This window comes from Tamandua tetradactyla, chromosome 8 (assembly GCF_023851605.1).
Source record: "Tamandua tetradactyla isolate mTamTet1 chromosome 8, mTamTet1.pri, whole genome shotgun sequence".
Lineage (NCBI taxonomy): Eukaryota > Metazoa > Chordata > Mammalia > Pilosa > Myrmecophagidae > Tamandua > Tamandua tetradactyla.
The window spans coordinates 37,002,752-37,146,930 of NC_135334.1; the positions used below are offsets into that span (position 1 = coordinate 37,002,752).

Genomic DNA, 144,179 nt, shown 5'->3' on the forward strand with positions numbered 1-144,179 from the left:
TTGTAAAATCCAGAGGTCCTTAGGCACTTGTGTAATTGTCTGATGTGAAAACCTAAGGTCTTTCTTTCCACCATCCAGTTGTAATAAAATAATTTTTTGCAACTTGTCTTCAAGAATCGACTTCCAGGAGACATATGGTGTAGGACTCAGGTAATAAGTTCAACCTTAATGGAAAAATAAGAGTTTAAGTAGGCTCCTTTTTTCCAGTTGTCCTGTTGCTTTGCTTTTTCTTTTGGGTGAAATTGTTCATTTACATGGTATCAGGCTGTGGAACATTCTGTGAAACCTATCTCCTCTACCTTCATTCCTTCTAAGGACCCAGTGCAGAGCTTGGGCAACTGAGTTGCAATTCTTATAACCCTTTACTTCCTCCATAGAGTGAAGATGGAAGCTCTGGTGGAATTCAAGCTCTGGTTTCTGTTGCACTTCCTAAAGCCACTTCTGAGGGAGAAGATATTCCTTGAAAGCTGTTCTCTAGAGGGTGGGGAAAGCCTATGCCTGTCATATAACAAATATGTTCTGTGTCCATCTACTCGTATTGAATTTCATTTTCTTCCAATTGATCTTTGTTATTTTAGAGTCTCCTGCACTGCTCTGAAATTAAAGATAAATATCAATAGCAGTAAAAGTCAAAAGTACTTGCTTATGCCACATTCCTTTTAACCTACAGTCCTTGAATTCTAGAGGCATTTGCACAACCCACTTCTAACACGGGGGCCCTACCTCTGTATATATCAAATGATATTCCCTCAGGCAGAGTTGGCATAGCTTTGCCCCCTTCATCCATTTGCCAGTTTTGCCAGAGTCATAGTCTATGATAATTTGATGTAGTGATTCTATGTACACTGAAGGAAGAGATCTTTGTAGGAAAAATTCTTGGCATGTGCACTACTGCCATAATGTCTGTTTCAGAAAATTACTGATTAATTAATAATTATGAATTATTGATGGTAATTTAGCACAAAAGTCTAGATGGGAAGGATGGAATAAACTTCCTTGGGTTCAAAGTTTTATGAGACATCCTGTGGCTGTCCCTGAATCACAGGAGGGAAATGGACCATATTTTGTGTTTGACCTTCTTGTTTTCAATGGGTAGTTTGTAAAGAAGACTTGATTGTTTCCTACTTGTTAGCTCATGCCAATTCTTATGCTTCTGGAGTAAGTTTCTTAAGTGGGTGTTGTTATACTGAGATCCTCATAAAACCTTAAATAAAATCGAATTCAATTCTTGCCATTTTTGAAGTTGACCATCACAATGAGTAGTGACCCTGGAGGCTAAATCAAAAATAGATTGGAATGATGTTTACAACCAAGTAGTAGGACTGATGATATCCAGTGTTTTCCTCCTCAGAGTAGGACAAATTCCTCTGGCAAGCAGGTTGCAGTTGCATGGGAGATTCCAAAACTGCTGGATTCCAAAATTGCTGTCAGGGCTCCTGTTAGAAGCATTACTATGGAGTACCCTTTGTGGGCCAGTGGCAAAGTAGCTTACTGATTATAGGAGACCAGCATTGATAGTGCAGACACATCCTGGTCTCACCACTTTCCTGCTCTATGCTGCTTGGAAATTTACTTGATCCGTCTGGGCTAATGCAGTAAAAGAACCAATGCCTGCAATGGGCCCAGTTCAATGCTTACCACAAAGCGACCAAACGACAAATGGTAGCTATTATTATTATTAATCATTTGATTCCTATTACTGTTAACAGTGATGTAGCATAGAGAATAAAGAAAATGGGAACAAAACTCATAAAGACTACAAAATATTTCCCTGTAACTCTCATATATAGCATAACACTAAACTTTTCGAATGATATCTCCCATATGTCTCTCTGGACCATAGAGAAGTCAGTATTTCATGAACCTGGGAAGGAGGAAATGGGTGGTTATTAACATCAATAAGGAACAAACTTGGACTATTTTTCAGAAATTTATGGGGGAATTTTATTGACTTTGCACAACTGTTTGTGATTCTGGGATAAAGGAGGCATTCCCATCAACCTTCTTTTTGCAGAAGGAAAGTAAAAGACCTTGCATTACTCTGACTCTCCTCCTTCACAGATTCTAAATGGATTTCTCTGAGAACTCCACCAATTCTTCTCAGGCTTGGGGCTGTAGTTTGTTCCCCTATGATTGGGGGTAGGCTAGAGGGTCACTTCACTGTTTGCTCCTGTGATCAATTTTGCACAGCATAGATAACTTCTACTCATAGTTATCTCCAAAGCCCAAGTCAGCTCTGATAGACAACTTCACTTTGCACATACCAGCCATGCAGTAGTGATGACCTCAGTAACTACCATGAAACACAATATCCAGAGAATTATTAATTCTTTAGCTTAATGTGTCTCAATCCATGTTAATGATAGAAAACAGAGATCAAGGAAGTCACTCCCAGACACTCTTGTTTAGCCTCAAGTGTTAAGTAACAGCCAAGTCATTCACTGTTTAGAGGCTTTTGTTTCCCAGTGATGAGGATGTTGCTCCAGGTAAATCACATCTTGAACCAAGATAAATTATCTGTCAGAACTGCAAAAGAAGTTTTCAGTTCAGTATGTCCAACACATTATGCAAGTTTCTTCAGAGGTGATACGTGACTATTTTAATGTATTTCATCTTTCCTCAGGTCCCCAATCTGGAAATGGCCCAAGTACACAAGACAACTCAACCTTGGCTCCTTTCATCCCAGGTAATGGTGTTTCCAAAATAAGAGCATTATTTGAACTCCATATTCCTTGACATTATCTACTGATCCATGAGTGAACCCAGACTGAGCGGGCTATGGGTGATCCTCAGGAATCACCAACCTGTTCTTTCACTAATCTATTCTGTTTTAGGAGCTTCATCCATTCTCACAGTTTCAAGTACCTGTTGAGCATATTAACTCACATCTGCAGATATCTTTATCTAAACATGCCCAGACCTGAATTCACCATCTTCCCTCACATACCAAAGCACTTCTTTTCCAGTGTCCCTTGTCTTGTTTCCATTACTGCTCAGTTGTTCAAACCAGAAACCTGAAATGATCTCCCTCTTTTTCTTCTTCCTCACCTCCAACATTTAAACAATGGCTAAGCTTTATTGAATCTTCCCTCAAATCCAGATATTCCTTTCCATTTCTACTTCTACCACAACTTTTTTTTTTTTTTTTTTGGCATGGGCAAGCTCCAGGAATCGAACCTAGGTCTCTGGCATGGCAGGCGAGAATTTTGCCACTAAGCCACCTTTGCACTGTCCTTCTACCACAACATTTTCAAGCCCCTTTTCCTACAGTGTCCTGTAATTCTCTGGTCATTATTTTCATTACATTTTCTTGTTTTATGTTTTTTTTTTTCCCTAAATCCATCCTTTCTCCCCATTGGACTTCAAGCTTTATGAGGAAATTGAACATGTCTGATATATTCATAGATATGTTTCCTCCTAATGGTGTATTTGGCTCATAGTGTGTATGCAATAAATAGTTGCTAAAAGACTGTTTCACCTAATTATTTCATCAGGATTACAAATATTTAGTAGGCCATTAGAAAAAGTATTTACTATACACACTGTGTCCCAAGCCTTGTTCTGTGGACTTGTTAGAGAAGTGAGTTTCCTGCTTTTATTTGACTTACATGAAACATAAAACATGAATGAACAGAGATTTAAGAATCTCTACCATCAAATCAGTACTATACAAAAATGCAATGACAGAAGTAACACTAAACAATTCCATATCAATTAAGGTAATACTAGATCCTCTGACAAACTTAAGCATTTATAATTGTTTAGGTATGATAAAAATGTATTTCTCATTCATGACAAGTCTAAAATGGGCATTCTTGATCAGCAGGAAGCTCTCCTCTAACTGGTAATTCAGACACCTATAAACCTTCCATCCTGTGGCTTTGATATCTGAAACATGTAATATCAACATAACCGGAATCATCACCATCCAGTTAGTGTTACTGGAAAGAGTATGGAAAGTCATTTGTAGGAGATTTTTATAGGCTAAACTTAGATGAGTCATATTTTATTGCTGCCACATTCCATTAACTAGAACTCAGTCACATTGCTGTTCCTAACTGTAAAAGTGGGTGGAAATAGAGGAAACAACTGTGCATCCAGGAAGAAGAGAAAACAATCATGTTGAAAAGCTAGCCAATCTCCACCACAACAAAATTTAAGCAAAAAGTTTTCATTCTATGTAATACTGGAGGTGAGACAGAAAATTCCTAGGTGCTGGATGACAAGGATGCTCTTGACATTTTTCCATGCTCTACCCTAAAGATGGTGGTCTCAGCACTGTTCTATCCTGAGGAGGTCCTCAAGCACTGTATTCCTTACTAGTAAAGCTTATTTTAATATCAATCCAGCCTTTTGCTTGTGAAATAATCAGTGTTTTATTTGTCCTAGAACAGTTTTTTACCCACAATTCTGGAATAACTTCGTTTAGAAATTCCCCTTTTCTCTTTGAAAAAAAAAGTCCTTATATTTGGAATAAATTTAGATAGAAGGAATTAAAATTTTTCACCAAGTTTAGAAATTGCTTTGCTGAATCTATTGAGAGTGATTATCCATGCATTTTTGCTTGTGTATTTTATGGGATGCCATTTCCTTACTAAGGTATATTAATTATAATTGATGGCCAAATTCTTCTATTTAATTTTTCCCATTGTTCTCCAGACTTTCCTGCGAAGAGGCAGAAAATATCTTCCATCTAATGAAAGTTTCTACAGTTTCCTTTAATATATACATACTAATGATTTCTTACCTTCTGCATAGTCAACATACTTCATGTTGCTTTGATTTATCTAGACTGAATATACTCCTGTTTCTTCAAGTTCCTCTTCAAACTGGAGTTCAAAATTGCATATAAGCCTCTAGTTTTAGTAGTTTAGTTTTTAAAAGCCTCTCCAAGTATCTAGAAAACACATTTCTGTTTTGAAACAGACAAAAAATTGCATTAACTTCTTTAGCAAGTACATCAGATTGTCAATTAGTGTTGAAATTCTGATCAAATAGTAAGTCTGGGCTTTTCTCACAAACCACTGTGAAAACTCCTACTCATAATATTATTTGTGCAATATTTAGTGCTATGAATCCATTAGTGTGTACTCTGATTGCAATATTTTTTACTCTATTTCATATATTTAATATTCTTCTTATTCATCCTTATATATACACATAGTAAATAGTCATCCTGAAGGACAGGACAAGGGCTCATTTTAAAAAATATTTCTAATGCCTAATATCATGCCTGTTATGCCTGTTAAGTAAGTAAATAAACAAAAGAGAAATATGTATCTTTAAAAAATATTTAAATATAATCAAGATCTACTCCCATTAACCTTTATCCCAGGCTCTTGATCTGGTGAATTCAATTTGTGTCTTATAAACATACTGATTATTTTTCTGAGAATTTTGCCATGCATAGTCTTTGAATAGATCTCTCTTATGTTTTTATCCAAAATATTTGTAAACTGATGATCCTAAAGGATGAAAGTACATCCCTATGTCTTTCTGTCTTAGAATGTGTTCAAATCGTGGTGCACTCACTCAACAGCGTTAATGACTAACCCTGGATTCTCCTCCTCAGAATAAATTTCCTCCTTCCTGGCTTACACCTGAATGATGCTGTTAGGAACCCCAAGTGGGATCGTCAGGGACGGCGTTATTCATAATGTTTCTTGTCTCTTGCAGCTTTTCAGGCGGTGCAGATCACGCGCGCTGAGTGCACATCCTTTGAACTTGGAGGGAGGCTCAAGCTTTGCCCACAAGACACAGCCCAAAGGATATGGAAAGAAAAGTCTGCAGAGGTGCTATGTCTAGAACACAAGGAACGAGGGTCAAAGATTCACTTTGAGGCCATTCTGAAGTACCGTGGCTCGCTCTTAGAGCCAATTCCATTGAGAGAATGTGGAGAATCATTATACTGCTCATGTTACATAAAGATAGCTATCTCTAGGAATCCCAGGGTTATAGTGTAGAATTCCAAATTTGGTCCAATTCCCTGAGTAAATAAATAAATAATAATAATAATAACTGATACATTCTCACTATGTGTCAGATATTGTTTGATGCATTAAGTTCTCGAATGTTATCTGGGTATTTGCAAATTCCATCTCTACTCCTAAAATAGGACTCACTCCTCTTCACCATTTTTTTCTATGGTTCATGCGTTTTGGTTTCTAGATGGAATTAAGGGAGTAAAAGCTACCTTAGATCTCTGAAATATATACTTAATATAGGGTTCACCATTAAAGAGAGCAAGATTGTATATATAATCTACATTTCCCACAGATTTACCCAGTAATGGAAAGGTCAACCCGCACCCGTCTTGCCCTCATTATCTGCAACACAGAGTTTGACTGTCTTCCCAGGAGGGCCGGGTCTGATGCTGATATCAGAGAGATGAAGATACTGCTAGAAGGTCTGGGGTACAGTGTGGAAGTGAAGGAGAATCTCACTGCTTCGGTAAGATCTATCACACTGTAGTAAAACCTTTCATCTCTCCCTGTTCTTTAACAAGGAGTAATATGCCCTTTACATTCCCTAACAGTTATAGGAACCTTAGTTATGGTACCAGGAAACTTAATCTCAGGATAGCCTAAAATCTGCATTCATCCATGGATGTTGCCTGATGCTACATATCCCTTTCTAACACATTCTGGTAGCAAGAACCTGGGGGAACCTTTAACTAAAAAGTGTTCTATTAATTCAATAACCCCCCCACTTTGTACTAGAAATCCCTGATGGTTTCCCATATCCTTTCTCTTCAATTTTCTCCAAATTGAGAGAATTTGGAGAATTTCTTTTCCATAAGTGTCCCCTTATTGAACTCCCAAGGCACCACAATATGGAATCATATAGTCTAAAAACCAGTGGTATGTTCTCTTCCAGGACATGACTACCGAGCTGAAGGCATTTGCTGCCCGCCCAGAGCACCGGACCTCTGATAGTACTTTCCTGGTGTTCATGTCCCATGGTATTCGGGATGGCATTTGTGGGAAGACGTATTCTGAGAAAGTCCCTGATGTATTAGATGTCAACATCATCTTTCAAATGCTCAACAACAGGAACTGTCCAAGTCTGAAGGACAAACCCAAGGTGATCATCATCCAGGCCTGCCGTGGTGGTAAGTGCTGAGGTGTGCTAGAACACGAGATGTTCAAGGACAGACTGAGTCACGTGTAGGCATCCAGTAATTGTCAGTTGCCTAGTGCCTACACCTCAATGTCAAAGGACACCTACTGTTACCAAACAGAATTGTAGTTTCTGTGACTTGTGTGCGTGGCTAGTAGGTATTAGTTCCATTTTTAACTGAGTCCTGAGACTTACTTCAACATTTGTCTGTTCTTAGAATTCCCATAAAGCTAAGGAAAGAATAAAACAATACTTGATAAAAAGCAAGTCCCTGAGGTGTGAGAAGCCATTTTAATCTTTTAAAAAAGATGTATTTTGTTTGCAGGTTTGTGAAGTTCTTGCAAACTGATATTACAAGAGCGTTTTAGGTAAATTTCTCAAGCATGTTTGCAGATATGGCACATGTGCAAATATTTGGGAATTTTACTTTTTGTAATCTTATCTTTTTAAAGTATGCCTAATGAAAGACATTCCACTAAAATACCTAGTGCTGAGCTTTTTTTTTATTATTATTAATTAACGGAAAAAAAGAAAAAAAAATTAACCCAACATTTAGAAATCATACCATTCTACATATGCAATCAGTAATTCTTAACATCATCACATAGATCATAGATGCATGATCATCATTTCTTAGTACATTTGCATCGCTTTAGAAGAACTAGCAACATAACAGAAAAAGATATAGAATGTTAATATATAGAAAAAAATAATAAAAGTAATAACAATAGTAAAAAAAAAAAGACAAACAACCAGACAAAAAAACAAGCAAAAAACAAAAACAAAACAAACAAAAACAAACAAACAAAAACAAAACAAAACAAAAAAACCTATAGCTCAGATGCAGCTTCATTCAGTGTTTTAACATGATTACTTTACAATTAGGTATTATTGTGCTGTCCATTTTTGACTTTTTGTATCTAGTCCTGTTAGTGCTGAGCTTTTTAATGAAGAAATATTTAATTGTATTTTGTTTATACAGGTATTTCACATAGTACTTTGTTCTGCATAATGTAGCCACTATAACTTGACAAGTAATTGCACTATTTCTAAAATTTTAATAATATCATGAATTTAATTTGCTTAATATTTAGTACATTTCAGAACTCTTGACAAATTGCATTGGGGAAAGAAGCCTTTGTTAATAATTGCTTAGTTTCCCTAACCCACCCCCAGCAAAGCAGTATCGTTTTTGTTTGGAATGGTATTGTTTCATGATGTGTTTTCAAATAGAGTTCAGAATCTGCAACTCAATACAACACAAATTAAAGTTATAAATTAGGTGTTTTAAATTTATTCATAGTAATTTTTCACTGTAAAATAATTCCCTTTTCCCATTACCTGTCTGCCTTTCTGAATATGCTTATTAAAATATTTTTTAAACATTAAAAAAAATCCACATATGTATATGTGAATGAAAGATGGAAACAAATAAATCACTAGATATGGTTGAACAGAGGTTTAAGGGGAGAAAATCTGCTTCTTGGCAGTTGGTAGTAACAAGAAACCAAATGATGTCTTTCCAGAAAACCAAGGAGTGGTGTGGCTAAAAGATTCAGTAAAAGACTCTGTAAATCGCCCCTCAATGGATCCTGAAGATTTTGAGGGTGATGCCATTAAGAAAGCCCATGTGGAGAAAGATTTCATTGCTTTCTGCTCTTCTACACCAGGTAATGGTTTCTGTGGAGGCTCTTCTGTGGGTCATCAATGCAGAAACTCACACCCACCCATCAGCATGTGGATCCCTGCATGAAACTTTTAATGGGACTTTTCAAGATCAAGTCAAACATTCCTCCCAGTTACGCCTTCACTTCCCTTTATCCACAGAGACAAACAGACCTATATTCCTACTGAACTGGTAATTAATCAACTCCTCTAAGGAACAAAAACATTTCTTGGAACCACAAGGGGCAAAAGAGAATTAAATTGAAGAGTACCTATACTGAATAAATTAGAATCTAACTTTGCAGAGAAAAGATCCACAATGAAGAGATTACTCAGCAGTTCAATTTGCCTAGATATCATGTATTTATAGAAAAATAGCCAAAGGAAAAGGACAGAAAGACAGACAAGGCATATTGGGGTCCTAAGGTGAAGAGGGTTTAACCAGAAGTATGAAGTGTATAAAAAGGAACAAATCTCACTTATTATATATTCTAAATCTAGCTTTTGGAAGAAGAGTTCTGGGGTCATATCCCTACCCTGCCATTTAGTACTTTGTAAACTAGTTCCAGTTATGTAGCTTCTCTGGACTTTTTTTGGATTCCTCACTAATATAAATGATTAAAAAGAGCTAGTGTCCCAAGGATTAAATTGAACAATGCATGTAAAATATTGTGCATGATGCAGAGTAAAGTACACATTAAATGATTTATTAAAGATGCTAACTATTTTGAAATCAAGGTTTTACCTTGAACCACTTGCCTTATCAAGGTGTAAGTGAAAGTCCTTTTAATCTATCCATCCAACACGTTTAGCAATTTTCTGGGGATTCACATTCTTTTGGTGACCTCTGGTCCTTAGCCCTGGTCTTTTCTTAAAGAATTTTGTTTATGGATTATTTTCTGTAATCAGTCTGCGATTCCTCAAGAGATATCCTGTTCTGCATAGTGTTAACCTATGTTCTGATATTTTATTTTTGTTAATGATCAAAACAAAATACTTTGGGTTTTTGTTTTTCAGTGGTCAAAACCACAATGACAACAATGGTTAAAGATAACATGCTTTTATAGTTTGAGTCTATGCAGTGGATTCTACTGAATGCTTGAGGCATAAAAGGATTCACACAGCAGCAATGGAAAAAATGAGCTCAATCTTAATTTTAGACATAACTTTTCTTTAAAATCCTTTGACTACAGCTGTATCAGTCAAGAGTCTCCAGAGCATATATACAGATGTTTAGTAAAAGGAATTGGCTCATGTAATGGTGGGGGCAAGTGTGCATTCTGTAGGGCAGGCAAGAAGCTGGAAATTCCAGTAAGAGTGATGTTGAAGCCTTGAGTTCACATTCCTTAGGTTGGACGCAGGGAGGAGTGGAGGGAGTGGTGTTGAGGCAGAATTCCTTCTTATACCTGGAATTCTCAATCTTCCAGTTTAAGACTTTCAACTGATTAGATGAGGCCCACCCACATTATTAAGGGTAATCTCTACTTAAAGTCAATTGATTGTAAATGCTAATCCCATCTGTGAAAAACCTCCACAACAGCAACTAGGTCAGTGTTTGATCAAAAACTGGGCACCATAACCTAGCCAAACTGACACACAAAGTGAACTGTTGTGAGAAACTTTCATGTATTGACCCCTGGCTTCTCAACATCCATCTTCTGTCTCCTTTCCCTCACTTTTCTCATCTCTCCTTTGTAGATGGATCCTAGAAACTCCAATTCAGTTATCTTCAATTCCCACTACTAAACCTAGCTCCATTTTCCCCTTTCTGAATCCCAAACACATCTTAATACCCCCCCTAACCAAAGTGACCATTTACTCCCCTGATTTCATAAAGCACTTGCAGATAGATCTGTTTTCACCCTTCCTCCCACCCATTTCGTTTAACTGAAACCACCCTTACAAGACAACTGTGGTTTTATTACCACTATTATTGGCTAAAAGTTTGGTGAAAGAACTGGTCTATGACTATATACACAACTATAACTATACTTTTCTCTTACAAATTTCTCTGTATCTTTTAAAATGTGTTCATGTCTTCTATGCTTCTACTATTTTATACACTCACTATCTTCTTTAATATTTCCCTTCTCTATAAAACCTTGCGATTCTTCAGTAGGGTATAAACTTAATCTGTCCTAAGTTTGTAGATTTTTTCTTATTAAACATAAGAATTAAACATAATTAAACATAAACCATTTTTATGTTTAATTAGTATTTTATTTGTGTAAAGACCTTATGATTGAATAGCATTTGACTTAAATTATTTATAAGGTATGTCATTTAAAAGTTATTAATGACTACCTTGTACAGACTGAGTACATGTCCTGTACTACATCTAGTCCTCAAATGTCTCTTTATGACAGAAATGATTGCCCTCCCCTTTAGATGTGAGGACCTGTATTTCACAGTACATAGTTAACTTCAGTCAGTGTCAGCAGCAGTGTTGGGGTTCACACTGAGGTGTTTCTTTCCCAAGGCCCCATCTCTCCCCTCTACCCCCTTCTGCCTTTCTCTCCCTCCCTACTAGGCTTGGTGTACCTTGAACTCAGAAAATTTGCCACCCTAATATCGGTATAATATACAGAGCCCTTCATCTGACCTAAATTGTTGTTATGTTGGTAAAAATATATTCACTGAACTTCAAATATAGTCATTGAAAAATGGCATGTGGTTTGTATAAAACTGAGTGAACTCAAGAGTCTTCCTAGCTGGAGTGGAAATCCTAGGGCTTGCTCTCTGTGGCCAGGCAATGGCCTCTCATGAAATATTGAATGTGCTTTATTCACAGATAATGTTTCTTGGCGACATCCGATACAAGGATCTCTTTTTATTATTGAACTTGTCAAAATTTTTCAAGAACATGCCTGGTCTTGTGACCTAGAGGAAATTTTCAGAAAGGTAAGATTTTTCCATGTTTCATCCAGTCTACTTTCCTGGATGTTTGTCTGTTCCGATTGGAAACCTAAGAAGCTCTCTGGAGATGTTTATTTTCCAAATATGCTCTTCTTTCCAGATGAGGTTTAAGGTTCTTTGCTGAAGCAGCAAACCTGGAAGCAATATGGTCTTATGGTCCACGACCCCTACAAAACAATCATTTGCTTTAACTCTTCTCCTGCTCAGAATGGACAAACTGATGGACTCTAATCTGCCTGTGGACATCATAGCTATCAGATCCTTAACCCGATTTAAAAAGTCTGGGAATCACTCCATACTTAGAAGTGCATGCTGCCATGATTCTCAGTGATGCACGCACTTTTTCTGTTTTCAGTTATTTTTGCAATACTCATTGCAACTTTTCCAGCTTACAAGAAGATTTTCTACTCAGAAGAAGATTGTCTACAGACTTTCATTTCTTTTTTTAGGTCCGATTTTCATTTGAGACTCCAGATAGTAGGGTGCAGATGCCTACAGCTGAAAGGGTGACTTTGACAAGACGTTTCTATCTCTTCCCAGGATATTAAAATAAGTAAGTTGCATCAATGTCTGTGAGCCTGGGTGTGTGTGTGAGGGTTGTGGGTGGGGGTTGTGCTGAAACTCTATCTTGGTCTAGGTCTAGAATAATAAACAGGGTATGCTGAAGGAAGCCTTCCTGCTTTCTGCTGTTCAGTGCAGACCACCTGGCTCTTTTCTCATGGTTCTGCGGGGTTGGATGGTACCTTCTCAGTGTCAGATGATGTGGATTGATGGATGGCCATAAGATTATGAAAGTTCAATCTTAGATTTCACTTCTCTTCTCCACAACAGAGCAATATTTAGATACGGCATGGGCTATTCCTTTTAATTAGATACGACATGGGCTACATATGTCTTCATGGGTGGAGTGACCTTATAACTTGCAATTCTTTTAGTAGTATAATTTTTCCTCTTGTCTGACTTACTACCTTTTCTTGTAGGAAGCCAGGAATTCCGTTATTCTGTGCTCACTTTGGGAATCATGTCTGCAGGACATAGATGCTTCCTTAACCATTCTAATAAATGTGAAATAAAAATGAAAAGTTGTTTGCTTATTTATTTATTTATTTATTTATTGAGGGATAAGTAATAGAGTTGAGGTCTTTAGGCTTGATTCCTACAGCCAAACTAGCTGATAGCACCATTCTTTACTCCAAGAAACCATGTGCTAAGGCATTCTGCTTTAGAAATTCAGATGCAAGTCACAGAAGGTACCTGACTTCAGAGAACTTGGAACTCAGCAAGAGAGATGCACAAGAAACAGCCAGTCATGTCACAGTTCAATAAGTGACTTATTCAAAAATCCCAGTTTACTACTGACACAGCCGTGTCAAGAACCTACATATTTCTAGCCTTCCTTAAGGCATCTGAGGAACACAAAATAATTCTAGTTTGACCCCAGGCCCCTGGTAATTTACATTCTCATTGAGAAGACAAGACAGTCAACAAGCACAAAACAATCATGATGTCCTATGATTGAACTCTGGGGTGGGCTGAATGCAAAATAATGTCCTGCTAGCTGTAGTGATAATGAGCTTGGGGCGAAATCCATCCCTCAGCAAGTGTTACGCTAAGGAAGAACTGGAAGAATTATCCTTTCACTTGCAAGTGCAAGCCCCTTTCTAGTTCTAACTCATCAAAAATGAAGATGCATTTCTGATTTTTTTAAAACCTTCAAAATCAAACAAACATGTTACAAGCTGGATTTTGCTTTTTCCTTTTATTAGCTTTTCCTCTGGACACATGTTCTTTGTACTATTAGGCATCTATTAGACAGCTAAAGAAAAGCATGGAGTCAGGGCATGTGGGAAGGAGGGGTCCTTCAGAACTTATTCCCAGTAAAAGATTAAGACAACAGAGGGAAGGGAAGGGAAGAAGACACCATTTCCAACGGCCACAGTTAAATAGGAAACAGAAAGTCCATATAAGGATCTGGGTGATCCTTATATGGAAATGAAAAGAATACTTATTAAGTTTGTTTATTCATTTATTTGATTTTTGTGTTTTTAGTGAGCAGAAATTGAAATGCTGAAAGATCAGAAGAAAATAAAGTGAGAAAGAAGGAGCTGTGTGGGTAACCGAAAGAGAAAAGTAAAAAGAGGAAAAAACTGAGTGCCAACATATACGACAATGCATTTTTGTTTCTTTTCCCGCCCCTCCCCTTCCCCCTCATCCGCCTATCCGCCCATCCTTGAAGTCAGGACTGGGAGTCAGGACTGGGAAGCCAATTAGTTGAGAACAAGGGTGTTTCCCAACAGTGAGCCTAGAAGTTCTGAGCAGCAGTTTCACAATCTATGTTTAGTTTCCTCTACCTCCTCCAATGAGGAAATGCTTGGTTACTTTCATTTTCGAGCCTGGCCGAGGGCACTAGGAGGCTGTTATCCATGGCTGGTGAGTAGGGGTCCTTTTCTCAACTAGGGGCCAGGTGCCTGGGTCTTAGAGAATATCTTATTAATTTCCCTGTAACACAGAAATAATAAAAGGGAAGCGAGCTAACAATTTGAAGCTGGATTTTTTCCTTATCTGCTCTGTGTAACTTAAATGGGGTGGGGGCGGGTCACTGCTTTAGAGACTGAAGTAGAATATGCTCTCCAAATGTTTCAGAGCCAGGAAGAACATTTTCCTTTCTTTTAGTTTCTGGTTAGCAAAGAGAGAAAAGAGTAAGGACAAATAGAATAAATAATTTTGCTGTGAGACATCTCTGGAAATTTCTAAATGGATTCTAAAATCTTCTCTTCTCCCTCTTGAATCCAAATTAATCATTAATGTCATAAATTTTGGTCACAGAATCAGATCTGAGAGCCTCTGAATCCCCCCTCCCTTTGCCTTTCCTATATTGACTTATACTCTAGGTCTTTTTAAAACAATTCATTTCTTCCCCCTTTCACTTTAGTCCTGAAGCTAACTAGTCTAGTTCCATATTTGTTGGATTGCTATCACAGGTTTTTAACTGGTATTGCTGTCTCCAGGATTTAATCCTCCCAATCAGGTTAAGTTTTCTTACACACACAAACTGAAAAAGCACATGTTTGCTAACGCTGGTAGAATGCAATATACCAGAAATGGATTGACTTTTACAAAGGGATTTAGTATGTTACAAATTTACAGTTCTAAGTCCATGAAAATGTCCAAATTAAGGAATCCAGAAAAAGATACCTTGACTCTGAAGAAGGGCTGCTGGCATCTGGGACTCCTCTGTCATGCGGAAAGGCATCTGGCCAGCATTTGGTGGTCCTTTGCTCTTGATCCCATTGCCTTCCACCTCTGATTCCAGTGGCTTTCTCTCTCTAAGTATCTATTGGATCTTTTCTTAGTTTCTCTGGGACAAACGCTGGATTTCATCTCTTACCTTAGCATCCTCTGGGGCATTTTTCTGTCCACGTCTCCAAGCTTTTGTGCCTTCTCCAAAATGCTTCACATCTCTATAGAAAGAACCTAATTAGAAGGTTCCACACAAAAATGAATAGGTTATAACTCCATGGAAACAACTTAATCAAAAGGTCCTACCCAAATAAGCCTGCACCCACAAGATTGGATTAAAAGAGCATGGCTTCCCTAGGGTACCTAACAGTTTCAAACTAGCACAGCATAAGAAGCAAAGTTATTAGCTATTTATGCAGCTAGTATTTAAGCATGTCATGGCTTCTTTGGCTTCAGTCTCCTCACTGAAAAGAGGTTTAACTAGATCAGTGATTCCTAAACTTTGTAACATATCTGAATAATCTGTAGTACTTTTGTCATGAGACAAATCAGAATTTAATTTGCAGATTATGGCATTTTATTTGGGACACTAAAAGTTTTGCTGTAGCATGGAAGCCTCACCATGTATAAACATGAAAATAGCTTCGATCTTCTAGGGAGTCTAGGTAAATGACTTTTATAGCCATAAGAGGAACTTAGCTGGACTCCTATTGACTGAGTAGGGGTATGTCCATCTTCTACGAGTGGGTTTTGAAATTTGGGAATTTCAAATTTCAAAAGATAGTAAAAGCAAACTTAAGAGGGATCTCAAAGAAAAAGTAGGATTTTACAGACTCTTTGGTTCTTAGGGGTCACAGGGCTTTCTCTACATAATTTTATCACTATAAAAATATTTAGATTTCTGCACCCTTCTCTGATACAGAATTACACAATCGTAAGTGGACTGTAGGTACACATTCATTTCTTTTTTTTGCATGGCAGGCACCAGGAAACAAAGCTGGGTTTCCGGCATGGCAGGCGAGAACTCTGCCACTGAGCCACTGTGGCCCGCCCAATATGCATTCATTTTTAAAGTTCTAGAGATGATTCTTATGCAGCTGGCCTGATATAAATCTGTCTGTAGATTAGCATTATTGGGAAAGAGGATCAGTTAGGAATGTTAAGATTCTTACATTCTAGGTGTCTGTTAATGCAGTTTTCTCAGGATCATGCAACAGCTTCCTATAGCCTTATTTATTTATTCATTTATTTTATACATAGAAGTTGTATGTTTATATAGAAAGATAAGGCTGAGTTCCCATATACCCACACTCCCCCATTCCTAGTTTTCCCTATAATTAGTATTTTTGCGTTAGTGTGGTTAACTTTGGTATTGTCAGTAATAAGGAGAGACACCTAAAGAGATGTCACCCCCTCCAATATAGGTGTTAGGGTCATCAGCAAAAGCTGACAGGCTCTGAGGAAAGGTGTTTCACTCACATACAGACAAGGCAGAGCAAGTTCAGTTTCACTAGTGGGCGACAGTTTCTCCTAGCCAGGGGGTGTCAATCCGCGCTTGGCGGGAAGGTGCTCTGTGCAGCGCCCCTCTCTTGTGTTTGTGTGCTGCTGAACCCTGCTCCTTCAAGGCCAGGCACCGGCCAGGGATAGACATACCACCCATGTGTGAGCTGGGCAGAGTCAGACTGTCTCCAGTGAATATTTACGGGGCAGTAAGGTAAGGGAGGTAGTACCCTTTTCTGCTAGGAGACTGTGTTTTATCCCGCCCACCTGACACATCTGTCTTGCACTCAGGATGTATTTGTGAGTTCCAGGAAAAGGCGGCAAGTCTTGCTAGGACTGCCCACAATTACAGTTATAACTGATGAACCACTGTTATTAAATTATTAATTATAGTCCATAGTTTACTTTAGGATCCACTCTTTGTGTTCTATGCTTCTGTATTGCTGCTTGTTTGTGTTTTTTTTTGTTGGTGGTGTCTGGAAACATATATGCAACCTAAAAAATTCCCATTTTAGCTACTTTTAAACATGCAATTCGGTGCTATCACCAAATATCACAATATTGTGCTACCACCCTTTTAAAAACTTGTCTGAACTTTTGAGAGAGATTTTCTTACACTTCAAAATACATAGATTCATTTATCTATTAATCCTTATAAAGCATAATTTTGACTTCATATACCAATTTTTATTCATGCTATTTATCCATTCATTCTTCCTTGCTACTGTGTTGTTTCTATATTCCTTTGATTGTCCCTGTGGTATAATTATTTTCATCTTCTGACATTTAATTTAAGCTCCAACAAAACAGGAATTGATTCTTTTCTTGTCATCTTCATAATACTAAAATAACATTTGACTGGGGAGCAGTAGGTCAAATTTATACCAATGCCTTCCTCTTTGGCCAAGCCAGCCAACCTCACTGGGTTATTGGATTAGAATCAGAGGCTCATCCAATAACAGATGTCAGAAATTAAAGGCAGGACAAAGACAACATATCTCAATGAGTATAACCAACTGAGTTTAGTTGGCAATTATTAACTAATGCTCCTCGGAAATAGTATTTTAGAATGTGTTAAGGCATTACATCAATTTGGCTAGGACCAAAAAAGTGATTATGATGAATTCTGTCTTCTAAATTATTCTCTCCAATTCCGTTATTACTGCAACCTCAATTCCTTAAGTATTACAATAACAAAAGCAAATGAAACATCAGCAACTACCACCTTGAATGCCTACCAAATGACAGCTTCTTTATAATTTGCCAACTGATTAATATTTTAAAATATTTGGGGCTTATTCCAAAATCAATGAGAAGTTCTAGATGAGATTAAGCTGATCAAATCTGTCAATGGAAATATTCACTCTACTACATTATAAAAGATGGATTAGAAGGGTAAAAGAGTAGATTTAAAAGGTTCTTGGAATAATTAAGAAAGAAAGGAGGTTGGTCTGAACTAAATAAGCAGTTAGAATTGAACATTTAGCAGATCAAATAAATATAATTTGGGAGGCAGGCCATGGTGGTTCAGTGGCAGAGTTCTCAGCTACCATGCCGGAAACCTGGGTTTGGTTCCCAGTGCCTGTCTGCCCATGGGAAAAAAAAAAAAAAAGATATATATATATATATATAATATATAATTTGGGGAGAATGGAAAATAAGATATCAAGAAAGTAAAACAAGTTCAATGCCACCCATTTTTTGCTGCTTTGGTGTACTTGGGGAACTTAGCCATTATCATTTCCTAGTATAGGAAATGAAGGAGGTGAATGAAAATTGAAAAATTCAGCTTAAAATAAATGGGGTTCATTGGATATTAAGAAGAAATGTCTCATAGTCAAATGGATATATGGGTCTCAATTTTGAGATCCACATCTTGGCTGAATATATGAATCTGGGAGGCATTTGGATAAGCTAATAATTGAAGCCATGGTAACATGTTGATGTGAGAACCTATGTCAGAAACTCTTTGATTTTATTGTTTACCACAAGGAAAATAATAATAACCTCATTGGATTGTTGTGAGAGCCACGTACTTTTGTAAAGTCTTGTGGATATTATTAATAATGATAATAGTGGTGATGTACTTTTTTTATATATATTTCATTTTTGATCAAGATGAGTGTATAGGAGATATTAACTATTATTATGTTAATTGATATTAAGTAACTCTTTTGTTCAGATTTTTAATTTCCATATATCTTTCTTTTTTTTTTTTTTTTTTAAAGACAGAGAAGGAAGGAAGGAAGGATAGAAGGAAGGAAAGGAGGAAGAAAGGGAAACATCTTTAAACATTTTCTTATTTTATTATATTTTGTTTGTTTGTTTGTTTTTTACATGGGCTGGGGCCGGGAATCGAACCGGGGTCCTCCGGCATGGCAGGCAAGCACTCTTGCCCGCTGAGCCACCGCGGCCCGCCCCATATATCTTTCTCATACTAATTGTACAATAAATATTTATTGAAATAACAATTGAGAGCATGACAATGAGGCTGGTGCTTCTTTTTCAATGTACTGGCACATTTTCTTTAGAAAATGTCAGTTTGGATCAAAGTTATCCTTACATCTAGATGGACAAATACAACTGCTTTTATAGAGTTAATTAAAAATTGATGAGATGCCCTCTCTTCCCATATACCTCCTGCCCAAATCATATCTGTAGTCTTAAAATGAAAGAATTAATATTTTGGCTGATATATTTCCCTATAAAACTTCACATTATCTTTGGAAGTAATACATTAACTTGGTATCAAATTAATCTGTCATATTGAAAGATTACTCAGTTTATTTTCAACTCTGAATGTTGGCTGAGAACAAAATCTTCACGAATTAGGACTCCAGGTGCGTTCATTCATTCATCATGGCTTAACTCAAGTATTCCACAAAAATATTAAGTACAGCAACCATTTTAAGCACAAAGGTATAAGTATAGTGTGTGGATACAACAATACAGATTCAAATACATAGTGCTTTTACCAAGAAAACTAAATACAAATGAGAGGAAAGATCTTTCAGTCTAGTAGGAAGAGGAATATACATTCTAAGTAAGGAGGTGAACTTGCCTCAGAGCATACATTCCCAGTGGTTCATCACCTCCATGGGCTGCTGGCAGAAGAAAAACAAATAAGAGAATACTGGATGGCTGGGGAGATGAGAAGCTACTAAAGAAAGTCTTAACTGGTGATAAATCATTAAACACGGCCTCAAATCAATTTCATGGGGCAAGACGACGCTACAGGTACAATGAAAGAGGTATATGATTTACTGGGGAGATAGTGAAATAGTCAGAAGGTATTTTTTCAAAAGTATTTTACATTATAGGGGGCTGTCTTTAAAGTACGGGCAAAACTCTTTAAGCTGTGGCCACAATTGAAGGAACCTTTGCATTTCTGACAGAAAACAAGCAGGATGAAGATCCACGTAAGGCTTTGGAACATGCGGGAAAACAACTCCTTTCTGGCCTTTTTGATAATTTGGTGAAAAAAAAGTATCTGAAATTGGAGAAAGCAGAAGAAGAAGTATTTTTTGATGCCACACCTCAAGTCAAGGCTCGGGTCCTGGTGGATTCTGTCCGAAAAAAAGGCCGCGAGACAGGACAAATCCTTGTCCAAAGCATCCTTAACAACGAAAAGGAATCTGCAGGTACAGAAGGTAAGACTAGATTCATTTGCATGAGTTGCCTATTCTCCATCAACTCCAGGGTCCCTTCAGTGTCCTCTATTGTCCTATCCTTCCATCACTAAAGCATCCTTTTCATTATATCTAACAGGCCTTTTTAGAGGCCATCCTGCTTTTTGTGGGAGAGGGTCATATTTCAAATTAACAAAAAAGTCAAGTCCTTGCATCGAGGCTGTTCATAGTAATAAATAATTGTAGACGGTTTGTAGTGAGGGATGCTTCAACCTGCTCTAAGTTCTGCCATCTTGGAAATGATGTGACTTTGTGCATGTTTCTTAACCTCCCTAGGCATCAGTTTCAGCATCTGTGACATGGGTTCAATGCCAGTACCTTCCTCACAAGCCTTTTGAAGACTTGGGACATAGTAATGTCATGCACATACTGACAGCTCCTCCAAGATTAGGCTTTCATCTAGAATTTTTCTCTGAGTTCCAAACTCACTTAGTTCTAGCTGCATATTCAACATTTCCACTTGAAATGTCTACGGCACCAAAAAATGAACATATCTAAAATTAAACACTTGATTTCCCACATCAAATCTGTTCCACTTCTATCCCCTTTCTGTTTTAGTAAACAGGTCTATCACCTAACACATTTCTCAAACCAAGAGCACAACTGTTTTATTCTTCAATGAATTATAGCTTTTAGCAGCCTGTCAGGCATATAGCAGTATAATAAGTATAGGATGAACAGACGAATGAAGAACATGCTTGCAATAAATATTAGGTGCCATAATTGCTGTGTGGATACTAAGATTTCCAGTGTTTATACATTTCTGTAAGCTACAAAAATATGATAAGGAAAACTTCTGTAGTATAAAAATGTTTATAACCTTTCAAAACTTTTTGTCCAGATTGAATTATGAATATTACTAGAGCCTAAATGTGTTAAGGCCTAAGTTCACCAGTGACAGACTCTATTTGCTACAAAGTTTAATCTGAAATCCTTACCCTGTAATAATAAGTCTATCAATAATAATGACAACTAGCACAAGGCAACATAAATTGTAGACAGGTCACTAAGCTGAATAAACTGTTTCAATAGTATCCCTCTGTGAAGAGGGGACTTACCACTTTCTAGTCTGATAGACATCCAAGATTGTGAACAAGGCTGCATTTTCTTTGAGAGTGGTTCTTTTGCAGGTTTATTGCTGCATACAAACACTGGGATGGGTTAGCAACAATCTGGATTAAAAAAAAAAGTCAGTGAAAATGTTGGAAATACGAATGAAAATTGAAGTAATGAAGGCTTCAGAATGATTTTAGCAACCTCAGGAATAAGAATCAGCACCAAATTCTAAACCGAAATAACCTATCCAGTTGAGTCTGCGGCAGGCAGGAGGCAGGTGTGTCCTACTCTGGAAAGGCCCAGTGGCCCCCTGGTCTCTATCTGCACTGGGGGCCTCCCAACCCCAGGAGTCCACTGGCATCCATTACAAAGGGAGAGGAAGGCCAGGAAGGGGGGTGGGCTGGGGCTTAGAACATGTAAAGACCCTGGTCAGGCCTTTGGGCATGGATGCATTTCTGAGGTATCCTAGCACAGCACTGAGGGAACAGATTAAAAGATTTCTTCCAAGTTATTTCTTTGTTTGTTTTGTTTCACACACTTGTATATACACATACTAGACGCCTGATACCTTGTCATTTAGAGAGATAACCATCCAATTCCTACCTGCTAAGGAAGATGGCTCAGCCAATCTTGTGCCAGCTCCTTCCTGATTTTATCAGTTTAAATAGTTTCTTGAGCATTTCATGAGATACCAGGTGAGACTCAGAAATTATTATTTTTTTTATCTGAACTTCCTAATTTCCTCATTCCTTTCTGCCACACTGCCAGGGTAATAGGAATTCCCATTAGGTAGTAATCTGTACTTTAGTATTTACTATGCTATAATGAAAGGGTCATGTTTCATGTTAATTTTTCTATTAGATGTAAGATAAAAACCCTTGATGTCTTAATGCCCATTATGTGCACAGGTATAGACAGAGTGTTTGTAGGGTTAATGTGGAGAGGTCTACAAACCTATAAATAAACCAGAAACAGAGGGGGGAAACTTTAATGAGGGAACATACTCTCTGACCAGGGGACATTTCAGGATCCTGGAAGACTTCATACTGGCAGAATCTTCTAGATTGGGAAGGAGACAGGTGTAACAGTTTAATCTTTACAAAGCTAGAAATGTTCAGAAATTTTGTGGCCTTGAAGACTCTTACAATTTGCTATCTCTCCAGAACTTGGACCCAAACTTTTTAAAAAAGATATTTATCTAAAAACATTCTTAAAAACCTAATGGCAAAAAGCAAATGAGTGGAATAGTTATAATGAGAAAAAATGATAAGATCAAACCAGAGAAATTCCTGGTTGAGTCATGTAACTGAAGATAATAAACGTGTATTCTTTTCTTGAATAGTGACCAATGTGGTAAGCGTGTCTTCTAACTCCTGATTATGAGTTCCTCTTCCTCCCTTCTCTGGGGGCAGGATCTGGACTTTCCCAATTTCTTGCACAATCTCAGTCAAATGGGGCCAAGCTGTGTTTCTTGAAGGGATAGGTCAGGATGACTCAGAATCAAATTTGTCCCGCTCGGATGTCCCTTTGACCCTGAGTGTGGTACCACAGCTACTAGAGAGCAACTATCCTTTAAAAAGCTGACATACAATTTGGCGGGAATAATCAAAGCCATTTTCTTCTGGAAAGGTTATGGATTCAGGCTGAGATTTTTGAAAAGAATAATACACATTAGTATAAGATTCAGGATTCTAGGATGTATTCTTGTGTCTCTGTGTGTTGTCTGGTTGCGAGGGTTCTCAAATCATCCAAGTGCTTTTGCCAGAATTATCAAAACCTATTACTGCATTTGGGGATAGATCATCTTTCTCTACCAAGGATTTTTGTTTTCTTCCCTAGTCATAATATATCTCTTTGGACTAGAGGATATATACAACCATAACCTCTATGTGTTAGAAGTCTTCTTCCCTGGGTTTCCTTTCCCTGTTAATCATGTTAGTTGATAATTGGGTCACAGAAACAGATGTCACAATTTATATTATGTGATGTATCCTGCAGTTCTTGCAGAAATCAAAGCTGGACCAGATGAATTGGAAGAATTCACAGATACCCTCAAGCTTTGTCCTCATGAAGAATTCCTGAGAGTCTGTGAAGAAAAGGCTGGAGATGTACTGAGTTCTATGCATGAAATAAAGAGACAGATAACTGTTTTATCTAAGCACAAATTTCCTTAAGCATTGGTTGGAGGTGGGGGTGGAGGGATAGCAATAATCTTCAGAGCTACTTTAGCAATGAAGGAGGCGATCACATGACCTCACCCAGATTCCAATACTCTTTCAACCCCATGAGAAAATTCAGATACCCTGCTCTGTTCATTTGTTTGTTCTCATATCAGTTTGGGATTTATGACGATTTTAGCTGTAGTCATGGAATCAAAATATTCATTAGATACCATGGCAGACTAGCAATTTTTTGCATTGTAGTTAAAAATAAGCTTAGACATGGAATATGTTTTAAGCATAATTTAATCCAGCAAAGCTTTAGAAGTTGACATGTTAAAAGTAGTGCCAAAATGATAATAATAATGCATTCATTTTCAATTGGGATAACTGGGGAATATCTCTAGCTAGTTTTTTTTTTTTTTCTTTGTATGCTGTGCGGCAGGGGTCACATTTCATTCTTTTTCCATGTGAGTATCCCCTTATTGCAGCACCATTTGTTGACTTTTTGCTTTTGTTTGGTTTTTCATTTGTTTGCTTGTTTGTTTGTTTTTGGGAAGTGTATGAGCCGGGTCTAGTCAGTTTTCGTGAAATTTACTCTGAGCCGTTGAATTCCTTGACTAGAAATATTTGACTCGGTGGAGAAGAGGAGAGAAGGGGATAAAAGGAAATAGTCTAGTTGCCTAAGATCCCCGAGAAACCACCCCATAAATTTTCCGTTCCTTCCTCAGGGATCTTGAAAAATATTTCCCTTCCCGTTCATAGTTCTTTCTATTGTCAACTCATCCATTACAAAGAGAGAGGAAGGCAGTGTCTTCTGGTAGAGGTTTGGGGAGTGGAGAGCAATATTAGTTGGTGGATGTTTAAAAGAGAGTCAGGAAAGTCCAATCACTGCATATCCATCTCTTGCAGATCTATCCAATAAAGGAGAGGAAGGAGCGCACGCGCCTGGCTCTCATCATATGCAATATAGAGTTTGACCACCTCTCCCTGAGGAGTGGAGCCAGCCATGACATCACCGGGATGGAGGAGCTACTTCAGGGCCTGGGCTACAGGGTGGATGTGCAAAGAAACCTCACCGCCCAGGTAAAGGCCCTCCCGCACTCCTAGCACACGCACATTCAATACTCGTACTCTGAAAAACAAGTCAGGTGTGTGTGTGTGTTTAATGAAGGTGTTCAAAAGTTGAAATCCAGAGTCTCTTTTGAAGTCCAATCTTTGAGTTCATGAAACTGTGCAGAAAGTGATTGCTGTATGTGCTCACACAATTTGCAGGTGGTTCCAGAGTGGAATGACTAAGACTGAGCCCCAAGCAGGAGATTCTAGAGAAGTAAAGGTTTAGTAGGAGTGCACCCATCAAATATTGAATCCCGACTGCACAAGAGCTATTTCTGGCTCTGGGGTAGGTTCCTAAATGAGACAGGAAGTTTCCAGCTCCTGGAAACTGAGGTTCCAGTGGGGGGAGAAAATCAAACAAAATATAAATCAAGCAGGTGATTTCAGAGGCGGATAAGTGAAAGGAGACCTGACAGAAAAGAAAGGGAAAAAAAATGAAAGGTAACAAGAAAACACAAGAGAGAATTGGTGGGTAGAGGGTAATATTTGATAGGTGATCAAGAAAGGCTTCTTTGAGGAGAGAGCATATTAGCTGAGACTTGACTTCTATGGAAAGCTATGAGTGAAGTATGTTCCAAGCTGGAGAACTGCACGCGAAAGGGCTGAACTCACTATAAATCTTAAATACTGAGAGGCACCTGGAGAGGCCCAGGAACCAACAGGAGGAGGGAGCGTTGTAAAGTTAGGGAAGACAGGAAGGTTGGAAGTTTGGATTTTATTCTAGCACAGGAAAAATGGTTTCGGAAGGAAAGTGGTTTGGTGCATTTATGATGCCATGCTTTAGTGAGGTAATGAGAGAAAGGGCAGAGGTGGAAAAGAATTAGTAATGCAAGTGACAATAAGTCAATATAAAATGTGTCACGAGGACAGCAGGGGCAGGAAGTTGGAACCCACTGCCCCATTATAAAAATAGAAATATAACAACTATCACCATAAGGCACAATGTGAGGCCACTGGTCTAGGAACTGTGCATATATTTCTTGTAATGTTCATAGCACATCCAGGAGGTCAGGTGACTTACTGCTCAGGCTATTAAGGTAAGCCTTCTGGTCTTTTCAGGACATGGAGTCAGTGCTGAGGCAATTTGCAGCCCGCCCAGAACACAGCACCTCGGACAGCATGTTCTTGGTGCTCATGTCTCATGGCATCCTGGAAGGTATTTGTGGGACTATGCACAGCGACAAAAAACGAGATGTGCTTGCTTATGACACCATCTTCCGGATATTCAATAACCGCAACTGCCTTCCTCTAAAGGACAAACCCAAGGTCATCATCGTCCAAGCCTGCAGAGGTGGTGAGTTTTGAGGTGAAAAATCCAAGGTTATGAAGATATTTGCAGATTATAAAATGTGTTTTATGTCTAGGGGAAAAATGATCAGTGCTAATTAACTAAATTGCATTATTAGGCATCTCCACCCAGAGGGCTGGCATCATGTATCTGGCCAGTAGAAAAATTTCTATGCAACTTAATAGATGGTAAGGGGTGAAAGAAAACACCTGGATCCCTAAACCAGAATTAATCAAAAACAGTCAAACATCGGAGAGGAATTATTTTAACAACACCTTTAACTATAAATATTTTATAGACCTTTTGACATTCTCTGGCTAGAAAAGATTTTCATTTGAAAGGGGGCCATTATGTAATAGCAGAACTCTTTTTTTTCTCATATATTATTGAAAGGGAACTAAGCATGGTGATGAAGAGGTTGAAGGAATTAGAATTACAGTCAGAATATTCTGCTTTTCGTTTGTTTTTGTCTTCCAAGTGTCTCCTGGCTGTTAGGAGTGTTTTTTGCAAAACAAAGCGAAACAAAAAATGGAAGAAATAATCTGGCTAGAAACTGTTAACTATGTGGTAAGAACGCTATGAGATTATGCAGATAAGTTTTAAAACCTCTGCATTTTCTTGGCAAGTGGGTTGTTCCTATTTTACAATATCGTCACTATTTATGGGCACACTGCTCAATGACACTTGAAGAGAAGGCATGGTGGTGTTTATACGAAGTACGTGTGTGGTCTGTGTGAAACCAGTTGGAATAAAAGTTAAGAAAGAGTGAGGCGGACAGTTGTGAAAGTGATACTCCGAGGAACACAGCAATGCATAGAGAGTTGATGTCTCCGCAGCAAACCGTGGGGAATTATGGGTCGAAGACTCTCCAGCAGCCTCTGCAGATAGCTCTTCACAGTCGTCTGAGAACCTGGAGGAAGACGCGGTTTACAAGACTCATGTGGAGAAGGATTTCATTGCTTTCTGCTCCTCCACCCCACGTAGGTGTCTTTCAGTGACAGGTTTGTGAGCCCGAGGCCACTTTAGAATGATTTTAGAAAATCAAGATACTTCCCATGCAGGGATGATCTGACAGGAATTTTGACTGCTGTCAGTATATTTTGCGTTTCCTTATCTGTGCTGTGAGGACAGAGCTTCTTAAATGGATCTTTTTGTCTATTTAGGTCTTTATATGGTGAAAGACAGCATTGTCTAGTTTGTAAACAACCTTGGAGGCGGGAGCCATTTTCTGTGTGTGTGGCTTACTCGTTGCGGGAAAATGGAGAAGTTATTGAACCCTTCTGAGTTTCTGCTCTGTCCTCTGTAATAGGGGATAATTCCTGCTTCCTCTCAGGCCTCTTTTGGAAGGCGAGCATATGAATGTAAGGCATAGAAAAGAAAGTCAGCTCCGAGAATCACAGTGCAAGCCCCTGCAATTGACAAGCTCTTCCTGTAGTTCAACCTCTGTCAGCTATTTCTTTTTCCTGTCGGTCTGTGAGAAAGTGCGTTAATGTTGGGTTATAAATATTTCCCCTAAACCTGTCAAAGGAATTCCTAAGCTATTCTGAGAGATTAAAAAAGAAAAAAAGAAAAAGTCCACAACCCAAAGCTTATCAGTTTATCACTCTCTATCTTCATAGATAACATGTCTTGGAGAGACAAAACAAAGGGTTCTCTCTTCATCACACAGCTCATCACATACCTCCAAAAATATTCTTGTTGTTGTCACCTGGAGGACGTATTTCGGAAGGTAAGCTTTCTCTTTACTTTTCTACTCGTTCATTTATTCACTCAGGAATAAGGTATTATGTTTTTACCTTTCAAGTGGCAATGCCAGTCTTTGTCAGGCGAGTGAAAGTTGGGTGGTATACCTGTTTTGTGTCATCTGGGTGTTTAAAATCTGGGTTAGAAAAAGAAGATATCAACATAGTGCAGCTGAAGCTAGAAACAGAAAAAATATGCATATATATGAAATATGTTTGTATGTTATGGGCAGGGAGTTCTTAAAATTCAGGGAAGGAAAAGAGTATTTTGGAGTAATTCTTATGCTTAATGTATGAAATAAATATGTGTTGAGTGGTGTCCCAGGTAGCAGTCTCTCCACTGGTGACGCAGGTATAAACAAGGCAGACATGAGGTTTGCTACCTGGAGCTTACACTCTTGTAAGAGAAAGCCACACTAGAGAAGCAGGTCATAGCAAAAACAAAAATATGATTATACATTGTGCTAGGATCCTTGAAGAAAAAGACCCAGGGTGTGTGAGATACCAAAAAGGAGGAGACATTCTTTGAAAGGAGTAGTCCAAAAGGGAAGACTTGATACTTCAACCTTTATTTCTCTTCCTCCTTGATTTGTTTTCCTCCATGGCTTTTTTTAACACCACCTACTCGGTATATGAGTTATTTCTTTGTTATTGTTTTTTTAGCTTATATTTGTTCATTAAAATGCAAACTTCTTGAAGGCAAAGACTCCTTCAATACCTCCAAATGCCTGGCACATAGGTGACATTCAGTTATTATTCATTGAATATACAAATGCAAGAATGAATGAGTAGATATTCTTCTCCCCTCCTGCCCTTTTAAGGAAGAATGCAATTGATATTAAGAACACAGGAAAGTGTGCTTCATTTTAAGCTCAAATCTGTAGAGAACAGTATTACTTCTGTGAGGAAGAGGGATATTAACTTTATTGGGGTTAGTGAAGATTTCATCATAATGGTCAGGGTTTCTGCGGATAGGAAGCTAAGAAGTCAAGTCCTGCTGCCTGAATAGGAATTAAACATTTTACTTTCAAGAGAATTCCTGACTAAAGACTAGAAGCAGTGGGTTTGAGATAGGTTAAGATCTCATTGTTCAGCCTAGTGGCAGAGGACTTCAGAATTCTGCTTGGTGGCCTGAGGATGAGGGAGGATGTGAAAGCTGCTTAGTGCTCAGGCCTGAAAAGATGAAATACTGGGATTTGAATCTCAGAGAATTGAGATGTCAATCTTGGTGGGGGTTGAAGACAGGAGGTGTTCAAGATTCCTTTCTCATGAATAGACTCCAAAGAATAACTGGTCTTCAGAATCTACAGATCAAAAACCAGAAAACAAGAAGTGGGTCAGGATGGTGGTGTAAGGAGGTGTGGACTTTAGTTCAGCCTCTAGAGCAGCTAGTAAATAGCCAGGAATTGTCTGGAACAATGTTTGGGGGACTTCCATGACTGAGCACACATTATACACCAGTCTGGAATGGGTGGAAGTGCCGCAATTGCATCACAGAACTGTGAGTAAAGCCCCCAAAAGCCAGAGGCTGGCACCCCTCCCACACTGACACGACAGGCTTAGTTGGAAACATTTCCCCATAGGAAAAAGAAGAGCTCTCTGCTGGTAGCAAGGGAAGGCAGCACAACCAAACTCCAGTTGCAGTTTTAATTGACAGATTTAGTCTGTCAAACTCCAAGCAGGGAAGGAATCATGACTTTGCTCCCTGCAGACAGGAAGTGGGGCTGAGGGGAAAAGAAAAACAAAAACTAAAACTAACAAAACCAAGACTTTAGAGTTGACCCAGCTCAGAATACTTGAAAAGGGCTATATCCCAAGGCACAAAGAGCCAGGTACTCACTTTGGCTCTTGACAAGTGAACCTTGGGGGCTGGGGACAAGCTCTGAAAAGGGTCTTAAAATAAAAACACTCTTCTAAGTAGATCATTAGAGAAAGTTTCAGGCATTTTTAATTGCCAGCCTTGATCTAGGCCCAGATGAAGTTAAGATAGGTCTGAGAGTCAGTTACAAGTCAAGTAAAGGAACTAATTCCCTAAAGGACTAATCTTCTGCAGGAAAGGGGGGTGGGATGGGGCCTTCAGAGAATACAAACCCCAGGGGCTAAGCCCTAAACCTTCCTTCTACATCAACCTCTCTCTCAACCATGCCTCTGGCAGCTGCAGGATCAGGTTAGCATTAAAGGTATTGCATACTTTACACCAGTGAAGACTTACAGGCTGACAAATACCACCTCCTGTGAAGGATAGTAAAAGTACAGTGTCTAGAGGCTCCATAGGAACCTCTAACAACCTACTGGGTAACATCCCCAGGGAAACTTAATACTGATTAAACCCTCCTCCCGACACATGGGCCTATCTTGTATGGGAAAATCTGACTGGGGTTGTTGATATCTGAGAGACCATCCTAAAAAGAAAAAAAATTATTAGGCAGGGCAGGAACCAGAAAAACAAGAACTAAAAAATTCTGAGCATAGCATAAATGCAAACTATGCTAGAGGTCTAGAATAAGTTGAACTGAACACCCAAAAACAGAACAAATGTGACCAACAAGAAAACCCTATGTAAAAAAGTGAAAAACAACCTCCAGAATAAATGAATCCAGTTATTAGATGCCAAAACACCAACAAAAAAGTTGTGAGTGGCACTAGGAAAAACAAAGATATGGCCCAGTCAAAGGAACAAACTAACACTTCAAATGAGATACAGGAGTTGAAACAACTAATTAATGTTCAATTAAACATGCAAAATCAAACAAAAAAATTCAAATCACCGAGTGGAGGGAAGATATAGCAAAAGAGATGAAGGATATAAAGAAGTCATTGGGCAATGATAATGAAGAACTTGAAAGCTTGAAAAAAATGGCAAAATTATGATAATGAAAGTCACAATAGAAGAGAAGAAAACGCATTGGAGACTTACAATAGCAGATTTGAAGAGGCAGAAGAAAGGATTAGTGAACTAAAGAATATGATGTCTGAAATCTATGCAAAATAACAGCAGGGTCCTGGTCTCTAGAACCACCAAACTTCCTTCCAGAGTAGTTGCACCATTCTACATTCCCACCAACAGTGAATGAGTATGTCTCTTTCTGTATGTCCTTTCTGGCACTTGTAGTTTTCTATTTTTTTGATAATGGCCATTCTAGTGAGTGTGAGATGATAATTCATTGTGGTTTGGATTTGCATTTCCCTAATAGCTAGTGAAGTTGAGCATTTTCTTTCATGTTTTTGAGCCATTTGTATGTCTTTTCTGAAAATGTCTGTCCATGACTTTTGTCCATTTTTTAATTGGGTTGCTTGTCTTTTTTGTTGAGATGTAGAATCTCTTTATATATTCTGGGTATTAAACCCTTATCTGATATGTGGTTTCTAAATATTGTCTCCCATTGCTTAGGCTGTATTTTACTTTTCTGACAAAGACCTTTGATGTATGAAGGGATTAAATCTTGAGGAGATCTCATTTGTGTGTTTCTTTTTTTCATTGCTTGTGCTTTGTGTGTAAGGTCTAGGAAACAACCTCTTATCACAAGATCTATAAGATGTTTCCCTACATTTTCTTCTAAAGGTTTTATGGTCTTAGCTCTCATGTGTAGGTGTTTGATCCATTTTGCGTTAATTTTTGTAACTCAAAATTCTACAAGAAAAGAAAATTACAGGCCAATGTCTTTAATGAATATAGATACAAAAAATCCTCAGAAAAATACTATAAATCAAATCCAGCAGCACATTAAAAGAACTATACATCATGATCAAGTGGAATTTATTCCAAGTATGCAAGGCTGGTTCAACAAAAGAATTCCTTTGTCAGGAAAGTAAAATTGCCAAGAGATGGAAATAGCCCAAATGTCCGTCAATTGAAGAATGGCTAAACAAACTGGTATATACATACATGCAATGGAACATCATGCATCTGTTAGACAGAATAAAGTCATGAAGCATGCAACAACCTGGATGAAACTTAAGGATGTTATGTTGAGTGTAATTAGCCAGAAACAAAAGGGCAAATACAGTATGGTCTCACCAATATGAACTAGCATTAATGAGTAAACTTTGAGATTTAAAGTTAATAACACAGGTTACCAGGAGATAGAAAGAGGGTAAAGATTGTGCATTTAATGCTGAAAGAATAAGGAATGACCATCAGGACTGATTGTAAAGATCCAGAAATGGATAGCACAATACTACCTAATGATATCACAATATTGTAAGTTTACTGAATAAAGCTAAGTGTGTGTATGGTTAAGGAAGGAGGGCTAGGGCATATATGATAGCAGAAGGAAAGATAGAGGAAAACGACTGGGGTGATATAATTTAGGAATTTGTAGAGTAGACAATGATGTAGATTACATGTACAAATATAGAAATGTTTTTGCATGAGTGAGAATAAATGAATGTCAGTGTTGCAAGGTGTTTTGTCATTATTTTCGTTTTTATTTGTACAAATATTTTATATTTTTATTGATTGTTTTTTATTTATTTTATATATTACTCTTTATTATTCTATTTTATTTCATTATGTTTTTTCTTAAAGTTTCTCTCCCTTTGTGAACACCAGTCTGAGTTCAATCCCAATATATCTTGGGGTGACTCCTTTTGACTCTGGGGCCTACTGCTGTTGAGGTGTGTTTTGTTGCTGGTTTTGGCTTTTTTTTTTTTTTTTTTGGTGCTTAGTCTGGGAGTCATGTCGGGTCTCCTGTGCGGTGGGAGGCCTTCTGCCTCTGAAGTACCTGTGTATCCCAGCTTAGCTTCGAATAGACCCTCGAGTTGAATTTTATCCCCTACATGAGATCCAGACCTTGATTTGGTGGGAAATAACTGAAAAACAAGGAAACCAACTTGCAAAATAACCATATCAAGATAATCAAATACCCTGAATACAACAGAAAATCACAAAGCATGTAAAGATCCAAGCAGAAATGGCCCAGCCAAACAACCAAATCAAAATTCCACAGGGGACACAGATATGGCAATAACTACTCAAGGATATTTATAAAGAAATATAGGATATCAGAAAGACACTAGAAGAGCATAAAAATAATTCAGAAGGTTAAACAGAAAAATTCACAAGTTTAAATAGAAAAATAGTGCACTACTCAACAGGCACCATGGAAGCAAGAAGGCAGAGGAGTAATATATTTAAGATCCTGAATGAGAAAGGCTTTCAGCCAAGAATTCTTTATACAGCCAAGTTGTCCTTCAAAATTGAGGGAGAAAGAAAAAGATAAATTAACAAAAAAAGATTGAGGGAGAAATTAAAATTCTCAAGGCAAAGATTGAGAGAATGAGTCAACAAGAGACCTGTAACAAGAAATACAAATTTCATTTCACAGAAATGAAAGATACAGTGGACCAAATCTGAAATATATTAGAGACACATGATAATAGATTCAAGAAGCAGAAGGAAGAATTAGTGATCTAGAAGACAAAACAATTGAACTGTAGTGCACAAAGGAACAAATGGCAAGAAAGATGGAAAAAATGCAACTGGATCTTAGAGAAATGATAGTCAATAAGAAGTGCACAAATATAAGAATCATTGGTATCCCAGAAGGAGAAGAGAAGAGTAAAGGACTAGGAAAGTTAGTTGAAGATATAATCAAGGAAAACTTCCCAACCCGTATAAAAGACATAAATAGACAAATCAAAGAGGCCCAATGAACTCCAAATAGAATAAATCCAAAGAGAATAAATACTCCAAGACACATATTAATCAAATTGTCAGGGGTTTAAGAGAAACAGAAACTCCTAAAAACAGCACAAGAAAAGCAGTCTGCAAGGGAAAACACATATGACTGACTTCAGACTACTCAACAGGCACCATGGAAGCAAGAAGGCAGTGGGGATATTTAAGATCCTGAATGAGAAAGGCTTTCAGCTGAGAATTCTTTATCCAGCCAAGTTGTCCTTCAAAATTAAGGGAGAAAGAAAAGAAAAATTAACAACAACAACAAAAAAATTCAGGGAGAAATTAAAATCCTCGAGGCAAAGATTGAGAGAATTAGTGAAAAAGAGACCTGCCCTACAAGAAATATTAAAGGCAGTGCTATCAGCTGAAAAAAACAGACAGGAAAAGAAGATCTGAGGAGAGCACAGAATTGAAGAATATGAGTAATGTAATTTAAAGGATAAAAAGAGAGAAGGAAAAGAACATATAGTTCTGGTGAATAAAAACTAAAAGATAAGATGGTAGAGTCAAGAACTGCTTTTACAGTAATTACTTTGAACATTTATGGACTAAACTCACCAATTAAAAGATACAGACTGGCAGAATGGAGTAAAAGACATAATCCATCTATATGTGCTGTTTACAAGAGATGCACCTTAAACTCAAGGACACAGATTGAAAATTAAGGAATGGAAAAAGATCTTCTATGCAAGCTATAACCAAAAGAAAGCAGGGATAGCTATATTAATATCAGACAAAATAGACTTTAGGTGTAAAGATGTAATAAGAGACAAAGAAGGATACCCTATATTAATAAAAGGGACAATTCACCAAGAAGAAATAACAATCATAAATATGTATGCTCCCAATTAAGGAGCTCCAAAGCACCTGAGGTAAAAATTGGCAAAACTGAAGGTAGCTAAAGACATATCAACAGTAAAGTGGAAGATGTCAGTATACCACTCTCCACTATAGATAGAACCAGACAGAGGATCAACAAGGAAACAGAGAGCCTAAATAATGGGATAAGTGAATTAGATCTAGTAGACATATATATAGATCATTACACCCCAAAGCACCAGCATATACATGCTTCTCTAGTACACAGGGAATGTTCTCAAGATCTTATGCTGGGACACAAACTGAGTCTTTATACATTTAATAAGATTGAGATTATCCAAAATACTTTTTTCTGATCACAGCAGAATAAAGCTGGAAATTAATAATCACCAAAGAACCAGAACTTTTACGACTATATGGAGACTAAAAAACACACTTTTAAATAATTAGTGCATCAGGGAAGAAATTGCTATAGAAACTAGTAAATACCTGGAGACAAACAATAATGAGAATATAATATATAAAAAATTATGGAATGTGGCAAAGACAGTGCTGAAGGGAAATTTATTACCCTAAATGACTATATTAAAAAAAAATGAGCAAAACTTGAGGATTTAACTGCTCATCTGCAGTATTTAGAGAAAGAACAGCAAACTAACCCCAAAGCCAATAAAAGAAGATAAATAATAAAGATTAAAGCAGAAATAAACAAGCTGGAGAACAATAAAAAAGGGAAAGAATCAACAAAACCAAAACTTGGTTCTTTGATAAAATCAGTAAAATTGGTGGACCTCTAGCTAGACTAACAAAGGAAAAAAAGAGAAGATGCAAATAAACAACATCAGAGATGAGAGTAGGTTCATTAGCACAGACCATGAATAAGTTAAGAAAATCACAAGAGAGTATTATGAACAAATGCTAACAAATGAGACAATTTAGATGAAATGGACAAATTCTTAGGGACACACAAATTACCTATACTGACTCAAGAAGAAATAAAAGATCTCAACAAACCAGTTACAAGTAAGGAGATTCTATCAACCATTAAAAATGCTCCCACAAAGTAAAACCCAGGACCAGAAAGCTTCACAGGACAATGTTATCTTACATTCCAAATAGAGCACCAATCCTGCTCAAATGTTTCCAAAAAATTGAGGGAAAAGGACTGCTCCCTAATTCACTTTATGACGCTAACGTCACTCCAATACCAAAATTGGATAAAAACGCTACAAGAAAGGAATACCATAGACCAATCTTCCTAATGAACATAGATGCAAAAATTCTTAACAAATACTAGCATATTGAATCCACATTGAAAGAGTTATACATAATGACTAAGTGGGATTCAGACCAGGAATGCAAGGGTGGTTCAACATAAGAGAATCAATCAACATGATACAGAACATTAACAAATTGAAAGGGAAAAAACACATGAAATCAATCAAATGAAAAAGTATTTGACAAAATCCAGCATCTCTTCCTGATAAAAACACTTCGAAAGTTAGGAATCGAAGGAAACTTTCTCAATATCATAAAAGAAATATATGAACAAGCCAACAGGCTTGATATCCTGTGTACATAAAGGAATTACACAACAAAAGAACAAAAACCCAATTATAAAATGGGCAGAGGATGTTGAGGGACACATGATGAACTAAATAAACCTTGGGGACAATGGGCTGTGCAGAATGGTCCAGAAACAAAAGAACACATATGCTACGGTCTCTGTCAGAAAATACTTGTAAAAAAAATTGAGAGCCTGGAGGATGGGCCCTTATAGCAACCACACACACACGCACATGCACACACACTGAACAGAGAGATACAAGTGCTGGAGAAAATGTAGAAAGAGATGTACTTATCCCCTGTCGGTAGGGAAGCAGAGAGGTGCAGCCCCTCTGGAGGGCAGGGTGGTGGCTCCACAGGAGGCTAGGGGTGGGGATGCTGTAGGATCCTGCAACTCCATAGTTAGGTGCATACGTAGAGGAACTGAGAGTGGTGCAAGAATGGACATTTGTTCACTGCAGTTTATGGTGGCAGTGTTAATGTTTTGCAATGGATGGAAGTGACCTAAGGAAATGCTGACTGGGAAATAGAGAGGGGGACTGTGGTGCGTACATACAATGGACTATTGATCAGCTGCAAGGAGGAAAGAAGTTGTGGGACTTGCAACTAGGGAAATGAACCTTGAGGACAGTGTGTTGAATGAAATAAGCCAGAAAGGAAAAGACAAATATAGTGCATCACTAACATGTACTAACTCTGAGAATTATATATATATATATATATATATATATATAATGTGCAAACTCTGAGAATTGAATTCAAGAGCATAGGTTATCAGGTGAAGGGCTAGTGTAAAGGTTCCTAGATAGTAAGCACTTACCTTCTGGAGTTGTAACTGTTAGTTCTAAATTCTGAGATGCTGAACTCCTTTAAATAACCTGGTCATTTCCTGGAACTTCTATGGTATTTGTGTGACACCTGAGATTCATAGCTAAAGTTCTGCAGCTATGCAAGTCAGCATTACGCCACATAGCAACTGTTAAAAAAACACTGAGAAAGTGATAAAACTTCAGTTAAAGATATGAATGAAGCTGATCTGGGTAGGAGTAAGGTAACTTAGACTAAAGGGTAAAGGATATTGACTGTATTTTAAAACTTCAACTTCTGGGTGATGCCAAAAGAGATGTTTATTTGATGCAAAATTTGAATTTTCTGTAGCACACTGTCTAATCTAACCTGTATAGTCAGCTTATTCAAACACCATAACTTCATGGAAGCTTGAATAGGGAGTGAGACCATGTTAGTTTGTACAGGTTAGTTTGATGCCCCAATACATCCCAGAATAATCTTGGAAGAAGATTAAAAAGTATTTGCAAAGTCCCTGAGAGACTGAGGAAAAAGATGGAAATATTAAACTTCCCTGTCTGGGGAAGACCCGATATTTTCGCAAGCATTGGGGACTGTCAATTTGATGGACCTGGCTCTTTATTTGGGGCTTGCCCTTATAAAACTTATTCTTGCACAGGAGAAACTAAGGCTACTTATAATTACGCCTAAGAGTCACATTCAGAAAACCTTCTTTGTTACTCAGATGTGGCCTTGCTCTCTAAACCAACTCCACAGGTAAACTCACTGCCTTCCCCATTATGTGGGACATGACTCTCAGGGGTGTAAATCTCCCTGGAATGTGAGACATGACTCCAGGGAATGAGCTTGACACTGACATCATGGGATTGAGAAAGACTTCTTGACCAAAAGGGGAAAAAGAAATGAAGCAAAATAAAGTTTCAGTGGCTGAGAGATTTCAAACAGAGTTGAGAAGTCATTCTGGAGATTATTCTTATGCCTTATATAGATATCCCTTTTCAGTATTGGGGATATTACAGTAGCTAGGGAGAAATATCCAAAACTGTTGAACTGTTGCCTTGAATCAATTGCCTTGATTCTTGAAGATTATTGAATAACTATAGAGCTTCTAAGCTGTGACTGTGACAATGAAAACCTTGTGACTGACACTCACCTTATCCAGTGTATGGACAGATGACTAAGAAAAAAAAGACAAAAAAAATAGTAAGGGGAGGGAGGTATGGGAGGTTTTGGGTGTTATTTTTTTACTTTTATCTTTTTATTAATATTTTTGCAATAATGAAAGTGTCAAAATCAATTGTGATGATGAATGCACAACTCTATGGTGATACTGCAAACCGTTGATTGTACTCTTTGGATGATTATATGGTATGTGAAGATACAATAACTCAGTAAAATTGCACCAAAAAATAAAAACAGAAAATAAGGTAAATGTTGATAGGACTTGGATCCTGCCATGAGGTATTTAATTTGAGGTGGAGATGACAGTATGATGGGTTGTCTCTTCTAAGAGGTAGGGTGGCCAGGGTAGGGAGTTGGAATGTCAACAGGTATGATTGTATCAGCCCTAGAAACACCATCATACCCAAAACTTTCTGAGCCTGACTGATCTAGAGCTTTTCTTTCTTTTTAGGTGCAAAAATCATTTGAAAACCCAAGTGTTAAAGCCCAAATGCCTACCATTGAACGACAATCCATGAGTAGGTATTTCTACCTCTTTCCCGGCAATTAAAATCGTAAGTATCAATCATTGTTGACTGATGAAATAAATAGGAGTGTAGCATGATGATGAGGTCCAATACCCAATGATAGCTGATGGCTTGGGTGGTCAATTTTTTTATAAAACTTGGTGATTATTGACTACTTTCTAAATGTTTTATTAAACTTTTGTGCCATTTAATTGCCCCTTCCCATCTCTCCAGTCAATCATGGGAGAAAAGCAGAACTAAGGTGGGCAGGGAGGGATAACCAATAAAGGACACAGACTAGCAATAATTAAAACAGAAATGTATTGGTACTTCCATTATTACTTATATTCTCATCAGACCCTGAAAACACAGAAGAGGTGACTGTGGACAAATCAGAATTATGACTCTTTCAGTGTGCAGGTATCGAATTACTGTCATTGAGCCAACATTACCAGACATATTGAAACATATGAATATGTCCTAGACTGCGAGGTTGAATGGTGCAGGCTCTGGTTCTTAGCCTGTTCTCGTGGTGTAGATCACAGATCATTCATAGCTTCTCTTAGGCCATGAATTTCTTTTCAGGAATTCCTTCAAGCACCCATGATAGCAATTAAGCAATTTGTTTTGTTCAAAATACTTAGAATATTGAGTTTACGATCAATCATTTTATTCACTTTACTCTTTTATTTCACACATGTTATAAGTATAATAGTCATCTCTCTCAGAAACATACTTAAAATTACATTTTATAGTAAAATTTATCTTAGTATTGCAAGTATTTACCCACACTATTTCCTGTCCCCAGTTTTTAACACTCCAGTTGCATAATTGCATAGACAATCAGCAGAACAGCTTTTGGTACCAAATTAGTTAAATTGGAACACATTTGGGCATTGAATTATTTAAGCGACTAATATTTATTAGGTATTTATTGTGTGGCATTTTTTGTTCCAGACATCTAAAATATACTACAGAACAAAAGAAATGGAATTTTTGCTGTCAAAATGTTTGTACTGTAGTGAATGGAGACAGACCATAAATAAATAAACAAGTTTAAGTTAGAGAGTGAGAAAGGCTATAAGGAGAAATGAAGGATAAGGGAACACAAAGCTATGGATCTTGCATATCTACAGATAGAAATTTAGGAAAGTTCTCTTTGAAATGACAAAATTAGAACAAACACTCAGACAATGTGAATGCGTGAACCTTTTGGTTCTCTGCAGGAAAAATATTCCAGCACACAGGGAACAGCATGTACAAATGTCCTGAGGCTGAAATGTTCCTAATATGTTTAGAGAACAGGAAGGAAACTGGATGACTGGAGGAGAATGGGCATGTCAAGAGACAAATTCAGAAAGGTGGTGAGAAGGCAAATTACAAGGGCCTTGGTATTCACATGGTAAATCTTTTGAAATGTATATTCTCAGTGAGATAGGAAATCACTGATGTGTTTTGACAGAGAAGTGATGTAATCTGATTTATGTTTACTAAGTTTACCGCCTACAATTTGATGTATAGACTTTAGGAGTCACAGGTGGAAGCAGGAAGAACTGGGAAATGGTAAAAGCCCTCCATGAGGAGGGAATGGGTTTAAGGCTGCAATGATTGACTACCCTGACCTTCTCTTCCTCTTTCCTGTAGGAAATCACAAGCAATCCAGCCACCAAAACCACCCCTTTCCTTTACAAACTTCAAGAAGAACCTGTACTGACATAGCATGCTTATTTAAAATTTTGTATTTCAATAAAATGAAAAGAAATTGTCTGTATTTTGGGTTCTCTAATCAAGAATAGAATTTCAGTTAAAGTGGTGGTTGACTGGAAAGGAAGTAGAAGAAGCTCTCTGAATTTTCTAGCTTTATGCTTCTGTTATTCACTCAGAATGAATAACAGCCATGTCTCCATCTCAGCAATAGAGAAGAAACAGATAGTGCCCACTTGGAGACAAGAGCCCTAAATTGGTCAGCTCTTCATTTGCATACTCTTCAAATTCTCAGTCTGGGAGGGCCCAGAATAAGTTTTCTAATTTATTATCCCAAGTTGAACTCACTTTTTCTTCAGTAAACTATTATGACATTAGCAATTTTTCTCATATACCTTTCTTTCTTCCTAACATAGGTTAATTCTTTTCTTGTTGATAATTTTCTTTCCAGATTTCTGTACATTTCCACACTCCAAGATAATTTTATTCTTTAGCAAGCACTTAGATATTATATAAAGTAAATTGGACTTTTGTTTCTAGATGTTATTAGCACACTCTCTTTGTATGGAAAATGTTGTAGTTTGCTAGCTGCTGGAATGCAACGCACCAGAGATGGATTGGCGTTCAATAAAAGGGGATTTATTTAGTTAATGTATAGTTCTTCAGAGGAAAGGCAGCTAACTTTTGACTAAGGTTCTTTCCTACATGGGAAGGCACAAGGCAATCTCTGCTGGCCTTTTCTCCAGGCCTCTGGGTTCCAACATCTTTCCCTGGGTGATTCCTTTCTGCATCTCCAGTAGCCTAAACTGAGCTGTGAGTGCCAAGATGAGGTATGCTGAGCTGCTTGGGCTGTGCTGTGTTGAGCTCTCTCATTTAAGCACCAGCCAATTAGATCAAACAGCATTCATTACAGCAGGCACACCTCCTAGCCGACTGCAGATGTAATGAGCAACAGATGAGGTTCATGTACCATTGGCTCATGTCCACAGCAACAGAACTAGGCACATTTACCTGGCCAAGTTGAAAACTGAATCTAACTACCACAGAAAATGACAATATAATCAGACAAAGGGCAAGAGGAGCGGGGGCGGGGGGGGGGGAAGGCATAAGCAACGGAAGAAAGAAAAAACTAAATTTCAGAAAAAGTGAATGTTATTCAGAAATTTTGGCAAAATAGTCATCTGAGCTATTTTCTGTAAAAAGATTGTCTACCACGCAAACATAGAAGGAGGAATAAATATTTTACTATATAGTCTAACTTGATTAAAAAATAAAGGAGGCCCATCTTGATCAAGATGGCAGCATAAAATGCTTCAATTCTCCAACCTTCCAAAGAAGCCTTGAACAATGAGCAAGAACTGGCAGAAACATCTTTCGTAAAGCTCCAGAAGACTATTAAAGAACTGCAGTAACTGGCCAGTTCTGAACTAAGAAAGGTCAATCTCAAAAGACTGGGGAAGGTGTTTTCCCTTTTTTTTTTTTTTGTTGGCCCTGGCACTCAAAGAAAATTTGATCAAAATCAAGCCTGTATAAAAGCTTAAAGAATAGATGCCACAGAATCTGAATTTCAGTGATCACACATTAAAATATCAAAAGATTACAAAACATACAGGGAAACAGGAAGCTATAGCCTAGGCAAAGAAGATCAAAGTATGAAAACCATCAAAGGAGAGGACCAGACCTAGACTTAAAAAAAAAGGTCCTAAATCTTTTCAAAGAGCTAAAGGAAAATACAGAAAAAGAATTAAAGGATATCAAGGAAAATAACGGATGAGCACAAACGAGCAACAATAGGGAGAAATTATGAAAAGGAAGCAAGCAGATAAGAAGACCACAGTAATAGAAATTACAAATGTGTTAGAGTTACTCAACAGCATATTGGAGCTGGCAGAGGAAAGAACCAGTGAAGTTGAGGATACGAAAACTGAAATCATTTAGTCTGAAGAGCAGAAAGAAGAATCAATATGCATACATAACTTGCGAGAGTGTCTTTAAGGAATTGGCACATGCAGTTGTTGGAGCTGGGAAGTCTAATTCTGTAGGGCAGAACAACAGCCAGAAATTCCAGTATTAATCATGTTAATGTCCTGAGTCTAGATTTCCTGGGGAAGCTGGCAGACTTGAGGTTCAGAGAGGAGTAGAGGGCATAGCTTGAGACAGAATTTCTTATGAATTATGGAACCCTCAGTTCTTGCTGTTAAGGCCTTCAAATGATGGGAAGAGGCCCACTACATTCTAGAGAATACCTCCCTTACTTAAGGTCACCTGATTGTGGATGCTAATACCATCTGTTCTAGTTTGCTAGCTGCCGGAATGCAACACACAAGAGACAGATTGGCTTTTAATGAAAGGGGATTTATTTCATTAGTTCTTCAAAGGAAAGGCAGCTAATTTTAAACTGAGGTTCTTTCTTATGTGGGAAGGCACAGGGTGGTCTCTGCTGGCCTTCTCTCCAGGCCTCTGGGTTCCAACAACTTTCCCCTGGGTGATTTCTTTCTGTACCTCCAAAGGCCTGGGCTGAGCTCTGAGTGCTGAGATAAGGTATGCTGAGCTGCTTGGGCTGTGCTACATTGAGCTCTCTCATTTAAGCACCAGCCAATTAAGTCAAACATCATTAATTGCAGCAGGCACCCCTCCTAACCTACTATGGATTTAATCAGCAACAAATGAAGTTCACATACTATTGGCTCATGTCCACAGCAACAGAACTAGGTGTCTTCACCTGGCCAAGTTGACAACTGAATCTAACTACCACACCATCTATGAAATATCTCTACAGAAACATGTAGAACAAAATCAAACAAAGCAACTAGATACCATAATCTAACCAAACTGCCACAGAATTTTAACCATCACAGTTTAACCCTTATCTACTTGGTACCTATACATATCTCCTTACACCATAATTAATCTTCAAATAAAGATAATAACAAAGTCATACTTCCACTTAACATGACACAACTATCCTGTGTACAACTTAAACCCACACTGTATTCCCTTTCCCCAGAAAAGGATGTGGCCCTTAGATTATGTTCACTCTTCTTTTCCTACTAAAATACTATGATGTAAAATTAAAACAACTTATTTTACATTATGGGGATAATATGCAAAGAAATTAAAGATATTAGCTTTATATATATTCACATGCATATACATATATACATATTTTTATATATATATACCTGTATTTGTATACACCCACAAACATATTCCCAATAAAATAAGGAATAAATGCTGATAACAAAGTTCTCATTTCTACAACAGGTCACATGGTCATAGGTGTTATGTATAATTAACTACCTTCCTTCACTACACATTCCATATTACCTTTACCCTCACTGAGCACCTCAGGTAGTTGTGTTTCTGAAAGGTCTGGGTCTTTAGTACCCCTGTACTAATTGGGTTTCTGTAGTTTCCCATTGACTTTAATCACAGGGCATGGTAGTACTAAGATACACCCTAAGTGATCTCCTATATTTCAGAAGTATTCTTCCTTATCTCCGTTTTGTAGCAGTACTCAAAATTTTCCCTTAGTAACCAGGATCAATCATTCCAACACAGTAATTCCCTTCTTTACCTATTGATTTAGAGGTATGAGGAGCCCAAAGTAGTGGGTGAGAGTCTTAACTTCCAGTTCAATGGAACCATTGGTATGTCTCCTGATGGAAACATTCTTCTCTATGAAACTAAGACCAACAGAGAATAAGGTCATGGGGACAAAGAGCAAAAATTTTGTTAGTGGATCACTAGGAACAATCCATGTGAATGGTACAACTCCCATTTCCAGCCCTTGATTCCTGGACCCATGAACCCTAGCTATGGGAGAAATAGTATCATAGATTGAATTCTGATTTACAGCATATACAGCCTCTTATAGAATAGTATCCCAGCCCTGCAAGGTATTGCCACCTAGCTGTCACTGTAATTGAGTCTTCAATAGGTGATTCCACCATTCTATGAACCCAGTGACTTCTGGATGATGGGAAACATTGTAAGACCAATGAATTCCATAAGCTTGGGCCCATTTCCACATGTCAGTTGCTATAAATGGATTTATTTCCCTGATCAGAAGCAATGCCATATGGAATACCACAACATGAATAAGGTATTTTGTAGGCCCAAGTATGGCAATTTCAGTAGATGCATTGTATTCAGGGAAGGGAAATCTATACCCAAAGTGTTGATTCCAGTGGGAAGAAAATGCCACCCCTTCTATGATGGAAGCAGTGTAATGTAATTAACTTCCTGCTGCATAGCTGGCTGATCACCTCGGGGAATGGCTCCATATCAAGCACTCAGTATTACTCTTTGCTACTGGAAGATTGGACACTCAGCTGTAGCCTTATCGAGTAGAATTGCATACTGCTGATCCCATGCATAACGACCATGGTCACCTTGGGCAATAACTGGAGCACCTGGGGAAAGAGTTTGGTATCCACAGGAAAGCTCATCTTACTCACCTGATCTTTACAATCCTCCTCTGCTGTGCTTATCTTTGGTGAACATTCACGTAGGTCCCAAATATCTTATGCTTTGTTCATTCAGAAAGTACTATCTACATAGCTCTTCCCCAGAACTTCTTGTCACCAATTTTCCAATTATATTCCTTAAAAATCCCTAACCATCTATCCAAACCATTGGCTGCAGCCCACAAATCAGTACAGAATGACACATCTGGCTATTTCTCTTTCCAAGCAAAAATGAACAATCGTGTGCATTTCTTAAAGTTCCGCTCACCGGGAGGATTTCCCTTCAACCCTGTACAGAGATGTCCCAAAAGAGGCTGTAATATTGTAGCTGTCCACTTTCTCATGGTGCCTGAATATCACACAGAGCCATCTCTATACCAGGCCTAAGTTTTCTTTTCTTCAGTCAGCTGATTGTAGTAAACTCCCTAAATGATTAGTGGTATGGCCTGTGAGAGAAAGGGTATTGTGGCAGAAGTGGGAGTTTGGGGCACTTCTTCATTTAACTTGTTCCTTCATGGTCTTCTTAAGCCCAATCTTATATATACCACTTCCATTTGATGTTGGAGTATGGCTGTGCATGCCTAAATTTATGGTTTTATAGGTCAGATAACATCCAGTTTGTGATGGACAGCACAGTTTTCATGTTAACTTGGTGGTTCAAAGTAAGGGTTCCATCACTACCAATGCCCAGTAGCAGGCCAGAAGTTGTTTCTTAAAAAGGAAAGTAGTTACCCACAGAAGGTGCAGAGCTTTGCTTAAAGATCTGGAGGGTTTGCCCCATGATTCACCTAATGGGGTCTGCCAAGAGCTCCAATCACCATCTCTATCTTCCATTACATCTCTACCTTCAAGTATCATTGGATCTGCTGAATCAAATAGCCCAAGTAGCTGAACAGCCTCCATTATACCCTGGACTTCTTGTAGAGCCTTCTTTTGCTTTGGCCTGTATTCGATAACATCGGCTTTTCAGATTACTCAGTAAATGAGCTTGAATACCATTCCCACGGGAAGAATACATTGCCTCTAAAATTCAAAGGGGCTCCACAAGCATTGTGACTCTTTTTTAGTTATAGGAGGGACCAGATGCAACAGCTTATCTTCACCTTAGAAAGGACACCCTGAAATGCCCCAAACCATCAGATTCCTAGAAATTTTGCAGAAATAGAGAATACTGAATTTTTGTTAGATTTATTTCCCACCCTCTGAAATGTAAATACCTTATCAGTAAGTCCAGAGTATTTGCTGCTTCATGCTCACTAATTCAATCAACATAATGTTAATGTAATGGACCAGTGTGATGTTTTGTGGAAGGGAATATTGATTAAGGTTCTTGCAGACCAGATTACGACATAGGACCAGAGAGTTGATATACTCCTGGTGTAGGACAGAGAAGGTGTACTGCTGAGTTTCCAGCTAAAGTCAAATTCTGGTGTTCTTTACCAGGTGTTCTTGAGAAATTATAGCTACATACCAGTTACTAGGGGATTGTTAATTTGCTCAAGGAATAATACCATTATCTGGAACAGCAGTTCCAATTGGAGTCACCACCTGGTTAAGATTATGATAATCCACTGTCATTCTTCAAGATTCATCTGTTTTCTGTGCAGTCCAAATAGGCAAGTTGGATGAGGATGAGGTGAGAACCACTGCCTCTGCAACCTTCAAATCCTTAATGGTGGCACTAAACTTTACACTTCCTCTAGGGATGCTGTAATGCTTTTGGTTTATTATGTTTTCCAGGTAGATGCAGTTCTAATGTTTTCCACTTGACCTTTCACTGTATTAGCCTACAATCCACTGGAAGGAGAATGAACAAGCTGGTTCTCCCAGTTGCTGAGTATGTCTATTCCAATTATGCATTCTGGAACCAGGAAAGCCAGAGGATTGGTTCAGTGCGGGGTCGGCAGCCGAGTTTTCTCGCGCTCCGCCTGCCTGGGGAGGCCAGGGTTTGCTAAGTCCCGGTCTCGAGGGGTCTCCGCGCCAGCGAAGAGGGGGGGTGGCGATGATCAGTCGCCTCCGGGGGGCTCGAAGTGGTTTCGGAGCGCACGCAGTCGACGAGAGAAAATGACGACCACGGGACCAGGAGGAGATAGCAAGTCTGCACACCAGGACGTTTATTTGTGGAAGTACAAGGGTTTATATTGCGATAAGGAGAGGGTGGAAATAACTGGGAGAAGGGATGGTGTTTAATAGTGATTGGTAGGGTAGGATATGTGTTTTCTTTCTGATTGGGGTGCGGGGTTTATACATATGGTTATATTAGCATGATTAGCTAGCATGTGGGGTGATATACTTGTCATAGGCTGCTGGGCAGATAGCTAAAAGCTGGGGCCGTTTCTAAAAGAGGAAGTTAACTGAGGCCTAGTTTGGTCGAGAAGAATCTGAAGCCTAAGGCCTAGGAGCATAAGTATGGCTATGTATACAACAGTTCAGGGACCTATTGAACCCACTGTCAAATGAACCTGAGCTAAAACTCCATTGTTCACTTGACTTCCATAAGCCCCTACTTTTCTCTGCTCTTACACCTGGGCCACAGTGACACTTTGGGTCTCCTGGAACTACTGTCATTTTAGAGCTAGCATCAATTAATTCTCCCAATGCCTTTTTATTGACTTTTCCCCAATGCACAGTCACCCTGTGAAAAGGCCATTGGTCATTTTGGAGTAGGCTGAGAGAAAAATTTATGGTATAAATTTCTGGTCCATCCTCCAGGATCCCCAGCTTCCCTTTGAGGCCAGCATTTCTGGGTCTGTAAACTGTCCTAAGTATGGGAATTTGAAGCCCTTACCACATCTTCTTCTTTCTCTATTTGCTCCAGTGCATTTAGGAGCAAACACTTTCACTATACTTGTAAATTTGACCCAAATATTCAAATAAAAACATGGTCACTCTGAATCTTGCACAAATATTTCTTTAGAAGTATCCAGTGCTGTTTTTTTTTTGCACATCACACATGGACTATAAGTTCCTTTTTTAACCACTGGATATAGTGTCATCAATGTTTTTAAATACAATCAAATTAAGGAACCAGTTTCCCAAATCCCAGAGCTATGTTTAGGATTCTGTTCCTCTAGAATCACTTCTGATACCAAAATCAGTTTTAGTCAGGGTTCTCCAGGGAGACAAACTTCGTTTTATTGCACTTCATTTCACTGCACATAAATATTGCAGTTTTTACAAATTGAAGGTTTGTGGCAACCCTGCCTCAAGCAAGTCTGTTGGCACCGTTTTTACCAAAAACATGTGCTCACTGTGTCTCTCTGTCACATTTTGGTAATTCTCATACTATTTTAAAATTTTCGTTATTATTATGTTTGTTATGGTGATTGATCAGTGATCTTTGATATTACTATCTGTGTTGGTTTGAATCTGTTATGTACCCTAGAAAAGCCTTTGTTCTTTTAGTCATCCTTGTGGGGGCAGACCTATTGTTGAGTGGGACCTTCTGATTAGGTTGTTTCCATGGAGATATGGCCCACCCATCCAAGATGGATCTTAATCTTTTACTGAGTCCTTTGTGAGAGGAAATAAGATAGTAAAAGCCCACAGGAACTCAGAGACATTTTGGAGAGATCCATTGAAATCAGAACATGGGGGTGAAGGGCCCAGAAAAATGGAGAAAGCCATTTGGAAGCTAGAGCCCAGGAAAGAAGGACGAGCAGATGCATCACCATGTGCCTTCCCATGTGACACAGGAAACCTGGATCCCAGCAGCCTTTCCTGAAAGAAAGTATCTCCCCCTTGATGTCTTAATTTGGACATTTCATGACCTTAGAACTATAAATTTGTAACCTAATATGTCCACTTTGAAAAAGCCATCCCATTTCTGGTATGATGCATTTTGGTAGCTTTAGCAAACTGAAACACTATTGTAATTGTTTTGGGATGCCATAAACCACTCACATATAAAATGGCAAACTTAATAAGTGCTGAGTATATTCTGACAGCTCTACCCACTGGCCATTCCTCTCTCTTTTTCTCCTGAAGTCTTTATCTTCCCTGAAACACAACTATTGAAATTAGGCAAATTAATAACCCTATAATGGCCTCTAACTATTCAAGGGAAAGGAAGAGTCTCACATCTCTCACTTTAAACCAAAAGCTAAAGATGATTAAACTTAGTGAGGAAGGCATGGCAAAAGCTGAGATAGGCCAGACCTAGGCCTCTTGCATCAAAGAGTTAGCCAAGTTGTAAGTGCAAAGGAAAAGTTTTTGAAAGAAATGAAAAAGGGCTACTCTAGTGAACACATGAATGATAAGTAAGTGAAGCAGACTTACAGCTGATATGGAGAAAGTTTTAGTTTTCTGGATAGAAAATAAAACAAGCCACAACAATCCCTTAAGTCAAAACCTAATTCAGAGCAAGCCCCCAACTCTTGCAATTCTATGAAGAGTAATAGAGGTGAGGAAGCTGCAGTAGTAAATTTTAAAGCTAGTGGAAGTTGGTTCATAAGGTTTAAGGAAACAAGCTGTCTCCATAATAAAAGTTCAAGGTAAAGCAGCAAGTGCTGATGTAGAAGCTGCAGCAAGTTGTCCAGAAGACCTACCTGAAATAATTAATGAAGGTGACTACACTAAAACAACAAATTGGGCAGGCCATGGTGGCTCAGCAGACAGAGTTTTCACCTGCTATGCCGGAGACCTGGGTTTGATTCCTGGTACCTGCCCATGTGAAAAAAAAAAAACAAATTTTTCAATGTAGATGAAACAGCATTAATCTGGAAGAAGATGCTATCTAGGATTTGCATAGTGAGAAAGCAAAAGTCAATATCTGGCTTTAAAGTTTCAAAAGACAGGCTGACTCTTTGTTAGGGGCTAATGCCACCGCTGACTTCCAGGTGAAGCCAGTGCTTATTTTCTGTTCAGGAAATCCTAAGAATTAAGAATTCTTAATTTAAGAATTAAGCTAAATCTACTATGCCTATGCCCTATAATTGAAACAACAAAGCCTGGATTATGTCACATCTGCTTCCAACATGGTCTAGTGAAAATTTTAAGTCCACTCTTGAGGACTGCTTATTGAAAGAAAGATTTCTTTCAAGAATTACACTCATTGAGAAAGCACCTGGTCACCCAAGAGCTCTGATGGAAATGTATGTTGTTTCATCCCTGCTGATACAACATTCATTCTGTAGCCCATGGATCAAGGATACTTTGATTCTTAGGTCTCATTCTTTAAGAAATGCATTTGTAAGGCCATAGCTGCCATAGGTAGTGATTCCTTAGATGGATTTGAGCAAATTCAATTGAAAACCTTCTGGAAAGGATTCACCACTCCAGACACCATTAAAAACATATTTGATTCATAGGGGGAAGTAAAAATAACAATATGAACAGAAGTTTAGAAGAAATTGTTTCCAGCCCTCATGGATGACTTTGAGGAGCTCAAAAGAGGTAGTAAATGGAGAGGTGGTAGAAATAGCAAGAGAAATAGAATTATATGTAGAGCTTGAAGATGTGACTGAATTGTTGCAATCTCATAGTAAAACTTTCATGGATGAGGTAGATGTGTGCTAGTTTGAAATTATTAGGTACCCTATAAAAGCCATGCCCTTTTCCCAATCCAGTCTTGTGGAGCCAGATCTATTGCTTAGGATGAGAACCTTTGATTGGATTGTTTCCATGGAGGTTGACCCACTCAATTATGTGCATGAACTTTTGATTAGATTACCACCATAGAGATGTGGTACACCCAATTTGGGGTGTGGCCTTTTGATTAGATTGAAATGTGACTCTGTACATTCCAGGTGAGTCTTAATTAGCTTACTGGAGTCCTTTAAGAAAGGAAATATTTTGGAGAAAGCCCAGACCTGACAGAGACAGAGAATTGAAGATGCTTGGAGTGCTGACAGAGAGAACAGATGCCTGGACACAGATGTTTGGAGATGCAGAGCCCAGCAGACATCACCATGTGACTTTCCATGAGATGCTAAGCAAACCAAAACCCAGACTTGTGTCCCCAAGGAGCTAGGTGAAGCCCCACAGAGGCTTAGAGAGGAAACTACTTGCATCAGAAGCTGGAAGCAGTGGGACCAGGACCATCAGCCTTTCTTGCGTTAAGGTTTATTTCTTTTGATGCCTTAGTTTGGGCATTCATATGGCCTTAGAACTGTAAAGTTGTAATTTAATAAATTCTCTTTTTAAAAGCCAATCCATTTCTTGTCTATTGCATTCTGGCAGCAACTGCCAAACCAAAATAAGGTGTACTTCTTATGAATGAGTAAAGAAAGTGATTCTTCTTGAGATGGAAACTACTCTTGTTGAAGATGCTATGAAAATTGTTGAAATGATATCAAATTCTTCCATGATAAAATACTATCAAACAGCATTACATCATGAAGGAAGAGTCAATTAATCTGGGAAACTTCACTGTTGTCTTATTTTAAGACCTTGCCACAGCCACCCCAACCTTCAGCAACCACCACCCTGATCAGTCAGTAGCCATCAACATCAAGATAAGAACCTCTGGGCCACGGTGGCTCAGCAGGCAAGAATGCTTGCCTGCCATATCAGAGGACCTGGGTTCGATTCCAGGTGCCTGCCCATGTTAAAAAAAAAAAAGACAAGAACCTCTACTAGCAAAAAGATTATGACCCACTGAAGACTTAGAAGATGGCTACTATGTTTTATCAATCAAGTATTTTTAATTAAGGCATATACAGTGTTTTCTGGATATAATGCTATTATACACTTAATAGACCAGAATATAGTATAACCATAACTTTTATATGCACAGAGAAACCAAAAAATTTGTGTGACTCACTTTTTTGCAATGGCTAAAATTGAACCCATGATATCTCTGTGGCATGGCTATATATATTGAGATATTTATTTTAAGTAATTGGCTCATGTGATAGTGGGGGCTGGTGAAGTATGAATTTTAAAGGATAGATCTGTAGGCTGGAAATATCAGTAATGGTTTGGGTTGAAGTCTTGAGTCTTAACTTATTAGAGGAAGCTGGCAGACTGGAGGCTGAGACAGGACTAGAAGATGCAGTCTTGATGCAGAATTTCTTCTGAAACATGGAAATCTCAGTTTCTTGCTCTTTTTTTTTTTTTTTTTTTAAAGGAAGGAAAGACAGAGAAGGAAGGAAGGATGGAAGGAAGGAAGGGAAACATTTTTAAACATTTTCTTGTTTTATTATATTTTGTTTGTTTGTTTGTTTTTTACATGGGCTGGGGCCGGGAATCGAACCGGGGTCCTCCGGCACGGCAGGCAAGCACTCTTGCCCGCTGAGCCACCGCGGCCCGCCCAGTTTCTTGCTCTTAAGGGCTCCAACTGATTGGATGAGGCCCACCCACATTATCAAGGAAAATCTATTTTACTTAACTAATTATAGATGCTAATTTCATGTACAAAATACCTCTCTAGCAACATGTAGGTCAGTGTATGGCCTAACAATTAGACTTCATTATCTAATCAAGTTGACACAAACAATTAACCATCATGAAACATTATGGTACTTTTGTTGGAATTATGTCCTTGAGTAGGTGAAAGTGAGAGCTCTTAATTTAAAAAATGTTGGCTTGGTCTTAGAATTATAGGAGAGATGGCAAGCTGTATAGGACTAGTAAAGATAAGTTGGTTTACCATTATAACATTCTTTTCTGTTAGTAACATCAGGATGTACTTCAGTCAGTAAGAAAATTAACCATTAAAAGGAAGAGATGGAATCCAGGAAATACTGGATCTAGCCTAGAAGAATGAATAACTGAGAGATGCACAAAAGGAAACAAAGAGGTTGTAGTCTTGAGGCAGGTTTTCCTGTGAATCTCGAACCTTCAGTTCTTTGCTTTCAACTAATTGAATGAGCCCTATCCACATTATGAAGGGTAATCTCCTTTAAGTAATGTCAACTGATTGTAGAGGATTCAAAAGAACATATATTCTAAGGATCCCATCAAATTTATGTTATGTTTGAAAGTTAGAAAAACTTAATAATATAATATAAAGCAAATAATGAATGACAAAAAAGAGATAGAAACTCCAAGAAAAACAGAGACAAATGCATCGAAGAGGCTTGGATACAGTGCAAAGCAAATTAATGAGGCATGTTTTTAGGTAAGTAGTGTATTATAAAAATTGTGGACAATAATTTGGGAGACTGAGTCCAAATAGAAAGAAAGCTGCCCCAACATATTACTTGGACTGACTGTATGCAGTACATACATAACCAATAGTAATATTAATTCTTTTCATTGTTTTTTAACATTTAATGTTACTGTGTGGAAAAAACACCAAAGTCTTAGTTGTGGATGCCAAAGGAATGAAAGTCTTAATGACTTTGACAATACAAATGTAAAATATAGCTAAAAATATTATAAGTGGAGGTAAGTAATAATGGAGGAAATTCTATGAGCACAAGTATTGCCAACTAACAGAAATTCAGCTATTGAGGAAGACTGATGAAAGAAAAAATGGTTAGTTAAATCTATTATTTAATGTTTCAAAGTTAATCAAGAAAATAACTAAAAATAGCTGGGCTAACTTTCATGTGGTGAACTGCACAATGTCTTTTCTACTGCATTTTTGTTGGCTCAAATCAAGTCATAAGTCTAGTCCAGAGTCAGAGCAAAGGGCATGCATCCAAAGAGGTCAAAGCATCAATAAAATCATTGTATTATGTATTTTAAAAAAGCACAAAAAGTCACAAAGATATGAGTTAAACATATTATTGTGGTCACTTTGTACTGTGATATAAAAGAAGCTGGATGATCCTTTTCTGTTTTGCAAACTTTTCTATTGTTTAAATTTAATGATATACTTATTTCTATTAATTAAAAAAATGTTTTAAGTTATAAAAAAAAGGTCCCCTGTGCATTTAACAAACATAAACACATACATAAATTTCACTGATAAACATTCAGGATGGACAAACAACTGGATCAAGAGAGAGAAAAGAAAAGAGATTATCTGAGCTATTAGAACAATATCACAGTGTGGCACTTCTCAGTTAGCTCTCTCTCCTTTCAAGTCCTCCAAATTGACACTTCCACGTTTGGGCCTGCATCACAGATGTCAGGCCTCCTGCCCTTTAGAGTTCAAGCATGGCACACAGTCAAATAGTTCAACTTGATTTATTGAGTTTTTTAAGAGTAGACTAGAAAGCAGAGCACAGAGACTTGTGTTTGCATGTGTGTTTTCCTTCAATGGTAACTTTGATGTACCAAAGAGAAAAGACAAAATTTGCATCCTATTTTCCAAAGGAAAGAAAATACAAAGGAGAAGAAGAGTCAGATTCTGTCTTAGCAACGAACAAGAGAATTTGAGAAGCTGTTTCCTGTTAGGAAGTGATCAGCACACTATTCCAGTGAGAGAAAAAAAAAGAACGTTGTACAAATCTGCTTTCATTTTCATTCCCTTTTCTGCCCAGAGTCGGAGCAGCAATGGCTGGTGAGTAGCTTAGCTTTTCTGTTATTTATGACTGTGCTTGTGGGAGATTACAGCTCTGGGCAAAAAAGAAAGAGACATGAGATGAGGACTCATCGCACACAACAATTTTATTCTGGGGATGGTGGGAATTATGGGGAGATAGGGGACAGTAATGAAGTAAGCATGCTGGTAAAGTATCTTAGCTAATAAATTACACCTTCTGGAAAGAAAGGAAAATGCAAGAAAAAAAAAAGTGGACCTATGTTCTTAAATTTTCCTGGGATTTCTGATTTTTCTTCTAGCTCAGACTGAACCAGAATTCGCACCCATCTTATAAGTATTGTGAAAGTTCAAAACTCTGCTCTTTCAGAGACTTGTTCATATGAGAAGCCAAGCAGTTGAACCAAGTGACTTTCATTTCCTCTAATTTTCTGATTTCTGCATGACCTTTTATTTATAGCAGCTAGCTATACAACGTGCTCTCAAACACTGCATACACAGCCATTCCAATAACAGAAACAAAAATATATAACTTTACAAGCATAATAAGCTTATATTTTACAGACATTGAATATAATGTATTTTCAAATTGGCCTTTGATAAAAGTGGCAGGAAGTGAAGAGATGGTGGGTGATGCAATACTGAACTAAGTCAGCTGTCTTTAAGGGTCTTAGTGAAGTTTCATTTTTCTGAAGCTCGGTTCCTTCTGGTACTAAGGAAAGGGTTGAACAAGATCTGTGTTATTCTAACTGGGGTCTTTGGACCAGCAGCTTTGGCATCATCCGTGAGATGGATAGAAATGAAAATTTATGGACCCCCTCAGAAATGAGAATTTCTGGGAATGGGGCTTCAGAACCTCTACTTAGCAAGCTTTCCAGGTTACTGTTATACACATTAAAATCTGAGAACCACTAGACTATAACTACGTCTGTCCATATCTGAGATCCTATTATTTTCACAGCCAAGAAAGAGGATCCAGTCAACATGGTGAAGTTGATGGCTAAGAACATACTTGACAGCATTTTTGATGACTTTGTAGAAAAGGATGTGTTAAATGTAGAAGAGTTACACAAATTAGGGGAAGGCATGAACCTCATCGTGAACAGGACTGAAAATCTGCTTGGGAATATCAGTGAAAGAACCCAAATGGCTGGCAAAATCCTTTTGGACCGTCTCCTCCACCCCAAAAACCAGCTGAGTATAAGTAAGTAGCTTGGGCTGAAGGGCTAGTAGCTTTCTCTTCTGTCCCTATGCAGTTTCTGGTTTGTTCATCTCTCTTGTTTGTAAGTGAAGAATAAACCGTCCCCATCTCCAGGACATTCCTTGCTTATCTCTTCTGTTCAGTCTGGCACAATATCTTGACCTACCCACTCCCCATTCTAGCATTCCCAATCACTTTACACTGCTGCACATTCACCTTTTTCATTAACATTTGCCACCCTCAAACATTCTGTAAAATTTGCCTAGTCCTTATATTATTATGTCTCCTCCTGCTATAATGTAAGCTCCATGAGGAAAGGATCTCTGTCTGCTTTGTTCCTTAATTATCCTGAAATCAGAGAAATGGCTCCTAGCATGTGATACGTAGTTACTACATATTTGTTAAACGAAAGAATGTTGCAGGAACTATGTTGAATTCAATGATAGTCTTTAGCTGGTCTTTACAAAAAAGACTCCAAAGTTATTCCAAGATATAGAATGTCCATAGGGGAAAATCTAGCACCTATGCTGAGCTGTTGTTTAGCCTCAGGAAGAAATCTAGGGGACCCTAGGGCAGTCTGCTGGTCAAGAGAGAATAAGGAAATTTGAGAGTTAGTGAAGTATAAATATTTCTTTTTCTCTAAACACTGGTTATTACACTTCCATTTAAAGGACCAGATAGTAAATATTTTAAGCTTTGTAGGCCATGTGGTCTCTTGTCACAACAATTAAAATCTGCCATTTTACAGTGAAAGCAACTATAGACAATATGTAAATGAATGAGCACAGATGTGTTTTGTAACATACTTTATTTACAAAAACAAGCAGCAGACTGAGTTAGGCCCATGGGCCACAGTTTGCTGACTCCTGCTCTAAAATAAAATACATACAGGAGTATACTCCCTTAATCTTGGAAAATTTCTCTGAACTTCTAATTTTCTTCAAGACTGTCAACTTGTAAAGACAGTCATAAACTTTCATTCGTTAGGATGAAAAATGCCATTCCAAAGAAGACTTGGTTAAGAATTTAGGTTATTCCCTAAATGATGTAAACAGTGATAATTAATGCTTCTTTGTTTCATGGAAACTGACATGGCAGAAGGCTGCAGTCTTCCAAAACAAACCTGGACCTTGAAGAATGAGCCATTTTAAAGATTCATAGGCCATTCCCATGCCGAACATGGTTATTCATTTACTTGACAGTGCAAGGGACAGTTTGAAATATGTAAGTTCTGGAAACCTAGTTTTGCTAACAAATCTACTTTTCATATTATTTCAGAATCTTATCCTGAAAATGAGAGTGATGAATCTGAGAGCTCTCCATCATCTTCCTCTTCTTCAGGTAATTGTCACCCAAACCCCAGTTTGTAGTGAAAACTCGTAGATCCCTGTGGTTGAAAAGGTATCCTGAGTAAGACCTAGGGAATGTGTGTTCTTCGTCAACTTTGGCCTTTGCAAATGGCTTTCAGAGTAGGACATCAATTCTTAACTTTTAGTTTATTCCACCTCAGACTGTGAAGATGAAAGTGAAGACAGTGAACATGAGGGACATGCTGCATCAGCCCAGAAACTGGATCTTCATTCCTCAGGTAAATCTCCAAACCAACTAGTCTCTGGAAATCCCCAGGCATCATTGTGGGGAGGCAGCTGTGCAGAGGTTCTGTGTTATAGAGGAAAGAACACTGGATTGAGATGTAGGAAATCTGGGTTCTCTCTCACCTCTGCTTCTTAAAAAAAAAATTTCTCAAAAGTTAAGTTAGCACTTAAATCCCTGCCCATCAATTCTCCTTAGAAGGATGGAAAAAAAAAGTGAAGATGATGAAATGGAGGATAATGCTGGATTGTCCCAAGCAGTTCTGCCTCTAATGTAATATTTATCCATGGACACATAAAGACATTATTTGAGCTAAGGCAAACAGAGGCAGACTATGGTGTAGTGGGCAGAGAACAAATGTGAAAGCTGAGATATGTAAACCTTGAGATCATCAATGCCACTGACTAGCCATGTACTCTGGTGTAAATCTCCTCACATTTTGGAGACGCATATTTTTAAATGATGTTAATAAGGCCTTTAAAAGGATGCATAAAACATCAAAGATTTATGAAACTACCAACCACACAAAACAAGATAAGGATGTGATTAAGTAAGGTGCATATGAAAAAAAAAATGGTGTGAAACTAAGTATGAGTCATACATACCACATGGTCACTAAAAAAACTGATGAATTCTTGAATCACATGTATAACAGCATCTAGAAAGGGGTATAAGCAAAGGAGATTGTATTGCATTTTGAATATTAAATTTCCAGAAGATAAATTATGAAGGAATAAAAACATTGTAATTGCTATTCACTATTATATTCATTTTCAGCATATGTAATTTGAAAACATACTGTATATTTTTCTAGTTGATGAATTTATATTAGTGAACAGAATAGATAAAGATCCTGCTCTCATAGGGTTCCAGTATAGTCAGAGTAGACAGGTAAAAATAAGTAGTATAATTTCAGTGAATTTTTAAGAGAAAAGGTTATTAGCACATAGCAGGAAATGGGAGGTGAGAGTGAGAGAATGGTGTGCGAGCCATGATGATCAATCGTGACCTCTGTTGAGTTGATCTTTAAGTACATAGCTGAACATTGGAGAGGGTGGGGGAAGAGAGCCATGCCAAGCTCTAAGGCAAAAACACTCCATGGAAAGGGAAAAGGAAGATCAAGCATCCTGAGACAGGGATGATGTTGTCATATAGGAAGGCCATGCCCATTGACTAGAGAGTAAAGCAGGGGAAGCATGGCAGAAGGAACGATCAGAGAGTCAAACTGGAGACAGACTTCATAAGATCTTTTAGCCAGTGGAAAAGAATTTGGATTTTTTTTTGTAATAGTAAGCTTTTGGAAGTTTTTAAGACAAGTAGCAATATCTAGACTTGTGTGGAATAAAAAAAAAGCAATTGAAGTTTGCTTAAATAGTTCAGTTAAGCAATAATGGTTTTTTAGACTGGTTGTAGCAAAGGAGACAATGAGAAGTAGTTAAGTTTGAAATCCCTCTTTGGAGGTACAGTCAACCAAAACTAACTGATGAAATATACATAGGAGTTGAAAGAGAGGAATGAATCAAGAATAACCTCTAAACTTTTGGCTTGGTATGGGTGAGTGGTGTTATCATTGACGAAGATGGCAGAAAACTTGTGATGGGCAGAGGTACCAGATTCATGGAAGTGGGCAAATATCAGGAGTTCTACTTGCAAACATTAAGTTTGAAACTTCCAATGGTAAAGGTTGAGGAAGTTAATGAATGCTCAATTGAGGAGTTCACATAGACATCAAGAAAATAAAGTTTGGGATTCATTCAGCATGTAGATAGAATTTAAGGTGATGGGACTAGAAGATACCTGGTAAGAAATTGTTGATAGGGAATAAAAGAGGGCCCAGGATAAAACAAGCCAACTTTTGGAGGTATGGTAGAAGAGAAAGAGCTGAAAAACAAGACAGATGAGTGATTTAGGAGAAAACCTAGAAAATGCAGCATCAGAAGAAAAAGAAAACATTTTTAAAGGAAGGAAGTGGATTCAACTATGTTAAATTCTGAGGAAGCAGCAAAAGATCAGTAGTAGCTTCTAAAAAAATATTTCATTTAAGTAGTAAGAATAAAAACCAGATTGCATGCAGGAAAAAACAAGGAGTTGAAAAATGAACATAGTGAAAAAGAAAATGCCTTTAAGGGATTGTGTTGAAAAGTGAAACAGAGAAATGGGACTATAGCTGGAGAGGAAACTGAGTCAAGGGAAGAATCTTTCAAAAGATGGTTGATGTTAAGTATGCTTATATGCCAGTGGGGATAATACAGTGGGGAGAGAAGGAGAAATTGAAGATCCATGAGACAGGGCTTGAAAAGTGCCATAGCTAAGTCTTCGTGAGTGAAAGCAGATGGAATTCACACATAAATTGAGATGTTGGCCTTGGGAGGAAGACCATGTCTTTCATCATAGTAGAGGAAAAGATAGAAATGTAGGTAAATTGATGGTTTGGGGTTTAAAAAGATGAAAGATTCTTAAATAATAATACAAGCATACCTAGGAAATATTGTGGGTTTAGTTCCAGACCACTGCAATAAAGCAAACATAGCAATAAAGCAAGTCATATGAATTTTCTGATTTCCCAGTGCTTATAAAAGTTATGCTCCATGAATCATGAATGTTCTTAATGGCATCTAGAAAGGTGAATCCTTTCCAGAAAGTTTACAGTTGACTTTGCCCAGATCCATCAGAGGAATCGATGGCAACTATGGCTTTACAAATATATTTCTTAAATAATAAGACTTGAAAGTCAAAATGACTCCTAAATCCATAGGCAACAGAATGGATGTAGTATTGGTAGGCATGAAACAACATTCACCTTGTAAATCTTCATGAAAGCTCTTAGTGACCAGATGCATTACCAATGATCAGTAATATTTTGAAAGGAATCTAGATCCGTTAGATAACCTGTGACAGCTTCTACATCACCACTTGCTGTTTCACCTTGCACTTGTATCATGGCTTCTTTCTTTAAACCTCATGAAACAACCTCTGCTAGCTTTGAACATTACTTCTGCAGCTTCCTCACTTTGCTCATCTTTTATTTAATTGAAAGAGTTGGGGGCTTGTATGGATTAGGCTTCAACTTAAGAGAATGTTGTTGCTTTCTAAATTTTCTATTCAGACCACCCAAACTTTCTCCATATCAGCATTAAGGCTTTGCTTTCTTATCGTTCATGTGTTCGCTGGAGGAGCACACTTATTTCCTTCAGGAACGTTCCCTTTGCATTCACAACTTGGCTAACTCTTTGGTGAAAAAGGCCCAGTTTTTGAGCCTGCTCAGCTTTTGACATGCCTTCCTCACTAAGCTTAATCATTTCTAGTTTTTGATTTAAAGTGAGAGACATGAGATTCTTCCTTTCCCTTGAACAGGTAGAGGCCATTACAGAGCTATTCATTTTCCTAATTTCAATATTGTTGCGTCTCAGCGAAAAGGGAGGGAAGAGTGGGAGAGAGACCGGAACAGATGGCTAGTGGAGCAGTCAGTACATACTCAACATTTATCAATTGCTTGCTGTCTTGTATAGGTGTGGTTCACGGCAACAAAAATAATTACAATAATAAGCTCAAAGATCACTGATCATAGATCATCATAACAGATATAATAGTAATGAAAAGTTTGAGATACTGTGACAATTATCAAAACGTGACAGGGAAATACAAAGTGAGCACATGCTGTTGGAAAATATGGTGCTGATAGATGCTTGAGGCAGGATTGCACAAATCTTCAATTTGTAAAAACCACAATATCTATGAAACACAATGAAATGAAATGCAATAAAATAAGATATGTCTATATTGTTAGGAATTGAAAAGAAAAACAATGAACCAGAGATTACCTGGCAGCTATTTTTAAATATTTGAAGATATCCATTCATTAACAAACATTTATAAAGTTTTAATCTGTGCCCGATATTATGCTAGATATGAAGATGAAAGACATAATCCATAGTCCATGTCATAATTAAGTTTGAAATACAGTAGGGAGACATAATCACAATTAAGATACAATAAAATAATTCTTTTATGGGACATTTACATAAAACTATGGAAATACAGAGAAAGACATTTTAGATCATGGAAGAATTTATGGGTTTTCATGAGGAATATACTTTAAGATACACAGAACTGTCCACAATGCCTTAGAATGCTGTAAGCTCCTTGTCAACGGTGTATTTCAGAGTGATGTTAATAGAATAGTAATACTGTAAATGAAGTTCAAATATTTGAACTATGACTTGACTTAACATCTTAGGTTCTGCATTTATGTGACTCTAATGGGTTGGCTCTGGAAGATTAGTCAATGTTGTGACCACTAAAAAACACAGAAATTTTTAGTGGAGTCAGGAAGAAGCAGAAGAGAAAGGGGAGAATACTTAAGATTTTTGTTTTACTCATGTTAAATATGAAATCATGGGGAGTTGACCATAGAACTCCAAAGACAATCCTCTTTTTCCAAAACAGTTCTCCAATTTTCTACTATATATATTTTGCCTTATGTTAAGTTTTTCTGTGGGATGGAAGTAAGCATTTCCCAAGAATGAAAGCATATCCAAAAGAGGTGCTTGACTGCGAGATGGTAGATGTTAGCGCTTAATGAGTTATTTTTCTTTTGTAGCACATCTGCAAACCAAGGCCACCAAACCCAATGACATATTGAAGCTCTGTCCTCCTGATCGTTTCCACAAACTCAAGGAAAAAAAGGCAAAACTGGTAATATACTTTGGAATAGGGGAAAACAAAATTGCCCATTCGAACAAGAGATTGGGGACTCACTGGAAAATTTTAGTTCTCGTCACAGATGCCTTTAGATAAGGGCAAAGGTTAGAGGATGTTATATAATCAAGTTTTCCTCACTTTAGAATCAATCTGTCTTCCATCCCATCCTGGAACACACTCTAAACTTTCCACCACCCATCCATCATCCAACCCAAACCAAGTTCCTAGGATAAATACTCAGACCTAGTCCATGTTTTCAGTTTGCTGTTCTTTCTTTTTCCTCATAAGTACATATTTTTGTTTCAATAGATTTCCAGCAGTCTCCTCCATAATTAGAACAGCTACTCTTTTAGGGACTTTGGAGGCAAAAGGAAGGAGGCCTAGGGCAATTTGCTCTGTTTCTGTCAATTGCAGATTTATCCAGTGATGGAAAAGGAGGGCCGAACACGCCTGGCCCTCATCATCTGCAATAAAGACTTTGACTATCTTTCTAAGCGAGATGGGGCTGAAATCGACATTTTGGGAATGCAAGACCTGCTTGAAAGCCTTGGATACTCAGTGGTTGTAAAAGAGAATCTCACAGCTCAGGTAACAGCCCCTGAGAACACGACAAGTTTCCTTTTCTCTTATACAGTTTTGAGTCTCATCCTTTGGCAACTGAAAGAACAAAATGCATGGTGATATAGGAATGGTATTTGCTCCAGAATAGGATCTCCTGGATTCCAGCCTCTTTCAACGCACAGTATCACAACAGAGACTGCTCTATATATCAGTATTTCACTAAAAATCGAAAAATGCTTAGTCTTTCTGAAGTTCTCAGTGTGGGAGGTATCTATAACTTGATGGCCTGGGTGATATCAAGCTAGGGATTTGACATTTCCTGATACCTATGAGTTCATAACATGTTATAATTCCAATATCTTGTGTATAAAATATAAAGCCAGATGTGTAATAAAAAACAACTTATACACACATACACATGTAAAGAAAAAGCTGTGATAAAGAAATGCCAAAAATATCCAGTGTGATTTTAAATAAGCCATTTTGGACGTTACTTTCTTCAGTTGCATGATAAAGAAATTTAATTAGTGTTTCTATTTTTTCACTCAGTAGAACTCCCTTTCTCTCTTACTTTAATGAAAACTTATAGGAATCCTAATATGTAAAACAGATAAAAGCAAAACTGTCTTATTCAGGACTTATCATCTCATGTGCCCTGGGACTTCACGTCCCAGAAATCTAAGGTTCTGTTGAAAACAATCAGACTAGATGCTATATAAAAACCCATCTTTAATACTCTATAAATTTTAATTTTTGTTTTTTTAATGTTAAAACATTAATTCTCTCACAGTATCCAATCCAAATCACTTCTCTCCTTAGTGCCTGCTCCTTTTTGTGAGTGTTATATATTATTATTTTTTCTTTATTAGAGAAGTTGTGGATTTATAAAACTATCCTGCATAAAATACAGGATTCCCACACACTGCACCACCACCTAAACCTTGCAGTGGTGTGGAATATTTGTTACAACTGATGATTGCACATTTTTATAATTGTAATATTAAAAAGTCCATGGTTTAAATTAGGGTCCACGGTTTATGCTGCGTAGTTTCATAGTTTCTTTTTAAAATTCTTATTCAGTTACCAGATGTATTTTATTTGAGTATAAACTATGGAAGGTGACTCTGCATTCTTTCAGGATATGGAAACTGAGCTAAGACACTTTGCTGCCCGCCCAGAGCACCAATTCTCAGATAGCACATTCCTGGTGTTTATGACACATGGCATCCTGGATGGAATCTGTGGGACAAAGCACAGAGATCAAAAGCCTGATATTCTAAGTGATGACACCATCTTCCGAATTTTCAACAACTATTACTGCCAGAACCTGCAAGGCAAGCCCAAGATCATCATCACACAGGCCTGTCGAGGCAGTAAGTTTGGGTTAGAGGACCCCGGGAGCGCCCTATGTGCTGTCTTCTGTTAGCTTGATGTCTAGCCTTCATTTGCTCAAGGATGGATGAGAAAACCAAACTTTTTGTCCTACTGTTAGGTCCAGTCCAGAAAGAAATTGTGTTAAAACTGTACCATATTTTAAGAAACATAAGTAGCCCGAAATAATGAGAAATGCCCCCTCCATTTGGGATTATCAAATGGCTTTCCAAACTAAAGTGTGTTCTGTATTGTTTCCAGTGAGTGTGCTAGCTTCCATTGCTGATAAATGCCACATTGAAAACTGCTAAAATTAAAGCATAATGACAAAAGAGACAGGTAGGGTGTACTTATGTGTGTGTGTGTGTGTGTGTGTGTGTGTGTGTGTGTGTGAACATTAAATCTTTCATAATGCATAGAAGACATGGTCAGCTGGTGGATGTCTCTCATAGCAGGTGCTGGGACTGTTTGGATGACTGACATGGGAGAAGCCCCTGCAGCTAAGTGTGACCAGACCTTGCAAAGTTCTGTCTACTGTGATGCTGTTATGAAGGCCCACGTGGAGAAGGACTTCATTTCTTTCAAATCTTCAACCCCACGTGAGTGACTTCAGGAAAAGAGATTCCTAAATCTTATTTGTTTCTAGTTAACGGACTTGGCAGTGTTCATATATTGTCACTGATGAGAATATTTTTTTCTCTAATTCATTTGACGTTTTAAATAGAAGAGAGATTTGAAATAGTGAAGCTTCCATAGTTAGAATGCTATAAATACTAACTTGGGGAGAATTTCTCAAAGGGAAGATAATTTTTGTGAGATTTCAGATTTAAAGCTGTCTAACTGAACAAACAAGATGCTTCTTTACTCTTCTTTCCTTTCTTTTCTTCCTCTTAGTGCCTTTCCCCCACCCCACCTTTTCCTGCTCCTTCTTTTCAATATACCATGGCACAGGAATGCATCAGCTTCTCATGATTTGGATCTGCTTGGTCATATGCTAGCAATTAAATGCACCAACCAGTGCAATGCTAGTACTTGCCACACACATCCAAGTTAGTACCTTTGGACCCATCCTGTGAATCTAGTCTTGGGAAGTTAGTTGACATTTAAATACATATCTTTAAGATAATGCCACCAATTAATGGAAAGTTTCCTTGATGGGAAAATAATTGAAGTAGAAATAGAGAATAACCTTGATTGTTCATGGTCAAACCTGTTTAAAATCTCTTTAACATGTATCCATGATATTCCTTTATCAATGATTTAGCACCTACAATTTTAGAAAACTTAGTTATACAATTCACAGTTCTAAGTGTTCTAGTGTAGTGACTGCAAACTTGAATGTGGATACTAACCACTCGGGGTTTGTTAAAATGAAAAGTCTGATTCAGCAAAAGCGGGTGGAGGTCACTGAGATTTTGCATTTCTAAAAAGCTTCTTAGGGATGCCAGTGCTCTTGGCCCAGGGCCACATTTGAGTAGCAAGGAATTAGAGGAACCTCAGAGACTATGCTAGGGAATAAGAAAAAAGCCATCGAGACTGCTTCCAATTCCACTGTTCCCCCATGTTCACCAAACGATACCCTGCCCACAACTGAAATAGCTCCACTTCTGTTGGGTTTAGGTATTGGAATTTTAATGAGATTTTATTTGAAAGAAGAGTTATATGCTTTTAGCTTTCAAAAGACATTAAAAGGCACATAAGTCTTTATAATTACTCTGAAAGATTGTTTAAATCAACTGAAGAAATAACGTCTAAAATGCAAAGTTCTTGCATGCATTTATTGTACATATAGTTATTCAGTGTCTATTATGCGCTAGGAAAGGGTGAGGTATAATGCATCTGCCATGTGATTAAAGCAGGCATGATCAGTGAACCTTGAGGAAGTTCTAGTCAGGCAAGGAAGACAGAAATTGATTGCAGGGAAGGCACTATACAATATCACCTAAGTAAATAATGATTGTCAACTGTGATAAATTCTTTTAGTAAAATTTGTGCTGACATTTGAAAAATGAAGGAGTTAATCAGGTCAATGGAAATTGAGGAATATTCCAGTCAGAAAAAGCAGTATTCATGGAGGACCCAGAAAAGAAGGGAGTTTGGAAGAAAGGGGTCAGTGCGGCTGGAGTGTAGAGTCAGGGGACACTGACAGGAGGGATGATGGAAAGCGAAGTTGGAGTGGGATAATTCAAGTCCTCATATGAGCCTTTTTATCAATAGTAATAGGGAATTCTGGAGGAATTTAAACAATAAAATTATAAGGGTTTCATTGTTAATGATCACTCTGGGGGCTTTGTATCTTTCCTAGCTTGCCAGGATGCTATGACAAATACCACACAGTAGATTGGCTTAAACAACAGAAATTTTTGTCTCACAGTTTCAAAGGTCGGAGGCCCCAAATCAAGGCATCACCAAGACAATGCTTTCTCCCCATAGTGTGTGGCATTCTGGTTCCAGCATGCCACAATCCTTGTACTTGCTGGGCTCGCATCTCTAGCTCTCATTACATGCCTGTCTTTGTGCCTGCTCTACTTGTTTCCTTAGACTTCCAGCTTCTTCCTATTTGGCTGTCTGTGATTTACCATATCTGAATTTCTTCTTCTTATAAAATACTCCAAGTCTCTCTCTCTCTATATGTGTGTGTGTGTGTGTGTGTGTGTGTGTGTGTATACAGATTAAGGCCCACCTTAACTCATTTTGGGCCACACCTTAACAGCTTCAGAAGATCCTATATACATATGAGTTCACACATAAGAATGCAGATCAAGATTAAGATCATTTCTTTCCTTGGGGTAAACCATTCAACCTACCATAGCTGGGGAATGGATTATAGAGGAACAAGAGCAGAAAGGAGAGAAAAGGCAAAATGCTATGGCAATATTCCAGGTCATAAGTGATGACAATAGAGTTGGATTGGAGCAAATTGCTTGATTCAAGCAATAATTATCATATCAAATTACCACACCCTGGTGGTTTAATATATATGGAATTCGGAGGAGAAGGGATAATACAGGTGACTCAAGTGTACAAATGGCTAACAGTGCTATATTCATTAAAACAGGGAAGCTTGAAAGAAAGTTTGAGATGCCTTTGGGATATTTCAAGATGAAATGAAGGGTGAAAAATTACACAGTTGTGTATTTCAGCATTAGAGATAAAATTTGGGGAGATACTGGCTAAAGATTATCTGTAATATATCTTAAAAATGAATGAGACTGTTAAAGAACAGAAAAAGTGAGAAGAGGTCTTAGAGCTGAGGTTTGAAGAACTCAAGCTTGAAGTTTAAAGGTCAGCAAGAAAAGGATCCGTCAGCAAAGCAGACTCAGAAGGCACGGATAGAGAGCAAGTGAGAACTAAAGGAGCATGTGTTGAAAAAAATTCCAATGAGAATACGCAGTCAGATAAAGGAAAGAACTGAGAAATGACCACTGGATTTAGCAACACAGAGGTCATAAGCCACATTGTATAAAGACTTTTGGTAAGTGGGAGGCAGGTGCACTACACTGAAAAGGATGAGGAGTGAGGAAGATAGAAGGACATGAAGACATTGAGAAGTTGGAAAATAAAAGAGAAGGAGAAATAGGATGCTAGCTGCAGGTAAAATGGCAGTAAGGAGGAAATTACTTTTTATATGAAGGGAGAGACTTGATCACATTTAATGGTTAAAAGAGCGTATTTAAATGGTAAACAGAAGTAACCATTCAATTTCCAAACAACATAGTAGTAACTCTAAAAGATTACAGTATGAAGCAAGTATCGATGAAGGGGAGGCTCAGAGTCAAGGACCATCAATGGTTGGATTCTATTTTTTATTGCATCATCAGTGCTTAAATGTCCTATAATCTTTTCCATTACTTGCAATTATAGGCGCCATCATATGGCCTTGTTCCTGAGATAGCAAAGGGGATACATGATTGAATGTCCCGATAATTTTCTCTGGATCTGCTGTGGAAATCTGAGGTCAGGCCTGACCCTGGTTTGACTTTCTCTCTTCAAAGCCTCAGAATCAGACTTTATCCCAAAGGTATGGCTCTAGGAATCTTCTGCATGCGTACTGAGGCCACATCTCTGAATAATTTAATTGCTTTCATTTGCAGATAATATTTCTTGGAGATTAAGCACAAACGGCTCTCTCTTTATTTCCCGACTCATACACTGCTTCAAAAAGTATTCTTGGTGTTGCCATTTGGAAGAAATTTTTCGAAAGGTAGGGATCCTCTACCTTTATGCCCCAGAAAACTTTGTAGAGCCATTTGCTAACATTTTTTAGGGAGCTTTTAAAGATCTTGATGCTCCTTCTTGATGCATTCTGACTTTTTTTTAAAGAAGAAGCATCCTAAAATATACCCTAGAACCACTGTGTGTTTTCTGATAGCCCAACTTATTTCAGGTGCTAATTCATTAGTCTATGTACTGTATACAATGAAAAGTTTAGTTTCTTCTGTTTACACTAACCTGGTCACAGTGTTAATATCAACTCTGCATTTTGTTGCTTCTGAGATGAGTCCAGTTTGCCATCTAGAAAAACTTTAAAGTCTTCCTTTACTATTTTAGGTTCAACATTCTTTTGAAACCCCAAGTGAACTGACTCAGATGCCCACTATTGAGAGACTAACCATGACAAGATATTTCTACCTCTTCCCTGGGAATTAAAATTCATGAGAGACATCTCAGGTAAATGAATCCAAACTATTAATTATGGGGCAAGTCCTTGCTCAGGGTTTATTCACACAGTCTGGTAGCCTGAAGAACAAGGATAGTGCACCAGCTGCCCCATAGTTAATGAAGCTCATGTTATCTGCCTTAATCCCAATTGTTCTTTGTGAGATCCTGGCTTTACTCAAATTTGGCTAAAGTATAATGATTGCATAAGAAGTGATACAGCCACTGGTGACATTAGAGAACACTTCAGTCCTAATTTCTCTCGAGCATCTTCTCAACGAGTGGGAAATATTTGCTTCTGATGCTTGCACAAACATCTGATCACCGGCAATCATCAGAAATGTTGTGCACAGCTGCTGTTTGGCCTCCTCACCAAAAAGTCAGATTTGCTGAGTCACAAATTTCATGCTCTGATGAGGCCTGCTGTATTTCCAGCTGAGACTAGCTGCTGGATCTACGTTGAGGTCTTTTTGTGAAGGTATTTCTCACAGTAGAGATTAGTTCTATTTGTATTTTACCTGTAATAGCCTAAGTACTCACATTTTTTTCTCTGTAATTTTTTCAGGAAAATGGAGGCATTAGGGACTATATAAATCTACCATTTCCAGAGGGTTACTTTTTGATCAAGAATATTTTATACCTAACTTTCCAGCTCCCCACCTTTCAAAAATACCTTTTTCATGTACAATAGTCTGTCAGGCATAAATATTACATATTACTTAACTTTTACCCTACTTTTAGATATTGCTTTAGATAATTTTTTCTATGCAATGTAATGAAGGTTTTTGTCCAGATATAAGATTATTTTCTCAGAATATATTTCTAAAACTAGAACCACTGGGTCCAAGTTTAAATACTTTTACAGCTTTTGATAAATTATTGTCAATTTTTATGTTAAATTATATACATACAAGAGAGTTAAGATAATGACTGATAGGCCCAGTAAGGTCTTTTTTTAAAACTGTTACTAATTTAATAGATGAAAAATTGTCAATTTCCTTGGCATACCTTTTGTTACTATGAAATTGGAATGGTAAATAGATTTATTAATCACCTTGATTTGCCTAAACTCCCATTTTACCCAGGAAACTAAAAAAGGAAACAGGGCAACTGAGGCAGCCTGACATGCCAAAGATCCCTTGCGGTGCTGATAAAAACCTCTGCCCCTGCTGGAAAAGAGGGACTGTAATAAAACAAGTCACACTGATGCCAGCAAGTCTGCTAATCTTTACCAGAGAGCCTCTGCTCACGCAAGTTACTGATTAATGGATTATGACCCAAGGACACCCTGCTGTAGACAAACTACGTCCCCCTCACAGTTCAGGCAGCTCATGCTTTCCTCACAACTCATGCCTCCTTCGTTCCTTCCTCTCCATCTCCCGGCATCCTCCCTTTGTACCAAACAGGCATATAAGCTGCCTCCAGAAACTTGGCTCTTTGTGTGCATGCTACTTTAGCTCAATAAACTTCTTCTATATTTTAATTTTCAGAGTCTGTACATTCTGTTTTCATTGTAACATTATTAACATCATTGGACTCTACATCATCTTTATTAGCTAGTATTTCTCTTTCATGAATGATTAACTCATATTATTTTTCTATTTTGTTTTTAAGTCTTTTTGAGTCTTTTTAAAATCCATTTGTATAAGTCCACCAGCTTATGATGATGTGTTTGCAAGCATTTTCAGTTGTTTGATGTGTTATTTTGTACATGTTATGTGACATGTAGAATACTCAAATTTTCAGTAATGATATCTATTTACACATTTCTTTCTCTGTTTGCTTCTATTTTTTTTTAAGTTTAATTAGTGCACTATTCCAACTCTAATGGTTAATTTCATGTGTCTGTCAACTAGGCTAGGTTATGGTGTCCAGTTGGTTGGACAAGCAAGCATGGACCTGAGTGCTACTATAAGGGTATTTCATAAATGGATTTAAATCACTAGTCAGTTGATAGCATCCACATCTGATTACATCTACAATCAAAAAGGAAGTTGTCTTCAGCAATAAGAGTAGTCTTCTTATCCAACATATGGAGGTCTTAAAATGAGAACTGAGGATTACAGAAGTCAGGAAGAAGTATTTCTATCTTTACTTCAGCCAGCCATTTTTTCCTAGGGAATTCAACTTCACCTTTACCGAGTTTCCAACTTATGGCCTGCCCTTCAGACTTGCCAATCCCTATAGTTGTGTGAGCCAATTCTTAATAAATTTCTTAATATTTACATGTACATACATGCGCATATATATCCTGTTGGTCCTGTTTCTCTGGAGAACCCTGATTAATATACCACCTATATTTCTTATAACAGTTCTGAGATTTTTTTATTTTATTTTATTATTTTTTTTTTTTTAAAGAGAGAGGGAGGAAGGGAAGGAAAGACAGAGAAGGAAGGAAGGATAGAAGGAAGGAAGGGAGGAAGAAAGGGAAACATCTTTTAAACATTTTCTTGTTTTATTATATTTTGTTTGTTTGTTTGTTTTTTACATGGGCTGGGGCCGGGAATCGAACCGGGGTCCTCCGGCATAGCAGGCAAGCACTCTTGCCCGCTGAGCCACCGCGGCCCGCCCCCTGAGATTTTTTTTTATCCTTCTCTAATTACAATTTTCTTGTTAAGAGGCAGAATGGGGATCTTATGCTGGGTGGGTTATTTTTTTGACTGAATTACCAATTGTCAAATATATATTAATTGAATCATGCTTCTTTTTCTTACTAATTGTAACATTGTCTTTAAAAAGTAATTCAGAATATGCCATACCCATCTGTTTTTGGAGGATATAAAATAAAGATCTTGGTCCTTGGTATGTACTTTAAGGAACATTTGACTGAAAAAAAAAATCTTGATGTAAGGATACAACAGATTAGTTGATTTTCCATAATAGTAGGCAATAAAAAATAGCCTGGCCTCTTGAGACGTGGTCTAGAAAACAGAAATTCAAGAAGTCTTTCTCTCTATTTAGCATCTCCAGCGTGGTATGAGATCTTATTTTAACACTTACATTTACATCTTACTTATTGTGAGATTTTAATAAATTGTTTAACTTCTCTGATACCAGTGTCTGAGTAGGAAGTGGGCATCCTAATGCCTAGTTCATATTGAGCACATGTGATGTCATGTGCATGAAGTACTTCCCTTTTGCCTATCACCTAATAGGACTTGTTGGTGGTAGAGATTATTCCTATTAAAGTGCATTGGTTTATCTGTTAGGGATTGTGCCACATCTCACTGTCAATTATTGTTCTTTTACAAAAAAAACTTCATTAGCCTTCCTTTGATCATACTTACTTTATTCTCACATTATACATGCTTCTAGAAGAAGTTGTACATGATGTTATACTTTCTGATAATTAAAATAGGAGAGGTTTTAATGGAATTTAAATATGTACATTTGGTTACCTAGGGCCATGTTTTATGCATTCCTTAAGTCACATATGCTTTTATATCTTTAAGAAATGGTTTCTATTTTCATTCATAAACCTTCCACAGAATTCTTGAGGAAAACATCCCTAGACATATTGCATTTGCTACTATTTTGAATGAGATTTTTTTCCTCCACAGCTTCCAAATGATTGCTGTGAATGTAAAGAACAGAAAATGAGACCCTATAGCTCCTTAAATAAATATAAACTTGCAATCAGAAACTTTACTGCACATTCATTGACTTAGAGAAATTTTCATTTGGTTTTCTTTTGAAAATTCTACATATAAATTCTATTTTCTACAAATCATAGATTTGCCTTATATTTATCAATATTCACAGCTTTTATTTCATATACATGAAATTTTATATTTTCTATATCTCCAGAGAAAATAACCAATTAAAATAATGATATTTGGCATCAATTATTATTTTAATGGGCATGCCTCCAGGGTTTCATCATTAAATAAATGCATATTTATTGATTCAAGCTAGATTTTTATAATAACAAAATGTACACTTCTGTTGTTATTTTTTTATTTGGTTTGTCTCCCTCTCAGGGATGATTCTTCTTTGGACACCAGCATTATCATTTTGTGTAAGTTACTGATATGACTATATTACTAGGTTTCCTAATATTAAGCAATGATTGCATTCTTGGGATGAAATCTTTGTCATGGAGGATTATTTATTTACTTCCATTTGAAATAAATTTGTCAATATTTGATTTAAAACTACCATATTCATAGTTACAGATGGGATTCTCATTTATTTAGATTTATTTCAAATTCACAAAGGCTATTTTAGCAAAATTTTTCTATGAACTATGAGTAGTATATGCAATGAGCCCTTAAATATCAGAAAAAAATCATATTTGATTTTCACCTAGAAATTCACCTACAAACACATATAAAGGTCAGTCTGAAATCATTCCTTAGTAGGAACTTTAAAAAAGTGTCTAAAAAAATTATCTAAATACTTACAAAACCCATTCCATTTCTGGTATATGGCTTTTTTTTTTTTTCATGGGCAGGCACCAGGAATCGAACCTGGGTCTCTGGCATGGCAGGTGAGAATTCTGCCTGCTGAGCCACTGTGGCCTGCCCCTGGTATATGGCTTTCAAAAAGAGAAATTTATTAAGTTTACAAGTTCTAAGGTTGTGAAAATGTCCAAATTAAGGCACCAACAAAAAGTTTCCTTCACTCAGGAAAGGCCTATGAAGTTCGGGGTTTCTCTCTCAACTGGGAAGACACATGGCGAGATCTGCTAACTTTCTCTTGAATGGCTTTCCAGGTCTCTGTCTGTGCCGAGCTTTTGTGGCTCTAAAGCTTTTTCCGAAATGGTTCCCTCTTAAAGAGCTGCAGTAAGCTTCCCCACCTTGAATGGTTAGAAACACTATCTCCATGGAAACAATCAAACAGATACCACCCAGAAATACTGAATGAAGATTAAAGGACATGGCTTTTGGGGGGGTACACAATAGATACAAGCCAGCACAGGCATTGACCAGAATTTATTCACAGGGCTACTGTTAGCTACAGTGGAGGGTGAGAAATGAAGTGCTTATTTCAGGTTGCCATGTTTCTAGCTAAAATGTGGGTAGGAAAGGGGAAAACAAGATTTTTGGTCTCAGCTAACTGTCTCTGCCATACATTGTTTCTATTTTCAATGGCTTCCTAATATTCCATTAAATTAATGTAATAGAAAGTATTTTATGAATGTGGGTAATCTCTAAATTTGTTATCAGAAGTAATGATCTAATATTTCCCTTGTAAATATATCTTCAAATTTTTTATGATATTTCATTGGAAAAACTCTACAAACTAAAATGACAGGATAAAAAAATTATTAGAGTTTAAATTTTCTACACAAAGCATGCTCAGAAGATTGTACAAATATTCACTTCCCACAAGAAGAATGTGATACGGACCATTTTCCTATATTTTTACCAACACGATATATAATTAAACCTCCCCCATCCCAAAGTGTTAAACATTGATTTGATCCTCTAGAACAATAAAGAATGTTGCGATCTGAGGGATTTATTCCATTTCTCCTCAAGTCTGCTTAAAAAGAGAGAAAATCTTCTGATAATGAGATTTTGCACCCTCCAGAATCAATTTCCAACATCAAAACTTAAAAACTTCATTTAAGTTCAAATCAAAGACGACACCTTAGCTCACTCTTACACTGCCAAGGAGATATGCTGATGACATGTCAAACTTTTCTGATTCTTGACTTTTACAATGATGCGATATAAGTTATGTCTGCCTCTGAGGGTTTTTAAAATCTATCGTATTGGGTCTGATAGCTATAATGTTGCCTTGTAAAAGACTGAAATATTTTCAACAATTGATTTATTACAAAACAATAAACTGAGTTTATTGTTCTATAATAAATTATAAATAATAAATAATTATTATTTCAATTTTATTCTATTGCTCCTGACTTCATAAATAGAACAGATCAATTCCTGAACCTCTAACTCCAAGACCAAAAAAAATTTAGTGTGTAAAACAGGTTGTGTCTCTTAACTACAACTCGCTTTGTGAAATTCAAAGCCAATGAAGCTATATTTACAATATATTTTATCCTAGTTATAACTAATTTTAAAAAGTAGAGATTTGGGGTTGTGGATCATTTCCGGACTTTTTCTGTTTGGATTTTTACCTGGATCTGGTTAGGCAACCAGGTGTCCAGTTGGGAAGTCAATGCATCGATGAAAATAGAAAATGCAATGGCTGGTTAACAAGTTAAAATGATGGCTAAAGGATCTAGGCATAAAACAAAAGCTAAGTGTTTTGGTTTGTTAAAGCTGCTGGAATACAATGTACCTGACATGGAGCTGCTTTTAAAAAGGGAATTCATAACATTACAAGTTCATTAGAACATTATAGTTCTAAGTCCATAAAAATGTCCAAAATAAGGCATCCAGGAAAAGATACCTTAACTCAAGAAAGGCTGATGTCTGTCACATGGGAAAGCCTGTGGCTGGCATCTGCTGGTCCTTGTTCCCAGTGCCATTGCTTTCAGCTTCTGATGCCAATGGTTTTCTCTTTAAGCATCTATAAGCCTTCACTTAGCTCCTCTGGAACACAACTCTGGGTTCTGGTTGCTTCTCACGGGAAGATACATGGCAATGTCTGCTGGGCTCCCAATTCTCTGCCTAGACATTTGCTCTCTCAGTCAGCACTCAATCATCTCCAAGTATCTCTGTAGGCTCTTAAGCAACTGCTCCCCAAGCATCTCTGCTATCTCTGTGCTTTCTTCAAAATATTTCTTCTTTTAAAGGACTCCATTAAACTCATTAAGACCCACCTTGAATGGATAGAGTCATATTTCCATCTAATCAAAAGGCCACACCCACAGTTGGGTGTGTCGGATCTCCAAGGAAACAATCCAAAGTTTCCACCTCAGAATATTGAATCAAGATTAGAAGAAACATGGCTGCCCCCACAAGATCAGATCAAATAAAAGGACATGTCTTTTATGGGGTACATAATGGCTTCAAACTGGCACACAAAGAGATAATAAAAGGGAGAGTATATGGGAACTCTGTATTTTCTGTATGATTTTTCTGTAAATTCACAACTTCTCTAATGAAAAAAAAAAGAAACAAGATAGGTAGTTATGGTAAAAGCTAATATAGCCACATCTTGGATGAGTAAGAGGGAGATGTATGGGCTAAGCTAAAACCTATAAGGCACATGAGACATCATCACCTCCATCTTTGAAGTTGTTGTCTTCCTAGGGATGTGATCTAACTGATCATCTTTTATTAGTCAGAACTCTGCCTTAATACAATCAAGGAAAAATTTTTACTCTTATATTAGGACACACATAAGATAGACATTAAATGATACTTTATATCCTATTTTTCCTCCACTTTCACTCAAATTCAGTTAAACAAATATTTTCTAGTAGAAAACAGGTGCCAAACACTGAGTAAGGAGTCAGAGATACAAAAAGAGATGAACTAGGTTCCTTACCCTCAGACAATCTAGTGGGGTAGTCCTCTCCTGTGCACATCCCTGAACCCTTCAAATTAAGCATCTAGGGCAGAGAGGTGCACAGAGAGCAGAGAGGAAAAGACAGAAATAGACAATTAAGAATGGCTCTTGGAGTTGAGTTTTAAATAATCAATGAACAAAAATAATAAGATGAAGAGTGGAAAGAGAGGAGAATTTCAGGCAGAAAAAAACAATGGCATAGGCATAGAGGAAAGGTCATATGTTGTGTTCACAGGAATTATATCTCTTTTATCTTAGTGGTTCATAAAATGGAAGTTATAACCATATTCTGTTTGCCTGGGAATCTATCTGTCTGTGCTTTCCCTGGGAAGGAAGGATAGATTTTGTATTTAGGGCCCTTTCCATATAAATAGACTCTTGTCTCCATATGGTCTTCTTTTTATGTACTATATGCTCGGAACTCTTGCTGTTTGCCATTGTCCCACCCCACTCTGTGAACCAGTGCTTATGCTGTTAAACCTTCCCCATTCTGGTCCTTTTTTTTTTTTTTTTTTTTTTGCAGTGCCAAGTTTCTATTCTCCCTTTACCCTGGTTTACCTGATCTCTATAGACCTCAGATCATTCCTGACAGGTCCTATTGTTTCCATAGGAAACTTTTAATTTTATTAATCTCCATCAACTTAACCTCCAAAATGTGTTTGCCATCCCTCCTTTCAGTTCAAACCAATCTGTTGGTCTATGTTAAGCAATTTTAGGAAAAGCCAGATTGTAACTAAAATATGTGCCTTCAAAACAAATATCATTATAGGACACCAAACTCATTAAAACTATCCAAAATCTGCTTTCTAAGCACTGGAATTTTCTTTCTTTAAAGATCTGTTCACATAAAAATGGTCACGGTGAGATCAGAATCCTATTTAGCATCAACTTTACAGTTTGGGCAATAAGATGAACTTCTAAAACAGAGCCCTCCAACAGAAAAAGCATCAAAAACTGTTCAATCTTGAAGTCTTACCGTATTATCCTCCTTAAACTGGTTATTACTGACTCAGTCCATCTCTTCTGTGCCCAGCCAGAAGAGAAAGAAGACCATTCCCAGAGCTCCCATCATCCTGAGTTCAGACATGATTTGTTTCTTTAGTAGGTTCCTGTTTCACAGATAATATGTTCAGAGTTAAGGCATTTGGAGCATTCCCTGCCCCAAACAGAAGTGTGGCAAATAACTCCCATAAGCAACCGCTTACTTATAATTTATTGTTTCTTGATCATTACCTTCGAAAGTTTCACTGTCCAACCCTAGAGAAATATTTAAGGAATTCCTTTAGTCAAAACAGGACACTGTCTCTGATAGAACTTTTGGTCTGTTTTCTTATATTCTACTGATATTTAATATCCCAGCAGTTATTTAATGTCCCTTAGGTCTGTCTATCCCCCACCCTCCACCAGAATTGCATAACTGTCCCACCTCTCAAACAGATTCTGATTTTCAGGAAACTGTGGGGTCTTTAATCCAAATATAGCCTTAGTCTTTAGGTGCCAGGATTGAACAAGCTGCTGCATTTTCTATGAAATACTAAATGAAATACTTACCCGACTTATATAAGTCAAAGGACATCATTTGGAACATTTTAAGGCATATAGTTAATTTTATTTGTTAATGACGGCAGCAGAGAAAATGGTGCTTTGCAAACACTGCCTCTTGAAAATTCTACCAGGAAAGTACAGAAAAATGAAAGCAAAATTCATTCGTCAAAATTGACTCATTCTTATCTTTTGGTTTTCAATGTAAATGTTACCTCTTTTCAGAATCCTGCCTTGAAAACTACTTTAAGTAGGCCCTTGCCCAAGTTTCTCTCCATTGCATCACAGCTCATTTCCTTCATAGCAAGTATTACAATCTAAAATTATTCTGTTTAATTATGTACTTACTTGTTTATTGCCCATGCTTCCACTAAAATGTAAATTCTTTCATGCAAAGAATCTTTCACTTTAATATGTTATTGGCCTCCAAGTGCATGGAACAATGTCTACTAAAAACTGTATTTGCTACAGCATTTATCTCAAAGAAATTAAAACCTACATTCACACAAAAATCTGTTAAGGAATGTTCATAGCAGCTTTATTCATAAATAGTCAAAACAAGAAACAACCCAAATATCATACCCAAGGTTCAAAATACTTCATATCTTTGTCAATACTTGTTTTATTTTATTTTATTATCATACATTTTTATTTTATTTTAATTACTCCATACTGCCGGATGTTCTGGCATCTCATTGTGGTTTTGATTTACATTTCCATAATGACTAATAACTTTAAGCATGTTTCATGTGCTTATTGATCAGTTGTATATTTTCTTCAGAGAAATGTCTGTTCAAGCCCTTTGCTTATTTTGTAATTGGGTTGCCACTTTTACTGTTGATTTGTAAGACTTTTTTTTGTACTCTGCATACTAGACACTTATCAGATACATGATTTGCAATATTTTCTCTCATTCTATGGGTTCTTTTTCACTTTCTTGATAGCATCCTTTGATTAAAATTTTTTTAATTTTGGTGGAATTGAATTTTTCTATTTTTTATTTTGTTGATCATGCTTTTGGTGTCATATTTTAAAAAACCATTGCCTGATCCAAGAACACAGAGATTTATATCTGTTTCCTTCTAAAGATTTTAGAGGTGTAGTTCTTATATTCAAGTCTTTGATTAACTTTTAGTTAATTTTTGTATATGATGTGATGTATTAGTCCAAATTATTTCTTTTGCCTGTGGAGATATATTTGTCCCAACACCATCTGCTGAAAAGACGATTCCTTCTCCATTCTTGACAAGGTTGTCAAAAATCAATTGACAATTAAAAACCTATATAAAGAAAACTACAAAAAATTGTTAAAAGAAATCACAGAAGACCTAAATAGATGGAAGGGCATACCATGTTCATGGATTGGAAGACTAAATATAGTTAAGATGTCAATCCTACCTAAATTGATTTACAGATTCAATGCAATACCAATCAAAATCCCAACAACTTATTTTTCAGAAATAGAAAAACCAATAAGCAAATATATCTGGAAGGGCAGGGTGCCCCGAATTGCTAAAAACATCTTGAGGGAAAAAAACGAAGCTGGAGGTCTCACGCTGCTGGACTTTAAGGCATATTATGAAGCCACAGTGGTCAAAACAGCATGGTACTGGCATAAAGATAGATATATTGACCAATGGAATTGAGTAGAGTGCTCAGATATAGACCCTCTCATCTATGGATATTTGATCTTTGATAAGGCAGTCAAGCCGACTCACCTGGGACAGAACAGTCTCTTCAATAAATGGTGCCTAGAGAACTGGATATCCATATGTAAAGAATGAAAGAAGACCCATATCTCACACCCTATACAAAAGTTAACTCAAAATGGATCAAAGATCTAAACATTAGGTCTAAGACCATAAAACAGTTAGAGGAAAATGTAGGGAGATATCTTATGAAACTTACAATTGGAGGCGGTTTTATGGACCTTAAACCTAAAGCAAGAGCACTGAAGAAGGAAATAAATAAATGGGAGCTCCTCAAAATTAAACACTTTTGTGCATCAAAGAACTTTATCAAGAAAGTAGAAAAACAGCCTACACAATGGGAGACAATATTTGGAAATGACATATCAGATAAAGGTCTAGTATTCAGAATTTATAAAGAGATTGTTCAACTCAACAGAAAAAAGACAAACAACACAATTACAAAATGGGAAAAAGACTTGAACAGACACTTCTCAGAAGAGGAAATACAAATGGCCAAAAGGCACCTGAAGAGATGCTCAATGTCCCTGGCCATTAGAGAAATGCAAATCAAAACCACAATGAGATATCATCTCACACCCACCAGAATGGCCATTATCAACAAAACAGAAAATGACAAGTGCTGGAGAGGATGCAGAGAAAGAGGCACACTTATCCACTGTTGGTGGGAATCTCAAATGGTGCAACCACTGTGGAAGGCAGTTTGGCAGTTCCTCAAAAAGCTGAATATAGAATTGCCATATGACCCAGCAAAACCATTGCTGGGTATCTACTCAAAGGACTTAAGGGCAAAGACACAAACAGACATTTGCACACCAATGTTTATAGCAGCATTATTTACAATTGCAAAGAGATGGAAACAGCCAAAATGTCCATCAACAGACGAGTGGCTAAACAAACTGTGGTATATATATACGATGGAATATTATGCAGCTTTAAGACAGAATAAACTTATGAAGCATGTTATAACATGGATGGACCTAGAGAACATTATACTGAGTGAGTCTAGCCAAAAACTAAAGGACAAATACTGTATGGTCCCACTGATGTGAACGGACATTCGAGAATAAACTTGGAATATGTCATTGGTAACAGAGTCCAGCAGGAGTTAGAAACAGGGTAAGATAATGGGTAATTGGAGCTGAAGGGATACAGACTGTGCAACAGGACTGAATACAAAAACTCAAAAATGGACAGCACAATAATACCTAATTGTAAAGTAATCATGTTAAAACACTGAATGAAGCTGCATCTGAGCTATAGGTTTTTTTTTTTACTATTATTATTACTTTTATTTCTTTTCTCTATATTAACATTCTATATCTTTTTCTGTTGTGTTGCTAGTTCTTCTAAACTGATGCAAATGTACTAAGAAATGATGATCATGCATCTATGTGATGATGTTAAGAATTACTGATTGCATATGTAGAATGGTATGATTTCTAAATGTTGGGTTAATTTCTTTTTTTCTGTTAATTAATAAAAAAAATCAATTGACAATTGATATATGGGTCTTTTTCTGAACTTCCACACTTGTACTGCATTTATCTATATGTCTATCCTTATGCCTGTACCACACATTTTGATTACCATAGCTTTGTAGTAAGTTTCAAAATTGCGCAGTGTGAGTCCCCCCAGTTTTTTAATTCCTTTTCAAGATTGTTTTGGCTATTGGCAGTCATGTGCAATTGCACATGAATTGTAGAATAAGTTTTCCCATTTTTGCAAAAAAAAAAGTTGGAATTTTGGTAGGGAATATATTGGATCTTGTTGGAGACAATCTTGCCAAACATGGCTGCCGTGGCTGATGCAAGGCAACACAAAATGACTGACCTGAAATCTGCCCTCTGCCCTAGCAACAATGGTGATCAATCCCAGAAATCTGCCCTCCGCCCTAGCAACAATGGTGACCAATCCCAGAAATCTGCCCTCCATCCTAGCAACAATGGTGACCAATCCCAGCCTGACACATGTCCCTGCATGCTCCCAGCCTATATAAGCCTGTGCACTTCCTCAATAAAGCAGACGCCTTCCACTCATGGCTTAGGGTTGTCTCCTGAGTCGTGTGCTGTGTGCTCTGTGTCTGTGTGACTGACTCAGTATGGCCGCTTACCCCCAGTCATCAGCTACCCAACAGGATCTGTGGATCACTTTGGGGAGTGTGCTGGTTTGAAACTGTTGCGTGTACCTCAGAAAAGTCATGTACTTTAATCCTTGTTCAATATTGCTGAGTGGGATCTTTTGATTATTTCCATGGAGATGTGACCCATCCAATTGTGGGCAATTATTTTTGATTAGGTGATTTCCATGAGATACGTCTCCACCCATTCAAGATATAGTTGCTTACTGGAGTCCTTTGAGAGGGAAACATTTTGGAAAAAGCTTCAGTGCTAACAGAGCCCCCACAGCCAGAGACCTTTGGAGATACAGAAAGAAAATGCCCCTGAGAAATCTTCTAAAATAAGAAGCCTGGAGAGAAAGCTAGCAGAAGTCATCATGTGCTTTCTCAGCTAACAGAGTTGTTCTGGATCCACTGGCCTTTCTTGAGTCAAGACTTCTTTCTCTGGATGTCCTAGTTTAGACATTTTAATGACCTTAGAAACATAAACTTGCAACTTAATAAATGCCCCTTTTAAAAGTCATTCCATCATGCCAGAGGACCTGGGTTCGATTCCCGGTGCCTGCCCATGTAAAAAAAAAAAAAAAAAAAGGTCATTCCATTTCTGGTATATTGCATTCCAGAAGATTTAGCAAACTAAAACAGAGAGGATTGTCATGTCTATACCATCAAGTCTTCAAAACTATAAGCATAGGATAAATTTCCATTTGTTTAGGTCTTCTTTAATTTATTTTTAAAATGTTCTGTGTTTTTTCAGTGTACACATCTTGCACCACCTTGTTTAAATTTATTCCTGTGTATTGCTCTTTTTGATGCTATTGTCAATGGAGTTGCTTTCTTAATTTAATTTTTAGATTCTGCATTGCCATTGTATAGATAAGCTTTTGATTTTGAATACTGATCTTGTATCCTGCAACCTTTCTGAAATTGTTTTTAGCTCTAATAATATTTTTGTTGATTTTTACATTTTTTTCTTTATATTGATCTTCATATATAAGATCCTGTCATGTGAATGTGTGAACAGAAAACTCTTACTTCTTGCTTTAAAATTTGGATGTTTTTTCTTTCTTTTTTTTTTTCTTGCCTAATCTCCATGGCTAGCACTTCTAGTACAATGTTGAATAGAAGTGGTGAGAACAGACAGCTTGCCTTGTTTCTGATCTTAGAAGGAAAGTTTTCAGTCTTCCACAATTAGCTGTGGGTTTTTCATAGATACTCTATCAGTTTGCAGAAGTTCCTTTTAGTTTCAAGCTTTTTGAGTGTTTTTATCATGGAAGCGTGTTGGGTTTTGTCTAATGCTTGCTCCACATCAATAAAGACACAAGGTTGCTGGGTTTTTTTTTCCCAGTCTCTTAGTATGGTGATAATATTTAACATTAATTTCCATAGGTTGAACTACTCTTGCATTCTGGAATAAATCCTACTTGTTCATGGTGTATAGTCATTTCAATATCCTGCTAATTTTGTTTGTTAGCATTTTGGTGAGGATCTTTGCAACCTATATCCATAAGAGATATTGTTATGTAGCTTTCTTTTTTTTGTGATATCTTTGTCAGGCTTTGGTATCAGAGTAACACTGGCCTCATAGAGTGAATTATGCTGTGTTGCCTCCTCTTAAACAGTCTGGAAGAGTTTGAGAAGGAATGATGTTAATTCTTCTTTAAGCATTTGGTAAACTTCACCAGTAAAGACATCTGATACTGGGCTTTTCTTTGTTGGAAGTCTTTTGATTACTGATTCAATTTCTTTACTTGTTTTTGGTCTACTCAGATTTTCCTGAGTCAGTTTTGGTGTTGTGTTTCTGGGAATTACTCCATTTCATTTTATCTAAATGTTGGCATATAATGGTTTATAGTGTTATGTTTTAATCCTTCTAATTATTGTCAGATCAGCAGTAACTTCCCCATTTTTATCAATAGTAATATTTTTATTCAAATAATAATTTGAGTTTTCTTTTTTTTTTTTTCTTGCTTAGTCTAGCTAAAAGTTCATCAATTTTGTTGATCATTCCCAAGCTTTTCCTCCCAAGATTTTTGGTTAGTCTGTTGTTTGCCCAAACTATATCCTCTACCTTGTATGTCAGGGACTATTGCATTTGCCTTCAAATGGCTTTGCCAAACTCCCCAGAATAGCTGCCTCCCATCTCTAGGGATGTTATTAATCAGTCAATCTTGTCATCAATGGATCCACCAGATAGATTAAACAGACAATAACAATTATTTGAGAATAAAGTATGTTCTGTTCCCTCCTGAAGTAGGTGCCTATGTCAGATATACAGGTTGGTTTTTCTCATGGGTGCAGAGCTGGGGAGCAGGAAACAGAACTGGGTAAATTAAAATGCAACAAAACTCTCTTTCCTATAGTCACCTGTTTTGTTCTTAATGCTGTGGTTACTATAAGCTTTTGATTAGTTTCCAGAATTACAAAAAAACTTGATTCTGATAGTTTTGTCAATTTATTAATTGCTTTTGTGTGAGGATGGACTTTTGAAGTTTCCTAATCCGCTACTTTCACTGATGTCTGCTCTCTGTATATGTAGTTACAACTGCCAATGAATTATAATTTTTTAAAAAATAAAATCCTGAATATTCCATATATATTTCATAAAATGGTAGATAATATGAATAATAATGGTAATATTTGAGAAATAAAATACTATTTTAAAATTATTAACTTTTGCCTCCTTCTAGCTGTAAAACTGGAAAATGGTAAACTAGAAACATTTTATCATTTAAAAATTGATAGAATCTATCCTAGCACAAATCAATTTATTATTTAATAATTGTTATTAATTTGATGTGGATTCATGCCACATTTCCTCAATATTATCAGACATGAAGAATCAGTTACTATTTTCCAATTAAAAGAGCATAGCTCTAATCCAGAATGCAAAATATATACATTCATCCATCTCTGGAAAAGAAACATTCATTCATTGCTGGTGGCAATGTAAAATGGTGCTGTCCCTGTAGAAGACAATTGGTGGTTCCTCAAAGCTAGGTAGAGAACTACTATATGACTGGCAATCCCACTACCATGTATAAACCCAAAAGAATTGAAAGCAGGGACTTGAACAGGTATTAGCATCCCGATGTTCATAAGGGCATTATTTCCAACTGCCAAAAGATGGAAGCCCATCAACTGATGAATGGATAAATAAAATGTGATATATACATACGATGGAATATCATTCAGCTGTAAAAAGGAATGAAGTCTTGATACATGCAATAACATAGATGAATCTTGAAGGCAGTACATTGAGTGAAATAAGCCAGACACAAAAAGATAAAGATTGTATGATCTCACTGATTTGAAATAATCAGAATAAGCAAACTTATAGAGTCAGAATCTAAGTCATCAGGGTTCAGACTGGGGACAGGAAATGGGAAGTTAAGGTTTGAAATGTACAGGATTCTCATCTGGGATGATGGAAATGCCTTGATAATGGCTGGTGGTGATGGTAACACAACGTTGTGAATGAAAATAACAACACTGAAATATGCACCTGAGTATGATTAAAAGGGGAAATGTTAGATTGTATAATGGAACAGGACAACTTCAAAAAATCAATGGAAAGACATCACACAAACAATGAACCCTAACTTAAGCCATGGACTATAGTTAATAGCACAATTATAAAAATGTGCTTCATCAATTGTACCAAATGTTCCTTGGCAATGCACATTGATGATAATAGGTTATTAGATGGGAATCCTGAATTTTATGCATGATTATTCTGTAAATTCACAATTTTTCTAACAAAGAAAAAAACAGTTGGACATACATTTTTTAAAGTAAAAAATTAGACAAAACAATTTAAATGCAGCAATTACTTTTGCTGCCTATCAGTATGTTTTCATTTTATTTCTTTTTGAGACAATATTGCATTCTATTTTTGTATGGGATATATTTAAATTTCAATATTTTTAAAAGAGGCATTTATTTCAAGTGTATTATGGTAAGTGCTCATTATGCCATATTGCTAATTGGGGAATTCCAAGTCACCTGCAATATTGAGGGCCTCATGATTTGTCATTATTCCTTTGTACTTCATTTTGTGGAATAAAAAATACGCTAAATTAAAAATATACTTTCAAATACATAATGCTCTAGCTAAACTACTTTCTATGCTTTTCAGGTGGCAAAACTCTACAGTCCTCTATGCCAGTTAGTTGAAATTATGTAAACATTATTGTTCAAGTTTGCTAGCTGCTGGAATGCAATATACCAGAAATGGAGTGGCTTTTAAAAAGGGGAATTTAATGAATTGCTAGTTTACAGTTCCAAGGCCAAGAAAATATCGCAATTAAAACAAGTCTATAGAAATGTCCAATCAAAGGCATCCAGAAAAAGACACCTTGCTTCAAGAAACTTATGAAGTTGGGGGTTTCTCTCTCAAATGAGAAGGGCACATGGCAAACACAGTCCGAGTTTCTCTCTCATCTGGAAAGGCACATGGTCAACATGACCAAGGTTCCTCTCTCAGCTGGAAGGACACATGCGAACATGGTGTCATCTGCTAGCTTCCTATCCTGGCTTCCTGTTTCATGAAACTCCCTGGGAGGCGTTTTCCTTCTTCATCTCCAAAGGTCACTGGCTCGTGGTCTCTGCTTCTTGTAACAACTGTCATTCTGCTATGCTCATTGAATCTCCTTCATTCTCCAAAACATTCCCTTTTTTATAGAACTCGAGAAACTTATCAAGACCCACCCAAATGATTGGAGACATGTCATCACCTAATCCACCTTAACTACTACTCTTGATTAAATCACATCTCCAGGGAGATGATCTAATTACAATTTCAAACATTCAGTATTGAATAGGGATTATTCCACCTTTATGAAATGGGATTTTGATTAAAGCATGGTTTTTCTAGCCTTTCAAACCAGCACATTTATCTATGACACTGAATGACCTTTTCTTACAAGAAAAGTTTCCGTTTTGAGTATGAATTTACAGTATACATTTACATCACAGTACATATTTTTACTGAGGACAAGACAATTACACAGAGGCTACTTACATGTTTATGTTCACAGATCCAATTATCTTTCCAGTGTTATTGTTAATGTTAATCAAAGGTAACACTGAAAGAAAACATGGAAAAATCATAGTTATAAAATTATAGTTATCTTTCTTCAAACTTCATGGAACATCAAATGAAAAGAGATAATCCTGAGGAAAATAAACTTACCAGTAAGTTACTCAGTGAAGTATTCCCCTTGAAATTTTTCAGAATAGCATAGATTAGAAATCTGAAGTGGTTGAAGTGAACTGGTTTAAGGATAGAGATTGATAAAGTTTCCTGTGTTCTCCTTGAGAAAATTTCTGAAATTTTCTCTTTTTGTTCTCAGATTGAGCTATTTTCACTTTTATAACACAAGACCAGAAAACATGGTTATAACAAACCCAAGAGCAATTCCAATAGCCTCATATGAGAAAATATCTTTAATCATTTAATCCCTTATACCTTCACAGAGGTAAATATGGTAATAATTAAATAGGTCATTTTGATATGGATTCCATTCATTCAGAGAACTCTATTAGACATGGGGCTAAAGAAAGATGAATAAGAAATGGCACACTTCATCACAATTTAATTGAACATAGGTATATAAAAGTATAAGAAATTTATTATAAAAATGAATTTTCACAAATGAAGACTATACATCAGCTCCATAAAAACAGGGTTTGTTTTTACTTCTTTATCTACTTCTATGACAATATCTTTCTATAGCTTTTTGAAAATTGCATTTTCCATATTTTAATGTCTCACTCACTTCTAAAACAACTGTGTTCTGGTTCTTTTTCAACTATTTTACAACTACCTCATAGAAAATGCTCTTGACAAAAGTCACCAATTATCCCTAAACCTAACATACAAATTTTATTTACTTGATTTTCTCAAACAAATTTCATGGTTTATTTCTCCCTCCTTCTATATTCATTGAACAATCTGGCAATTCTCTCATGGATTCCCCAAAGGCAAGCTCTTCTCTAATACCTTTCATTAATTTATTACTAGTAAGTCCTCTTTTGTAGGCTCACTTGTTTTTGCTTACATGTTCTACCTATACAATCTTTTTCACTTCTATAGATTTCATTAACAATGGTATATGGATATGACTAAAAAAATCTTTATTTCTTGAGCTCTAGACCTATAAATCCAATTCTTCATTCAACCTCTCACAAGGATAGTATTTGTCATTTTCTTACTGGACTATATGTTCTTCTCTCTGTTGCAAATTCTCCAATCTTTTTCCTCAGGATGAAATCTGTATTTCCAGACTGGATTGCTGTCTGCTCTATATGACCTACATAATCTCCTCTATACTCTGAACTCTAGCCGCTCCCAGTGACTCTTTTCCCTTCATTGTGAAGGCCCCACACCTTTGGGACCACCACTTGGTGTGTTTGTCCTCTCCTCCTTAGTTTGGATAATGTCCCATCATCATTTTGGTCTTAACATTAATTTATTTCCTAGTAAAAGACTTGCCTAATCCTCCTGACTTACCCATAGGATATTTGGGCCCAGTACCCATATGCCCCTATCATAGCATTTATCATTCTGTAATTTAATTGTTGCTTAATAGTGTCTCTCTGTTAGGCTAAATGGTATCCCTCTATTTGACTAAAAGCATAATAAAGCAATGTCTATCCCTGGATTGCATGGATAAGGTAGTACGTAGAACAGAATATAGGCTCAATAAATATTTGCTGAATGGATGAAATGTTTGTGCCAACTAAATGAATGAAATATATCTTTTTTTCTCTAATTCACACAAATGAAATAAAAAATATATATGTAATTAGGGATAAAAAAAGAACAGCTATATTGATGCATTCATTAAAATACAGCTGAAAACCTTACATCTTGAGGCCCTTTCCTCTGAGCCACAGATAAACAACAAAGACGATAAAAGTTATTCCTCTCTTATGAGAATACAAAGTCCAGTTAGTAAATACTAATCAATAATGTTTCTTATGAAATTCTTTGGTGGATATTAGCAAAGTTTGCTGTCTGTGGAAGAGAATAATATTTTTGTTTAGAGCCAAACTTGAAGCAGGGAAAAGCCCTTTTTGACATCCCCCTCAAGAAAATATACAACATAAAATACTGGTATGGAATAAAGGTATTGATGAAGATTTTTGTTTTGTTTTGTTTTGGGAGAAGCAGAGGTAAGTGTTTATTTTATGTATCACAAAACATTTCACTATAAACATTACCACTGGATGTTTCTTGGCTAATATATCTTCCATATTTTGCTTTTTTTTCTTTCATTGGACATTTAATACTCTTCTTGTTTTTCTTATTAGAGCAATTTAGCTCTGTATCAGCTCACTCAGCGCTACATACCAGGTAGTTCTGAGCATATCTATTAAAGTATTAACAAGAAAATGCTTATCAAGTATTTTCAAAGATTGATATATCTACTGTTGCTGCCACTGTCACATGTCCCATCTGTCAGAAACAGAGACCAATATTGAGTCCTTGATACAACATTAATCCTAGATGAGATAGCTCAGTTCCTTAGTGGAAATTGATTACATTAGATTCCTTCTACCCTGGAAGGAACAGAGAGTTATCATGACTGGAATCAACAGATATTCTTGGTTAAGTTCTTTTTTTCCTGTCTTATAAGACTTAAGAATATATTACTATCCAAAGGGTTATAGAATCTTTAACCTATCTACATGCAATACCACATAATATTGCATCAACCAAGCAACCAAATTTACAGCAAAGAAGGTGTGGGAGTGGGCACATGATCATGGTATCTACTGTTCCATTGCAGAGCATGCACAAACTACCAACCTGAGAGAGTGATGGAAGCACATTTTGAAAGTGCAGCTGGGGTCCCAGCTTGGATATCATACCCTATGAGGATGACGCACCATCCTCCAGGATGCAGGCCACAACTTAAATCAGTAACTATTTTATGGTGTTCTGTTCCTAATAGGTAAAATACATGAATTCTGAAATTAGTGATAGAAGTAGAAATGGCTCCACTTCCCAGCACTGTTAATGACTACTCATTTGGGAAATGTGTGCTTCTTGTCCCTACAAATCTAAGATTCCCTGAGGAGGAATGCTTCTCTCAATGATGGAGCAAGAATCTCATTAAATTATAAGCTGTGACTGCTTCCCAATCATTCTGAGCTCTGTGTGTTAAGAGCCTGGAAGACAAGGAATGGAGTCATCTTTGTGGCATGGGAGATGATTCAGATGGAGATAGGACTGATATTAAAGATGGCCAGGGAAAATACATTTGGCACCAACGGGGTCCATTGCAGCATCTGTTTCACCTTCCCTCCTCAATTTTGGTAAAAGATAGATAAGTACAACAGCCAGAACCTAGAAGGCTATTGATGACCAGGGTTTCAGAATCCTTAGAGATGAGGGTTTGGGTCATGCTACCACATAATCCTCCAAGATCAGCAGAGATGCTAACTGAGGATCAAGGGAATCTAGAAAGTACAGACAAAGAATCATGATAAGTATCAGTTATGGCTTCAGAACAGCTGTAACAGTTGGAGCTATACTTCTTCCCACTTTGTGTAATTTCCTTTGGAAAAGAGACCAAACAGAATTCTGAAGGGGTGACCTTATTAAACAAAACAAGTGTATTGGAATGGCTCAATCAATAAGTAATATGCAAAATATGTTAGGCATTGCTACCCAGACTCCCCTCCCCATGACCTTCTTTGCTTCAACATCAAGAAGTGTTGGCTGCTGAGGGTTCACCCCCTCACCACAAATAAACCTGGGGTGAAAAGAACTGCTGAAAACAATAGCATGTCCCCTTCCTGATGGTAGCCCACATTCAATGGCTGGTTGTTGTGGGCTCCTTTTACTCAGGAACTCCATGAAGTTTTTCATCCAAGCTCGAGTGCTTCCCATGGAATTGACTAAGGACTCACTGAAACTGCATTGCATTTTGCCTTCTTTCTCAGCCCAATCTGTTTTCCTCATCCCTCACAAGTCATTTTCAAAGAATACCTCCAAGAAATTTCCTGTACTCTACCCTCCATATCAGAATGTCGTTTCCAGGCAACTCAATCTAAGATAAAGTATTAAGATGTATATAATATAAAGCACTATATTATTCATGAAAAAATGAGCCATAAAAACATTCTTGTAATAATATGGAAAACATCTGGAATATAAGTACTGTAAGTTATGTATAAAGAAAAGAAAACAAATGTAACTTCTAGGGAGGGGAAGGTAGTGGAACAAACAAAAACAACAAAGATGTGACATAATTCACATACCACATTGAAGGCAAATAATATTGAGATATTAGGGATAAACATCATGTGGCTGATCTATGCATAGAAGTGGGCAGCATTTTATTTTTTCTTTTTAATCTCAGATATGGCACAAATTACTTTAGTTTCATAATTAAAATATTCAGCCTTTTAATTCTTTATCTTTTGACCTGACTGCTCTATAGATTGAAGATTTAAGATGGTGTTTCAAATCAGATGGAACCAATAAGCTACTTGGTTGGGATTAATTTATAGAAAAAATTTCAAGCTTTAAAATTATCTTATATCATTAATATTTTAGTACACACCATTTAAACTAACATTGTCTATTTATAATGTTTAGATCAGAAATGAGCTAAATATATTTGTGTGTGTGTGTATGGATATAAAAAACGCTACATTTACTCATTTATTTATTCATTAAACAAATGCTTATTTAGTGTTTGGTTGAAAAATATTACTATATAACATTTACTGAGTGCATACTATGCTTTAGGTAATAAGCTAATGGATTCGTATGCGTTATCCTATTTAATCTTTTCAACAATTCAATATAGCTCTTATAATCTTAGTTTATTCAAAAATAGAAACTGAGGTTAAGAAAGCATAAGGTACTTTTTCAATGCCACATAGATGAAAAATATTAGAAGACAATGTTTCCATCTTAACTCAGCTTCCATCTCAACTTACAGCCTCCCTTAGAATAAGTTCAACAAGGTTTGCTATCATCTGATTAATAGTGAAAGATAGAACGTGATAAAGCATAAAAAGAAGTGCAGATGTAGCAGTAAGGGGCTTTGGAAGATAGTGACATCATAATTTTTTTCTAGTTTGATAGCTGAAGGTTGAGCTCACTGAAAACTTACAAAATTTTATTGAGTATAAGAGCAATATATCATATGAAAGAAGACCTATGAATATGCATGCTCACACATAGGAAGAGAAAACATGCTGTCTTAACCTAACATAATAGAAAGTCCATCTTTACATTCCTATCAGCTTTGGCAGGCTGAGCTGTGCTCAGGTCTGAAAAAAGTCAAATGAATTGAACAACTAGATTTTTTTTCAAAGGGTAGAAGGTCTTGTTTTTCATGGAAGATCTATTAAAATGAGTAAAATGAATAAATTACTTTTTGAAGGTAGGAATCACCTACAAGTGAAATTCCGTGTTTGAGAGTTGGCAAGATAATTTATGAGCTTTTTTTTTTTGGTCTCACTTTTCCCTTCCATTCCAGCAGGTAGCCAGGCTTTATGTTTTCTAAGTGTTCAGGAGGTTTGTGGCTGATTTCTCCACTTTGTTTTACAGACACTAGAGGAAATATATGGGGAAAGGGATTTAACAGGGCATAACAATTATACTCCCCAGGGCTGTGAGAAGAAAGACAAATCAGTGAGGAGCAGATAGTTGTAGCCTTCTCCTCGCATTGCTGCAGGATGTGGAAGGCTGTGCCAATACTCCTGATTGCAAGCCTGGACCCATCAGAGTTCCAGCAGAAAAGTGGCAACTCTGATATGTCTAAACACACTGGGACAATGGGATACTTAGAAATTATTGGTGTCAGCACAGACCGATTGCCAAGATGTCCCCAAACACCTTGGGTCAAGTAAGACCCAAGAATTCAAGCACACCTCAAGGACTGAGATAGAGGGTTACTGTCCAAAGTATAATTGAGGTTGAATTTCCATTCAGTTTTTCAGGTTTGTGGCTCAGAGTAGAAATTAAGTTGATTTACACAAAGTGAAGCATAATGTAGAAATAAATGTCCACCTCAGTTTGTGGATAGAAAGTCACGTCTGTTACATGTGCGTGAAAGAAACTTGACAATCAATGACTCATTTCCATTTCTAACTTTGAAAACCATTTATAATTTTCTTGCTTTGTAGTTCAAACTAAGTTTATTGCATTTTAATAAAGGTTGCATATTGGGAATCCTTCTCAATGTGGTTGAAATTCCTTTGGTTACATTAATAGCAAGTGATTTTCATAGTAACACTTCTCATTGTACATTTCTCAGTGTATTGTGGCCACATATTTTTCTGCAATTAAGCTTTAAGTTAATTATCTATGAAACCCCATTACCCATTCTCAAAATGTATTCTCTTACATATAGATTCTTTTCCTAGACTAGAACTTAAATGTCATTCTTGATCTTGGATTAATAAAACAGCTATAAGTTTCTCTGTTTAAATTAAAAGCAAGCTGATTACAAAAGAAAAAGTATCCTGTGGTTTTTTTTCTGTTTAAATTGATAGAATGCTTTATTTCTGCTTAACTTACTTAGAAGGAACACATGTTAGGAAGGACAATATTTAGCATGTTGTTTATATTGGTTAATGCCCATAAAGCTGAGTTTACAATGCACAGAAATTTTCTTCAGATGTGATTTAAAGAATTCTGAAAATTAAAGATTGTTAGCACTTGAAAAAGATATAAATTATGTCAGGATAGATAGCGAAGTGTTTGCTTTAAATAACAAGTTTTAAAATAAATTAAAAATTTACCTTACTCGTTAAAATAAGTGACAATCCTCAATGAAAGAATATTAATGTATTGTCCTATTATATGATAACACATTTCTCATGTTAACTAACTATAACATATTCAAGTGTTTTTTTTCCTGGAAAAGTGAAGAAGGAATAAGACATTCTAAGGTTAGTCAAAAAGAATTGTCTTCATATTGTTTATTTGGGAAAAAGAACACATATTCAAGTAGGGCAGTAGGACTCCATTGAAATCAATTTTGAATTCAGTTCTAAAGTAGGGTAGTGTCTGCTCTCAGCTCAGATCAGATCCTTTTTATTTCCTCTTCCTTTGTATGCTTTCCATAAGTGCAGCTCCTTTGTCTTTCCTTGGTTCTATTACCAGTCATTGCCTTTTCACTTCCAGAGAAGAGATTTCAGTGGTCTGCTTAAATATTCATTTTTTCCAATCTTTGAATCAGGTCAGGTTTTGCTGTGTCCTGCTTTTTCTGCCATTTTCAGAGATATCTGAAATTGCCCTGAGCTTGGGGCTTATCCAACTGAATATTTCAGCTCTAAAGGACTTTTCTTTAACAATAGCCAATTTTTCTAGGTAAGAACAGAAAGCATGAATCTTTGAGATTGGAGTAGACGACCTGCATACTTGATACTGTTTTGGTAAAATTCCCTAACTCATCTTCATTGTGTATCTACATGACAGGCTTTCTTGAAAAGAAGTCTGCAGGCTTGTAGATTTCGTGTTCCTTTGCTTGTTCACTAAAATTCAGTAAAATCTTGGAATCAAGTTTATTTCTTTATATACAAGTATATAAATCAAGAAGAGCTCCCTAAAAAAAGCACTACCTCACTCTCGCGAGAGTTCTTTTGAAATGTCTCCCTTTGTTTTCTCCTAGTTAATGACACAGTGATTTTTATTGTTATCTATATTGTAAACTCTCAGAAAACAAAGAAATGCAACTTCTCTCTTTGTATCTTGTGTTGCTCTCGCCTACAGAGGCTCTCACCTACAGAGGCTCTCACAGTGATTTGTATGTAATCATTGATACCTTTCTCTGCCATTAAACTTTGAATTACAGAGAGGAGAAACCACTTCCTATTCATATTGTGAATTTTTATTATGTGCATGGTCCTTGACATATTGTTGAATGAAGGACTTAAATAACAAATTTTTATTTGAAAATAGAATCTTAAATTCTGCCACTCATTTTGTAAACTTGGACAAGATATTTAATCATGCAAAACCTAGTTTCCTCATTGTAAATTGAGAACAATAAGATCTGCTCAGCTTATGTCGAATAGCATGAGGGTTAAATAAAATAAAATACATGAGAGACCTTTTGGAAATTGTAAAATATCACACAAGTGAAAAATATAAAAATTTATATTATAAATTTGTGGTAGAATAAGAGTTTAAAGAAACATGCAAATAGATTCAAATTTTACTCATCTTGTTATTTATCTTTTGTTTTCCAGAAGGACATTTTTCAAGCATGGCTAACAAATAAAAACAAAAAGTACATCTGGAAAGATCTGCTATTATGTGGTTAAAAAAAACACATGTTACAGACATAATAGTAGGTAGGCATATTATGGTCTCATCTATTTTAAATTGTATGCATTTTGAGGGACTTATGAAAAGATGTTCAACAAGTGTTAGTGTGATTTTAGTTGAGGTTAGCATTCATTTTTTAAATGTTTTTGTATTACTTGTTTTTTGACTGTAACTTTTTTTTAATTTTTAAGTTTTTTTTAATACCATAAAACACCAAACACAAACATTCCTAACTTTTGAACATTCTGTTCTACATATATAATCAGTAATTCACAATATCATTACATAGCTGCATATTCATCATCATGATCATTTCTTAGAACATTTGCATCTATTCAGAAAAAGAAATAAAAAGACAACAGAAAAAAATTCATGTATACCATACCCCCCACCTCATCGATCACCAACATTTCAATCTAAATTTATTTTAATGTTTGTTCCCCTATTATTCATCTTTATTCCATATGTTTTACTTGTCTGTTGATAAAGTAGATAAAAGGAGCATTAGACACAAGGTTTTCACAATCACACAGTCACATTGTGAATGTTATATCATTATACAATCATCTTCAAGAAACATGGCTACTGGAACACAGCTCTACATTTTCAGGCAGTTTCCTCCAGTCTCTCCACTACATCTTGACTAACAAGGTGATATCCATTTAAAGCATAAGAATAACCTCTAGGATAATCTCTCGACTCTGTTTGGAATCTTTCAGCCATCGACACTCTATTTTGTCTCATTTCACTCTTCCCCCTTTTGGTCAAGAAGGTTTTCTCAATCCCTTGATGCTGAGTCTCAGTTCATTCCAGGATTTTTGTCCCACGTTGTCAGGAAGGTCCACACCCCTGGAAGTCATGTCCCACACAGACAGGGGGAGGGTGGTAAGTTTGCTTGTTGTGTTGGCTGGAGAGAGAGGCCACATCTGAGCGACAAAAGAGGTTCTCCTGGGGGTGACTCTTAGGCCTAATTTTAAGTAGGCTTGACCTATCCTTTGTTGGGTTCAGTTTCATATGAACAAACCCCAAGATTGGGGGTTCAGCCTATAGCTTTGGTTGCCCACACTGCTTGTGAGAATATCAAGAATTCAACTTGGGGAAGTTGAATTTTCCCCCTTTCTCATCATTCCCCGAAGGGGACTTTGCAAATACTTTTTTATTCACTGTTCAAATCACTCTGGGATTTATCAGGGCATCACTCTGGATAAACCAACAAAATCTCATGTCCTGCACAAGGTTCCATGTACTTATGGGGTTGAATGAAGCTGCCTACATAAATTATATTACGAAGTGCACTAGTCAAAATATAAATTTTGTACCAAATAAACATTTTTTTTGTTTTATTAATTGTAACTTAATTTACATTCACAAAAGAGTAAAGTTCAAAAGAAAAAGTTAGAAGAAAGATTATTTCTTTTTGATGCTCTTCTTTCTTACTTCTCATTCATTCTTTTAAATTCTGTATGATATTGGGTGACTCCACAACTTTATGAAACTTTTTGTGCAAAGTAACTGTAGTTACTCAGTTGTTAAATGCATTAGGGCCTTTAAAACTTTTTCAACTTACCTGACACCCCTGAGGTACATGACTATTCCCTTCTTCCCCAAATCTTTTCTAAATTTTCTCGGTCCCAGGACCTAACAATTTCCTTGTGCCTTTTGTTTCTTGGAGTGAGCATTTCTTTGCCTTTGCCTTAGCTGATGTCCTTTCCTTGGCTAAAAGATAATTTTTAGAAAAGGGTGAAATCATGATTCTCATTCAGATATGAAAACGCACGTTAAAAAATCTACTCTGATTTCAGAGCCACAACAAAGGCCTGAAGCTGGCTTTTCTCCTCAAGAGCATCACACTTTACTTTTGTAAATGTTGTTGGTATAACTGACCTTCCTTGTTCTTCTCCTATTTTCCTTCCAATACACATTATATATTAAACTGTTTTCATCTCAAATCTCACATTTCTAAGTAGTCTCCTCACAGATTTACTTCTAGACACAACAGAGTATTAGTTGAGACCCAGAAATAAAACTTGAAAGTGGTGAGTAGAATATATTGTAATTCCAGATTTTTGCAGTTCTCTTGGAATTCCAGATTTTGCAACTCTCCTGGTTTTATCTTCTTTTGTTTCTAAAAAACAGAGGGAATTTCAAACCACCTTCCATTCAATACCTGCCATGAATGATTCTTAGGATTTCTCTGAAAATGTGAAATCACAATTTCTAATATAACCCAGATCATCGTTCCAATAATCTGATTATCTTTGACACATTTATTATTTTATGGTTACATGGCTAGGTATGGCCATAATCCTACTAATTATCTCAAGTCTAGCAGAACTTTTCAATCTAAGGGAAAGTGCAGTTGCTGCCTCACAAAGGATTCAGTGGAGGTCACAACAAGGAAAAGTGTGTTTGTTGGAAGTGTACTTGATTGTCATTTGTTTAACTTAAAGGATGATGAAGTTTTACAATATAAAAGCAATTCCTACCCTCATTTCTTAGCATTCACTGCCACCAGAAAATTGGTGGGAAACTTCACTGGAGGAATAGCTTGTATTTTCCTGGACAATTTCCCAATTTTAGGTGAAATGTTATTAAAAGTAAAGACTGTCTGGTTTGCAGAGACATGCAACCTCTTGATTATATATTTACAAGAAGAATTTACCAAGAATTCTGTGACACCTCTGAATATTTTAGCTAGTTTTTAATTTAGATATTCTGTACAAAAATTGAATAATATAGTCTCACATTTTTTGAAACCTTCCTTTATCATACATACAACATGAAAAAATACATAAATGTTTAAACCTGAATAAGGAGTAAAGATGAATTCATAAGTTAGTAGTATAATCAAGATAAATGAAAGTAAACCCATAAATTTACACCTTTTTTCCTGCATTCTATGCATTTTTGACACCTTCAATAACAATTTACCACCCATGTTAATGTACGACCTCCAAAGCAGAGTATCAAACATTGCACACACCAGAAGGATATGTAAAGTACCAAGCATTGCCCTCATGTCTCTCATAATCTGCTAAAGAGTAACACTAATGATAAAAAACAATGAATAATGCAACAAATGCCAAATGCACAGCAAAAAGAAATACTATTAGTCAAAAGAGGGCATAATTTTCAATTAGAAGTAAGAAGAGCAAAGTATATTTTCTGACCGAGCCTTAAAGACTAGAAATTTTAATAGGCAGAAATCTCTGTAAGCTGCAAATTTGGTGAAGAAAAGGCATGAACAAATATGAAGAAGCAGCGGATGCACATAAAAAAGAGGGCAGCCAAACTCCAAAGCCTGACATATGGCATTGTTCAAGTTAGCTGTTGCCATTGCTGTGTAAAAAATCGCTGGAAAACTTAGTTGCTTAAAACAGCAGTCATTCTGTGATGATTTCTGTGGGTAAGGAATAGGAGAAGGGCTTGGCTGGACCAATGAGACTCAGGGTCTATCACTTGGGGGCAAACAGTAGCTAGAAGCGGGCGAAAGCAAGGGACTGGGGCAGCTGAAACCTGGACCAGCATGTACTCTCAGGTCCTCTCCACGCGGTTACTTGCTATGGGCTAATTTGGGCTTCTCTGCATGGTGACCGCAAAGCAGTCAGACTGTTTTCAATGCGGTTCCAGGCTTCCAGAGCAATTATTCCAATGTGGAAAGAGAATCACCTTTAGTTACTTATGCCACATTCCATTGTTTACAAGCAAGTCACAAATCCTCCTAGATTCAAAGGAAAAGGAATTAGATTCTCCTTCTTGGAGGGGTAAGAGCAAGATTCTGAATGTACAGGACCGAAAACAGCATATTGTCTTTGGAAAATGCACTCTTCATAGATCATACTCACTACTGGTTCCAGCCAAACTTCTCACAACTTCTAATAGGTTTAACTCCTCCTCTTTCTTCATATACAGCCATGAAGTGTCAATCTCCATTTTTCACAGATTCCATATCTGTGAATTTGCCTACTTGCTATAATTTATTTGTAGCCACCAAATCAATAATCATTCTTGGGCAGAATGACAAAAGATTTGAGCCACCTGACGTGCACATTCCCAGCCGAGACAAAACTAAGCAACACTCCGACTTCTTGTTTCAGCTCTCATACTGTAAGCAGATGTCCTGTTTTTGCCACACTTCTTTGCATTTTTGTCCTTTTCATTGGTAAGTTTGCTTTTTAAAATGACTTCCCAAATGTAATGCTGAAGGGCTGATTCCTAAATACAAGAAAATTGTGATATTCCTTACAAACAAAAATGCATGTGCTAGATAAGCTTTGTTCAGGACTGGGTTCTAATGCTATTGGTCATGAGCTATATGTTAATGAGACAACAATGTATGTTCAATAAAATGTATAAATAGAAATGCAAAAAAAACCCTACTCATTTAAGGACGGAACTTGACAGATGTTTTAACCAGTTCGAAAGAAAATTTTAAAATAGGCACATTTATAGTCATGAATATTGAATTACATGGATATGTAACTAGTGGCAATAATGATGGGGGAAAGATAACTGAATAACTCCCAGACATGACAGAATTTTCAGGTCTATCAATGACCTGCAATTTACAAAGTGTCGTAAAATAGCTGAAAGTCTAGACTCAAATAACTCCTGGAAGTGTGCTATATATAGACAATGTATCGTTTTCTGTTGAAACATACTTTTTTTCCTACAGTCTCCTTTTAAATATGACTGTTTCCCAGAATTCTGACCTTTCCATTTCTCGTTCTACACATTTCCTTTGTTTGTCCATAGAGAATTGGGCTAGTTTGATGGCCATTCTACCTCCACTAATTCTGATAACTTAATTAAAATAATAAAGGTTTACAATCTTATGGCACTTCCTGCATTTTCTATCACATCCCTTAGTCCATCTAATGCTCGCAAAAACTCATATCCTATAAGATTTAAGGATGCCATTTTACAGATGAAGAAATTTGCTCAAAAAATAAAGTGACTTACTCAAAGCCATTAGTTAGTGATAAATTGAGATCTAGACGTCAGGTTTTCTTACTTCTTATATTTTGTTTTCCAATACTTCAGGAAATGAAAACTGAGATGGGGGTTGGTATTTAAAAGCAACAACAACAACTTTCTGTATTTTTCTGATATGCAGCTATGCTTGAGAGCCACTTTTTATAAAGACTTGTAAATGAGAGAGGGCAGGATGTTCCTGTCGAGTTAACTATTTCTTAAACACATGTATTAATTACAGTGTCTGGCAGTATTACATGCAAATACCTGGAAAGATGTTCTCGATTGCTAAAGGAAATCTTGCAGCTATTTCACTGAGAAATGTGCATATCTATTTGCTAAAGCCATAACTGCCCTACCATCTTATTTGAATTCCTACAGTGATAACAGTATTTTATTTCTAAAAATATCTAAAGAATTTGCATTTGTATTTGAGGGGGGAAGGAAGGGAGAACTATTTTGCATCTGTGATTTATAGTAGCATGGTTTAGTTTTTGATTGTCCATTTAAACAAAATGCTTTATGCCCATATTTTATAATTCAGCACAAGACTCCTCACATACTGAAACGATCCTTCATAATTCTTTTGGATCTCTTGTATTCTTATTTACTTCTATGATACAGCAGTCTTCAGAAAGTAGCAATTAGTTTTGCAAAGTGATTTATTTAAATATTATTTAGCTAGGAAAAATCAATGCCCGCTTCATAAAGCTTTTATGTATGAAATAATAAAAAGCCATCTTCATGTTGTCTCCTGCCTCTTAATAACAACAATGAACAAAATATGTGTTCTCTGTCTTCATCATTTCCAATATTTTGCATATTAACTTGGAAAGGAACAAAGGACAAACCGCATTATCACCTTTTATTGCAGATTAGAGAGTGCTTCCAAATCATATCTGAATGGGGAAAATGACATATATCCAGTTGCTATTTGTGTATGCGTGTATCTCTACACACACATGCATATTTTCCATATTTTCGTGCTGTAAAATTGCACTATATCAATATTTTAATAACAATATTCCTCTTTCTTATTTCTTAGGCATTCAAAGTCATAATCTCTTGTTTCAAAGACGATATTATCAGAATTTGTTAACCTCCTTCTGAGAAGTCATGGTGTCCGAAACTGCATGAGTACCCTTTAGAAAAATGCCACAGCCCTGGATCTCCTTTTGTTCTCTGTTCTGAAATGTAACAGTGTGCTGCCTGGTAACCTAAGGGCAGCAACATCATTTGCACTATCTGGGCCAGCACATCTCCTCTGGCTACTGGTCTACCTTATGTGTACCAGGGGCTTCCGTTAATACTGATTTGTGTATTGGGTAAAACGAATTGAATTTTTGTCATTTATTTTGGGATTAAGTGCATTATATTCCTTGTTACTTTTTCCTCTGTCTTCATGAAACCTTAAATCTAAACCAAAAAACCTCCATATTGTCATGTTTGACGTCCCAATTATTTAGAAACTAAACTGTAGTGATACATACATATAGATATTGATAATAATGTTTGAAAGTCTGGGAAACTTTAAGGCAATCACAAATTAATAAATTCCAGAGAGTGTGAGGTCAATAAGAACTCATGTCTACATTAATTATTGTTCTTTGGAACTAAATAAGCACCAATTGATTTATGTTGCTAAAATTATACCTATGGGCTTGATGATTATACAAAGGGTGGAATGAGTTACGTGAAGCACCATGCATTTGGCCAGGCTCATTCAGCAGGCTCTTGCGTCCAATTGCCTTCAGCCTCTTGCTTTTGGTCCCAGAAAGGGAATGAGTGCCCAGGGAGGAAAGTGATGGCTGAGGGCCAGGATGCTTATTTCAGACTTTCCTCCTCAAACTGAAAGGCAAAGGAGAGATTTATGTCAGGAGTTCAAATAAAGATATATTTCTTCACGTGTAAAATTAGAATTTTGAACTAGATGACCACAAAGCCCTATTAAGCTTTGTGAGTGTATGTTTCTGTGTTTGTCTCAAGAATTATTGAAAGTAAACTGTGGTGGATTACAATTTATCAATAGCCCCCTACAACACCAGATTCTCTTCTTCAGTGGGGTTGGGTGAATTGCTCAAAGGCATTTGTTTTAGGGGAGAAGGGAGATGTGGAAGATAATGAAAACTCCTCTATCCCTCTTTTAGACACAATTTCCCAAACTTACCTTCAATTGAGATAAGGGACCAAACTTTATCTGATGCTAAATTAGGCCTTTTGCATCCTTTGACTAACTAATAATACTGAGACTTGAATAAAGTAGGAGAACTACCCAATTACCAACTTTTTTATATTTAATAACAAAATTCCCAGGAAGGTATATTTCCTAAGGAGAACAAGAACTAGTTATTTTGCCATTACTTAATGAGTGCTGATATTGGCCAGTCACAGCTCTAAATGCTTTACAAGGATTGGTTAATGTAATCCTCCTAACAACTTAGTGAGATAGATACTAAAATTATTCTCAGTTTACATATGAGAAAATTGTGGCTCAGAAAGGTAAATTTCTCAAGATCTGTATCTGGTGGACGGGCAGTTCAATTCCGTGAATGCACTGCTTTCTACCTAGCTCTTATCTATAGCATGGAATGGAAGACAAACCTCCTTGGAGACTTTCTTCCAGACTCAGTAGCAATTTCACATCCACAATAAAGCCTGACCATGGAGAACAGAAAATATTCCTTTAGCTTCTGCCACTGACAATAAAAGATAATCCAGCAGTCAAAAACATGAGAAAGCAACCTTGAGCATCTTCAGTTATGAGCATTTCAGCACCTTGAAACTGGACCTCTTTGAGCAGCATGTGTACTGTAATTTTCCTGCAGACTCCACCACCCCTACTCTTGGATGGGAGTTAACTGTCTGTGCTCCTGGGAAAGACCTGGCCTAAATAGCAGGTGGGGTTACAGGCCCCAGACCGACCCATAAACTTGCCAGAGCTGTTGACTAGTTAATGGTTCATTCTCAGACGTGCATCTTAGGTGCTGCTTCATTTGTTCTGGTCTTGAATTGATCAACTTCCTTCTCTTCATAACTGAGTCTGAAAAGCCTGCCATGTTAAGTTCAACAGCAAGTTCTATTCTATTACAAAATACTTACTGAGAACCCACTGTGTGTGTCGAAGACTGTTTAACTGCTAGGGATACAGAGATGAATAACTCACCACAAGGCTTTGAGCAATTTATAGTTCAGGGTCTTATCTCTAGTCCGGCACTGTTAACACCCACCCATTATTGGAGGATGATAACAATAACAATGACACAAAAATAGCAGCTAACTTTTATTGAGTGCTTACTATGGACAAGACATTATTATAAAAACTTCTTGAAGATTATCTTAATGAATCTTTATTATGATAATAAATTTTATAAAGAAGTAAAAACAGGAACAAAAATTGGATTATTTGGCCAAGATCACATAGTCCAAACTCCTAAACATTGAGGAAAATACTGTTATGAATGGAGGAGCAAGGCATCCTTCTTTAGTTGTAGAATAGCCTAGGAACCAAGACTAATTTGTTAAATAAGCCAGTTATCACTTTTGAAATTACAAAGGACTGGCATAGAGGAGTAAAGGAATAACCATGTTTTAGCTAAGTAGAAAGCTTATCTGAACTTTCAAAATCATAACAGGAATAAGCTCTGTACAGCTCATTGAAGATTTGCCTGCGTGAGTAACAAGTAACCCAATGAGGTTTCTGGATAGCATGGAACATCTTAGGGACAACTATCAGGGCTTCTTTTTCTCCACGTATTTAACATTTTAGCTTGTTTGGATAATACCTTATGCTTATGATTGTTCTCTACTGGAACACTTCTTGGGATTAATTTTTAAATTTAGGTAATATAATAAATTACTATTCACAGTAAACTGCTCTATGGCTCGCTTTCTTTGATTTCATATTTTCTGCTGCCCTATTCTTGCCAACTTCACGATGCTCTCTGACAGCATACATCTGATCAGTTTTGTATTTGATGGCTGAGTCCAGAGTTGCCCAATGCAGCTGATACTTGCGCATTGCAAACATCCTCAGAAAAAAATGTTCCACTCTATTGAGCAGTGTTGTTTTGGCGTGTTTATCTTTTTAAGCTGGAAACAGCTGAGTTCATAAATTCCGTTACATCAGGAATTACATGTGGAAATTTGAGATAAATAGTGCCTTAGTTTTGATTCCCCAACACCCCCAGTGGCAGTCTGAAAATAGCTTTAATCCAAGTCTACCACTTCTTACTTTGTAGGCTTTCTAATGAACCTTGCTTCCTTATTACATGGAAGTGTAAGGTGTTCTGTTTTGTATAACATTCATGGATAATAGTTGTTTGTTAAACTATTACTAGTTTTGGACAGTATGGGATTAAGAAAGCAACATATCAGTCATGATGAAATAATGATGTGATTTAGTAATAAATCAAAGAGTTAAGTTGATCTACTGAATCTTTTTTTTTGGTGTATCTTTTTGACTCCTGGTTAAAGTGGTTTCCATTCTTTCAATGCTTATATTTTATATGGTTGGAAACCTGATATCTCTTATAAAACATTTTTAAAAATTAGGTATTTACATTTTAACTATCATTTTACGACACCTGTGACTTCACAATTTCTCAAATTTAACAGCATTCATTGAATAGGTGACCATGAAATCAGAACAGCTGCACTAAAGAAAGCACTTTATTAGTTAAAAAATATCCTTAAAATTCAGGGCAGATGTAATTTTGGTTTTAAATCAGAAAGATGCAGAAGACAGCATTCTTTCCCCTTGAACTTCTTTTGAAAACAGATTGCTTCAGGGGACTTTAAAAAGGAAATGTGAAAAAAATGTTGTGTTTTTGTTTATTACCATATAAGCGAGGATATTAAATGAAGCTTGATTTCGGTGAGAAATCACTCTCGTTCTTTTATCAAAATGTGTCTTTTTCAAATTTAGACTTTGCTTTTAGCGACTTCCAAAATCTAATTCTTATAATGTATGAATTGATAATGCTGGAATTTCCAGATTCTTTAGAAACATACATTGAAAGTCAATAACTCTAAAATAAAGGGATTAAAAAATCTAAAAAAGGGATTCAATCTTCATGTTGTCCTCTGCAAAGGAAATTGTACAATAGAAGTTGATCAAGGTAATATGTCAGCTTTGGAACAATACATAAAAAAGTAGAGAGACCAAGAATTAATACACCTATAAATTCACGGCTGTAGAAACATGCTAAGAATTTGCTAAATTACAAATTGAGTTTAAATTCAATTTGTAATTTGAAATTTGTAAATTTAAGCTTAAATTGAACCAGAGGCAGTTATTTCCCAAGAATACCATCATAGCGCACAGGAAAATAGCTTGAGAAACTGTTAAGTATATTTAAAAAAAATATTTGTTTCTTATCATGTCTCCTGCAAACCAAGATTCAAAGGTATAGTGTTTCCAAATATTCCCCAGATATTGATCTTTGGGATTTGGGAATAAGAAATCAGAATTCTCAGGAATTCTTGGGAGTGTCCAAAATCCACATTATTCTTAAAATGCTTCAAATATTCATTATACCTTTTATTAATTGTTATAACCTTTTTAATGAAATGGTTCAATAAATAAGAAATATTATCATTAATAGTATTGACAAAGACCTGGGTGTATAACGAATATGCATATTCTTTAAATCACCATTGATCCTTTTTGGGTAGTATTTTAATAACGTAGCATTTGGATCACCTCACAAGATTAACACAGCACTACATACAACCATGCGTCAAACTGCCAATTTAAGGGATTATTTTGCTTCCAACCTTTGTTATTTCTTGGACACTTTATTTGCAAGAATTACTCACCATTAGCAACAGACAGGGTCACAAGCATATGCTTATAGCCTGGCAACAGCTGAAAAAGTAGGATGGACTGACTGATGAGGCTACAACTGCTTCTCTCATGCCTCCTCCAAGAAATGACCACCTTAGCCTTAGACTCAGAATGTCAGTTTTTCCTTTCTTCAACCCAGTAATGTTTCTATATTGATTTTTAAGCTTAAATCCTTGCAGGACAATCATTTTCCTGAATTCTTGACTGATTTTACTTGAGATTCAGGATTCAGAAAAAATGATAAATGTCCTTAAAAATGCAAGCAAGAAAAAAAGAAATCTCTAAAAAGTAATATTTAAAAATTATACATATATATATATATATATGAACTGCAATGTTAAGGTGTTAAGGTAATGGGTTTTATTCAATTTTTGATATTATGTAATCATTTCAATGATAAAGGAATGCTCTTATTGAGATATTGATTGTGAAAAACTGCAGTAATGTTATTTAAATAAAAAATCATAAATACCAGAATACACTACATAAAATGAGATTCAGAGCATATTTAAATGAATGATTCCCATTTCTCATGGCATAAGCTTTTTTACATTAAAGATCTTCTAGTTGATCAAGGCTTCCAGCTCCTGATTTCCTGTACAAATCAAATCTACTGTTTAAGAACTGACTTCAAATCCTTATTTGTGAAGCCTTTACTTGCTACTTCCATCTGAGACGACTTTTTTAACTTGAATCCTATGTCCTTTCAGGATTCATATTCTTTGAACATTGAAAAAACCTTGCATGTCCAAATTTTTAGCAGATTTGGATCCATTCATCACTCATCAAGATTACAAAATTGTAGGGACCTAAATTAAACTTTTGGCATGCTTGTAGTGTTTATCACAATTCCTAATGTAGACATAATAAGAGATGGATTCATTGACAGTTTCAGATCCTATAATAGACAGTAGTCTTCTTGGTCATTTGCACAATGCCATTTTAATGGTTTTACATGATTTCGCCAAAAACTTGTAAATATATATATATATATATATATATATATATATATTCATTATTGAATTAGACAGAATCTCAGATTAATTATCTATGCATCAGATGATCTCTGTCTCCTTCCTTTTCTCTTCTAATATGAAAATCCTGCCAATGTTTTCTTGAATAATCTTTTCCCCTAAAATCTGTATATCTCCACCTTTTAAATGGGAACTTCAAAAGGGCTTCCATTCTCCATTGTTATAATTTTGTAAAAATGTCAAATACCTGGGTTGGCTCTATATTAAAGTAAAATGCAAATGCTATGATACAGGGTCATTCAAAATGACAGCCATTTAGTTGTTTGTAAGCTCTATCAGCTTACAAGGAGTTGACTCTCACTGTATCCCTGTGAGTTATATAGTCTTCATCTTTTCATATATGATTGACTGTGAGGTTTAATATTGAATAAAATAGCTGCTAGAGCTGGTCAAAATAGGAATAAATCAAGAGTTTTTATTTCAAGTGGCATGTAGCAGTGTGAGGACCTAATTTTCACTGCAAGGCAGCATGTGTTTGTGGAGAGCTGTTGGCTCCAGGTAAACAGTGAGAAGCAACATAAATGTATCTATAACACATCTCTAGCCATAAGTATATCTCTCTCTTTTCTGCAGATTTTAATATGTGTGTTACCAATTTACACTCCCTAAACTAATGTAGCACTCTTTCTCAAACACATTCATTTTTTAAAATAAGTTGTCCAAGGACATAATACCTGTGTTTTTTTTCTTTAATAGAGTTGTTGGGGTACAATTTACATATCATATTCACCCAATGTAAGTATACAACATACTAATTTTTAAAGGGAGCGCTGGAAGACTATTCTGGTGGGAGAGGGACTTTGGAGTAAAAATTCAAGGTAATGCTCCTCAAAAGATACCACCAACCAACTGTGTCTATCAACTCACAAATGAAGCCTTTTACAGAATTTTTGCCCTAACTGAATTCCCTCACCAACATTTTTAAATCTTCCCTGAAACAATTTCAGAACTGAGTAGGTTTTATGATTTTTTAATACTATTTATCTCACATTTTTGTTACAGTGATATTATCTAGTAAATATGGAGTTGTCTTAAGACAGTGGTGTCCAAATATATTATTATAGCAATTCATTCCTTTAAATGCTAGGACAGCAGATACATTTAAAACCTTTACAAACACAAGAAATACAGTATCTCATGTAAAACTTTCAGAGCCAAGCAAAGAAGAAATGTGACGAGAACATGCTTCTCAGAGTGGAAGCATTAGATTTAATCAGAACAAGTTCCAAAATACAGACTCAGATACACAAAATCTCTGTGAAACCCCAAAGCCCTACTATGTTTTGCATCTGTGATCTCAGATTTCTGATCTGTGACCAAGCACAAGGATGTGTTTCATGACTGAGCCAAATTCTACAGTCTCCAGAGGTTCATTGTCAGAATATTTGCTCCAAATATGGCTGGGTTAAGGAACTGTCACCAAATATGTGATTATTCTGGTGGAGACAGAGAAGTCTTTATTCTTCACACATAGGATGAGATGGTTCCACTGATTAACTGCAATTCAAAAGAGAAATGAAGAAAAGTACAAATTATGATTCAACTATTTGAATGTCTCCTCTTGATACCATCTCCAAGTGATCATTCAAGGGCAGGGATTCTCAAATATTTCCAAAGTGCAACTATACATTTTTTTTTTTTTTTTTTTTTTTTTTAAAGGAAAGACAGAGAGAAGGAAGGAAGGATAGAAGGAAGAAAGGGAAACATTTTTAAACATTTTCTTGTTTTATTGTATTCTGTTTCTCCGTTTTTGTTACATGGGCTGGGGCCGGGAATCGAACCGAGGTCCTCCGGCATAGCAGGCAAGCACTTTGCCCGCTGAGCCACCGCGGCCCGCCATATACATTTGACTTAGAATATCCACTGTAAGTCCTCAAAACAAATGAAAATAGAATCACTGTATTTTTTACATTAGCTCCATAGCTGTGGTTTTAAAGCACTCCTTACACCCTAGAAAAACTTCAAAAGAGAAAGGTCCCAGACACATTTGAGGTTAAAGGCCAAAGAAGTAGAAGTTTGAAAAAATTGATTTATTTCATACAAATTGTTTTAGTTTGCCAATGGTATGGCAAACAGCTCAGAAATTCTGATTTCCTCATCTTCTGGGAATTTCCTGCCACACTAAGTTGGAGACAAATGTATGCAGAAGCAAGCCTCACTTTTCTTTGAGTGACCTCTGAGATGCTATGGCTTAGAAGCATGCTTCATTAATACTGATGATATCATAACTGTTGAAATATCTTGAGAAAGTTGAGTTGTTTTTTTTTTTGCAGCTTCATTCAGTGTTTTACTATAATTACATTACAATTAGGTAGTATTGTGCTGTCCATTTTTGAGTTTTTGTATTCAGTCCTGTTGCACAGTCTGTATCCCTTCAGCTCCAATTACCCATTATCTTACCCTATTTCTAACTCCTGATGGTCTCTGTTACCAATGACATATTCCAAGTTTATTCTCTAATGTCGGTTCACATCAGTGGGACCATACAGTACTTGCCCTTTAGTTTTTGGCTAGTCTCACTCAGCATAATGTTCTCTAGGACCATCCATGTTATTATATGCTTCATAAGTTTATTCTGTCTTAAAGCTGCATAATATTCCATCGTATGTATATACCACAGTTTGTTTAGCCACTCGTCTGTTGATGGACATTTTGGCTGTTTCCATCTCTTTGCAATTGTAAATAATGCTGCTATAAACATTGGTGTGCAAATGTCCGTTTATGTCTTTGTCCTTAAGTCCTTTGAGTAGATACCTAGCAATGGTATTGCTGGGTTGTATGGCAATTCTATATTCAGCTTTTTGAGGAACTGCCAAACTGCCTGCCACAGTGGTTGCACCATTTGACATTCCCACCAACAGTGGATAAGTGTGCCTCTTTCTCCACATCCTCTCCAGCACTTGTCATTTTTTGTTTTGTTGATAATGGCCATTCTGGTGGGTGTGAGATGATATCTCATTGTGGTTTTGATTTGCATGTCTCAAATGGCCAGGGATGTTGAGCATCTCTTCATGTGCCTTTTGGCCATTTGTATTTCCTCTTCTGAGAAGTGTCTGTTCAAGTCTTTTACCCATTTTGTAATTGGGTTGGCTGTCTTTTTGTTGTTGAGTTGAACAATCCCTTTATAAATACTGGATACTAAACCTTTATCTGATATGTCATTTCCAAATATTGTCTCCATTGTGTAGGCTGTCTTTCTACTTTCTTGATGAAGTTCTTTGATGCACAAAAGTGTTTAATTTTGAGGAGCTCCCATTTATTTATTTCCTTCTTCAGTGCTCTTGCTTTAGGTTTAAGGTCCATAAAACCACCTCCAATTGTAAGATTCATAAGATATCTCCCTACATTTTTCTCAAACTTTTATGGTCTTAGACCTAATGTTTAGATATTTGATCCATTTTGAGTTAACTTTTGTATAGGGTGTGAGATATGGGTCCTCTTTCATTCTTTTGCATATGGATATCCAGTTCTCTAGGCACCATTTGTTGAAGAGACTGTTCTGTCCCAGGTGAGTTAGCTTGACTGCCTTATCAAAGATCAAGTGTCCATAGATGAGAGAGTCTATATCTGAGCACTCTATTCGATTCCATTGGTCGATATATCTATCTTTATGCCAGTACCATGCTGTTTTGACCACTGTGGCTTCATAATATGCCTTAAAGTCAGGCAGTGCAAGACCTCCAGCTTTGTTTTTTTTCTTCAAGATACTTTTAGCAATTCGGGGCACCCTGCCCTTCCAGATAAATTTGCTTATTGGTTTTTCTATTTCTGAAAAATAAGTTGTTGGGATTTTGATTGGTGTTGCATTGATTCTGTAAATCAATTTAGGTAGAATTGACATCTCAACTATATTTAGTCTTCCAATCCATGAACACGGTATGCCCTTCCATCTATTTAGGTCTTCTGTGATTTCTTTTAACAGCTTTTTGTAGTTTTCTTTGTATAGATCTTTTGTCTCTTTAGTTAAATTTATTCCTAAGTATTTTATTCTTTGAGTTGCAATTGTAAATGGAATTTTGTCTCTTGATTTCCCCCTCAGCTTGTTCATTGCTAGTGTATAGAAACACTACAGATTTTTGAATGTTGATCTTGTAACCTGCTACTTTGCTGTACTCATTTATTAGCTCTAGTAGTTTTGTTGTGGATTTTTCTGGGTGTTTGACGTATAGTATCATATCGTCTGCAAACAGTGATAGTTTTACTTCTTCCTTTCCAACTTTGATGCCTTGTATTTCTTTTTCTTGTCTAATTGCTCTGGCTAGAACCTCCAACACAATGTTGAATAATAGTGGTGATAGTGGACATCCTTGTCTTGTTCCTGATCTTAGGGGGAAAGTTTTCAATTTTTCCCCATTGAGGATGATATTAGCTGTGGGTTTTTCATATATTCCCTCTATCATTTTAAGGAAGTTCCCTTGTATTCCTATCCTTTGAAGTGTTTTCATCAGGAAAGGATGTTGAATCTTGTCAAGTGCCTTCACTGCATCAATTGAGATGATCATGTGATTTTTCTGCTTTGATTTGTTGATATGGTGTATTACATTAATTGATTTTCTTATGTTGAACCATCCTTGCATACCTGGGATGAATCCTACATGCTCATGTTGTATAATTCTTTTAATATGTTGCTGGATTCGATTTGCTAGAATTTTGTTGAGGATTTTTGCATCTATATTCATTAGAGAGGTTGGTCTGTAGTTTTCATTTTTTGTAATATCTTTGCCTGGTTTTGGTATGAGGGTGATGTTGGCTTCATAGAATGAATTAGGTAGCTTTCCCTCCACTTCAATTTTTTTGAAGAGTTTGAGCAGAGTTGGTACTAATTCTTTCTGGAATGTTTGGTAGAATTCACATGTGAAGCCATCTGGTCCTGGACATTTCTTTTTGGGAAGCTTTTGAATGACTGATTCAATTTCTTTACTTGTGATTGGTTTGTTGAGGTCATCTATTTCTTCTTGAGTCAAAGTTGGTTGTTCATGCCTTTCTAGGAACCCATCCATTTCATCTACATTGTTGTATTTATTATCGTAAAGTTGTTCATAGTATCTTGTTATTACCTCCTTTATTTCTGTGAGATCAGTGGTTATGTCTCCTCTTCCATTTCTGATCTTATTTATTTGCGTCCTCTCTCTTCTTCTTTTTGTCAATCTTGCTAAGGGCCCATCAATCTTGTTGATTTTCTCATAGAACCAACTTCTGGTCTTATTGATTTTCTCTATTGTTTTCATGTTCTCAATTTCGTTTATTTCTGCTCTAATCTTTGTTATTTCTTTCCTTTTGCTTGCTTTGGGATTTGTTTGCTATTCTTTCTCCAGTTCTTCCAAGTGGACAGTTAATTCCCGAATTTTTGCCCTTTCTTCTTTTCTGATATAGGCATTTAGGGCAATAAATTTCCCTCTTCGCACTGCCTTTGCTGTGTCCCATAGGTTTTGATATGTTGTGTTTTCATTTTCATTTCCCTCGAGATATTTACTAATTTCTCTTGTAATTTCTTCCTTGACCCACTTGTTGTTTAAGAGTGTGTTGTTGAGCCTCCATGTATTTGTGAATTTTCTGGCACTCTGCCTATTATTGATTTCCAACTTCATTCCTATATGATCTGAGAAGGTGTTGTGTATGATTTCAATCTTTTTAAATTTGTTGAGACTTGCTTTGTGAACCAGCATATGGTCTATCTTTGAGAATGATCCATGAGCACTTGACAAAAAGGTGTATCCTGCTGTTGTCGGGTGTAATGTCCTATAAATGTCTGTAGGTCTAGCTCATTTATTGTAATATTCAAATTCTCAGTTTCTTTATTGGTCCTCTGTCTAGATGTTCTGTCCATTGATGAGAGTGACAAATTGAAGTCTCCAACTATTATGGTAGATGTGTCTATTTCCTTTTTCAGTAATTGCAGTGTATTCCTCACGTATTTTGGGGCATTCTGATTCGGTGCATAAATATTTATGATTGTTATGTCTTCTTGTTTAATTGTTCCTTTTGTTAGTAGATAGTATCCTTCTTTGTCTCTTTTAACTGTTTTACATTTGAAGTCTAATTTGTTGGATATTAGTATAGCTACTCCTGCTCTTTTCTGGTTGTTATTTGCATGAAATATCTTTTCCCAACCTTTCACTTTCAACCTATGTTTATCTTTGGGTCTAAGATGTGTTTCCTGTAGACAGCATATAGAAGGATCCTGTTTTTTAATCCATTCTGCCAGTCTATGTCTTTTGATTGGGCAATTCAGTTCATTAATATTTAGTGTTATTACTGTTTGGGTAATGCTTTCCTCTACCATTTTGCCTTTTTTATTATATATATCATATCTGATTTTCCTTCTTTCTACACTCTTCTCCACACCTCTCTCTTCTGTCTTTTCATATCTTACTCTAGTGCTCCCTTTAGTATTTCTTACAGAGCTGGTCTCTTGGTCACAAATTCTCTCAGTGACTTTTTGTCTGAAAATGTTTTAATATCTCCCTCATTTTTGAAGGACAATTTTGCTGGATATAGAATTCTTGGTTGGCACTTTTTCTCTTTTAGTAATTTAAATATATAATCCCACTGTCTTCTTGCTTCCATGGTTTCTGCTGAGAAATCTACACATAGTCTTATTGGGTTTCCCTTGTATGTGATGGATTGTTTTTCTCTTGCTGCTTTCAAGATCCTCTCTTTCTCTTTGACCTCTGACATTCTAACTAGTGTGTGTCTTGGAGAACACCTATTTGGGTCTATTCTCTTTGGGGTGTGCTGCACTTCTTGGATCCGTAATTTAGGTCTCTCATAAGAGTTGGGAAATTTTCAGTGATAATTTCTTCCATTAGTTTTTCTCCTCCTTTTCCCTTCTCTTCTCCTTCTGGGACACCCACAACACGTATATTTGTGCGCTTCATATTCTCATTCAATTCCCTGAGCCCCTGCTCAATTTTTTCCATTCTTTTCCCTATAGTTTCTGTTTCTTTTTGGATTTCAGATGTTCCATCCTCCAGTTCACTAATTCTAGCCTCTGTCTCTTGAAATCTACCATTGTAGGTTTCCATTGTTTTTTTTTCCATCTTTTCTACTTTGTCTTTCAATCCCATAAGTTCTGTGATTTGTTTTTTCAGACTTTCCATTTCTTCTTTTTGTTCAGCCCATGCCTTCTTAATGTCCTCCCTCAATTTGTTGATTTGGTTTTTGAAGAGGTTTTTCGTTTCTGTTTGTATATTCAGAATTAGTTGTCTCAGCTCCTGTGTCTCATTTGAGCTATTGGTTTGTTCCTTTGACTGGGCCATATCTTCAATTTTCCTGGTGTGATTTGTTATTTTTTGCTGGCATCTGGGCATTTAATCAGATTTCCTTGAGTGTGGGACCCAGCAAGTTGAAAGGCTTTCCTGTGAAGTCTCTGGGCTCTGTTTTTCTTATCCTGCCCAGTATGCGGTGCTTGTCTGTCTGCGGGTCCCATCAGCAAAAGATGTTGTGGCTCCTTTACCTTTGGAAGACTCTTGCTGCTGGGTGTGTGGTGGAGACAGAGGAAAGGTTGTAGGTTGGTTTTAATGACTTCAAATTGTGAAGTCCTGGGATCTGAATTGCTTGAGAGACGGATTCCACCTGAGATGCGTTTCACCCCTCCCGTGGGGAAGGTTCAGGTGGTAGAGAGCCCTGAAAGCAGCCTGTTTCTGCGTTGGGGGCAGTCGCAACCTGTGTAATCCCAGCGCTGAGCCCAGAGGCACCCAAGCCTCCGCAGAAACAGCCACAGAAGGCTCTGTTTTGTCCCCTTCCTCTTTTTCAGTTAGCCCAATAGGCAACTTCCGCCTTGATCAGTTTTGCCTGAGCTGAGGGTCTATTTTTAGTAGTCAGAAGTTGTTCATTAATGCCACTATTGGTGTTAGGTTGGACTCAGTCTCTACTACTGTTGGAGACTCTTTCCTTTCCCTCCGGGAAGCATGTGTGAAATGTTTGTGTATTAAGATTTATCAATAAAAATATAAAAAAGCAAAACAAAACAGGGAGAATCGTAAATATACAAAAAAAAAAACCTTTGGGAGATCAGTTTGAAGAAATATATCTAAAGTCTTAGAAGGTACTTTCATTGATCTTTATACCCTAAGATTATAATCCCCGGCTGCCGCGGCCTGGGGACCTGCCGATCCAAGGCTCCCAGCCAGCCCGGGAAGCCACGTGTGTGGGAGGGGCTCTGGTCGCCGGCCGCCACGGCTTGGAGAACCGCTGATCCGAGTCTCTCAGCCGGACTGGGAAGGAGGGAGGGAGGGGGGCCGGCCGCCAGCCGCTGCGGCCCGGGGAAGCGTGCACCGCTCGGGGACCTCACCTCAGCAGAGTCTGGTAGCCGGTCCAGCCATTCCAGACTGGGGTACACTGTGTGTCTGGTCTCTGTCGCGGCTCTGGGAGCTGTTCTGTACTGTTTCTAATTATTTAGCAGTTGTTCTGGAGGAGGAACAAAGACACACACACCTTACTAATCCACCATCTTCTCCGGAAGTGCTGTTAAATGCTTGTCTGGGAGCAGCTCCTGCTCGGTGGGGCTGGGGCGGGAGATCGCGGCGGCATCCACGTCCCAGCCGCTCAGCCCGGCGACTGCCACTGCCCATGCTCCATGCACTGCTCCCCGGACGCGCGGCCGGGCAGTTTCCACGGCGGTGATGGCTTGGGCTTGGCTCGCCTCCCGCACTTGTTGTGGCCGCTAACACTGCACCGGGGTCCGGGTTCCGGCTGCCGGCGCCGCCGCTGTCACCAAATCAGAAAGTTGAGTTTTAAAAGGAATTAAGTATGTTATAAAGAAGAGCAAAAGGTCTGTTTATTTTACTTAATTACTATGATTGATAAAAATGAATATAAGCACATTTTGAAAAATTTGTATGTTAGGATAACTAGACAAATCATACTTGATACAGCTTCTTTATGAAATTTGAACATGCCATTTTTCATAATTCCACCATTCATGGATAACCACAATTAACTTGAATGGCTTAGTCTTCCAGACTTTTTATTCTATATAGCATGTATGGGTATATGTGTGTTTATATTTTTTATTTTTTTTCTCTTACAAACATTGGAAAGATTTTCCATGATGTTAAACATTTTTCCAAAGCAGAAATTGAAGTAGATTAGCAGTACTACTTGTATTTGTATCCCATAATACCATATTTAACAAATTTTCTATTCTTAGAGTTTATTTGATTTTTATTTCTTTAATTTAGTAAGTAATACTCTAATTGATGCAATTTTAGATTAATTTTTGACAATGTCCTGATTATAATCTTAGGGTATAAAGATCAATGAAAGTACCTTCTAAGACTTTAGATATATTTCTTCAAATTGATCTCCCAAAGGTTTTTTTTTTTTTGTATATTTACGGTTCTCCCTGTTTTGTTTTGCTTTTTTATATTTTTATTGATAAATCTTAATACACAAACATTTCACGCATGGTTTACAATCAGTGGCTCACAATATCATCACATAGTTGTATGTTCATCACCATGATCATTTTTCAGAACATTTGCATGTTCTCTCATATGTGTATTCAATGCACTTTTATCAGCTTAAAAAAATTGCTAGAAATTATTTTGTTGCTATAACTAGAGTTACTGCTATTCTTGTTTTGTTCAGCAAACAACATGTTTATCTGTGAATTGCATATTTACTCTTAATGGGAATTTTCAAAATCATAGGAATTTTCTTTTGTTATTCATTTGTAAAAGTTCTTTACTTTATAAGGTATATTACCCTTTTTCATTCATGTACCTGGTAAAATTCTTTTTCTCTGTTTGTCTTTATTCTTTTAACATTGTTTATGATATTTTCTGAACTTCATAATTTTATAATTTTCCTTGTGAAATGTACTTCTATTTTCCTTTATTGATTATGCTTCACTTGTACACTTTAAAAACTTCTCTCACTCTAAGAGAATTACTGTATATTAATATCAAACCCAGATATCTAATTACATAATTTTATGTGCTAAGTAATCTAGGAATCAGCAAGACAGCATGTCTGGGAGTCTGTAATCAGCCTTCCTGAAAGAGGTCCCTAAATGTGGTTAATTCTATAATATGCTCATACATTCAAACAATAACCTTTTAAATGAAAACATATACCAATTTCTGCTGAGTGGTAAAATTCAAGAACATGGTAATAGAAAATCTTCATAGGAAATCATGACAAATATTAAAGGAAATGTCATAAACGACACACAAATAGTGAGGGAAAGCATTACGTTAAAATAAAATTGTAAGGGCATGTCTCGGTGTTTCAGTGGCAGGAATGTCGCGTGCCGAGCCAGAGATCCAGGTTCAATTCCAGGAGCCTGTCCATGCAAAAATAAATAAATAGATAAATAAATCATAAATAAATAAATAAAGAGTTGTAGTTGAGTATTATGCCTGCATGTCAAATTGTCTAGAAAGATTTGGTCACCTTTAGTCACTGCAATTTAAAATGATTCTTATCCAGCATGTGTGCAATAGGTATTAGAATATCATTAAGTCTTTGAATTGATATAATTTGTGGGTTAGTAGTTTAGTTTCTTTAAGAACTTGTATCAGAAAGAGTCAATTTTGATTTCTTTCTTTTTGGTTACTTTTTATTTTGACAAACAGGTCTCTAAAGCAAAGACTGCTCTATGTACATTTTTTCCTTTGTTTGTATTGGCTACATTGGAAATACATTTCATTCCAGTGACTGCTTATAGATTCAACAATTCTAGGGAGATGCTTCAGAATATACTATAATAGTCCTCAGAAGACTACTGGATTGTTGACCTTCACCAGGTATGTATCATGATCTAACCTAGACTTTCAAGCATTTATATTTGCATTCATTTGGGCCTGAAAACATTTTTTTTCATATAATTTTAAGCAAGAGGACTCAAATAAATCTGTTCTTTCTTATTTTTAAAGAAAGTTACTATAAAAATTTAAGGAGAAAACAAAGCATTTCCTTTTTGCAGTGGCGAACTAATGAAATGACCTTGTGATTATTAAGTGACATCTAATGTGAATAATAGCCCATGGATATTACTGCCCAAAGCCATAAAGGATCAGAGAGCATATATTATTTGGAAAGAATTTAGCTCCACATCTTTTAATCACAACGTCTTGGAATTATTCTTGGATAGTTATTATGGCAATGACCTTTCTCTATGTAGATCTAAAGTAATTAGGTAGTTAACATACTGCGATGCAATAATCATGGTAACATTAAAGTACTAGCAGATTTATCTAGGAAAAATTAACTACTCTGCTGCTTAAGAAAATGCTAAAACCTAGACCGCTATGCATGCTTGCTATGTAAGTACTTTTCTAAGTGCTTTATATGCATTCACACATTTAATCTTTGTAAAAATTTTAGATGATAATTGGTAGTAATGTTATCTCCCATTAACATATGAGAAGACTTAAATAAAAGTCTGAGCTTGCATAGCTAGTATGAAAGAGCCTAGATTTGAATTCAGGCAGAATGACTTCAAGATCCATACTTTTATCAACTCAGAATATTGATTTTCAAAAGAGAAAACCCTTCATATTCTTCATTTGAAGCAGATATTCAAAGTTAAGCATTTTAAGCTAAGTTTGGAGCAGTTCTACTTGTCTTGGGCTGCAGGTATGGCTCTAACTTGAGACTCAGACATTGTTCCTGGGTTGATTCACTCTGATATCCTGTATTTCAAAATGAAAGTGAGAATTAAGGCAATTGCTGAAGAATAAAGGAAAGATGAGAAGATAGATGAATCACCTGTCGAAAAACTATCTACACATAAATCATTGACTAAGGCTCTGAATTTGGAGAAATTCAAGTTAGGATTGTTGCCACACCAGGGAAATTCTGTGTAACTTCTAAAAATCACCTTCAACTTTCATCACTCCCATTTTTTTCCATTCCCATTTCCACTGAACTGTTTCAAAAGATATACCAGCTATAAATTATGAATTTATAATAAATCCTGAATTTATCTCCTAATCTCTATCTATCTACTCTCAAAACCACATTAGACATGCTAAAAGACTTATTTTTATTAAAAAAGACATCAGTACATATTTCTAAAAGTTTTAATTGGCTCCCAATTGATTGACACATTTATGACCTTCAAGATATAAACTATAAAACTAAACTATTTAAACGAGTAAAAGATTTCTTCTTCTAGCCAATGTAGAATAACTGGGATTGAATTTATACTTTTTCCCAAAACAATAAAAAAAAACAGGAAAATATGTGAGACTACAATATTCAAGATATTGCACATCAGTCAGTGAATGACACTGTTCCTGGGAGATAGGATACTAGGTGAGTCTGAAGATTTCCTAAGCCTATTGTCTAGAAAAAGTTTCTAAAAAAATGTGGGCAGATCCCCAATGATTTTGCAAACTCAGGAGAAGGAGCTGATAGTATTGGGAAAGCAATTTTCAGAGAAGAATACTAACAAAGGGAGGAGAAGAGAAGAGAGCTACATACACAAAGAAACAGCAAGAGAGAGACCCAGACATCTGCAGGAGGTCCCTCAAATCATAGTTAAGATTTGTACATGCATGCGAGTTAACTAATTAGAGGGAAAAAACCTAGGGAGTTCATAGAGGGCCAAGAATAGTTCCTGTTCTCACCAGCTAGAGTGGAAACCCTCATTAATTCATAAGACTTTGAGTGGAATACAAAGAAAGGGATTGCTTCATAAGTGGAATAACATCTATAGACCAAAAGCTGCACTAGTTTTGCCTTACAAATCTTAAAAGTCAGACCTAAAGTTTCGAAACATTTCTGAATAAAATAACTACTCAAGATTATATGGCTAGGGGAGCAAGATGGCAGCATAGGGAGGTATGGAATTTAGTTAGTTCTTGTAGGCAGCTAGTAAATAGCCAGGAACTGTCTGGAATAATTGTTTGGTGGGCTTCTGTTACCAGACACACATCATACACCAGTCTGGAATGGGTGGAAGCGCCAAGATGACAGCACAGAGCTGCAAATTCCACAAACTGGGGAGACTGGTGCCCCTCCCACACTGGCACAGCAGGCTGTTTTGGAGACACTTCCCCAAGGGAAAAAGAAGCCGTCTCTATGAGGAACAAGGCAAGGAGGGCTCTAGCAAGCTCCAAATGCAGATTTAATGAACAAATTCGGACTGCTGAATACAAGCTTTGGGAAAGATAAACCCAGAGCAAGCATGAAAGGACCCAAAAGTCTCTTCTGGCAGAGAGGAGGCAGGGCTGATGAGAACAAACAAACAAACAAAATAACAGGGGCTTTTGGAGTTAGCTGAGCTCAGAACACTGGAAAAGGCTATGCCCCAAATAAAGGACTCTAACCAGATACCAACTCGAACTTCAGCCTTTGACTGGTGAACCCAGAGGGCTGGAGACAGGCTCTAAAAAGGATTTCTTCCCCTTTCCTTTTTTTTTTTTTTTCTTTTTTTTAACCTTTTAGCAGCCCACTAAAGAAGGCCACAACATTTTCAATTGTCAGCACTGCCCCAGGGAAAGGTAGAGTTAGGGGATATTTGAGAGACAAAGTAATTAGTTGGATGAAGATGATAATTCCCTAAAGGGCATATTTTCCCCAAGAAAAATAGGGTGGGCAGGCAGGGTTCAGCACAAGTGACGGCTCTCATGCAGAAAATTCAGACCTCAGGTGCTGGAAAATAGAAACAGCTTAAGCCTGCCTTCTGCCTCAGCCATCATCTTAACCATGACCCTGGCAGGGACAGGGTCTGCTGAGAATTAAAGGCTCTACACAGCTTTATGCCAGTGGGGAGCTTTGGGGTGACAAGTGCCACTTGCAGGGCAGGATAGGGAAATCACAGAATCAAGGGCCAATAAGAAAGGCTGGCCACATGCTGGGTGTCATCTTCAGGGAAATCTGAAACTGACTGCACCCCCTCCTGTGACCTGGATCTGTTTTGTCTGTGAAAATCTGTTTGGAGTCAATCATACCTGGGGAGACCCTCCTCAAAAAACTTCCATATAGGCAGGATAAGAATCAGAAAAACAAAAGCTAAAAAATTCTGATCAGTTAAACAAAAGCTATGCTAGAGGCCTAGAATAATTTAAACTAAATGTCAAAGAACAGAGAGAAAAAAAGCAGCCAACAATGAAGTCCTAGGTAAAAGAGAGAAAATAACCTCCAGAATAAACTAATCAAGGAATTCAGATGCCTATACACCAGCAAAAAATCATGTGTCATACTAGGAAGCATGAAGATAAGGTCCAGACAAAGGAACAAACTAACACTTCAGATGAGATGCAGGAGATGGAACAACTAATTAAAGATGTTCAAATTAATTTTTGAAGTCAAATTAATGAACTGAAGGAAAATATGGTAAAAGAGATGAAGAATATAAAGAAGACACTGGGTGAACATGCAGAAGAAATTGAAAGCTTAAAAAAAACAAATGGCAGAACTTATGGGAATGAAAGGCACAACAGAAGAGATGAAAAATACATTGGAGCCATAAAACAGCAGATTTGAAGAGGCAGAAAAAAGAATAGTGAACTAGAGAACAAGACATCTGAAATCCAATTCACAAAAGTAAAGATAGGGAAAAGAATATGAGCAGGGTCTCAGGGAACTGAATGACAACAGAAGCAAATGAATATATGTGTTATGTGAGTCCCAAAAGGAGTAGAGAAGGGAGATGGGGCAGAAAGAATACTAGAGGAAATAATAAATGAAAATTTCTCAACCTTTATGAAAGATATAAAATTACAGGTCCAAGAAGCACAGCATCCCCCAAACAGAAATGATCCGAATAGACTACTACAAGACACTAATCAGATTGTCAAGTGTCAAAGACAAATAAAGAATTCTGACAGCAGCAAGAGAAAAGTGATCCACCACGTACAAGGGAAGCTCAGTAAAGCTATGTGCAGATTTCTCAGCAGAAACCATGGAGGGAAGAAGGCAGTGGTATGATATATTTAAGATACTGAAGGAGAAAAACTGCCAATCAAGAATTCCATATCTGGAAAAATTGTCCTTTAAAAATGAGGAAGAGTTTAAAGTATTTTCAGACAAACAGACACTGAGAGAGTTTGTGAATAGGAGACCTGCTCTACAAGAAAAACTAAAGGGGATACTATAGGCAGATAGGAAAAGATAGGTAGACAGATTGGGAGAACAGTGTGAGTATGGCTGAAAGAGGAAGGCTAGAGACATATGTGACACCAGACGGAAAGATAGAGGCTAGAAACTGGGACTGCATAACTTAGTGAAATCTTGAGTGGACAATGATGGTTATTAAGTGTACAAATATAAGAACGTTTTTGCATGTGGGAGAATAAATGAATGTCACCATTGCAGTGACATGTGAAAATGGGATGGGCATATGGAAAAAATGTTATCAGTGCAAACTAAGGTCTATAGTTAACAGTAGCATTGTCATATTCTTCCATTAACTGTGACAAAGGCAATATATCAAAGTTAATGTTAGTAAGAGGGAGATATAGCTAAGGGGTATGGTATTTTGTTGCTGTTGTTTCTCCTTTTTTTTATTCTTTATTTTTAATTTTTTTCCTCTTCTTTCTTTGAGGATGAAATGGAAATGTTCTGATATAGACTGTGGTGATAAATGCACAACTATGTGATTATACGAGAAGCCATTGATTGTGTACTTAGGATGGGTTATATGGTATGTGAATAAAATTTTCTAAGAAATAAACAAAAAAATGCACATGCTGGAGATGATGTAGAGGAGGAGATATACCTATCCACTCTTGGTAAGAAAGTAGATCACTGCACCCCTCTGGAAGGTAGTGTGGTAGTTCCACAGGAGGCTAAGTATAGGGTTTCCATATGATCCTGCAACTCCATTACTAGGATGCATTTGGAAGAACTGAAACCAGGGGCATGAATGGTTTTGCACACTGGCGTTTATGGTTGCATATTCACAATTTGCAATGGAAGGAAGTGGCCTAAGGTACATCAACTGATGAACAGTAGGGCAGACAGTGGTGTATACAGGCAATGGAAAACTGAACACCTCAAGAAGGAATGATGTTGTGAGGCAAGCAACTAGGTGAATGAAACTTGAGGACATTATGTTGAGTGAAATAAACCAAAAACAGAAAGACAAATATTGTAAGGCCTCACTAATATGGACTAACTAAAATGAGCAAACTCCAAGAATTGAATTTGAAAGCATAGGTTATTAGGTGAACATGAGCAGAGATTGGGCATTTGACAATTAAGGAGTAGAGAATGTTCAATAGAGCCCATGTAAAGGTTCCTAAATTGTAAGCTCTTAAGGAGTCACATCTATTTCTGAGTTCTGTTATTTCCATATTTTGGGTTGCTGAGCTCTTTGTGCATAACCTGGTAGTACCTGGAACTTGGGTATTTATGTGACACATGAGACTCAGAGGTAGAGTTCTGCAGCTCTGAAAGTCAGCATTACTCCATACAGCAAATGTTAAAAAAAAAACCCTAAAAAGAGATCAGACTTCAATTAGCGATATGAATGAAATGGACTTGATTAGGACTAAGGTAAATCAGAATACAGGAAAAAGAATGATCCTGACTAAATTTTAAAACCTCAACTTCTGTGTGAAACCAAAGGAAGAGATGTTCATTTGGTACCTCTTTATATTTTCTGCAGTACACTATCTAATTTAATCTGGTCAGTTTATTCGAACAACATACTTACATGGAACCTAGAATATGGAAGGAAATCTTGTTATTCTGTACAGGTTAATATAATACCCTGACACATCCTAGTATGTATCCTAGGATCAGAGTTTTTTAAAAAGGGATTTGCAAAGCCCCAAATTCCCTTGATGGACTGGGGGGAAAGGTGGGAACTTTTCCATTTGGGGAATTCCTGATACTCTCTGAAGCATTAGGGACTCCAACTTTAATAAACCAAGCCTTTGATCTTGGGGTTTGCCCTTAATGAAACTTATTCCTGGAACAAAGAAGCTAAGCCTATTTATAATTATATCTAAGAATCATCCCCAGAGAAACTCTTGTTGTTCAGATGTGGCCTCTCACTCTAAGCCAAATATGCAAATAAACTCACTATCCTCCCCTGCTATATGGGACATGACTCCCAGGGGTATGAATCTCCCTGGCAATGTGGGACCTGACTTCTAGGGATGAGCCTGGCCCAGGCATCATGGGATTGAGAAAGCCTTCTGACCAAAAGGGGGAAAAGTTATGAAACAATAAAATTTCAGTGGCTAAAAGATTTCAAATAGAGCTGAGAGATCATTCTGGAGGTTATTCTTATGCACTATGTAGACATTTCTTTTTAATTTCTAGAGTATTAGAATAGCTAGAAAGAAAAACTTGACACTGTTGAACTGTAATCTAGTGCCACTGATTCTTGATGACTATATAACCATATATCTTTTATGGTATGATTACATGATTGTGAAAAGTTTGTGACTGATAATCCCTTTATCCAGTGTATGGGAAGAGGAGCAATAAAATAAAGACAAAAATAAATAGATAAATAGATAAATAAATTATAGGAGGGGACAAGGGGCATGGGATACTTTGGGTGTTCTTTTTTAGTTTTATTTTTTTGAGTAATGCAAATGTTCTAAAATTGATTGTGCTGATGAATGCACAACTATATGATGATACTCTGAGCCAATGATTGTATGTTTTGAATGGATTATATGGTATGTGAATATATTTCAATAAAATTGCATTAAAAAAGACTATATGGAAAAATACAAGAATATCCAGATCTCAATGAGATAAAATTAGCAACACCTGGAATCCACTACAAAATTCCTATGCATGTGAAGAAACAAGAAAAGATAAGCCATAATGAGGTGAATGTATTGTGTCTTCAGGTATGTATAGTCTGACACAGTAATTACATTTCTTAGAATATCCTAAAAAATCTCCAATTAGCAAATATATATATAATTAGGTACTTCTCCTTAAAACATTGGAAATGAAAATAATGAATAAACAAATAAATAAAATAAAAAATAAAAAAAACATTGGAAATGACTTAGAATTCCAAAAATAGGAGGATCCTTAAATAAAATGTGATTAATCCACAGGTTGAAATATTATGTAGCCTTTAAAAATCATGATCTCAAAAACATATCGTTAAAAAATAAATATTCATAATATACCTTTTCTTGTGATTTTCTTTTTTCACATGGGCAGACACTGGGAACTGAACCTGGGTCTCCGGCATGGCAGGTGAGAATTCTGCCACTGAGCCACTGTTGCCCACTCATAATATACCTTTCAATTAAAAAGAAATCACGATACTGTAGCACATAATCTAACTCAACCTGTCTGAATAGCTCATTTAAGTAATTGAAACACAGGGGGCCCAGAATAAGAATGAGTGCCTTTAATCCTATATCACTTAATGTAATGTCTGGATACATCCTAGAATATATTGAGATAATCAAAAAGCATTGGCAAAGTCCCTTGAGGGATGGGAGAAAAAATATGGAACTATTAAATTTTACCATGAGGGAAACCTCTGATACTGTGTCAAACATCAAGGACACCCATATTAATAGACCAAGTCCTTGATCTTGAGGCTTGCTCTTGTGAAGCTTATGTATATAAAGGAGAAGCTTAGCCTACCTAGAGGCATTCCTAAGAGTCACTTCCAGAGGACCTATTTTGTTGCTCAGATGTGGCCTCACTCTCTCTAAGCCCAACTCTGCAAATAAAATTATTGCACTCCCACTATGTGGGACATGACATCCAGAGGTGAAAGTCTCCCTGGAGGCATGGGAGATGACTCCCAGGGATGAGTCTGGCCCTGGTGCTGTGGGATCAACAATTCCATCCTGACCAAAAGAGGGAAAAGAAGTGTAACAAATAAGGTATCAGTGGCTGTGAGAGTTCAAATAGAGTCGAGAGGCTACTCTGGAGGTCACTCATATGCGAACTTCAGTTAGACATTCCTACCTATCATACTTTGCCAAACCCCAACCAAAACCATTCCTGCCAATCCTAAAGAAACACCTAGGGCAATATATAAGATTCTACAAAGGTTCCATGCACTAAGGGTAGCTTTCCAGAAACCTACAACCTCCAGGTTGGTCCCTGTACCAGATAAATCCTGAAACCCAGAGGGGCTAGCCTCTCCAGAACATCAGCTAGTTTCATCTCTCTACTGTGTATTATTGACAGCCCCTTCCAATGTGAAAAAGTTGGAATGGGCATAGCCCAAATAACTCTAAAGAGTGGAGAAAAATCAAAAGTGATGGTGGAGTTATACAGAGAAGGTAGGGTTCAACAAACAGGAATGATTGCTGAATCATTAAATTAATATTTCTTTTAGTCTCCAGTATCTTAGAGCAGCTAGAAGCAAAAACCTAAAATTGTGGAATTGTAACCCATACCAAACTCTGAAATCCATTTTGCAGCTAATTTTTGTTGTGCTATTGCTTTGAAATTTATTGCTTTTCTTGTATATATGCTATCTTTCACAAAAAAAGTCGATTGTGATGATAAAAAAAAAATTTATTCCTTCTAGCCTCCCATGTTCTGGAGCAGTTAGAAGAGAAAATCTGAGAAAATGGTATGGTAGCCCATAAAAAACTCTGGGATCTGTCCTATACCTACTTGTTGAAGAATGCTTTGAAAACTATTCCTTTTTTTTTCTTTGCTTTGCATATATGTTATATTACACAATTAAAAAGTTAAAACCCTCCCCCAAATGATAAAAGCAGAACATCATATTCTAATATTATAAAATACACACTTACTGAAGAGAGAGATAAAAATTAAGTTTTTTCTTTCTTCCTTATGTTTTAAAGTGTCTTCCAGATATTCTGCAAATCAAATAATAAAGAATATAATTTTTCATATAAAAATTTGAGAAACTAAACATAGGAATAAATGCAGCTGAAGGTAGTACAGGAAATTTAGAAATTAGGCTCATGACTATATAGGGGATGGGTGAAACTATGGGAGTTTATTGAGTAAAATGAAAAAGATTAACAAGACTGGGGACAGTGACTACACTAAAGCTCTTGCCCTTTTGTAAATCTTTTCTGAAAATCCTGAATTGAAATCAGTGATAAAATAAATGTGCTGATATATGGTTCTGTTTACTCTTGGATATCAACTCTGTAACACTTTATGATAGATTCAGTTGTAATTTAGAACTGCAATTAGTGTTCCATTATTTTGTAACTCTTTTCTAATTACTTAGGAACACAGTTTATTTCATTTTCATTGACAAGTCAAAGGACCATGAACTGGGCCATTTGTTTGAGGCTTTCAGGGTTAAACACACACAGAGATTTTGAATGTCAAAATGTTAGAAAAATATTTTTGCTTTGATTATTACTTGAGATTTGGTAATCAAAATTGTTTCTCTAACTAGTAGTTTAGATTAAACACACACACACACACCCCTATGCCAAAAGAGCTTCCATATCGGCAAGGGTAAATTTAAGATAAACTGTGGTATGTAAATAAATACCAGGCCTGTGAGTATGAGTCAGGACAGCCATGGTTTTATGAACTGTAAAGCTATAGCTCCAGTCAGTGTTCACCTGTACAAATATTGATATTATTGACCCACTAATAAGGAAATTTCTCCCTCTACTAAACCCAGTTAAAATAATTGATCGGGTTTATGCCTTTCCTCTATTACTTGGCCCTCCAGGGAGCTTGTGAGACAGAAATTTTCAGGAGTCTCCCAGTGGAACCAAATGTTTATAATTCTAAATGCACCCCACCACCTATGCCTCCCAGCCCCTTTCCATCTTATTCCTTACACTTAAGACTCAGCCTTTCCTTTTGTATTTTTGAATGGTCCCTTACAGTTTGTCTGCTATGTATTTTCTTAAATATTGCTGCTCAAATAAAATGCTTTTGTAGTCAGGGAGGGGGTGCTATGATGGCTAGGGTACCATTTGTTATGTTCCTTTCCTCTGCCATGTTAAAACCATGAGTCAAGATGGAACTTCCATCATCCCAGGTCCCTGAATAACTACACCGAGAAGAACCAACCCCTTGCTGACTTTATGGGGCATGGTGCTAATAATAAACCTTGATTGTGCTAAACCACACACATAACATAGCCTATTTAGCCTACCCTAATTGATTCAATATTGATACACAGGAATCAAATTCAGAATTGTCTGATTCCAAAAACCATGCTTTTTTAACACTCTCATAGTTTCTGACATCAGTAAGAATTTATTTTATTAAGGCTTTGTGCCCTAGACACATGATAAGAATTAGGAAAATCACTATTTTAAAGATGTTTCCGAGCTTGGGGATAATTATACATTGAAAATAACTTACCCGGTAGGAAAGTATATAAGCATCTTATTCGATGTCTTTGATAATAGTTACTGCAGAAAATCAACAGAGGAAGAACTCTGGGTTGGGTTCCATCAGGGAAAACTTCAAGATTAAGGGATTGGTGAAGTAACTCAGGCAACAAAATTTATGGATTCCACAGTTACTTCTTTGTGATTGAAATGACCAGTGGATGGCTGGCCATGATTTTTTGCTCCATTGTAGTAGAAAAATGCATCCGCACCTTCGCCTTGGCCCCATGGTACATAGAATGCATTACTTCTTGATTGCATTTGTCCATATGACTTCCTTTTAACAATGACATATCAGCAGATTTGATGCAAACAGTAGCTTAAATGTGCTTGAGTCATTAGGCTTGTCCTCTTCAGTCTCTTCAGACTACAAGTCCTAGGGGTCTCCGAGAGAGACACATGGAGAAGTGGCTCCAAGCTAAAATGCAGTGGGTAGCAGAGATGTGCCTAGTTGGCCCAGATGAGAAATAAATTTTGTGATATTCGCCACAAATTTTTATTGCATTTGTTATAAGACATTATTGTTGCAATAACTACTTAATACATTCTTAAATGCAACTTCTGAAGTTTCTTAATCAGTAAAAGAATCCCACTTTCCCTTTATGGAGAATTTGGGAGTCACTAATACAGTATGTTGAGTGTTTTCTTGGCATTGAACAAAGTAGAGACATAAGGTGGGTCTGGAATCTAAAATACAAAAATTTTTTTCTGTCTAAGGTTCTTATTAACTTTAAATATAATCTAACTTGCAAAATATCATACTCCCTATTTAGGTTTGTGTTTTTGTACATTGAGACTTTACATTTTGCATAGAGTACAGAATCCTAAAGACAAGTGTAGAGCATAGCACAATTACAAAGTTTACATGGTATAATTCATGCCCACAAATCATTCTGCAAATACATCATTGAGTATAACTGAGGATTAAATAATGTAAAAAAAATAAGATGAACCGAGAAAGCAAATCATATTTTGCATTATTTGTTTTCTCTTTTCTGAATTATCCCAGAACACTTTCAGAGAGAATAGCAAACTTTGTGCAGTCTGACAGAAGTATGAAGAAAAATTCTATTTATTTAGTGGTAAAACATAATTGCTTTAACTTCAGTAAAATACGTATAATGAATATTAAAACATTCAAACAAAAATATGCAAAAAAGGTTGCATATACATTGTAGAGTAAAAATTTGAAAAAACAAGGTAAGATTGTACAACATAAATTGTGAACCCTGATGTAAATTAGGGACTATAGCTAATAATATAATTATAATAATATTGTTTCATCAATTGTAACAAAGGTACCATGCTAATGCAAAATCTTAATAATAGGGAAAACTGTGTGTGAGGGGGTTATATGGGAAGTTTGTATTTTTTATGCATGATTTTCCTGTAATTCTACAACTTCTTAACAAAAAAAACATTTTAAAAATAGCACAAAATAACTTTCAGTCATAAAACCTGGGTTCTAGTCCTAGATCTGCCACTAACTAGCTGCACTTGAGCAATGGGCTATATGATTTTTAGTATGCAAATCTTTTTTATCTGCCTCATAAATGGCACCAAAAAAGCAAATAACCCCCAAAGAGTCAAACAAATTTTATTACTTATAAAATATAGTAATAAATTTCTACTTCCAGGAAGACGAAGTAGAGGTACTTTTCACTATTCCTTCCCGTTAAGTAGACACAGAACCTCGGTCATTAGATATAAAGCAAGCATAAAAAGACTGAAAGAGAGAGAGAGGAAGGCAGACCTGATAGGGAGTTCAGGACCTAGGGAATGGCACCCTGCTGAATCCCCTGGGTTTTCTTTTCATCTCAAATATCCCAGATTTGGACCTGAAGAAACCAGCAACCCAGAAATGCCAATGGTCATAGAGTAAAAGCAACAACTAGTCCCAAGAAAAGCCTGCTGTCTTCAGCCAAGGGCCTGAACGAGGGGCAGCCTAATGAGCCCAACGGTAAACTTTTAGACAATACGGGATTTACTCCAGTCACACACCACCATGGCAACAAAAGTGGAGTGCAGAGCCTAGACTTCTACCTTTGTAAGGCTATTACAAAGTGTCCCAAACCCCAGACTGTAGTGTATCAAAAAGAAAAACAAGTAGGCAACTGGGACTTCATTCCTTTCCACTAGAGACTAACACATGCACTGTATCAGTGGAAGCCTCACGCCTGCCCATCAGCAATTAGGAGTTTTCCCAACACTGGAAGTCAGCAGAGGTCCAAGGCCAAGGAGAGAACCTTGACTTGTATCTCCATCAGACAGTAACACTGCAGAGCCCCTTCTGCCTTGCCAGAGCAGCATCAGAGGAAGCCAGTTAAAACAGATGGATTAAATAAGAGTCAGAGTCCTATAACACAATATACAAGTGGCCAGGTTTTGATAAAATGTTAGTTTTCACACCAAGAACAAGGAAGATCCCAAATTAAATGAAAAAAGACAATCAATAGATATCAATACAGAGGTGACAGAGATGCTAGAATTATCTCTAGTTAGCTGAGAAAGAATTTGAAGCAGCCATGGTAAAAACGCTTCTGTGAAAAATTATGAATGTACTTGACACAAATGAAAAAAACAGAAAACTCCAGCAAATAAATAAAAATTCGAAATTCAATACTAAGTAGCCCATAGGTCAAAGAGGAAGTCCTAAAAGGTGTTGAAATTATCACATTGAGCTGTAAGAAAATGAAAATGTACCATATCAAAATTTGTGGGACACAGGTAAAGCAGTGCTGACAGGGAAATTTATAGCACTAAATGCTTACAACAGAGAAGAAGAAAAGCCTCATATAAAATTATCTAAACATCTAATTGAAGTACTTAGAAATAAGAGGAACAAAATGAACCCAAGACAAGCTGAAGGAAGGGAAAAATTAAAGATAGCGCAAATCTATGAAATTGAAAACAGAAAAATAGAGAAAATCATTGAAGAAAAAGTTGATTCTTTGAAAAGACCAATAAAATAGGCAAACTTCTAACAAAAATGACAGAGAAAAAAATAAGAAGATACAAATTATCAATCTTGGGAATGAAACAGAGATACCACTTTAGATCCTGCAAACTTAGAAGTTCTTAGAAGAATACTGCAACTTTAACATATAAATTTGACAACTTGGATGAAATGAATCACTTTCTCAAAACACAACCACAATTCATTTAATACAAAATGGATTGTTTGAAAAGCCCTATGACTATTAAATAAATTAAATTCATAATTTCAAAATTCCAAAATAAGAAACTTGCTGCATCTTTATAGGATCAAAGTCAATATCCTGATTGTGATATTGTACTATAGTTTTGCAAGAATAATATAGGTATTATAGTTTGAAAACTGGGTATAATTTTCTGTATTATGTTTTTCAACTGCATGTGAATCTACAATTAAATCAAAATTAAAATTTAACTTTGTTTACAGCAAACTAATTGTCATTCTAAGTAAACAGAACTTAAAATTTTTAATTATAACACAAATTTTACTGTTTGACTTCATTTCATATAATTCCAATTTCAAAAACAAATAACTTGTATGCTTTTAACTTTAATGCAGAATCATTAATGTGTCATAGCTCATACATGCATGTGAATTTCATTCTTACCAGAAAGAAACTTTTATTTTGTATGTTAACTTTTTTATTCGCTTCTGATGCAAACACATTTAAAACCGCTCCATTTTCAGCTTACTAAAGAATAAGGTAGGACTGAAAAGGAAAAGGAACTATGGGTTGCCCTATCTTTCCCTTTTTTTTGATATTCATTTTCAACCTAGACATTTAGTTAGGACAGAAAAGCAATGTGAGTTAGAAAGAAATTGAAAGGGCTCATTAGTTCTTTGATTTTTTTTTAGAAAATTGAGTCTGTGTCCAATGCAAGTTCTCATATGAATGGTCTCTCAATTTCAGCACCGTAGTTAATCACTGCTACATGTGCAGCCAGGCAAAATGAGCCTAGATTTCCAATGGATCCAGGATTAGCATGAGCTCAGGAGACTGAAAGCGTTCTCGAATAGGATTGATTCAGTCAAGTCTAATTCCTAGGTTACCCTCAGGTGCAGATTCTCTGATTCACTGATATTACTTTATCTTAAAATTTTATGAAACTGGGCAGTGCAATGGTGGCTCATTAGCAGAATTTTTGCCTGCCATGCCGGCAACCCAGGTTCAATTCCTGGTGCCTGTCCATGCAAAAAAAAAAAAAAAAAAAAAAAAAAATATATATATATATATATATATATATATAATTATGAAACAAATCTTTGAAATATTATAGGAAAATGAAAAAAAAATGAAACTATTAAACTTTACCACTCTTACGCAAGTTTCAGCTAGATACTGCTATTTATCATGGTTTGCCAAACCCCCACCCAAACCATTCCTGCCAACCCTAAATAACACCTAAGGTGATATCTGAGATTCTACAAAGGTTCCATGCACTATTATTACTTTCCTGAAACCTACAATCTCCAGATGGGTTCCTAGGCCAAACTACTCCTGAAATGCAGAGGGGCCAGTCTCTCCAGATCACCAACTAGTTTCAGCACCCTATCCCATATTATCCACCACTCTTTCCAACATGATAAAGTTAGAATGGACATAGCCAAATATCCCTGAAGAGTGGGAGAAAGATCAAAGGTGATGGTGGAGTTATACAGAGAAGGTAGTGTTTAACAAATGAATATGATTGCTGAATCATTATATTGATATTTCTTTTAGTCTCCAGTATCTTAGAGCAGCTAGAAGTAAAAGCCTAAAGTTGTGGAATTGTAACACATACCAAACTTTGAAATCAGTTCTACAACTAACTGTTGTGATGTGCTTTCAAATGTATTGCTTTTTTGTACATATGTTATTTTTCACAAAAAAGAAAAAAAAATCATTGCTTTTTCTTTCTTTTGTTTTATATAATATGTTTAACAACAAAAATTTTTTAAAAAAGAAAGTGTTACTGTTATGTAAAAGAAGGTAGAGTGAAATTCTGGGGAGTATATGTTCTCAGATAACTTGGATTATGTGGCAAAAAATAATAATACCATGGAAATGAAATAAGATATGATATAAACATGTAGTGCATGCCTGGGAAATAGTAATTTTTTTGCTATTACATTGGCTGCCTTGTAGATGACAATAGTTGCTGGATTGCCTATCAGGTAGAGTAAGTGTGTATATTATTTATTCACTACTGAAGGTCATGAAAAATTGAGAAAAATTCAGTGTAAATAATATTTTTATAATAGTAATCATAAAAGCTAAAGGAAAGCCATTTACTTGCAGCTGACACATGCTGTGTGTCATGTTTTAATCTGTAACATTGTATTTTAACTACAAAGGACTGAGGGAAAGACATTAGAATCTTTTTTTGAGTTCTGATTTCCTGCATCTGGAAGATAGTAAATATATTTTTATACAAAAAGAATCCGAAAGCAGTTGAGAAATCAAGACATATACTGGAAGTTGGATTATATCCATGGCTCCAATCTTCCTTAATTGCTATTCCATTATTTCCAAATTACTTGAGCTGCATAATAAATTCATAATTCTTCAAATCTATCTTGTACTCATTGAGCTTCATGGAGTGTGAGAGCCACGGTTCAGCACTTTCAAAATCGGAGTGGTGTGTCCTAGGCATCCCTCCATGGAGCTGTTAGCCCTCAAATTATCATCACAGTTACAAATAGAATGGATGGAATGTTTACATTTAGGACAACCCAAAAAAGCCCTGTGTACCTTTTTTCTAATATCATTTATTCAAATATACCGTAAATAGGAATGGTGATAACACAGAAAGCGGAAATAAGCTTGTGAGTGAAATTTCTAGAAGCTCATGTAAACAATGCCATCCCACATTGCAGATGCAAAAGAAAAAGCAGTTATGATGGGACTGAGTGTGGTGGATGTCTTCATTCATTTGGTTGTGCAAGTTGTTTAACTATTTTCACTTCCCATATCACAAAGTTAGTCCACAGGAGGGGCTGGTGGATTTGTCCATTATGAGGACTGGTTGACTTTCCAGGTAGGTTGGATCCTCTTGGATTAGGAGGTCTCAGTACGAATAAGATCACTGCAGTAACCATCCAGGCCATCAAGATCATTGTAATACTGATGCCATTATCACCAGAAGGTCCTGGTGATTCCTGAAGACATTCTGTGTCTGTGTAGTAGGACCAAAACTGCCTCAACTTCAAAATCACATGTAAACACAGAATATATCAAGGGCCTGTTCGATTTGGTGAAAATTGTTCTACTCAGAATAATTTTCAAAAAATGTAATCTGGTGCAACTCATCCGTCAGTCAGCCTTCTCATCACATGTTCATGAGAGCAAACACATTCACAGGGATTGAATCCCCCTTTTGCTGTGATGACTCAGCTTGATTTCACTTAACTGTTTAAACCTTTTCTGAAGAAAGGCCGATGGCACCCGGGGTTCCTCTGTTACACGGGGAGCCATAATGCATCTGCTTATCCTTCTCCCCTGGGTTTTCCTGCTTTCAGATTCTGTTTCTTTCAGTTTTGGTCCCTAAGTGACCTTTAAAACACTCCCAAATCTAAGATTGAGTTTATTCAGCTTCTATCAGTTCTTGGAGCACAGGGAATAAGTCTCACGACTTTCTTTATTTCTTTGTATACAAGACCTCACTCACAGTTGGCATTAAATGAATGCTTCATGAAAAAAAGAACAAATGAATGCTTGAATAAAAGTTAAGACATCTCATTTTCCTCCCTCAGCTTGGTATAATACTAAAAATTCTTTTAAAGATGGACATAGACGTTAATGAAACAAGTACTAAATGTAAAATAGAAGGCAGTGGCAAGAGAGAAGACAAACGTGTGTAAAACAAACTCAATTATTTAATACTTTGGGGTAGAAAAGGATATTAGGGACACAGCCTAAGCTGAGATGGGATATAGGTTGAGAAAGTAGAGCATGCCGAAAAATAGGGAAAAAAACTATGCAATGCACAGAGCCTGAAACCCCGAAAAAGAAAGGAATACACCTTATTGAGAGGTTGAGGCATAAGAGACAGGGAAGGAAAAAGCTCTGACTCTGGAGCAAATATGCACATCAGCTAGAAACTACAGACTAAGAGAAAAAATATATAAATGTATTTCCTTTTGCTCAATGAAGCAACCTAATTACAGGTACTGTGAGTGTATTAGGCATTTCATTGTTCACCTTCAGGGTATGATTCATGAACCGTTTTTCCCCCTTAAGTTGGCATGCTGTGGGGAAGAAGGTGACTTGGTTACTGTTATTCTGACATTTAAAAATATTTCCATGATTAAACTTTTAACTCAATGAACCCTGAGGTCTCCTGGAAAAAGGTTTTTTTCTTTCTATTTTGTTTTGCTTTTTTTCCTGATAGGTCAAATTCATTAAAACACACACACACACACACACACACACACAGTTTGGAGGTAAGCATTGTTGGAATCTGTCAACAAATCTTTCATAAATATGTTCATTCATTACTGCTCCTTGAGTTAATCAAGATTACCAGCAAGCAGCACTTTTGCATGGAGTTATCTGGAAGGGACTCATTTGAAAATGGTCTATTATATTAATAAATGATGGAGGAAATAACAAATAGCATTTTAAGACAATATATATGTAAATGAGAATATTGAAACTGAAGACATATTGCAAAAAATTTTGTGGCTTCTACACACATCCAAATCTGACTCAAGATGCAGACTCATGACAGATCAACCAAAAAAAAAAAAACCTAGAACAGTCAGATTAATAGTGGGAAAGCACGCATATTCCGCTGCAATAATAATTTAAGCACACTAAAAATCCTTTTGGGATCAACGCATTACATAATTAGTTCACTGATCATAAATTAATTAACTGATATATTGATTTAGGGCCTTCTGCTAGTTAGTGAGCAATCTCATTTGCTGATATTGGTCCCATTTGTTTGTTGTCTTGCCATAACCTGGAAAAGTTTTCTGCATATAATAATAAATACAATCAATGAAAATAAAAGCAAGCAGTATGGTATCTCCAGCCACTGAACAAATCTCTATGCCTATTTAACAAAATCATTTTCTGAGACAAATTTGTGTTTTGTCCTTGTATTTTCTGTTTTATTTTTCCATTTTCTGTCCTTTCCTGCCCTTTTTTATTTATTTAATTTTAATTCAATTTATTTATTTTTTAATTTGCTGTTTAGATTGTGAAAAATAACATATATATATATATATAAAGCAATACATTTCAAAGCACACTGCAACAATTAGTTATAGAACAGATTTCAGAATTTAGTATGGGTTACAATTCCACAATTTTAGGTTTTTCCTTCTAGCTGCTCAAGATGCTATAGAATAAAATAACAATATAATGATTCAGCAGGCATACTCGTTTGTTAAATCCTATCTTCTCTGTTATAACTCTACCTTCTCCTTTGATCTTTTTCCCAGTTCTAACTTTTTCATTTAGAAAAGGGTGTCAATAATATGGGATAGGAGGATAGAACTTGTTGATGTTCTTAAGAGGCTGGGTCCCTCTGAGTTTCAGGACTTATATGGTCTAGGAACCCATTTGGCATAGTACATGGAATCTTTATAGAATCTCAGATGGAGCCCTAGGTGTTATTTCGGATTGGCAGGAATGGTTTGGTTTTGATTTGGCAACCCATGATAAATAGCAAAGGCTAGCAGAAGCTTGTGTGAGAGTAGCCTCCAGAGTAGCCTCTCAACTCTATTTGAACTCTCTCAGTCATTGATACCTCATTAGAATTCTTTCCCCCTTTTGGTCAGGATGGCATTGTCAATCCCACAGTGCCAGGGCCAGTCTCAGTCTTGGGAGTCATCTCCTATGCTGCCAGGGAGACTTTCACCCCTGGATTTCATGTCCCACATAGGGTAAAAGGTAATGATTTTACTTGCAGAGTTGTCCTGCCCTTCTTTAATTAGGTAGTCATAATGTACTTTCCTATAGTGAGGTTTGTGTTTGGATTTCTTGGCTTGTATTTCCAATCGTCTAACCCCATTGAGAATAGGTGTGAGGACAGGACTATCTCTAGAATGAAAGCAGATCCCTCTAGGCTGGTAGAAGTGTAGATGTGTGTGTGTGAGTGTGTATGTGTTTGTGTGCATGCTTTGAAGATGGGTTCTGTCATCTGTCTCAGAATTCCTAGGACTTTCCATTACTACACCCTAGGAACAAACAGAAGTAATGGGTAATTAAACTTGAAGGAACTCTGCACTCTGGAAAAGTGGAATTTTCAAAGAAAACATATGCTCAGTGGCCAGATAGAACTCCTTGATATTTAATGCAGTTTACTATTACAGAACTTCGAAATGGGAGAAGAAAACCAGAGGCATAATTGGCATCAAATTTTCTACAGTCTGTGGAAATTAAGAGATGGGTTTATGAATTGAGATTCATAAACATTAGTAACTGGTAAAAAAAGTTTCTATAAATGTGCGGTAATAATTTAAAATGATCATCACCCTAAATGTGTGTGCATATTTTGTGTGTCTTCCCATAGATTGTTGAAGCTCAAAGAAATTAGTGGAAGTCATATATGAGTTATATGAGGACAGAGAACTCTGTCAGATACAAACATATACGAATTTTGAAGACAACTTCTAGAGAAATATTTGCCAATTGCTAGAAAAAAGATCCTGGAATTCCAGAAAAAGAGGAAAATGTGATGCTCCTTGGAATTCACTAGAGTTGAATCCAAACTCCACTGCAAGCACATGCAGATTATCTGTTAATTCTTACTCTGTGGTGACAGAGACACACTGGCACCATCTTGTGATGAAACCAGAGAATGAAACTAAAGGCCAACAAAACCAGAACATGCTAGGGAAAGTAAAGGGAGCTCCAGGGGATTGACCATCCATTACTAGGAACATAAAATGCTAACATCTGATTAAGTGTGAGTAGCATTGGAATGCATTACAGTCACACCATAAGAACTATGCATGTTTTGTTGAAGTCACTGAGTTATTCAATGGGTATATCATATCAATTGCTTTCATCTTGACTTTCTACACTTCACTTAATTTTCTCAAATTTAACATATTAAATAGATTATTTTACTAGAAGGCCAGTCTGGTTTGTGTCTTTCTAAATTTCCATCCCCTTACTTGTAAAATGAGAGTTCAATTATATAAATTAATTTCTTAAGCTTGTTTAACATCTATGAAGCATCATAGGTTAGTGGCAGTGATATAAAGTAATTATTCTGTTTAGAGAATCAACAATTTGTGATTCATTAATTCATTTATTCATCAAATCTTCATGTGAAGATGTTGGTTGATTAGCCATCCTATTAAGTCCTGAAACCACAAATATGAATATGATAAAGATCTTGCCCTGAAAGAGGCTGAAGAACATAAGGAGATACACAGGTATAAATAATCACTCAAGATACAGTTATTTCACCTGGAACACAACCAAGAATGAAAGCTTTTTTTTTTTTTACATAATGCTCCATTCTTTATTTTCATGCAAAACATACACTGTCTCCATTGTCATATATTAAGCCAATATTTTAATCTTATTCACTAAGAAACTTGAATTCACAGGTATTTGTTAATGGATAGGAGGGGAGAATAGATAGATGCAGGGTACAGGAAGGGCAACTGAATATTTCCTTCCCATCTCCTAAAGATCACAGATTAGCTTTCCCAGGAATTTCTTCCATCTCTACCATCAATCTCTATCATTAACTAAGGCTGAAAAGTGTTAACTACTTTATGATCTTGTAAAGGGAGTGGAAAAAGAGATTATACCTCAAAATATCACTTTTCCTATGATACCCGCTTTTAGAAAACCCTTGAATAATAGTTTATTATTAGCTGATAGATTCTACTTTAAAATGAGATTTCTTAAAATTAGGTATAATTTTCAAGTTTGGCTTGTAGGTCTTTGACAAATGAATTAAAGCTGAAAGGAGCTGTTCTAGCTTTGAACATAATGCCTTTTGGATCGAGGAGATGCAAATTCTAGTTTCTGTAGAAATACCTCACCCACTTGATTTGTTTCACTAAATTTTCATGGAATCTGGTACAGTACACTGCCCTGTGTTTTATAACCCATTCTTGTCCCTGTTCAGACGGTTTCCCTGCCATGGCCTGCTCTTGTGTGCCTCATTACTCACATCTGATCTATTGTCCCCTTACTTTCTACTCACCCCTTACTTTCTACCCACCAGTCAGTTCGTGCATGTCCCAGCACAAAGCCACTGCTCATGATTTTCCTTCTGCATGGAATACTCTGTCCTTTCCTCTGCATGTTGCAAATATTGTCCTGACTGTGCAGATTAGACCTAATTTCCCTGGATTCACATAGTACATAATACATGTCTTTTCACCTAACATAGTTGGAATTTGCAATTCATTTGTGTGATTCCTTGATTAATATCTGAATTCCCAACTAGATATATTATTATGTCTAAAAAGGCAGTATAGTCAGTAACCCCCTACCCCATCCCCCAGTCTATTCATGGTATCAGTATTACCTAGTTCAGTGGGTGGAACAAGGTTAGAATTCAATGAATGTTTAATACATGAATAGATATCTAAGAAAGAATTAAAATGGAAGGGACTTGAACATGGATTCAGGCTATAAATAGGGAGAAAAAATGCGGCAGGAAAGAAGCAACATTTGTTAAGTTTGTGTCAGGAATTGTATTAGGAACTGGATATTTATTGCTTCAATTTATATAACAATCTGTATTACCAAATTGTATATTTCTGTATAGGGGAGGCACAAATCTCTTTCTGGACAGCATTCTTCCTAATGTTAGCTATTTAAGCTATTATTTTATGAAATCAGAATACGGTGTTTCCTTCAGTTATCCAATATTTCATTATGAAGATCCAAGGATAGTTGTACCATTACTTGGGAGGTAAAATTTTTCCTGTTAGTAATGAGTCAAATAATGGAATACTGTCCTGAGATTGGTAAAAGGTGCATTTATTTAGAATTTATTTTGAATTAGATAAAATAACATTGATGAAATGATTCTGTTAGGATTGAATAAGATGAAATCTCCACCATTTACATGACTCTGGAATCATTTATTTGGATATATCCCTTTTCTCACTGAAGCCTCTTCCTGTTGGTGTTCAAAAGGAAAAACGGAATAAAGAATATATTCCAGTTCACCCCATTAATAATGTATATTGAAAGGAACAATTTTGTGCTAGCAGGTGTATAGAACAGATGACCTGATAGGTCATTCCAATCTCTTATTTCTATAATGCTATGAACCTGCTCTGACAACATGAGCTCTGAAACATACAATACTCTTAAGAGCTGAATGGCCATTAATCAGGAATTTGATATCTGGCTGGCAATATCAGTGCGCATAAAGCAGCATAAAGCATCATTTAGCCTCCTTACCAAGATGGAGGTAAACCTGGCAGAGCTACTGGATGGTACATCTGCTAATGAAATTACAGTCTTTTAAATTGAAAGGGAAAAGAGCCAAAAAGAAGGAAAAATGAATAATACATTTGCACATGTAAAATGATGTATGTATTTGGATGTTGGCTGCAGTGTTATTTGTAATATTGAAGAATATAAATATTCTACTATATCAATAGAGGAATGATTAAACAAATTAAGCTATGTCATACATTAGGATACTATGTAGCAATTTGAAAATCAGAATATTATGTTTTGATGTAGAAGATATTTCAAAACTTCTCTTAAATTAAAAAAAATGTAGAACATAACACACAATATAATCCCATACTGCAACCATCAAATTGCATATCTATGTATTTAAATATATTTATATGTAAGTAACACTAAACTCAAAGTTATTACTTTGGTTACTCAGAGGAGTAGGATGAGATTTGCATGGAGTGTAATGGGGGATAATTTGAATAAGAAATTCATATTTTTAAATTGCTTATAATTATTACAACAAGAATGTATTCCCATTTAAATTAAAAGTGATACGAATAAAAGAAAACAGTACAATCTTTGCTTATTTTTTCAAAATAGACTTAGAAAAGAGAAGAATGTAAGGGAAGGGTTGTGAATTTGGAGAACTGAATGTAACCTAGGCACAAATTGGTCCTTCTGAGGCTGTTTCTTCACCTGTTAATCCAGAATTTAACTCTCTGTCATAAAGTCATTGAATGAGATTCTCTATACACAGTCCCAAATTCAGAGCAAAAAGGCACCGAAATAGCCACTAATGTCCTTTCCTTTCTCTCTTAACCTACTTACACTTAGAGCTTAAAAAAAGAAAATGGTCTGTCACAGACTTTCCACTATTGTTATGAAAACTGAAAACTGATCAAAAAGGTGAGTGAAATATAGGGAATTTCTGAGAATACAATAACAAAACAAACAAAACTAGCCAAGGTACTTTCATTGTTTGAAAGGCTAGCAAAACATTTGTTTCAGAGTTCTATTTGGGTACAGAGTCCCCAAAAGGAAAAAAGGATTTTTCACAGATGAATTTTAAAACACAGAGACAAGAACTGATCTTTCTTTAGATGAGAGAGAGAGAGAAACAGAGAGAAAAGAGCCACTGGCTGGTACGAGATGATTAATAAGTTATGAGTGTCCAGTTAGGTTTTGCTTTTGCCCTGTAAAGGATCTTGGCAGAAAGTTAAATGGGAAAATCCAATGAACAAATTGGATATATTCCCTACTCATTTATCTTCAGCCTTGGCCCATCAAACTGCTGCTATGATGCTGAGACTGCTCACTGCTCATAATATAATTAATCAGGATCACTGCAAAGAGTGTGCTTGCCAAACAGAGTGTGTGAGGAGCAGGACAAGGAGGTGGTCAAGAAGCTTATAATCCCAAGCACTTTCTGCAATGGCATTGGAGAAGCTCTGCACCCCATGGAAAGTCTTGGACAGTTCTCTTTGGTTTACAGCTGAGACTGCTTTGCCTAAATTCCCTTGTGGTGATTAGAATTCACCTAAAGATAGAACAAAGAACACATGAGGCCCTTGGACAATCTTCATTTCTGGATATGTCCTATACTGCCTTTATTTGCAATAACATATCACTCTGCCCCTTATTTTTCTTCTAGAAGAAAAATCGCCTAAGGAAAAGCCCCTTCTTACTGCTCCAATTATGAAAGATAATAATCAGCTTCCACTTTTGACTGGTATGGAGTATAATGGACTAGATCTATACTCTGATTACTATTTATACTCTGAAACACTATTGAACAGGAAAATGTATGAAGCAACAGCTGTCGGCATTGATAACCAGCAATATAGAGCAGTGACCACTGAGGGAAGCAAGCCAGTTGTTTCCTATGACTGTATATCTTACTGCCTGGAGACAATTTCCAGGCTTTGGTACAGAGAGATTGGGAATTAAAACAGAGCTCAACAGTCTCACTGAGTTGAGGAGAGGGTAGGGTTCAAAGAGGCTAAAATTTTCAGGACATAATACCAGAATAAAGAAAGCTGCTCAGTGGGAAAAAAAACAGAGATAGGGAGAGGCTTAGTTCGGAGCTTTCAGCTGTGTATGCATGTGAGAAAACTCCCAAGTTCAGAGAAAGAACTACCAGCAAGTAACAGGTAGAATAAGCCAAGGAGCTCACAGAGGGCAAAAGAATCTGGAAGAATGACTGAGTTCAGACCAGTCAGCTCAATGACTCAAACATCATCACCCTTGCCTTAGGTAATTCTCCTTAAGACCAGGCAGGGCATATTGTATTGAATTTTGGGAGTGTTGCCAATGACCTAGCCATCTTGTCTTCCACTTGAAAGACTTCCAAATGGAATTTCATATTCATACAGGAATATTAAAGCTGCATCTCTTGGGGCCATGAACTATGGAAATCACAGATGCCAATCGGACAGTCTGGGTCACTCAGGTAGTGGCGCACTGTCCTGGCCCATTATCTTATGAGACTGACTGAAATCGAGTTTCTGATCAAACCTGCCCCACCCAATCACTTCCATCATTGCCTGGGTCCATCATTGAACCAGACATGATGATACTTCACTATCATGGACAAGGCCTACAGAAAAAGGCTATATAATTCTGATGCAAAAGCTATTATTGCATACTAGACTTGGAATTTTTGCCAACAATTGGTCCATCTTTCTCATGATTATAAAGGACACATTGCATAGGAAGTTGTCCCTGTCTGCTTCTGTCAAATTGACCACATGGGTACTTACCCTTACTTAGGGCCATCACTAGTGCCTCACTGCTGTTCCAGTCTGATCAACTGACTCAGGGACTGTATTTGCCCTTGAAACAAAACTCCATCATGTTTTCAGCTTTCCAGATCATCTATGGCCAGACAATGGTGATCATTTTTCAACAGTGGGCCAATTGTCAAGGCATTCGAGAAACATTTCACATCCCTCAAAACCCTAAGACTGCTGGCATCATCATGGGAAAAATAAGCTCCAAAAGATTTTTTATCCTATCGCTCTCAATCCCTGGTCTCCACACATTACTAAGGCAATTTGGCCACTGAAAGTGATTATCCCCAGTAAGGATTCAATTCCTTTTGATCACTTGCTGGTTAACGATGGGGATGAAAGGAGTCAGGAGTTATATAGACTTATTTTGAAAATTTAGGATTAAGCCATAATGAGCTTCCTCTTTCTTTTCCTTGACTGTTACCCTAAGAACACCCCACTGATAGTTTCTGAGTGGCTATCTTTATGAAAAAGGGCCTAAAGAATTCAAATAATTCATCTTCAGACATGTGTATTCTCTTTTTAAATTGCCAAGGTCCTGGGTCACAAAGACAATCACTACTTGGCTGAATATACAAAACTCTGACTTCACCTACAATGGTCAACACAGGCAATGGTGGGAGGGCAGATATAATAGGTCTCTGTAAATTTTATTAAAAAATTATCCTGTTTTTCTTATATTTGATTCTTCTAAACAAAAAGTCTGGGTGAGAGGAGGAGATAATTGAAGTTAAGACTTTGGTTATGGGAAACACGGACTATGGAGTAAGAGTAACAAACCCCATACATGGAGAAGAGATACCTTAGACCGTGGGAGGTGTAAGGAGGGAAGAACAATTGATGCTTTCTTAGACTTCTGTATTCAGTATCACAGTCTGGCAAAATAATTACATGATCTACTATTGAGTTTTAAATCCCCATCCGTGTAAGCATGAAAACAGAAAAACTTACATGCACATAACCAGTCTTGATCCGTTCCCCCTAAGGACAATAACAGTTACAAACACATGGACCAGCATTACTTTATTTCAGTTTGATCCAAAACCATCTGCTTCTTTTGATACCAAAGTGGCATTGGGTTACATTACGTTTGGTGACTAAGATTATAATAAAGCTTAGTCAATGTTACTGCTTATGTGACTTAACCAAATCATGTAATGGTGATTCAACTCTAGTTTAAATTAAAAACAAATGCATAACTGGAGTGATCAATGCCCCTTAGTGTTATATTTTTTATATGGGGAAGAGGGGGCATGAACTGTCGCATTGGGGATAGAGTTTAGTTTTATCTCATCTACTAAAGAGCTCCCTTTTATTATCGGCAATAACAACAAAGATCAACAAGTCACTTCAAAGTCCCTTGTGTAGGTTATAATGGATATTAAAATGGCCTTAAACTATATCCTAGCAGCATGAAATAAGAGATGCTGTCCCTTCGTACCCTATATATCCCACCCCAAGGACTTATTCACAGTTAGCTGAGTCTGGTATTACAGGGGATGGGGCATGGTTGATGGTTGATGTCAAAACTGCAGATGGGTTTCATTTTGCTCTTGGAATCCTATTAATAGTGATTGAATAGATGATATATAAAACAAATTAAACTAATTTGGCCCCAGCTATTTTGGTTAGAATGATCAGAGAGACCAACACATTTTCACACTCACATGAAAAGTAAAGTTCATCCAAAAACACATAGGGGCAAGGGAAAGCCTGTTGCAGGAAGCAATCTGACTTGCCCCGAGTGTCCCTGCTTGATCTTGCCAGGTGTGCCAAGAATTTAAGGACCTAACTGTTTTTACCTTGACATTTCTTAGCACTGGGTGTTCAGTGAACCACCTCGAAGGATGAGGAAATGTTTTCCTTTATAGCATGTCTTAAAAGAGGCAGGTTCTCAGTGTCCCCCTCCTGATTTAAGCAACTGCATGTACAAGTATCCAATTGGGCCATGACAAACAGTGACCTAGGGGACAAAGGGAGATAATGCAAACATGATATTACTCGTTCTGACTTCTGGGTTCATTATTCTGAGTGTGTTGATGGTTTCTCAGGAGTATACATATGTCAAAACTCATCAAATTTTGCACTTTAAAATGTGCCCTTTATTTTATGTCAATTATATTCAATGAAGC

At 36.7% G+C, this 144,179-nt stretch overlaps 3 protein-coding genes and 1 pseudogene across 6 annotated transcripts in view; 3 read left to right on the forward strand and 1 right to left on the reverse strand.

The window, feature by feature from the left end:
* CASP1 (caspase 1) overlaps positions 1-12,801 on the forward strand; it is a 14,184-nt gene extending 1,383 nt beyond the window's left edge. For both annotated transcript variants that reach the window (XM_077113105.1, XM_077113104.1), the window contains exons 3-10: positions 2,624-2,686; positions 5,677-5,792; positions 6,277-6,450; positions 6,877-7,111; positions 8,646-8,789; positions 11,576-11,685; positions 12,150-12,253; positions 12,681-12,801. In XM_077113105.1, coding sequence (XP_076969220.1) covers positions 2,624-2,686; positions 5,677-5,792; positions 6,277-6,450; positions 6,877-7,111; positions 8,646-8,789; positions 11,576-11,685; positions 12,150-12,248 — 941 coding nt within the window. In that variant the 3' untranslated portion in view covers positions 12,249-12,253; positions 12,681-12,801. The remainder of the gene's footprint in view (positions 1-2,623; positions 2,687-5,676; positions 5,793-6,276; positions 6,451-6,876; positions 7,112-8,645; positions 8,790-11,575; positions 11,686-12,149; positions 12,254-12,680) is intronic.
* A 1,116-nt stretch (positions 12,802-13,917) lies between these two features.
* On the forward strand, positions 13,918-40,119 carry LOC143644296 (caspase-13-like). 2 transcript variants are annotated; one of them, XR_013156592.1, is made up of 10 exons: positions 13,918-14,130; positions 19,836-20,090; positions 23,184-23,293; positions 24,257-24,430; positions 25,520-25,754; positions 26,585-26,728; positions 27,368-27,477; positions 37,999-38,101; positions 38,411-38,473; positions 39,698-40,119. XR_013156592.1 is itself a non-coding variant. In XM_077113106.1 (9 exons), the coding sequence occupies exons 1-8, from the start codon at positions 14,124-14,126 to the stop codon at positions 38,095-38,097; spliced, it is 1,134 nt and encodes a 377-aa protein (XP_076969221.1). In that variant the 5' UTR covers positions 13,919-14,123; the 3' UTR covers positions 38,098-38,101; positions 39,698-40,111. The 2 variants fall into 2 exon arrangements, 1 of the variants encoding a protein (XP_076969221.1); XM_077113106.1 differs by lacking the exon at positions 38,411-38,473 and having other exon boundaries at positions 13,919-14,130; positions 39,698-40,111.
* Positions 40,120-53,390: 13,271 nt separating this feature from the next.
* On the forward strand, positions 53,391-69,168 carry LOC143644294 (caspase-12-like). 2 transcript variants are annotated; one of them, XM_077113102.1, is made up of 11 exons: positions 53,391-53,620; positions 54,561-54,803; positions 56,079-56,141; positions 56,296-56,388; positions 60,994-61,088; positions 61,509-61,682; positions 62,794-63,028; positions 63,479-63,625; positions 67,121-67,230; positions 67,578-67,697; positions 68,771-69,168. In XM_077113102.1, the coding sequence occupies exons 1-10, from the start codon at positions 53,614-53,616 to the stop codon at positions 67,674-67,676; spliced, it is 1,266 nt and encodes a 421-aa protein (XP_076969217.1). In that variant the 5' UTR covers positions 53,391-53,613; the 3' UTR covers positions 67,677-67,697; positions 68,771-69,168. The 2 variants fall into 2 exon arrangements, with proteins under 2 accessions (XP_076969217.1, XP_076969218.1); XM_077113103.1 differs by having other exon boundaries at positions 53,400-53,620; positions 56,311-56,388.
* Positions 69,169-132,838: 63,670 nt separating this feature from the next.
* Positions 132,839-144,179, reverse strand: part of LOC143645060 (small integral membrane protein 14-like) — a 12,822-nt pseudogene continuing 1,481 nt past the window's right edge.

What these genes read in the sequence shown, in the direction of transcription:
- LOC143644296 (XM_077113106.1), top strand. An exon ending in TTTCTGCTCCTCCACCCCAC is followed by an intron (nt 26,729 to 27,367) that starts GTAGGTGTCTTT and finishes CTATCTTCATAG; the next exon opens with ATAACATGTCTTGGAGAGAC. An exon ending in TGGAGGACGTATTTCGGAAG is followed by an intron (nt 27,478 to 37,998) that starts GTAAGCTTTCTC and finishes CTTTCTTTTTAG; the next exon opens with GTGCAAAAATCATTTGAAAA.
- LOC143644294 (XM_077113102.1), top strand. An exon ending in ACTGGATCTTCATTCCTCAG is followed by an intron (nt 56,389 to 60,993) that starts GTAAATCTCCAA and finishes TTTCTTTTGTAG; the next exon opens with CACATCTGCAAACCAAGGCC. An exon ending in CACACAGGCCTGTCGAGGCA is followed by an intron (nt 63,029 to 63,478) that starts GTAAGTTTGGGT and finishes TGTCTCTCATAG; the next exon opens with CAGGTGCTGGGACTGTTTGG.